The sequence below is a fragment of the Thamnophis elegans genome, chromosome 3, assembly GCF_009769535.1.
Source record: "Thamnophis elegans isolate rThaEle1 chromosome 3, rThaEle1.pri, whole genome shotgun sequence".
NCBI lineage: Eukaryota > Metazoa > Chordata > Lepidosauria > Squamata > Colubridae > Thamnophis > Thamnophis elegans.
Window position 1 is genome coordinate 116,756,703 of NC_045543.1, and position 144,179 is coordinate 116,900,881.

The window sequence follows — 144,179 nt, forward strand, 5'->3', positions numbered from 1 at the left end:
ACATTTCAAAGAATATTCAACTTATTTTGAATATATTGCCCCATTTTAACCTTGATTGTTATAAATATGATTCATCTGTGGGGAGTCTAACTTAAAAGTGAGTCTTTAACCTCCCTTATCAGCTGTATTAGATTAAAATTTCTTAGGTCTCTTTTTTTAAGGCAGTACCAATGGTGGATCCACAAATGAATGCTGTAAATACAGCTTCACATTTTCTCCATATTAAATATGTAGAGTTTTTTCTTCATTATTCTTGATAGTCTGCATGTTCAACCTTGAAATAGCTATACAGGTGTTCTGAGAATAAAACAAAAGATATTGTTGTAGATAAATCAACTTAGTGAAGCATGATTTTGAGTGATCTGATTTCTTGTGAATGAGCTACTTTTTTTCAGATTTGTTCTTTATAGCCAATATTGCTCCAGAGCAAAACTTTAGTGTTGAAGTTCAGAACTTGGAACCCCATAAATTTTAGTCCTGTTTTAGGCATAAAGCCAGCCAGAGGACCTTGGACCAGCCACTTTCTTTTAGCCCTGGGAAGCAGGCAATGGCAAACCATTTCTGAAAAACCTTGCCAAGAAAACTGCAGGGACCAATCCAGGTAATCACCCCGTCTACCTCTTGAAAACTTGATCCTAATGATAACAATAGCCATAGCACTTAGACTTATATACCACTTCACAGTGCTTTTACAGCCCTCTCTAAGCAATTTACAGAGGCAACATATTGTCCCCAATAATCTGGGTCCTCATTTTACTGACGTTGGAAGGGTGGAAGGCTGAATCAACCTTGAAGCTGATGAGGCTTGAACTGCCAAATTGCAGACAGCTTGCAGTCAGCAGAAGTAGCCTGCAGTACTACATTTTAACCACTATGCCACCACAATTTACAACTTCTGTATAGCATAGATGCAAGTAGAGTTAATTAAATGGGAAATATTAGGCATTGATACAGCTGGTGTGATCTAACTTTTTCTCTCAATTCATTGCTGATACACACTTTGGGGGTTTTAGACTAGGACTCTAATCAGTCTTTGGTAACCTAATCCACTCTATGTTTTTAATTACAACTCAGAAGAGTCTTACACTGCACTAGCTACAATTTTTGGGTACTTTCATACCATATACCTGGAAGGCACATAACCTGTAGGAAAGTAATTAATTATTTGCATTATTGCAGGATGGAATTGACATGGGTCAATTCTAACAAAGTTTTCTTTTTCTTTCTTTATTGGCATTTTTTAAAAAACAGTTGCCTTTATGAGGGAATGAAAAAGGAACTAATAATGCTTGGTTAGAAACCTTTATGTGCTGAGACCTGAGTTAAGCAATCTGATTCATTGTTAGGGCAGTGCTAAAAAAAAAATACCATCCTACATCTTTGTGTTATCTTGAATTGGTTTGTTGGCATGGAGAGGCAAGAGATCATATAAAAAGTAAGGAGAATATGATAGACATGAAGTATGTTTTGGGAATCTGTACCATATAGCCCTTCTTATATTCTTTTCCTGAATTGCGGTCCATTCTCTCACTCCACTGAAGTGAACAGGTTTGGATGGAAAGGAAAAAAAGAGCAGATGAGTGTATTATACAGAGTGCAGAGAAGAGCAACAAAGACGATTAGGGGACTTAAGGCTAAAACATATGAAGAACGGTTGCAGTAACTGGGTATGCCTAGTATAATGAAAAGAAGGACTAAGGGAGACATGATAGCAGTGTTCCAATATCTCAGGGGTTGCTACAAAGAAGAGGGAGTCAAACTATTCTCCAAGGCACCTGAGGGTAGAACAAGAAGCAATGGGTGGAAACTAACCAAGGAGAGAAGCAACTTAAAACTAAGGAGAAATTTCCTGACAGTTAAAACAATTAATCAATGGAACAGCTTCTCGGAAGTTTTTAAGAGGATGGTGGATAACCATTTGTCTGAAGTGATGTAGGGTTTCCTGCCTGAGCAGGGGGTTGGACTAGAAGACCTCCAAGGTCCCTTCCAACTCTTCTCTTCTCTTGAAATACATGGATGCTCTCAGGTTTCTCTGTAGGATTTAAAAAAAAGGTCAAGATGGTAGCTGTGACAGAGCGATAGAAGCTTCCTCTGTTTTTATGTGTGATGCATTATCATGGCCACTGTCTTAAATTTTTTAAAATCATACCTTTGGACACTGTAGCTGCTAGCTGTGCATGCATATGATCCTATAGGATGGAAAGGTTAAAATGGGGGGGGGGGTCACAAAAAGAAAGAAAAAAAGAAAGAGGAAAAAGGCTCCTGCTCACATGGATGCTATTCTTGGGTTGCATTTTGCATAATCAAAGGCTATGGCATCTTGTTTATTACATGCATAATGTACCAAAAGATTTTTCTGAGTGCTGTAAGCCATGTTGAGTGCTTAAAAAAATTCATTTTACTGCAATAAAAGCAGCCTCCTTTTGTAATAGAGTCTGATTCAAAAACAAAGGGGATGGGTGGGTGTGGGGAAGAGAGAAGAATAAATGAGCCTTTGGAGCTTATTTAGAAAAGTGTTTTAGCAGGAATGTCGAACAAGGAGAGACTGATTGGAGTCAATGAGATTGTGTTTCTCCTTTTGAACACAATATAATTATTGAATACCCCCTTGGCACACATTGTTATTCCATGGCAGAATTATTCCTCATATATCTTTCATCTCTATAGCAGGCTTTTCTGTCAGACACTAGACAAGAATAAATTCATTTTGTAATGCTTGCTGAAGTCATAGGACCATTTAGGAATGATCAGGCTACATTTGAACAAAGGCACTGTGTTTGTCCCCTTTGAGCAAACAGGATCCAAACATCGAACCTGGGATTAGCAGATACAACACTTGAGCATCTCCAAGAGATCAGGAGAAAGATAGTTACAAGATTGACTGAGCTTTAGTGATAGACCCCCTAGGGGGATTTGCAGTAATTTTGACTCCTGGTTATTTAACTAGAGCAGCAATGGAATTACTTCCATTGTAAATGAAGACAATGATTATGTTTAATGTGGATTTGGAATAAATCAAATTATGTTATTTGGATTACTAAGGTTTCGTTCAATTATGATATTCAGAACCAATTCGAATTTAAAATAGATTATGTAATGCTAAGTGGTTTGAAGTTATTGTGCTGTTTATTACTATATTGTATTATTATGTGAATAATAAGCCAGTGTTTCTTAACAGTAACTTTAAGATCTGTGGGCTTCAGGTCCTAAAATTCCTCAGCCAGCACTTTTCAGAGACCGCCTAACTGAACTGGTTATACAAACCTTTTAATGAAATGAAATATTTTCAGCACTAGACTCTGACTGAGTAAATCTTGAGTTCCAGTAAAAAGCAAAGCTGATTTTGAAACATGCCAATCTATATAATGGAAGAAAGTTGGACCATAAGGAAGACTGAGCACCAAAGAATTGAGGCCTTTGAACTATAGTCCTGGAGAAGACTCCTGTGAGTCCTTTGGACTGCAAGGCAATCAAACTGATCAGTCCTAGAGGAGATCAACCCTGACTGCTCTTTAGAAGGTCAGATCCTGAAGATGAATCTCAAATACTTTGGCCAACTAATGAGAAGTGGGGACTCACTGGAGAAGAATCTAATGCTGGGAAAGATTGAGGACAAAAGAAGAAGGGGATGACAGAGAATGAGGTGGCTGGATGGACTCACCGAAGCAGTAGGCATGAGCTTAAATGGATTCCAGAGGATGATAGAGGACATGAAGTTCTGAAGGAATGTTGTCCGTGGGATCATGATGGGTTGGACATGACTTCGCAACTAACAACAGCAATGTAATTGAAATAACTTACGGTAAGCAACTTTCAAAATGGTATTGTAATAATATTGTTTGAAAGACCATCATTATCCATATATTTACTTAACAAAAATAATAAACAGAATCTAATTTTGGGATGACCTCATAGAGTCAATACCATGGCACTGCCATTTCCTTTTATTTTCAACATGGAAGGGTCTATCCACATTGCAAATTAATTTAGGGATATTTTTTTTAGTCTTGATTTGGTTAAATAACTTATATGCACAGAATCTCTTTATTGTGTATTTTCATTTAGCTATTCCATGAATTTCCCCTTATATGCTAAGAACTGTAACCCATGACTACTTGTCTGGTTTGTTGTTGTTGTTGTCGTGATTGTTGATTTTATTTTCAACTTCATTTCAAAATAAAATTCCACATAAAAAAGAGAGAAAAGTTGAAGAGTTCTCCTTGAATTCAATTGTTACACTTACCCAGGGCATTCTATACAAACCAGCTTATTTTTTTTGAACAAATGTTATATGCTGAGTGCTTATGTCCTCCACATAGCAATAATTCAGGGGAAATAAAGATGCAAATCATGTTTTCTTATATCAGGAGAGGAAACAGAAGGCAAGGAATGGGACCCAGTGGCAAAGTATTGGGTACAGTTTTGTAGAGAAGCCATTCACTGATTTGAAAATGTTAGGAGGAAGCCCAAGAGATACCTGTCAGGCAGAGGTGGGCTTCAAAAATTTCAGCAACGGGTTCTCTTCTCTGTTGCTGGCTGAACATGGCCATGGTGGGTGTGGCCTAGTAGGCCTCCTGCACCATCGGGTGGGGGCTTTTCACCTTCCCCAGGCTCCAGAGGCTTTCCTCGAGCCTCTAGAGGGCAAAAACTGCTTCTCTCACACTCCTGAGGCTCTCTGGAGGCCAGAAATGGGCCCGTTTCTGGCATTCTGGAGCTTCAGGGAGGCCCGTTCTCCCCCCCCCCCCCCGACCCTCTGTGCACTTACCTCGCATCTAAAACAGGCCATTTGGAGACTCCTGGGAGAGGCGGAGTAGGGTGGGCAGGGCCAGCCAGGGGTGGGATTCGAAGGTTCTCTGAACTGGCTATAACATTAGCCAAGTGTTCCCCTGAACCCCAACAACCCGTAGAAACCCACCCCTGCTGTCAAGCCTGGAAGCCATCTTTTCTCTTGGCCTTACGGCCTGCCACATATTCTACTGTGGGAAAATGGGAGGGAGGATTATATGGAGTATGGGAGATACATAGTCTAAATAACTTTCCTTTCTCAGAGAGTCAAGGACATCTTGCCCTCCAGTTGGGACGGTGCCTGATTGGACCATGTGATGGGCATGTGGGTGCTGGGCAGAGACTTGAACTTTCACTTGGGTGGGGAAAACCTGGAAACTTTCAGATTCGGGTTTTCCCAGATGTGCCAATATGACATCTCGAATAAAATGGAACTTTGAGGAAACTCAAGCCTCAGAGCCTTTTTTCGTTGGCTTGTTACTTGGAACCCTGACAATACCTATATCTGTAGAAAGAATATATTCATTTCCTTCCACAAAAGTTGCTGCAGTTTATGTTATCACCCAGAAGTCATTTCACATTGTTTGTTATATAAATAGTGCTTTTTGGTTTCCAAAATGTTACTTCCTGGTTTTAGTTGACCTTCAGCAGCTAAAATTTTCCTCTTCTCTTCCTGTTGTTGTTTCTCACTACAGGTTGTTCCTTGCTTATCACAGCTTTGTTGGTTTCCATGGAAATAGGATCAGAAGAAGCATATGAAAGGTAAGGAATTATCTCATGAAAAGGAAAGTAGATTTCTGAACCATTTTCTTTCATTTACTTTGCAGTCATTGTAATGTAGGGACATCTTAGGTGGGGAAACAAAAATGCCAAGGTAACATAACCAAAATAATTTTTTAAAAAACCAAAGGTTGCCACTTTTTAAATATGTATTGTGTGGGGGGCTTCAATTGTAGGGTTAAGCTTGCCATCTTGAGTATTTTGCTCTGTCCTAGAAGATCCCTTTGGGGATATTTTTGTTTCACTGTTCATAATGAAGCAATGGGGACATGGTGGCTCAGTGGCTAAGATGCTGAGCTTGTGGATCAGAAGGTCGGATGTTCAGCGGTTTCAATGCCTAGTGCCGTGTAACGGAGTGAGATCCCATTATTTGTCCCGGTTTCTGCCAACCTAGCAATTCAAAAGCACATAAAAAATGCAAGTAGAAAAATAGGAACCACCTTTGGTGCTTTCAGCGTTTATTCAGGCCGGCCACATGACCATGGAGATGTCTTCAGACAGCGCTGGCTCTTTGGCTTAGAAATGGAGATTAGCACCGCCCCCTAGAGTCGGGAATGACTAGCACATATGTGCAAGGGGAATCTTTACCTTTTAATGAAGCAATATTTTTAAATTAAATATTACTTCATTATTGTGTTGTGTATTGTCCTCCCATTTTTGAGTTAGTAGAAAAATATTCCACAATTATATTCTCTCTCTTATATTGCCACACTTGGAATACTGAATCTAGTTTTGGTCACTACTATGTAAAAAGATGTAGAGACTCTAGAAAGAGTGCAGAGAAGAGCAACAAAGATGATTAGGGGACTGGAGGCTAAAACATATAAAGAACTTTTGCTGGAACTGGGTATGTCTAGTTTAATGAAAAGAACGACTAGGGGCAGTGGTAGGTTTCAAAATTTTTTGAACCTCTTCTGTACATGTGGGAGTGGCTTGCCAGCCATGTGACTGGGTGGGCATGGCCAACTTGTAAAATGGGGTGAAACTCATTTAATAACACTCTTTAATAACGCTCTTGCTTAGCAACCAAAATGTTGGCTCAGAAACTCTGGCATTTGAAGCACACAAATCTTAAAGTTGTCAAGGTACAAGATTCTTGCACTCCTAACCCTTTAGAAAAAAAACCTAGAGGTGTTCAAACTTGACAGCTTTAAGACTTGTGGACTTCAACTCCCAGAATTCCTCCTCTCGTTCTTCATTTTAATGATGTACGGATGGGTGGGGGGAGGGAGCTGGAACCGGTTCTAAACGGCACTGTAGATGTGTGGAACCTCTTCTATAGAAGAGGTTAGAACTGGCAGGAACCCACCCCTGACTAGGGGAGATATGATAGCAGTGATCCAATATCTCAGGAGTTGTCACAAAGAAGAAGGAGTCAAGCTATTCCCCAAAGCACCTGAGAGTAGGACAAGAAGCAATGGGTGGAAACTAACCAAGGAAAGACGCAACTTAGAACTAAGAAGAAATTTCCTGACAGTTAGAACAATTAATCAGTGGAACAAGTTTCCTCCAGAAGTTGTGAATGCTCCAACACTGGAAGTTTTAAAGAAGAGATTGGATAACCATTTGTCTGAAATGGTTTTCTGTTTTAACAGGGGATTGGACTAGAAGACCTCCAAGGTCCCTTCCAACTCTGTTATTATATTTTCCTTCTTCTCCTCCCCCCTGCAATTGATCCTTATCCTGCTTCTATGTTAACTTATTTCAACATGTAGTAAGTACAACTGGTTCTTTCCTCCAATTTTTCTATTTCTGACTACTGCAAGTCACTAACTGTGATGGAATGTAGTAAAGAGGCGGATTTCCATGGGGGAAGGGAATATATATTCACAGAATATATTGAAGATGCAAATAGTAGCGTACTCAGCCTGGCACGATTTTGTCTGTAGGTGTGAAACAATAAAGAACTCAGCATGAATGGCACACCATGTCTCATTCTTGGTTTGGGTCTGACACCAACTTTTATCATGCTATGAAATGGGATAGATCCAGTGGTGGGATTCAGCCAGTTCACACCACTTCAGGACAATCGGTTGTTAACTTTTGGGGCAGTTTGGTGAACTGGTTGTTGGAAGAAATCATTAGGGCAGAGAACTGGTTGTTAAATTATTTGAATCCCACTACTGGGTTGATCTAGCTACAAATCTTGATCATCCCTAGACTCTTTCTTGTATCCTTCTTTCTACACTTGAGCAGAATAAAATGTTGTGTTTTTTTTTTAAAGAAAACCTGCTGGTGTCATGAAGGGAGTTTAAATCAGAAGCAGCATTTATGGTATGTTGTATCAGGAACTCTTTCTCCATTCAGGTCATTGGTTGCTACCCACAACAGCTATTTTATCCTGAGTTGCTGGGCTGCTGGAAGGTGAAAGGCTTTTTATAAAAGTTCACTGGTAAAATGGAAAAAAGCTGAAGCTTTTTTAAAAAAAGAGAGATGAAACTGATGGTAGTCCTGCCGTTTCCCTTTTAAGCCAGGTGACTGGAATAAGGATTCAACTGTGGGTATTCTTTCTTTTTACTGGTCCAACAATACTGCAGAGATTCCAGAAATGCTTTTTTTTGTTGTAGTTGGACGTATTAACTGAATTGTGAAAACCTGTCCAAAGCCACTCCTGCCCAGGGGTGGGCTGCTGGGATTTCTCAGGTGTTCAGGACAACCTGGAGCTAAGATTCTGTGCAGTTTGGAGAGTTCCCAAATCCCACTCCTGGCTGGCCCCACCCACCCCTCCCCTCCTCTCCCAGGAGTCCCCACGTGTTCCGTTTTGGGTGCAGATAAGTACAGGGCGCGTGGGGACGCTTGGGGAGGACAAAAAATAGGCCTAATGGAAGAGGGCCTCTGGAGCCTGTGGATGCTGTTTTCGCCTTCCCGGAGGCTCAAGGAAAGTCTCTGGAGCCTGGGGAGCCCGGGGAGGGCAAAAATGCCCCCATCATGGTTCAGGAGGCCACCTAGGCCATGCCCACCATGGCCACAGCCCCCCAGCAACTGGACAGAGAACTCTTTGCCAAAAATTTTGAAACACACCTCTGCTTTTGCCCATTTTAGGACAACATAGTCAAGGTAGATCAGTTTTGAATTTCTTTCTCATGATTTCTACTTTTCCAGGACTGAACAACTCTTTTATTTCTCTCACTTCTCAAAACCAAAGTTAAACTCTTCTAAAAGCAAGATCCATCAATAGAACAATGGTCTAGACAGAATACCAGCCTATCTCTGTGGCTGAAGTGAAGGAAAGGATATAGATTAGGAAAGGGATTTCTTAAACTGGCTTCATCTCTACCTGTTTTACACATAAGAGTTAAATGATTTAAGGCTGAATGTGGAAATGTATACAGATTATGTAGACCAGACTCTGGAATAAGGAGGCTGTGCCTGCATCATAAAATGAACAACACACAACATTTCACTGTGTTGTAAGCTGCTTGGAGTCACCATATGTGAGTTTGGCAGTCATATAAATTTGTTAATCAATCAATAAATATTGATCTGACTCTACTTGTCACTTGACTTAATCTGTAATGACAAAGGATTGCAGAATATATTGTACATATCTAATAGGTTCCATTGACTAAAGGGAGAATATCCCATCATATCATCAGAACAACTAAGGTCAATTCAGTTCATGGACTCAAATGAGATATGGGGGACATGACTCCACAAAAGATATTGCATGTCAGAACTCAGCAGGACAATACACATTTTCAGAAGAAGATTGAACAGATACATCTGGGAGCTTAGAAACTGAAGAATCAAGCCACATATTAGCTCTAAAAGTCCTGATACAAATCCCAATCATCCCGACATTGATGAACTTGGGGCTAGAGACAAACCTCTATTTCCTGACAAGGTGGTGGTTGATGAGCTAAAAAGTAGCTAGGCAAAGGAGTGGCCACTGACAAGGAAAGGTTCCTGATGACTCTTGAAGCTTTGAGAAATAAACTTCAGATGTACCTAAAAGGAAGCAAAAAAGATTTTGAAATGCAAGCCTCCCCCCAGAAAACAAATTGCTTTCTAAAATAAAATTGGTGATATAAACCATACTTTGAAGAGCTATATCTGCTTAGATGAATTTCTTAATTTCTGGACCGCACCCAACTATTGCAACTATCTTATTCAATGCTGGAGGTGGATTCTTTGCTGGTACCTTGGTAGTTGATCTGACTCGAATATTGCAATTCTTTGCCTCTTGCAACATGATGAAAAAATTGATAATAGATGGTGATGGTAATTGGGCTTACTTTATGACTATTCTGCCAATTCCCTGCTAGAGCCTTGCTAAATAATCATGGCATGTTATTTATTCAATAGCCTACTGGTGGGTAACTTGTGGCCCTCTATCCCTGTTGATTTCTAATGAGTAGGACTATTCAATTTGGATTGCAGAATCCCAAATGATCACTTCCTGGTTACAGAGAGATTTTAAAAAAATGCTTAGTTCTCATTGGCATTTATTGATTTTTGTATTTTGGGACTGACAACCTTACCCTCAACTTCAAAATGCCCTTTATAAGGGAATGGTTTGGACAATAGTTATAGTACTGGTTCATACAAAGCATAATGGAGTTTCTTTGGTTTTGATTGAGTATAACAAATGACTCATCCAAATATAGTTATGCTGAAGTGAATTTTGTCCTAGAGTGATTAAACTATATTGGCTTGAGGTTATGGAGGGCACCAGGGTGAGGGGAGGCTCACTTAATGTACCCAGCAATAATTTGGATTCAATCACTATTAAAATTCTAGCTTTCTGATTTATATCAAGGTTTATATGAGCAATAATTTTCATCGTGATATATGTAGGAAAAGGTTACCTTATGAAATGAGGGTCTACCATTTGCTCAATATACAGTATATACCTGAATTTACTTTTTCATTAAAAAAAACATCCTACAACATAATATACAAATCCCACACTTCCCCTTTTCTATTCAGGTATCAGCATTTCTTGAGGATGAAGTACGGTATTTTTCAGACTATAAGATGCTCCTGACCATAAGATGCACCTAGAAGAGGAGGAGGAAAACAAGCAAAAATATATTCAGAACCAAATGGTGTAGTAATATATTTAATAAAATATAGCAGAATAATATTTCAACCACGTAAAGTCAACAGCGGTATTAAGAACCATCATCACTGTCATTAACAAATGAGGAGAAACTTTAAGGTTCAAGCACATCATTGCTAGTGTTAGTTAGCTCAGTTGCTCACAATCACTGATATCACTTTCTTCGCTATCTTCATGTATGATACTATCTTCAGTTCCACCTAAGGCATTGCTAATGCCACCGTTTTTGAATGACCATGCAATGATTTCATTCTTCACTGAGTACCATAATGTTTTAACCCATTCACAAATTTGAGTGACAGTAGGGCTCTTCATTCATCCAGTAGGTGTCAGTTCATGATTACCAGCGGTCATCCATTTGTTACACTCTTCTCACATATAGACTTTAAATGGTTTGTTGATGGAAACGTCAAGAGGTTGCAACTGGCTGGTAAGACTCCCAGGAATTACAGCTAGACGAGTCTTCACTTCTTTAAATCTCTTTTTTGTGGTTTCGCTAATATGTGCTCTAAACTGGTTGACCACTAATAAAGCAGTTTTTTTTTCAGAAGCCAGGGCATTTGGACAACACTTGTTCAACCTATACTCTCATTCCATTTTCGTCCATCCATCCTTTCTTATAAACATGCACGATCACTCCTTGTGGAATCACTACTTTTGGAATGGTTTTCCTTTTGAAAATTACCATTGGTGGCAATTTGGTGCCATCCGCACAACAGGACAACACAACCATGTAATGTGTTTTCTCTTGTCCTGAGTTGTTCACAGTTATGCTTTTGGAAACTTTCAGATCACCAGTTTTATTAGATGGCACAGCAAAGGTTAGAGGGAGTTCATCCATATTCCCAATCTGGCCAATTTCAAAATTATTTTTCTCCCTAGCATCTATTACAAATGTATGAGGAGAATCTTAAATTCATATTCTTTTGGTATGTTTTTTTGTGCAATTCTAGTTTTGGTGGGCATAGCAAGGCCCTATCGCCTCATAAATCTGTAGCACCACGAAGGTGATCCAGTATAATCCTGAATGCCTTTCTCTACAGCAATGTGTTTGGCTTCATATATTACCATTTTTGTAGAAACTGCAAAGCCATTAATCCAGTGAGATGTGATCCATTCTTTCATGTCCACCTCTAACTGTGGCCACTTTGCAGCAAGCCCACCAAAATTGTGCTTACTTTTATCTTTTACTTTTTGCAATTGATCCACCTGTTTCCTCCACTCTCTTATCATTTTTTTCAGTTGGAGGTGGCCCAAAATGTTTCTCTGCTGTTCTGTTTCCATGTTCCTCAGCATATTTTACTACTTTCAATTTAAAATAAATTGTATATGCTTGTCTTTTCTGCTTTGACATCCTTGCACTGGTATGTAGTGTGAGGAGGTACCATAGCATTTTTCTGCAAGAAACAACTGTCAGTAATGTGTCCTTTATTGTTATGAGAGCACTGTAGCTGAGAACATCAAGGAATGACACACTATTATAGGGGATCCGCTGCAGACATACTGTTATGGGGGACATATTTAAGATTTTACCTTTATAGGGGACAGTTTATAAAGAAGATACTTTATTAGAGGACACTTTAGACACTATTCATAGGACCGTATTTTGTTTCTGCAGTGCCCCTTTACAGCCCCATGTACTGGTGTGTGTGTGTGTGTGTGTGTGTGTGTGTGTGTGTGTGTGTGTGTGTGTGTAAGTAAAAAACAAAGGAATGGGCTGATTTGAATGGTAGTCAGATTTCAGATTTTAATCATGCCAGGTGAGCAGACAAGACTTTCCCTAATGGATGCTTACTGGACACTTGCTTAAATGGATGCTTCCTCCGACGATCAAGGCAGCTGGAATTTCCTCCCCCCCCTTGTCTCTGTCTTCCATTGCTGCCGGAGGTACTGTGAAAGCATCCAGCAAACCTCCCATAAGCCTCCCATGAGCCAGGCAGCTGGGATCGCCAAATCATCTCCCCGGCCCATGTGTTTTTTACAAGGCTTCCCCATCATGCCCTGCTTTGACTGCTTGCCCTTGGCTAATGGATCTTGGGTGCTGTGTTGCAATGGAGAGGCCATCACAAGGAAAATGCAAGGAGCAGGGAAAGAGGAGAAAGCGGCCTCCTTTCCTCAAAGTGGCTGCTCCATTGCCCATTTTGCCATTGCAGTGCAGCTCTTCTGCCCACAAAAGCTTCATCTTTGATGGGCGACACCAAAGCAGAGAAAGAGCTGCCAGGAAGAAGCCAGTAGCCCCGGAGTTGGGTACCCTTCCTCCCCTGCCCCATCCCACTTGCCACCCCAAAATTGAATTGATAACTTAGTGAGGGGCAGAAAGCCATGCCATGCCCAGTGATGGGGGGGGGGAAGGGATGACAAGGGGAGCCCTGTCTCGCAACATGTGCCCCAATGAAATGCAGTGTCAATTCGTCAACCCGGCCACTTCCCTTGCCCGTCCTCTCTGGTGATGGAAGCCAAGCCATACCTGTTTCCGTGTCTCTGGGCTCACAGTCCACCATGCAGGCTGGGAAGTGAGCACTTGCAGAGGGGTGGCAAGCGGCAGGGTATCCTTAGTGAACTGCTTGATGAACTTGTGCAGGGCAGGCAGACATAGAGTGCTCCCAGCCAGGAGGTGGGATCAGATAGTTCTCCGAACTGCACACAACTTTGAAACCGGTTTGGCCGAACTGAGTGAATCCCACCTCCACATTGCTGCCTCAGCCGGGAAATGATGGAGACTTTGCAGCCAATTGGTGGTTGGATCAGCCTCCTGGAATACTGCCAATCAGCTGTTCCAGTCAGCGGGGATTGCTGCTGCCTGTTGCCACTGCCTCACCAACTCCCTCCCCCTCCCTCAAGTATGGCAAACCGTCAGCTGATGCAATATTCATTGTATAAAATGCACAGGCATTTTCACCCACTTTTTTGTGTGGTGGAAGTATGTCTTATACACCCAAAATTACAGTAAATGATTTATAACTTCAGGTCTATGTAAGAGCATAGCCTAACCTAACCTTTGATAAGAAACTCACTTCCCACTTTTATTGTTGACCCTGGCTGTGATCCAGGAAGACAAACACCAAGATGATGCACGTAGTGGGACTTCTTTAAATTTCCCTGCTACCACATGACTGTATCATTGTGGAGTTGCACATCAGATAAACCAGTTTTGATACATAGCAGAGGTATTTGGAGGGAGAATGATGGTAACCTAAAGAGGATTTGTAATCTGTTGCATGTGTTTGAGTCTATATTAGCAGTCTCTTGCCTTACCCTCATTCTCTTGTCTTACACAAATAAATCATTAGAAATGCAATGTATTGTCAATATAATTACTATTGACAAACAATTACTGGCTAAGGCCTCATTTTCATAGCAGAACTTGGAATATGCTTTTATTCATGATGGCTCATACATAACCAAGCATGAAACCATGTGTTGCAATTTCCTTTAATGCTATGGTGCTATATTCAAGAATGTTACAGCTGAGTAAGAAAATGTTTCAATGCCTCTGATATTTCTTCTTGCAATATGTAAGAGTGGACTAGCAAAGGGACATATTTCCTATAATCATATGCTGTTCATATTGATTAATTTTATATTGGAGTATTTCTCTCTCTGCTTTTCTACTCCCTTTTATAACTCGCTTTCAGAAGTATAGTTTCCAATTGAGAGGAAGTAATAGCCTTCTCTATTTCACAATGGTCAGATCCCACATCTGTTGGAAGTCTAAATCAATGGAACAGAATCTCATGACCTATTGTTCATAAGGCAATAGATTCTAGGCAGAGAATTAATTACTTTGTCTATCAATCTACCCATTCTTTGTTCAAATGTTTGTTATCTGAGGTCACTTTCTTCTGTCCTCCTTCCCAAACACATGGACCCAAAACACCATTGAACCGTCTTCTGGTAGGTTACACCTAACTAGATGCTAGACTTTACTATAATGCATTTTCTATAAATAAATTATATAGTTATAAAACCTGCATCACTAATAATTGTTCAGGTTGGCTTCCTGGTTGCAGGAACATTCACACATAGAATACATTTCACTTCCAACAACTTCAAATATTGGGTCAAATTTTGAGCACCATACTTTAAGCAGATTGTGTCAAACTGTAATAGGCTTACAGCTGTCTTAAAGCACTAAAGCTCATCAAAAAACTTGAAATGGATTGCTTCATACTATACTTTTTCATACTCCAATGTACGCTTTCCTACAATGTAGTTTGAAGCCAATCTCAAACATTTTCACTTTTGACCTTGTAATACTAATCCCGGAATATCATGAATTAGTCAGTGTTCTTATCTATCGGAACAGTAAAAGCTATAATCCAATCCTGCTCCCTGACCTGATGTGGATCTTGGTCATGATCTACCTCAAATGGTCCTGTCCCAATTTAAAAAATACAGAAATACCATAAACAGATAATGTTCATTATTATTACCTACATGCACATTTTCAGCAAGTATATATGCAAGTATTCAGCAAGTTATATGAAGAACTAAATGATTTAAAAAATCATTAATTTCACAACACATGGACAGACTTAGCCATAATTTCAACTCGGATATTGTAAGCATCCTTGACCAAGCTAAATCCGAAAGCAATAGGGAATTCCTGCAAGCTTGATATTCAGACAAAATCAGTCATTAACAGACACACAGTGACAAAACCACGTTTACACTCCATTGAAAAAAGAGAATAAAAAGACTAAAAAAGGGAAACAAAAAAACAAGAAAATGTATTCTCAAGCAACCAACACCCAGATAAGCAGGGATTAACACAAGCAGAAATCAATACCTAATCAAGGAACTGCCAAGGAGAAAAGTACACCCCTACCAACACTGGCAAGACAAACCCTACATTCACTAGTACTGATAAAGTTACCTAGTCAAGTAATTAAATGTCTACAAACCAACTGCCAAATTCAGAGAACACCAAGAATTCCACGGTTCAACCCTGAGGTACACAAACACAAACACAGCTACAAATTTTTATTGGAGACTAATCATGACTCATCAAATTTGCCAGTGCAAGAGAATGAGCGTAGTCATTTAGCAAACTTTCTCTTGGCTCATGACCATATAGTGAGTCTCCAGGATTCCACTATATGGATATATCCAAGTATAGAATTGATCCCCCATTCTTCTAGGATATTACATATCCCTTTATTACTACTGCTTAATAAGTCTGATTCTTTTTAATGCCTATTTTTTTGGTGGGGGGGATGATCAGGATATGATCTTGCTTAGTAAATGCAGCAAGCCATGATCTTATAGCCAAGAGCATTTTTTGAAGATTAAATTGCACAAAGACACAATTTTAAATAGTTCTGTAACAGCAGCACTGTAGAGTTGAGCATTTGCTAGCTTTCCTGTTAATTCTTTACATAGGTTATGAGAAAGAGCACATTTCCTTTTTGGGCTAAGTAAGACGTAGGAAACAAATCCAGCCCAAGGGCTCAAGTAGTTCATTTACCATGAATAGTTTTCAAAAAATACTGTATTAGAAAAGAAGTAGAAGATTAATGGATGCAGAGATTACTTTTAATCCACTTATTGAGCTGGTGACAACTATGTGATCATTTTCATTCTGATGCTTAGCAGGTAACTTTGGAGAAGAATCATAGTCAAAGCTGGGGCCAGGGTCACACTAAAAGTGTGGGATAAAGCAGATGAAGAACAAGACTAATGAGCAATATTCTTTCACAAGACATATTTTAGGAGGCATAAACAGATTTGTTGATACCCCCTATCAGGTCCATAGCAGTGTTTCCATGCCATTACTGTATTTATTATTTTCTAGTTCAGCTGCTAAGGAAGAACAATGAAAGAGAAGGAAACTTTCGTGCTGATAGTTCTGCAGAGGTTGTTGTTTTGTTCCATGGAGAGGGATTCTTGCTTCATGCTGCTTCAGAGATCCTGGATTTTTTCAAGATAAGAATGCTAAGAATTCTAGCCATTACAAAAACAATTCATGATTAAAGATGTAGGCAGAGAACTTGTTGTTGTTGTTGTTGTTGTTGTTGCAAGGTTATATTGTTCCTGGAAGCCTCAGTCTCCAGTTCAATAAACCTGAATGTAGAAATTTGAATGATGTGTTTTGATGGCTTCAAAGCTACCTTTTATAACAACTATTGAAATTGTTTTGCAAATGTTCTGAGGGTGTGAATCCAGTATGCGGAGGCTAGCAATTTTGTTTTTGTGAAGCTGTCCTTGAGGAAGATTTTTGTTGCTCTAGAATGCAGCAGTTCTTTGCTCAAATGGCTGTTTTGTATTGTCCCATTAGTGTTCCATGATGTTTATTCTTTCTAGAATTGTCAGTGAAGGTGACCTTGAAGTTGGTTGCTGGGAAATGGTTTAAAAGGACTAAGAAGTAAAAAAATACTGGGAAGAAGTATCTGTGGCTACATTGATAAATACCTTGGTTTGCTAAGATTCAAGGCAATCAAAGTAAAGTTCTGTTTCAAAGCAGGAGATCATTAAAGGTGATGAAAATGTATATTTTTCTTATACTGTCTTTATCAAGTTTTAAAGTAATAAAACATATACAGATCTTTGCAATAAAAACTGAGAAATTAGCAAAACTATGTTTTGGGCACAAAACATAGGTATAATGGTGAACGGATCATCCCTGAAGGAGCAAGCTTGGCATTGTGGTAGAGATTAGCTGACAGATGGCATATTTTGGCCAATGGAGTCTCTCCTTTGGCAAGACCATAAGATTACCCACCTGCAATCAGACACATATATACAATACAGTACAGTAAAGCACAATATATATACATATACATATAGATACACACACACACACATGTACATACATACATACACACATACTGTATACTCTGTGTGTGTGTGTGTGTGTGTGTGTGCAATATAGACATTTCATGGCATGTACATATATTTTCAAAGATTTGTATTACTAATCTACCAAGTGCTAATCCATGCATTTCTCAATGCTTGGTTCCTTTGCTGTTGATAGTTGATTATCAGTGAAGACCGGTTGATGTATTCATTAGTTTGGTTTTCTTTCCATTTAATAGAAAATGCCATTTTCTTACATTTCTTACATTATGCTGTTTGACTTTCATTATGAGAGGTTCCAGATCATTTGCATTTTTAGCTATCAGAGCAGTATCTTCAGCATAGCACATGTTATTGATGTTTATTCCTCCAATTTTATGCCACACTAATCTTCCAATCCAGCTTCCTTCACTATATTTTCAAACTATATGTTGAATACATTCGGGGATAATATACAGTTTTGTTTCATTCCTATGTCGACATAGAGCCAGGCTTTTTCTCCACATTCTGTCTGGTCTATGACTTCCTGATTATTTTTAAGTTTTTCATCCATACAATGAAATATTCTGGGATCCCATTTTCTTAAGCATATTCTACAGATTGATATGGCCAACACAATCAATGGTCTATCTATAAATAATGAAAGACATATTGACCTTTTCTGGATATTTTTTTAGCTTTCTATATTGACTCTATTGTGCATCACCAATAGTTCCTGTGGTTTCTTAATTTTTTCTGAAGCCCATAGTACACTGGCACCTCCCTTCCCATGAGGAGAGTGTGGAATGATCCAAATCAGTGGTTCACAACCTGTAATCCATGGACTCCTGGGTGGGCCTTCTTTCATGCTTTCATGGACCCCTTGTGGACAAGAGGTCCACAAAGGCATGAAAACATGTTATGATTTAAATCTTGAGTTAAGTTTTGGGGGGTACATGGTTACAAAAGATACTTAAAAGGGAATGCACAGTGAAGAAAACCATTCTTCGAAAGCATTATTTAACTAACTTAGTAACTAAATAATGTTCCAATTTCATCTTATGCAGAGTTTCTTCTAAAGGGGACAATCTTCTAAGATGTTTTAGATATTGGAATCCACACAGTACAGAATTTCAGTATACTTTTTCCATCTTTGCTTGATCTTCTTCGAATCAGTTACCACCTTTCTATTGGGGTCCCTTAGCTTACCAAATCAAGGTTAGAACTTTCTTCTGAGACTTTCCTTGTGTTTCTGTATCAGTTTTCATCTTCGATGATCTTACAGATATCAATGTAATCCTGCTTCTTTATCTTCTCACAGCTATCTGAAATTTTTTCTTATATTCCCTCTTGGGCTCTATCGTTTGTGACTTTAGCTTCTCTTTACTTCTTTCCATGCTTAGTTTTAATATCCAGTTCACTTTCTTCTTTTTCTTGATCTTTGGCCGTTAAAGATTCATCCTTAACAAGTTATTTAATTTCATTCCATAGTTTCTTTGGTTCCCTATCAATAAAATTCAGGACTTCAAAATAAATTTATATTCTATTTCCTTGAAAATAGTGGTTTGATGCTTAAAAACTTATTGTGGAAACTGATTGGCTTTCTTCTTCCATTTAGCTTGTATGTAGCATTTTATGATCCGTTCCATTGTTAAGCCCTGTGACCTATACTAATATCAGTTTGATTTTAATATATTTCATCTGCTTATGTCCATTATATAGAATTATTTTAGCTGTTGGATGACCTTTTCCTCCTTAAATTTTTCCAATTTTCAATGTCCAGACTTCAATCACAAGCAGCATATTTTGTATGATGTATCAAGTTCAGATTTAACTTGACCATTGAACTTGCCAAACTTCCCTTTCTTTGTCATCAACAACTGGAGCATAAACCTGGATAATCATATTAAAGAGTTATTCACAAAGGCTAACTGATATTATCTGGTTATTAGCTACATTTATTAACTTGTTGTAGATGCATGAATTATAATAAATACATTTTTCTTTTTGGAAGCATAATAAATACATTTTCTTTTATTTGAATTGAATTCATTTTTTTTGTAATCTGAGTTCAGTCTGAGCTCGGTGTTTTAGCGAGCCTATGAATTGTTGCTTAAGAATTATAAGACAAGAAATGATGCTCAGTTTGAAAAAAATGCCATTTAATGCCTCCCTGCTTGCTCTTAATTTGTTGCTCTGGTTGTTCTTAAATTGCCCTTGATTTTCCCAGAAAAGAATAATAGCAGATTTGGATGTTTGTCTTTTGGAAAATAATGTTAGGATCAACCTATGCCAGGTTCTTAAATCAACTTATGATTTGTATTCAGAATATAAATGTACCTGTATATCAGTTGGTTATATTTTCTTCCAGTTTCTCATTTCCTATTTGGACTAGGCCTAGCAAAACCAAAGAGAGTATTTATATATCTAAATTGATGTATCTTAAACCAAAAGCAAATAGAAACCAGACAAGGCAAACTTCTGGGATCATGACATGTGTTAATAATGCCATTGTTAATAGTATTTATTTTTATTTTAGGAGCATCTTTCTGTCTTTACAGAGTGCTGTAGAAATTCAAAAGCAATTTTTCCATGTATATTCATGTACCGTATCAGCATTCAGAATACTAGGTTTTGTACATCTATATTATTAATCAAGACCTTAATTTATACTTCACATAAATATATATAGAAAAAATATATATTAAGAACAAAAAATTAGTTTATTCCTGGAAGAGCATCTCTATTATTTTTGCCAACTAAATTTCTTTTTCAGTTATTGAATGCATTATTGTTGAGTGCATTCAAGCATGAGTCAGACTCATTCACAGAAGGGATTCCATGTAGATGACCTGTTCACTATGAGATAACTATGGGAATAGGTTTCATTAAAAATATGGCTTTCCAAGTATGTGTTCATAATTCTTAGAATAGCACTGGGGTGGAGTGAATGACCAAACCAGAGTCATGAATGAGCACATTTAAGAACTGTAGAAATCCCGTGGAAACATTTATCAACGTTTCTCCAGCTTTCCTATTTTGAATTTAGTTTCCTTGTGCTTGAATTTAGATGTTAATCATGAATGCCTCTGGAAATCTTTTTCCAAGCTTTCCTCTCAAATTTCTGTAACTGGTTCCAGTCAGTATTGATGGGGGTGGGAGAAAGAGATAAGCCTGAGGACACTGAAAAATGTGGTGGCGCAGGATCTGATATTCCTGTCTCTCTGTTTAACATCTACATGAAGCCACTAGATGAACTCATCTGTTGGCATCAGGTCAGGTTTCATACTCAACTGTGCATCTCAACTCAGGGCCAAAAAAGAGGTACTGTCAAGGTCTTGTTTCAGTGCCTGAAGGCTACTGGGATCTGATTGAGAATGAACAGACTTACATTCTACCTTGACAAGACCAAATGACTGTGTGCTTCAGATTCTCCTGGTACCAAGGATTTCCATATAACTGTAAATATGGTATTACTTCCCTGGACTGACTGGGGCACAATTTGGGGATCTTCTTGGACTTACTCCAACTCAAAAAAAAAAGTGGCAGCTGTGGTGGTGGGGTTGTTGTCCAAATTCATTAGTGTACTGATTAACACACTTTCCTGGACTAAAAATCTTTTCTATTGGTCACTCATTCCTTAATCACTTTGTACGTGGATTATTGCAATGCAATCTACAAGAACCTACTCTTGAAGACTACTTAGATACTGCAGTTGATCTTGGATTCAGTAGCATGATCAGTTATGGACACAACCTGGTATGCCTATGTAATACCTGTATTGTATGAGCTGCACTGATTACCAGTAAAGTTCTAGATAAAATTCCAGGTACTGGTTGTGAAATTAGGGAGTCATATATGGTGTTTTCCATTCCCTTAATCTTTTATCCTGATCCTAATACACTTTTCCTTGCTAGATTTCCCAGGATTATTGCATCGTATACTTCTACATTATATGCCTGGCTTAAAACTACTAGTATTACTAAGCAGAGGCTAATTCAGGGTCTGATACTAGCTATTTTTCTTGAAGAGCCTTAGTTTCAGTACATGCTGCCCCCCCCCCCCCCCATCCCCAGGCCACTGATGTTGTAATCTCTGTTAGAAGGCTGCAGACTTTTCAGGAAGAACACAATGAAACATTGTTCTTTCCTACATTTCACATTTATTAAAAGATTTCATCTTCTCCTGTATAATGTCTGCATCACAAAACAAATCATCAGCTTGCTTTGACCCTGGCACTATTTTATAAGCTTAATAATAATAAATCTATGTCTTGAAATAGTTTCAGCAGATTATAGCAATCAATCAACATTCAGGGAGCCTCAAACCATTAATGTCATCAGCACTGATCCAGCACCCTGGGAATCTATCAAAATCAGCCATTATTACTAAAAATGCTCCTTAAGATCATAAGATAAAAATAGTTATTGTTATAGTTATTTTTATTTTTAAAAAATCTGAATAAGAGTTTCGTGAAATAATATTTTGCTTGTAATGTAAGTACCATACCTATTAAATATGAAGGGAAATTATAATAAACTACAGCCTCAAATATTTGGGTTAAAATAAGTTCAATATTCAAATGGTGTTATATCTTTCCATTCTTTCAAAAACCATTTTTTAAAATAAAAAAAGACAATTTTATTGTCAATATTGCTGATTTGGTTCCAGGACTGCTGTGCTCCACATTAGTTATCCTGGATTAAACTTTACCCCACAATCAAGACTTCTACCTTGTTAAATTTGGAACTTTGGCTCTCCTGGAGGTGGTGTGGTTTCTGTGACAGTGTACCATGGGCTCAAGTGAAAGCATTTAATACCAGATTGTAGCACACAAAGCCTCTGAAAATGCAAGGAACTCAGGGTCAAAACTGGTCCTCTCGACCAAAGCCATTTCTATGTGGCAGCCTAAGCTCCTGGCCATTCCTTAACCAATTCTAAAATAATGCTAATAGTACTAATAATTTATTAAACACTGCCTGACTCACAGCAACTCTAGGCAGTTTTCAGATTGTTAAAAATTATGTTATGAATTGAAATGGTTTGGCAATGAGATTGGTTGGTGCTCAGTCCAGTTGATGGCCACCAGCCTATTTGCCGGTTCTTCAAACTACTCAAAATTTCCACTACCAGTTCTGCAGAACCTGTCAGAAATGGCTGAATACCACCTCTGTTCTGGTCCCTTTGCCAGTAGTCTCAGCATTTCTGCCTTTTTCTTTTAGGAAATATTTCTGCCTGTCTAGTCACCATCTTTTTCTTCCCAAATTTTTGTTCCCAGGTAGATATCCATATACGCCCTTTTCACATTTTCTCATTTGAGAATAGTGACGTTTTCTCTTTTACTATATTATTGTTGCTCTGATGATACAATGATTAAAGCAAAGGGGGCCTTTAATTTTACATTCTGTTTTAGGTTCTTAGAAACATCGTGGGAAGGATTAACTCTTGTTTCAACTCCACAAAAGTTAACTAGCATTCACTGAAACTTTGCAGTGTCATCCAAATGCTTACATTGCAATTGAAAGGGGCAGGGAATAATAGGAAGGGACATCTTTAGATCAATTGCATGATTTATAAAATGGCAATTGCCAAGCAATGGAGTTGATAGGAAGTCTGGCAGGCCGGGATGAAATGGCTGCACAGCCCTATGACCAGCAACTGGAGGAAGGAGGCAGGCCAAGTGTTTGAAGCCACTTGGAGCTTGGCGGATCATTAGACCGAACTGTTGCAGACCATCCACATGAAAGGGAGAATGGTAGGTTAGTCTGGAAAACAACAGTTTTGAAATGGAGTAAGAAAACAGACAGAGGGAGTATTTGTTGGGAGGGGATGGAGGACACCTCGACCTCTTCCTGGCTTTAAGAAGCAGGGAGTAGTCTTTTTGGTGATAGGGTATAACCATAGAGTATGGAGCTGCCCAAAATGTACTTGTAATAAATATACTTTTCCTTAGTTGAGCCTCCATTGCTTTTTTGTAGGAAGTTTCTTCAATTTCCAAGGCTAGCCTATAGTCCTGGACAGTAGTGGCTTGCCAATTTTTTTTACTACCAGTTCGGGAGCACTCCCAAGCGCACTAGCACAGGCACCTGATACTTCTGTTTGTTCTGCCTCCCACCGCCGCTACTACTGGTTCACCTGAACTAAGAGCAACTCACCCCTGGTGCTGGACCAGAACTGGCAAACACTTGGATTACATCACATAACTCAAGAGGTTACAATGCAAAGGCTCAGGATGTTACAACGCAGCCAACCTCCCAGGATGTTGCAGCACAGGACTCAGGATATCACTACACTAGAGCTCAGGAGGTCATCACACAGCCAATTACCCAGGTCGTTGCAACACAAAAGACTAATGGGCACACAGCTAGTACCTCAGCCAGGATGTTACGAAACAGCCGACTAATCTGCATACATCAACTCCATCAACTAATCAAGATGAACAACACAGCCAACCAACCCGCTTATAGCAACAAAGCCAGCACTCCACACACACACACCAATATTTATAGAAAGACGGTAGCTCTGATCACGTTTTGCTCGCACAAGCACGAAGCCGAAGGCACCAACCTGAAGATGGAGAGTGGGACCTCATCGAAACGTCGCCAAGATGCTCTCAATCTTACATGGGAAAAGATCCAAATATGCAAGACCTGCATATATATATACATACACATATACATACATACATACATACACATACATACACACATATGTATGTATGAATGTATGTATGTACCAGGGGTGGGTTCCTGCCAGCATTACTACCAGTTCGAGGGCCAAAAAAATTTAAGGCGCCCATGTGAGCAAAGTGCATGAAAGGCCGGGTGTATGCACATGCTGCAAACCAGTGGTAATGAAATGTACAACCCACCACTGAAGGTGACCTGTATTGGCTACAATATCTTCAATCTTTCTGCTTGTGCAACCAGTTCCCTTGATTCTTTCCATATAAACTATTTGGTTTGTATCCTTACTTTTCACTTGAACTCTCCTGGATACATCATTTTTGCTTACTTTAATTGATTTTGGATTGCTGATGGTCCAAAGCCTCTGTTTTATTTCGGAGTCGGTGATTGTTTGGATAGAAAAATGTAGAAAGTCCTATCTGTCTGCCAAGTACAGGACCTCCGCTGGGGAAAAGGTCAGAAGGGCTGCCAAGACACTTGCTCTGTATTAATTCCTGAGCTTATAGTTTCCCATAGGTGGGAACTCTTACCTTATCCCGTCTCCAGCTTTTTCCTGCCTCCCTGCAGAAGTAAGCATGCTATTGTGTCTAAGCTTCAGCTGAGCCGAGGGGTGGCTTTTTCTTGCTGTTAAAAATGTAATGAGACAAGGACAAAGGGAAGGTCAATGCACTGGTTGGGTGCCCAATTTTTACTTTCCTGTTGGCCATCTGGAGGGAGTATTGGCTCACTCAGTGATACCTCTGCATGCCAAGGGTAACTCTTCATGGCAACCTGTAGGTTGGTGCAAAAATTGTTCTAAGGATGAAATTGATACGTAAGTAAAAGCCTTCCTTCCTTCCTTCCTTCCTTCCTTCCTTCCTTCCTTCCTTCCTTCCTTCCTTCCTTTGAGAAGTTGAAATCTAACATGAAAACATTAAGTGCCACTACCCCAAAATCAATGTGTGTAAAAATATAAAGTTAAGAAAAAATGGAACCATTTTTTAGTATTCCAAGGCCTATTTCCCTGCCAAAAGATAAACAAGCATGCCAGAAAAAAGAGTCATGGCTTTACATCTTTTGTCGTTGAACAATGGCAACACACTCAGCAGAAAATCACAATTCCAGGAATGGATATTATTTTCCTGCTCCCGTGATTTACATGCTGCCAACATCCTTAGTCTTTTATTTTTAGTAAAAGCAAGGATTTCCCTTTTTAAACAACCATCTATTAAGTTTTGGGGGAACATGTTACAGATATTATAACCTGCGTTCTTATTGAATTAATCAGTTTTCATTCCTTACTAAACACTGAGTTGTTGTAACTCTATAATTAAGTCATGAATGGGTTCAGAAGAGCATTTGGTGATAACATAAGCTGTAAAGGAAGCTTTTATGATGTCTTTTTACTGTTTAAGTTTATAACAAAGAAACAAACAAACAAACAGTTACTGTAACAACTAAAAGCATCTGGGAAAGGTGACTCAGTTATCAATTGTGTTTATTAACTCCCTATTGATTAAAATCATAAGGATGAGCTCATCTAAAGAATTTATTTTAGAAGAAAATGAAGTACAGATTTTGAGCTAGATATGCAGCTCAGCATAACAAAAAGGCAACAAATGTACTGTTTTCAGAAGAGTTTTGTGACATATTCCCAAGCCATGTCCCAGAGTCATAAATTCTTCCTGAGCTAAATATTTATATTAAAGTACCATATTTTTCAGAGTATAAGGTTTCACCCTCTTTTTTCTTTAAAAAAAGAGGGTGAAAATCTGGGTGCATCTTATACACTGAATATAGCATTTTTTATCTCCTGAAACCCCGCCCCTTCACCAAAATGGCCATGCATAGCCTTTAGGAGGTTTCCAGAGTGCTCCTGGGAATTAGGGAGGGCAAAAATGAGTTAAAATGGGACATTTTTGCTTGTTTTTGGCCCCCAGCCCCCAGGAGCACTCTATAAGCCTCCTAAAGGATATGTATGCCCTTTTTTTTGGTGAAAAATGGGCCCGTTTTTTAGAAAGCCGTGTTTTTGGAGGGTACGCAGAGTGCAAAAACTTTTTTTTAATTTGCATCTTCGAAATCTTGGTGCATCTTATACTCCAAAAATACAGTATATAATATGTATTAATAATATATTATCAGGAGCATAAGTCTGTACAATGGAATGAAGTGGCAGTAATATTTACTTTGTGTGAACTAGTGCTTCAAGAAATGACAAAATTTATATTAGAATCAGTAGTTATCTGGTAAATATCCAACATAGTAAATACTATAGACATAATGAAGGAAGATGTTAAAAATTCTCTGGTAAAGTCTAGGAAGTACTAAATAAAATATCAAGAGATGATTTAGTATTGAAGATGATGTATGAGTGATATTTAAAACAAATTAGCAAATTTGTATAATTGCATATCAAATATGTGTTGGAAATATTATCAGTTATCAGTTGCAAGGAAACGTTTATCACCTTTGGTGAACAAGTAAGAAAACACAGAGTTATAGGGTTCAGAATACATTAATTTGGAGAATTCTTAAAATAAGTGTATAACTGAAACCAGATTTTTTTTCTAGATGTGATGGATAAACAGTTGGAGAAAAAAGCCAGAATTTTGTTTCTACATATAACATAATTATACAACATATAAATATGTAATGCTATTGTTAATATGTTATATAAAACACTACTCCAGAATAATTATGAAAGACATTGGGAATTTAAGGAAAGATGGAGATACTTTAATGAAAATACTGAGACATTCTACAACTGAGATAATAGAATACCAAAAACAGTTTTTGGGGAACATATTCAAGAAGTGACTCCACTAAAAATGATGAAAGGGAGCAAAATAGTGCTTAGGTAAGAAAGGCAGATGAAATCCTCATCAAATTGTTTGATACTTTAGGCGAAGAAGTAGTTAAAATGCCAACCATTATTTTAACAAACATGGAACAGAAATTGTGTGAGTAGATTGGAAGAGATTAGTGTATATGCTGAAAAGGAGATATAACATAATATATAATTATGAATTCCATTGATATTAAATGGGGTTTGCTAAAAAGTGGAAATACATCATGTAAAATAGAGAATGGAGGGGAGATAAAGAGAGGGAAAGAGGGAGAAAGGAGACAGGAGAGAGGGAAGAGAAGGAAAGAGCAGGAGAGAGGGAAGGTGTGGAAATAGAGGAGAGGAGAGGGAGAGAGCAAGGGAAAGTAGAGAAGAGAGAGAGGGTAAAGGGAAGAAGAAGGTGGGGAGGAGGAGAGAAGGAGAGAAGGAGAGCTGAAGACGAAATAGACTATAATATGGTGTATGAAAAGCAGAAGAACAAATAAAAATTGAAGAGGCTTAATGGCAAAAAATATTTATATACTATTGAATACTCAAAAAAATGTTTGTTAAGATGTATAGGAATGCTTTGGATTATATTATATGTATGTTAAAAAAAACTTTTCTCAAGAAAAGGAGATATAACAGAATGTGCAAGCTGTTGATTACCTGTGCTAGTACTTAGTACAAGTGAAGTTTTGCTTAAGTTGTCTATTGTTATACATTGAAAGAGAAATGCCAAAAGAAAAGGTAAGTTTGAGAGAAAGCAGAGAGAAGGCTTTCTTGGTGAATGTTGCTTCATTGACTATACCAAGGTTTTTGACTATAGATTATTCCAGGATGCAGAATACAGTATATTAAGGCTAATGGGTACACCAGAATACTTGCTGATTTTAACAGTGGAGAAAGTACTATAACAATTGAAGTTGGAGTAACAGTGATTCAGAATGGGCAGGGAATGAGACAAGGATGCATGTTGCCTCAAATCTACTTTCATTGTACAGATAATAGATCAGAAGAATAGCACAGTTAGGAGAGTTGACAGCTGGAATGAAAACTGAAGGTTGAAACACCAATAATTTGATTTATACAGATAATATCACTTCGGTAACAGAAAATAAAGAAAACTCAGAAGAGTTCACTCTGAAAATTACAGTAAAATGCAAAGTGAAACATCCAGACTAATAATAAATATTAAAAGAGAAAGGAATACAATATTTCCCTGTGTGCTTTGGCTCCAGAATAGATTTATTTAGACAGTGTGTTGAGCAAATGAAGAGGATACTAATCCTAGAGAGGAGGGCAGTGAGAGATTTGGCCGAGATCATGAAGGATGAAGATATTTTAATAACAATAAAGATCAGATTAATTACAGTAATGGCCTTTGCAATGAGGGTGTATGGCTGCAATAACTGGATCCTGAAAAGAATATGAGAACAAAGATAAGATGTTGCTGAATTCAAATTATAGATCTGGAGGCAATTATTAAGAATGCCAGGGGTTCTTAATAATATGTAAAACCAGACTGGTCCCATGAACCAATGATCAAAAAGCAGAAACTCACATACTTTTGAAATGTGATATGAACACATGATGGATTAACAAAAATGATTACATTGGATAAGGTTGAGGAAAGTAGAAGACAAGGAAGCCAATGGATTGATGGAGGTGGAAGGGATTATGAACCTCTTTGAAGGAAGCTTCAAGTTATTAGTAAGATATCAGGATGATGAACATCTGTTGATGGAACTATCAGCAGCTGAACTTTACTCAGCAGCCCTGAACTAATTAGGTATGTATAGAAATTACCATATTTTCTATACACCCCTCCAAAAAAGTGGGTGGAAAAGTCTGTGCGTCTTATACAGGGAATATTGCAATGGGGCAAAGGGGGTTGGTGCAGCGGTGATCAGCTACTCTAGAATGGGCCACAGTGTCAATGGCAAACGGGATGCGGCAAACGGGCAGCAGCAACAGCAAATGGGAGGCAGTGAACAGGTGGAGGCAAACGGGGCATAGTGAAAAGGACGCAGCGAACAGGACACGGTGGTGGCAAATGGGATGCGATAAATGGGCTGTGGCGAACGGGCCAGATGAATAGCGGATGGATGCTGGAAGGCAGTGGCAGATTTATTTTTCTTGTTTTGCTCCCCAAAAGCTAGGTGCGTCTTATACTCCAGAGTGTCTTATAGTCCAAAAAATACGGTAAATTGTAACATGAAGCAGAAGAGCATCAAGATTACATTTTGCATGGATTAGTAGTGTGCATTTTCTTAGGATATGACCCTTGCCAAATGCCTGATTATGGTTAATTTTCTTTCGATAGGTAAGTGGAATTGTAGACTATACCATGGGCCAAGCCTTTATAGCTTACATTACATTAGATTTTTTTTCCCCTTGATCTTTCAGGGTTATTTTTTCTTTTATTAAAATTGAAAACTAAAATGGGTGGATTTTTTTTTTTTTTTTTTTTGCAAAAGCAGGTATATATTTAATCTGGTATTATCCAATAATTTGTACTTCAGTTTCATCAATCACAGAAAAAATAGTCAATAATTGTTTATATAACTTCCAAAACTTGATAGACATCTGGCTGGCTATCCCTGAGATACGGTAATGTCTCATGCCCATAGATTCAAAGATCAATCCATTAATTTTATATTTGTGATATAGAAATGAGATTATTTGATTCCATGGTAGTCCTAAAGAAGTTTTGTATGATAGCTCTGTCACAGCCTTGTGTCACTAAGAGTCTTATCTTATCTGGCTAAGAAGATAAATGCTAATTCATCTTCTGTGCAATTGCTTTATAATCTAAACAGGAAATACTTCTTGGGGGAATAAAATGAGATGAAGCCATCCCAGAATATTCAATTCTGCACTTTGCTCTTGTTTCATGACCTCTTGTTTTTAAGATGCCTTCTATTCTTATCTTGGGTCTTGCAAATTGAGGGGCTTTTCAAAACATCTGTCTTTAACTTCTGACCTTTCTATTAACCTGTGCAAACTCCGGGCCATTCTTCATGCATTGACAGCAGACTCAAAATGCAAATCTATATCAGACTGTTATGAGGAGCAGGTGGTGAATCTGCTTTTAAGAATATCAGGGCTGTATAGTAAAGGGCAGCTTATTCCTTATTCCTTCATCACTTGTGTCTTAGTTTCCTGCACCAATCATCACACAGCAAACCAAGGCTTTATTTCTCACCCAGCTTTTTGATTGTAAAACTAAACCCCAATTAAAAAAAAAACATTTGAGGAAGGACTTATTCATTTATTTGTATAAATGAATAAAGTGATTTAAGTGCCTGGGAATGAATTGCAGATAGCTAAGCCATAAGTAGGGAAAGCGCTCAGCGGCTGTCACCAAGTTTGATGGTTCTAGTATTAGTCATACTTAAAGTAAATCCACTCAAATTAATGAGATTTAAGTTCGACCTGAATAACATAAATCTGCTTTAAGTATGACTAGGACTGGATTCAACCCAATTGTAGAAAGAGGTGGAAATTGCATGATTTACTTTAAGATGAAGGTTTTTCTTTTTAATTGTACATCCTGCCATTTCAGACTGGTAGATTTGCTGTTTGAGTTGTATGGATTAATACTGGATTTTGAGACCTGGACATATGTATTATCGTTATTATTAATTTAAGTTTGTATGTATGTGTGTGTGTTTATGTGTATTTAATAATCTGTGTACTATCCCAAATAACTCATGTAACATAGGCAGCTATATAAATTGGGTCATTCAATCAATAAATTTCAATTACCTGTATTTTTCGGAGTATAAGACGCATATTTTTCCCTCAAAAAAGAGGATGAAAATCTGGATGTGTCTTATATACTGCATACAGCACTTTTGACCTACCGAAATCCTGCTCCCTTTGCAAAAATGATGTGCAGAGGGTTTGGGAAGCTGACAAAGTTCTCCTGAAGGCTGGGGGGGGGGGCAAAAATGAGCAAAACAGTGGGAAGTTTTTGCTCGTTTTTGCCCTCCCCCAGCCCCCAGGAGCACTCTACAAGCCTCCCAAAGCTCTGCATGATCTTTTTTTGTTGCAAAAAATGAGGCGTGCAGAGGTTTTGGGAGGTCTGCAGATTGCAAAAACTTTTTTTTAAAAAAAATTACGTCTACAAAATCATGGTGCATCTTATACTCCGGTGCATCTTATAGTCTGAAAAATACAGTACATGGTATATCTGGAAATTGTTGTCTTTGCTTTCCAGCAGGAACTTCTATTACATTGTGCATTTTTTTAATGACAAAAAACTATTAGTGCAATAATTGTACAAATATCTCTGGACTGATAAGATTAATACTTTCCATCCAGGAGCTCAAATTTGGTCAATTTCTGACCAGAAATAGTCTTCACAAGCAGCAAATCTGAGAAATATATCTGAAAACAGCATTTGGAGAAATCACTTTGTATTATAACACTGCAGACAATGGTATCTGATTCTAGGTCAACAATTGTCTGGAAATTTTGTTCTGAAAAATCCAGTTACAATGGAATTTGCAAATACCAATAAGGAATGATACATTCATTTCACATTTGGAAAGGAGATAAATATTGAAACTACATTCTAAAATGTAGATATATAAATGCCAATTTTGTCACATTTTATAATGATATCCAGGTTAACGGGAATTTGAATAGAACTGTGTATGTATGTCTATATATAAAATATGTCATAGAGTTCAGAATAGGTTGACTTGCCAAATTTATTGCTAAAATTATTCATTTTGTAGTATTCCTAAATATTCCAATCTCACAAAACTCAGAGAACAATAAATATCTTTCTTGAAACAGGTCTTAAGGAGTCACAGTGCTAGTCTTTAGCACTTAGCAATAGCACTTAGACTTATATACCGCTTCACAGTGCTTTACAGCCCTCTCTAAGTGGTTTACAGCGTCAGCATATTGCCCCCAAACAATCTGGGTACTCATTTTACCAACCTCGAAAGGATGGAAGGCTGAGCCAACCTTGAGCCTGGTGAGATTCAAACTGCCAAACTCCTGGCAGCCAGCAGCCAGCAGTCAGCAGAAGTAGCCTGCAGTACTGCATTCTAACTACTGCACCCCCAATGGCTTAAATAGTTTGTCTTCAATTATTTGTAATTTTCTCATGAGCTAATGAGTTTTCACGATATTACATGTAGCTGTCAAAGAAAGCAACAAAAATAACATTTAGTTTTTACACTGCCAAATTCAGAGCAAAGTATAAATCCTTAGCCCGGTGATGGCGAACCTAGGGCATGCAGAGCCATTTGTCAGGGCACACGAGGCTTGCCCTGTCAGCTGGCCAGTGCGCACGCATTGGGTTCAGGGAAGCTCCTGAAGCCTCCGGAGGGCCTCCGGGGGGGGGGGAGTCTGTTTTCGCCCTCCCCAGGCTCCTATAAAGCCTCAGGAACATGGGGAGGGTGAAAAAAGCATGCCAAAAATGGGTGGGAGCACTGGTCATGTGCACATATGTGCTGTGGTCGTGCACATATCATTATGGGTGTGGCAAACCCATGCACAACCCCCCTGCGCTCTCCCTGCGCTCTCCCTGCGCTCTCCCTGCGCTCTCCCTGCTTTTGGCATGCGAGCCAAAAAAGGTTCACCATCACTGCCTTAGCCTGTTTTTATATATATATATATATATATATATATATATATATATATATATATATATATATATATATATATATATATATATATATATATATATATATATAGTATGTTATATTTATGCTGATAAATAAATATTATTTATTTATCAGCATAAATATATGCTTTATTTATTTATCAGCATAAATATAACAAATGTAACAAAAAAGGCAACAGTAAAAAATATTGGGTTTCTGTCTGGATGGTCTCTTGTGACGAGCCTAATGACAGAGAGTGGAAGTGTGACCTTCCTCCCATACTTGGGCATACCAGGGGTTGTGACTTTAAAGTATATATATATATATATATATATATATATATATATATATATATATATATATATATATATATATATATATATATATATATATAATGTGTGTGTGTGTGTGTGTGTATGGTCTCTTGTGACAAGCTGATAGACAAAGCATGGAAGCAGTGAGGTTCCTCCCATATTTGGGCATGCCAGGGGTTGTGGCACTAAATATGTATATGTATGTATGTATGTTTGTATATATACACATGTACATACATAAATACACATACAGACATACAGACACACACATACACACACATACATACACAGACTTGTGTGTATGTGTGTGTGTGTGTGTGTGTAGGTACATACAGACATACATAAAGACAAACATACACACACAAACACACATTTTATACTGGGAAAACCCCTCTATTCCACTACTTGGTGGGGAAGCTTCTCTATTCCCATTTGAATCTTTCTGGCCTTGGACAGAAGATATCACATATCAGGGAAAGGCTTATTTTCCTCTAAGAAGGTCACAAAACCTTAGAAGACCAGCAATTGAAACAGCTACACAAACTATAATTAAGTCTGTGGTTCTATTGTCTGTAAACAGTTTGGCGGGCTGAAAAATTTGCTAAAGTACATTTTGGATAAGATTGTGAGCCCTTATGGTAGGAACCACTATGCAATAACTGCTTGGCTTCAAGGTTCTTAAGTCCCTTGTTTAGCAGGTAGGAGAAGACACAAATAATGGCCAAGCTATAAAAATAACTGTCAGCAGGTAAGGTATGGCATCCTTCTTGTTGACCGTAAAGATTTTAGGGTAATAGCAATAGATTTATATACCGCTTTACAGTGCTTTATAGCCCTCTCTATGCAGTTTTACAGAGTCAGCATATTGCCCCCAACAATCTGGGTCCTCATTTTACCCATCATGGAAGAATGGAAGGCCACCGAAAAGTCAACCTTGAGCCTGGTGGGATTTGAACTGCCAAATTGCAGGCAGCCAGCAGGCAGCAGAAGTAGCCTGCAGTACTGCACTCTAGCCACTGCGCCACCAAGAACATAATAATCAAGACATGGTAATCAAACCATGTCTGCAAGTCTTTGACTGAGTTTAGTTTAGGAATCAAGTTGCGCTCACGTTTAAATTATCCTGTTTGGACATAGTATTATGTGGAAACCCAGCTCTCTAGAGAAAGCTCTAATGCTGGGGGCAGAAAGAAGAAGAACAGGGTGATCAGCAGCTAGCTGGATGGACTCAGTGGCAATGGTGCCCTGTGGAAGACCTGAAAGGTTAGGAACAGATTGTCACAGAGAAACTCTGTCTATTCGGTTGCTAAGAGCTGACACTGACTTGATGGAAGAAAATCAATCAATCAAAACTATAAAATGACAGGGTGTTAGTGATTTACTGTAGAATCCTGGTCAAGGAAGTCTGACAGTTTGATCATGAAGGAGAGCACAGTGGTTCCTGACTTGTAACAACTTTGCTGTCAGCTCAAGTCTTACTCTTTGGTATCGGATCAGGTGACAACCCTGGGAGATCAATAAGCCTAATAAATGAGACAGCTAGTCCAGGAGGTAAAATAGAATAAACCATGAAGAAAGGTTCCCTGTGGGCTTTTGACAGACAGTTGGAAAAACCCACTACTGCTGGGTTTCTCCAACTGCTGCATCCCTCAAATGCAAAAGGCCTACTTGTCTGCCAAACAATCATGATGGAAATTCAAGCAAATTTGCTGTGTTTCTTGCTTGATGCAGACAGTTTCCTTTAAAGCTGATTAACCCCCTATTTACTGAGGCCATCTATTTATAATTAGCCTGGGGGTTGAGGAAGTGCCAACCCCCTTCTGATTCAAAACAGCCCAGACTTGGGCAGCCGTGAAAATATTGTGGCACTCCTTAGAACTAACATTTAGGATTCAGCCAAACAAGTGATTGCCAACTATAAAATGCATGATCTATGGCAGTACCCAGGAATATACTAAATTCAGTCATTAGTTGAAGATATAGGTACTGTAGGTTCAGATAACTAAGGTTTAAACTGGTCAGATCAGAGAGTTTTAGTTGAAACATGGAACGAATACAGTGGTGGGATAACAACCAGTTCACTGAAAACATGGCTTCCCTGCATGCACACACACATGGCTTCTGCACATGTGCGGCTTCCGCCATGCAGTTAGGTTTGACCAAGGAGCCTTTTGGGGCCTGCTCAATCTCTGCTCTCCGCGGCAGTGCCTGCTTCTCTCTGTTGCTGGGAGAGAGAGCATCTCTTTTGCAATTTAGCAGCTGTGAGCCGCCACTTTCCTCTAAGTCCCATCCGGAAAGTGCGCAGCACAGAGAAGAAGCAGCCCTGTTGAATGGCTGGTTCTCTGAACTGCACAAAATCATAACAACCGGTTTGCCCGAATCAGTCTGAACCAGCTGAATCCCATCCCTGGATGAATACATTTATCAAGGCATCCCTGGTACAATGATAGCATTAACTCACATTGGTTTGGCTTATTTACAAAAGATTAAGGATTGCAGATTGCAGCTAGAAAAGGTGGTTGGTTGCAGGGGTGGGTTTCAACTGGTTCGTGGCGGTCCCCGCGAACCGGCTGTCGGCGAACCTGGAAGTAAGTAACTTCCGTGAATGGCGAAGGGCCCGCCCGCCCGCCCACACTCCTTACCCGGTTTTGACGAGTTCTGTGCTTCTATGCATGCGCAGGATGCATACAGCGCCTGCGCGATCCTCCAGGAGCAGCTGGAGCATCGCACAGATGCTAGTACGCATGCGTGTACTGCGCGCGTGCACGAGGACGCCGCCGGCCCCGTTCCAACCGAACCGGTTGGAACGGGGCGAGAAATCCACCCCTGGTTGGTTGGCACGTTTCACTTTCATATTCTTATTCCCCCTTTAGCCACACTTGAAAGAGTTGGTAGGTTGAGCCAATGTAGCTATGAGCAAGCAGAAGTACACCACTGTCTGATGAGATTTTGTGACAACAGACCTTTGTCTAAATTAGTGTTTCCCAACCTTGATAACTTTTTGGAGGTGTGGACTTCAATCCACAGAATTTCCCCAGCTGGCTCTCAGGTCTCAGATCACAGTTTATCAACCCACATTAACCCACATTAGCATAATCCATCCATTTGGCAAACTATTTTGGAGGTTACATTAGTTAATATATTCTGCAAACTAGGCTGCCAAATGTGTGGATTATACTAATATTGTTTTAAAGTGAGAAACAGAGACCTTTTCCTTCCCATTGGTTTTGTGATTGGAGCTCAGGTTCCCATGAAGCACCACTATCCAATTTCAAATGCCCAAAGGAATATATTCCTAAAAACTTATAAAAATGCTTTATTCTGTTCTTTTCCTCTTCTGTGGAACTCCTTAAGCCTCTTCCTGTAATTGGATTTTTGGAACAGTTGCAAAAGGTGTTAAGTCTAACAGTTGGATCTCATGGAACTGACCCTCATAAAAAAGAGGAGCATGGGTGTTTAACTGCCTTTGGGGTTTTTTTTGTGGGAAGTTTGGAAGTCATCCATTAGCTGATGCTCTTGCAAAGAATTATAAATCATAATTACCATGATTTCGAGAGAGATTCTTGATTATTAATATATTCCACACCAGTGAAGTCAAGTCTTCAATATGTCATTACTTCATCTTTATACTAAGATAGCTTGGGCCACCATATTTCCTTGAAATGAAGTAGAACCATCCTGCTCAAGAACACTTTATTCCATCTTGGAGACTCCTCACCTACCTCCCCACTTAGGAACTGACAGTACTTTTGGCGTTTGCCTTTTTGCTACAAATGTGATCCTAATTATACTCTACTGATTACACCATTGGCTTTCTTACTAAAAAGGAGGTTCTGTTTAAGTGAGATACTGATAGTCCAGCAATCTCTTTTTGGCTGAAACATGTATTTACTGTATTTTTCGGAGTATAAGATGCTCTGAAGTATTAGACACACCTAGCTTCTGGGAAGGAAAACAAGGGGAAAAAATCTGCCTCTGCCTCCCAGTAATTTGCCTCCTTGCAACAAACAGCAAACAGTACTGATGATATACACTGTTTGTTGTGTTACATTTCAGACTATACCTATAAATATACTGTTAAAATTGATTTGACTTTCTGGAAGTATAGTTATTCTCTGCTATTTAAAAGAACATACAATAGCACTGAGCCTCTTCAGATCAAGTATTTATTTTAAAAAGTGTCTTCATTTTGTTAAGTTGTCTAGAACAATAATAAAATAGTCTTTAAAAAATAAGTCTAATAATTTGAACATTCTGTAGGCATTTATAGTCATTGACTTACCTCCTTGCAGCAAATAGCCTGATTAGCACAAGAAAAAAAAATCTGCCTCTGCCTCCCAGCAATTTGCCTCGCACATTGTGAGTTTCACTTTCAATTTCAGCATGGGCCTCCTGATCATCAGCTGTTTCAGGCTGATTGCATATTCTTTTCTCATTAAGCCTGACATTCTGTGTTGTTCTTATACTCAACTGCCAATAAAATTAGAAAACTCAGTAGAAAAAAATAACTCAATAAAACTCAATGAAATTCAGTAGAATGGAACCCTAGATTCCGGGGCTGTTGAAAACCCAAGAAAATGACATCAAGCTAATCTTTTGTTTCATCCTGCTTTTTTCCTACTTTCTTTGTATTTTAACATTTTAACAATAAGACATGGATTGTTAAAAGAAAAAGAACTCCAAAAAGCAAACGCAGGGAGGCTGTAGATAAGGGATTTTCTTTCTTCTCCCTTCCACAAAAGCCAGCCAAACGTATGGTAAAGCTTGAAGGAGCTGACCTCAGGTTAGCATTCCTGCTGCTTCCCAATCTAGTGCAGCCTTCCGCCTACAAATTGACAGTGAGTGAAAGCCCTGGCTTCAGATTTTTGAGCAAGGTCGATTCTGTAATTCTTCTCCCCTGTACAGTTAATGGGAGCAATAGCAGCTGGAAGAACATTTGCTGTGGGTTGTGTGTAGGTTGCATTAAGGATCAGCATTTAAGCACACCATTTCAACATTGATGCAGAACCTATTTAGATTTCAGCTGCGAACATGTTCGATCTTGTTCAAAACTGAGCCTCTTAGAATTGCTCTGCAAAGACTGAGAACTGAAAGAAATTTAACTTGCTTAGATGACCTTTGCTGTTAAAGGTTGTTGCTGACATTTTTTCAGAACAATGGCTCTTTGTATATTAGTGATGACAATAGAGTAAGCATAAGCATAGCATTCTGCGTTAATGGAGGTTATGACTCCCCAGAATAGGGACGCTATGGCTCAGTGGCTAAGACACTGAGCTTGTAGATCAGAAAGGTCAGTAGTTTGGCGGTTTGAATCCCTAGTGCCATGTACCGGAGTGAGCTCCAATTACTTGTCCCAGCTTCTGCCAACCCAGCAGTTCGAAAGCACATAAAAATGCAAGTAGAAAAATAGGGATCACCTTTGGTGGGAAGGTAACAGCGTTCCGTGCACCTTCGGGATTTAGTCATGCTGGCCACATGACCATGGAGACCTCTTCAGGCAACGCTGGCTCTTTGGCTTTAAAGCGGACGTGAGAGTCAGGAACAACTAGCACATATGTGCGAGGGGAACCTTTACCTTTACCTATGATTTCTCAGTCCCTAATATTGTGATTATTTAGACCTAAATTTAATCCTTTCTTCACCCCTGGATTTGCAGCAACAGTTATCAGCCAGGAAGAAGCTGACTGGAGCATCAGGAAAAACTTTGGACATGTTGTCCCGTATCGAAATTTTCCTAATCCTGGAAAAAATGGACTTATTTCTTTTGACTTTTTATGTTTTACCTTATCAATGCAAATGTAGCCAATCTGGAAGACTTTTTAACATGGTGAATTACTCTTCAACCTCACTGGATTGTTCTGGCCCTTTGACATCATACCATATGCTACATGCTAAGCCTCTGAGTGCTTTGGATTAGAACAGGGATGTCAAACTCATTGCATCATGGCAGCATCACGTGACGTATCAGGACTTTCCTCCCCTTCGCTAAACCAGGGATGGGTGTGGACAGTGCATGATGCATCCGGCCTGCAGGCCAGGAGTTTGACAGTCCTGGATTAGAAAGTGAACAGGACCTAACCATGTATAGGTACCCATTAGCACCTGTTGACAACTCCTTAAATCAATCTTTTCCTGGGATCACATGCAGTTGTGAAGAGAAGCTGTGTGATCCCATGAAAAGATGCAGCTGCTTTGAGGAATTACCAACAATTCTACAAGAATATCCCCAAGTCTCCTGAAACATCTATTTCCATAGGGTTGTGCAGCACTTCAGATTAAAATACATATATCCTTTAATTCTTGCAGGTAAAGAATAAGGAGTGGGTCTCTCCAGAGAAAACGTTCTTTGATCACAGTATCCCTGAGTTGAAAGAGGCAAGTTGAGCCACTGAAGTTCCTTCAGTACCTTAGCAATATGAACTCGGATTATTCTCTGACCATGTTTCTATCCATGCACATAAAAAGATACAGGCCTCAGTCATCTAGTCTGTCCATTATTTTGACACCATTGATGCATTGCAAACACCTCTGTTTCTATTAATATTACATTTTAAAACTCTTATTTCATACTATCAGAATAATTGAGTTGAAAGGGTCTTCTAGTCCAACCCCCTGTTAAGACAGGAAACCCTATACCATTTCAGACAAATGGTTGTCCAATTTCCTCTTTAAAACCTCCACTGTTTGAACACCCACAACTTCTGAAGGCAAATCATTCCATTGATTAATTGTTCTGTCAGGAAATTTCTCCTTAGTTCAAGGTTGGTTCTCTCCTTAATTAGTTTCCACCCATTGCTTCTTGTCCTACCCTCAGGTGTTTTGGAAAATAGGCTGATCCACTTAGATATTGGAACACTGCTCTCATGTCACCCCTAGTCCTTTTTTAAATTAAACTAGACATACCCAATACTTGCAACCATTCTTCATATACATTAGCCTTCAGCCCCCTAATCATCTTTGTTGCCCTTTTCTGTACTCTTTCTAGAACCTCAACATCTTTTTTATATCTTGGTGACCAAAATTGGATGCAATATTCCAAATGTGGTCTTACCAAGGCATTATACATTGCTAGTAACACTTTACATGAACTTGATTCTATCTCTCTGTTAATGCAGCCTAGGACTGTGTTAGGGTTTTTTTTGGCAGTTGCAGAACACTGCTGGCTCATATTTAAGTGATTGTCCACTAGGACTCAAAGATCCCTTTTGGAGTTCTTTAAGTCTTCCTGCTCCAACATATACGCTCTTGAGCCAGAAGAGGAGTTGAGTAATACTGTGTTTTCTTTGTCACTTGTTAGTTTTTCAGTCGCAAATGAGAATTCCTTCACCAATGTCAACCCGGTCTCAGCTTCACCTTTTCTGATGCTACATCTATACTGTAGATTAGTGATAACTCAACTGTTCTTTCGCTAACTGTCCCATTTTTCATTTCCCATAAGTGCCCTTTCGTGTTCTTAAATTTCACTAAGCATTCTGTTCCATTACATTGGCTTTTTCTTTTGTCCTCTAATTTTTCTTCAATGAAATTATTTGTAACTACCGTATTTTTCGAAGTATAAGACGCACCCTTTTCTCTCAAAAAAGAGGCTGAAAATCTGGGTGCATCTTATACACTGAATACAGCATTTTTTGCCTCCTGAAACCCCACCCCCTTCACCAAAATGGCTGTGCATAGCTTTTTGGAGGCTTTCAGGGAGCTCCTGGGGGCTGGGGTGGGCAGAAATGAGCAATAAATGGGCCTTTTTTTTTGCTCAATTTTGCCCCCTCAGCCCCCAGGAGCACTCTATAAGTCTCCTAAAGGCTATCCATGCCCTTTTTTGGAAAAAAATGGGCTGTTTTTTTGCTCATTTTTGCCCACCCCCCACCCCCAGGAGCACTCTACAAGCCTCCTAAAGGCTATTTATGCCTTTTAGAAAAAATGGGCCTGTTTTCGTGAAAAACGCACTGTTTTGGGGAGGTTTGCAGAGTGCAAAAACTTTTTATTTAATTTGCCTCTTCAAAACCTTGATGCGTCTTATACTCCGAAAAATACGGTAGGTGTTGAGTATTTCCTCTTTTAGAAAACCCCATCCACCTTGAACCCAGTAGTTTTTCTACCCTGCCACGAAAGGATTCTTTGAAAGTCTCAAAGCTGAACTGAATAAACATCATGGAGCAGTAGTATCTGAAATTGCCCCTTGACTCTGTTGAAAGACTGTGTAAATTTAATTATGCTGCATGACGATCAAACATTTCGCCACCAGGACAAGACCAAAGTACAACTTGATCAACGTCAGCACCTTCATTCACCTTACCTTTAGTAAGCTGAGAATAGGTTGTCTTCCTGTACGTAATAACTTACAGTATATTGATCTAGCCTTATGAGAGAAAGGGAAACTTAAGTTCACGGGGATAGGGTGCAAAAGAAGAAAGAGCAGGAGAAGGAAAGAGAGCAAAAAGCCTGTAGAGATTCTCAGTCATCCAGGTCATGGTTGTCCCAAAGGTGCTTTTTCAGGAGGCAACTAGATTTTTTTTGTTTTTTCTTTTGAAGACATTTCACTTCTCATCCAAGAAGCTTCTTCAGCTCTGACAGGATAGTGGGGAATGGAAGGATTTATATTTCTTGTAGACACCTGGTCATTTGCATCCTTCTAGAGGGGGTTTATCTGTTTTCCTCAGAGTCACCTGAGTAGGGCTCCTGGTTTCTGTAGTCTGCATTTTCCCCCTTGTATACAATTTGGGATGAACACCCTTTGAATGGGGTGGGAGTAGGAATGGATTTCCAGAGGGAAAAAATGCAGACTACAGGAACCAAGAGCGTTACTCAGGTGACCCTGAGGAAAACAGATAAACCCCCAAGTGCCTCTAAAAAGACGCAAATGACCAGCTGTTGGCAAGGAATATAAATCCTTCTATTCCCCAATATCCTGTCAGAGGTGAAGAAACATCTTGGATGAGAAGCAAAACATCTTCAAAAGAAAAAAATAACAAGAAAGTCCAGTTGCTTCCTGAAAAAGCACCTTTGGGAAAGAAAGAGCACTGCTTGCATACCAAAAAAGTGTGAGTTTTGTATTTAAAACTTCCCTGACAGTAAGATTAGTAGTAGACCAACAATCAAGAAGCAAACAATACCCCAGTGAGGGAACTACCAGCTCAGACAAATAAATTAACAGTAAGCAACAGCCTGATCAAGGAACCACCAAGGCTACTCCTGCCAAAACTGACAGGGCAAACCACCAGTATATAAAAAGAGCCAACCTCACTCCTTTCTAGCACAGCTGAGTAATGAAACAACTGCAAGAAAACAACCAAGCTCCAAGAACACCAAGGATTTCATAGTTCAATCTTGCATTTTAATTCTCTATAACAATCATTTTACAATAACTTTGGAAATTCCTGGTGTAGAATCTATTCAGTTTTCAAGGATATCTTCCTTAAAATAACATAACTTGTCTTGTTAGGAAGTGATTCCATCCCTGAACATAGCAAGAAGGGATCAAGCTGTTCCTCCTATCCTCAATCACTATTATTTTAAGTGAAATTCTAAAAAGAGTGTTAATCAGGTATTATTATTGGGTAGGTCCAGTGGTGGGATTCAGCCAGTTCACACCACTTTAGGAGAACCAGTTGTAAACTTTCTGAGCAGTTTGGTGAACTGGTTGTTGGAAGAATTCATTAGGGCAGAGAGCCGGTTGTTAAATTATTTGAATCCCACCACTGGGTGGGTCTTATTATTTATTGATCATGCATCCAAAAATATGTAGTTGTAATTCAGTAATATCAGGAAAGCCAATATTTCATCAAAATCTACATAAAACTTGATGAACATCTGAAGACTTGCTGTCAGTAACTCCTGTTATTGAAATTAAGAAAGTTTAGGAAAGACAAAGAGATTGCAGCTGATGATATACTTGAAAGGTAATTGGTGAATTCTTCCTAATTTTGTTCCAAGATTTGTTCTACTGTTTGTACATTGTACCCTGGGTGAGATTCTACCGGTCCGGGCAAACCGGTAGCTCCGAAGATCAGCTGGGAGCGAACCAATTTGCTCCCACTAGCAAGTGGGCCCACCTGCCTGCCCCTGCACTTTACCTACCTTTATCTTCTCAGCTGAGTCACTCAGCAGAGTGGAGTGCCACGCCTCAGCTGTTTTCCTTCCCAAGCAGCAATCCAGAAGGTAAGTATTCTCTAAACTGTGCACACCCGTAGCACACATCCTAGTGAAGTGCTCACTCAGCCAACTGGTTGTTAAACCGGCGGATCCCACCCCTGATTACTTAAAGATGCTCAGCCAGGTGGTCAAAAATGGCTAGGAACTTATTGATTCAAATAATTAATTGTGTGTTAGCATTATTTGTTTTAATATAAATGAGAGAAACTCTCGTATAGTCTGTAACACTTTTCATTCCCCCACCTTGCAACTTCCACAGTATTTTTATCATTATTGCCATGATCATCATGATCAATATCTAGTCTGCATATCAGCAGTCAACTATCAGGGAGGAGGATGCATTTTAATGGGCATTTAGATATGAAATATGCAATGAAATTCCTGCTCCACATAGTGACAACAGGTGAATATGCTTGTTGCCTGCACTCTGGATTTGAAAGTGTATTGTTGTAGGAAACTAAATATCTCCAATGCTCTCTGTGTATAGAGAAACTTAAGGAAAACATCTATAGTGGCTTTTAAAATAAGTTATTGCAATAACAAACAATAATAAACACATTCCCTCCCGCCCTCCCCATTACAGCACTTCTTTAAAGCATCCATTGAATTCATGGTTCTGAAATACACATAGTCCTTTAGGGCTGTTAGGAACCATTTGGATTTTCAACTTCATGGGTTGCCTAGCACATGGCAATGACAAACAATTAACACATTCTGAAGATCTTTCATGGATGTTTCTAGTAATCCTGGGATTCAAATGTTATTAGTCTTCCAAGAGCTTTGGAAAGTTCAAATTTTTCCTGCCTGTGTTATCCTTTCCCAGGGCATCAACAGCTGTTTTCCTTCTAATAGTTCACTTGTCCTAGTTTGTCTCCATAGAGTTTCTAATGGCCTCTGCAGATTCCTCTGTAGTTACAAATTTAACTTTCCCTTATACTGAATATTATGCATAGAAGAAAAATAAGGGCTGATTTAGAGGAATAAATTACAATACAGGGCAAATCTGAAATTGAGATCTGTGTTGTTCTATCAACTTGGACTGAGTGGACTTCAGCAAAATTATTATCTTAGATTCTGGAATAAGGATATGGCAATAAAAATATGTCCAAATGGCATGTTTTATGCCATCTATTTTTGTTTGTCAAACAAGAAGTCTCAGCTTTACAAGTACAACGACCACCTAGTGAGAGTGGGCATCTGATACTTCATTAGAGGAAACCATACTTGTCTTATAACCCCCATAGCTGGGACTAAATCCTTTCTTCTGGCGATGGTCTTCACTAATTACAAGCTTTTCTCTCTCTCATTTCCAAACTTCTTAGATGAATTTCCCCATCCATTCATTAAACGAGAAACCTTGTTAAATTTACCCGCAAAGGACACAAAAAGTTGATAGAGAACAAATCATTCTGTAAGCCTGTCTTGATCATTTTTTCCCTTCTAAAATTGGAACTGGCTCTCTAAGAGGATTTTCCAGGATGAATTTCAGTTAACTGGAGATTGACTTGAGCATTTATGCATAGCAAAGCATACCCTCAGTCTAGCCATTGAGATAACTTAAAAATAGGGCCAGGGACTCAATTGTGCACCAGTTAAACTTACGTTAAATAGCAGTTGTAACCCAACAACAGCTACTAAAAGGATACTATCTGTCATTGAGTTTGGTTACAAAAGTTCTTTTCCAAAGAAATTCATGGTTTTCTAAGCTCAACTTGGAAATCTTTCTGCATCACAGTGAATGTCACTGAGAGCATGCCTCTCCCCCCCCCCCCCCCCCCAGTCAACTTAAATAAAAGCAGGTCCTGGCAAGGACGCTCCCTGGAAACCAGCATAGTCAGACACTTGAGATGATGAAAATTAAGTTCAACAATATCTGAAGGATCACCACTTTCTTTCCATTGTCCTAGCAGAAGAGAGCAATTATACAACCTGAAGACAAGCATCATAAAAATGCTAGAGATTAAATTTCAGCTTTAGAAATTAAAATCTGCAGCTGCATGGCTGTAATTGAAAAACAAGTAAGGTAATGGTGCTAATTGTTCCTGACTCTAGGGGCAGTGCTCATCTCTGTTTCAAAGCCGAAGAGCCAGCGCAGTCCAAAGACGTCTCCGTGGTCATGTGGCTGGCATGACTAAACACCGAAGGCCCATGGAACCCTGTTACCTTCCCACCAAAGATGGTTCCTATTTTTCTATTTGCGTTTTTACATGCGTTTGAACTGCTAGGTTGGCAGAAGCTGGGACAAGTAATGGAAGCTCACTCCATTACGTGGTGCTAGGGATTCAAACCACTGAACTGCTGACCTTTCTGATCGACAAGCTCAGCATCTTAGCCATTGAGCATTGTGTCCCTTATTTGAAAAATACCACTTTTCAATTCTGGGAGAAGACATGGAGAAATCAAAACTGTGTAGGACAAGAAAGTACAATGGTACTCATATAGTTACTACTCCAATTAACATGAGAGCTTCAACTAGTTAAGAGTTGGAAGTAGAGAAAGCAGGCACTTTTCACCAATGATGAGTTGAATAAGATGTCCAATTTGTCTCTAAGCTAGTGCGGCAATTTGGAACAATGCCACATGGTTGGGGACAATACTCCCACAATTGGGCAAGCAAGCATGTCCCAACAAAAACATATTTAGAGTTTGCTACCAAATGTTATCAAAGCCTGATGAAGTTGATTGAAATGAGAAAGCTTCCAGCACCACTGGGTCCAAACATAGAATGAGGTTAGTCATGAAAGCCTCCATTCATTTGTGGAATTCACTGGATTATTCTAAATCCACTTTCTCTTAGCTCCATCTATTTCAAAGGGATGTTATTGTGGGAATAAAATAGCACTTAGCAATAGCACTTAGACTTATATACCGCTTCACAGTGCTTTACAGCCCTCTCTAAGCAGTTTACAGAGTCAGCATGTTGCCCCCAACAATCTGGGTCCTCATTTTACCCACCTCGAAAGTATGGAAGACTGAGCCAACCTTGAGCCTGGTGAGATTGAACTACCAAACTGTAGGCAGCAGAAGTAACCTGCAGTACTGCACTCTAACCACTGCACCACCGAGGGTCTGAAAAATGAGAGGGGAACTCTCTTAAGATCTCAGAGGAAAGGAAGGTTAAAAATCTAATAACAAACAATGATCCTGCTCAAGGTCACAGCAAACATGCTTCCTTATTTGCCTCTCAACAAAAGGAAGGACATTATCTGTTCTCCATCTTGCATCTTATTGCTGGATTTTGGCAAAGCCAGTGTTTTTCAAATTTAGCAATTTTAAGATATCCCAGAGTTCTCCAGCCAACACTGAAGTCCACACATTTTAAAGTTGGCAAGTTTGAAAAACACTGGGTTAACGCTTACCAAGGTAAGAGGAGTCATTGGTGAAATTACTCTTCATAACCACTTCTCTAAGAAATGAAATTCAGTCAGGTCTCAACATGGGCAAACGTGCAATGATAGCAAAAGTGACCCTGAATTCCATATTCAGCTGCTTTTTATCTAATCTAGGATTTTTTCAGACTGTTCCATGGAACCCTGGGGGTTAGATGATAGACTGTGGTAAAAAAAAAAACTCAACAATCCCAAAGCATGCACAAATAAAATATTCACTTGAAGGTAGCTAATTTTCTATCACTGCAGCTTTGCCTTTGGGCTGAGAATTGGATTGGGGATTCTGAGATATTATATTCAAACCAGTGGGATTCACAGCCTGAAAACATTTGAAAATCTCTGGTCATCATTTCTTACATAAATCACAATTGCCTAAGTTTACACAGCGTGCTAAACCATCAAGCAGACTTTAAAAATTACAGTAGATACCTTCTGCCAAGTTTCCTATTCTGTTGAAAAAAAAAAAGGACATTTAACTTTTAAATAAAATTACTACCAAAGTGCCAGCTTCCAGCATTATCTTCTTTTAAAAGAAATTACTCAAATCCTTGAAAGACCTCATAAAGTTTCTTCAAAAATAAAAATGATGAGCAAAGGGCAGTCCAAGCCTTTCTTTGGAATTTGACTACTTGCCAAGAAAAAAAAGTCTATGCACGCTCAAGGGTGAGAACTGGCATTTTAGTAAATTGAGGATTTGTAACTAGTCATGACTACTGTGAAATGGCATGGTGGCTCAACGGTTAAGACACTGAGCTTGGCAACTGGAAAGCCAGCAGCTTAGGTTTGAGACCTGAGTGCCATGTGACAGAGTGAGCTCCCATCCTCGCCCCAGTTCCTGCAAACCTAGCAGTTCGAAAGCATGCAAATGCAAGTAGATAAATAGGTACCACTTCAGTGGAAAAATAACAGCTCTCCATGATGTCATGCTGGCCACATGACTGCGGAAATATCTTCGGACAGCACCGGCTCAATGGCCCCACCCCTTATAGACAGCAATGACTAGCAGAGTAAAATCTGCAAGGGACGACATGTTTACCATGGCAACTATTTTGTGACTAGGCAATCTGTCCCCAGCAGAGTATCCACAACCTCAAAATTCAGATACGTTCACCATTTCAAAGAATTGGTGACTCTTCTCCATCATCATCTTCATCAGCTCTTCTTCTATATACTGTAATAGTTTCAAAGTTCACTGTGATGCTTTATATTGCTGTATCTAGGACGTTTCATGAAATTCCATATGGAAAGAGTCACTTGACTGTGCACTGGATTTTGAGGGGTAAGACCCAATATGTTCAAAATCATTAGTCTATTACAGTTAATAATCCTCAATTTATGATTGGTTGTTTAGTGATGGTTCAAAGTTATAATGGATCTCCCAAGAGATATTTATGCCCCAGTTTCAATGGTCCAGCTGCAGCCTCCAAATGCGTCTTGTGATCAAATTTGGGATTGTTTTCAGCATCCCATGGTCATATGACTGCAACGTTTGCCTTTTTTTTTTTTTTGCCAAAAAATGGCCTTTACTTCTGACCATTGGCAAAAAATGCTCTTTGGGTATAATGGGTTCGTTTTATCTGCTGCAGCATTCAATAACCTCTGTAAAAAAGATCGTAAAATTGGGTGGAGTTCTTCGGTAACCTGTTTATCAACTGCATGACTTACAACTGTAATTCTGGGCACCATTATGGTCATAAGTTAAAGACCAACTGTAAAAGGAAAAGTGCTGGATGGGCAAGGAAACTAAGGAAGCTGGGAAACCCAGGCAGAGAAAAAAGTTTCCTGTGTAAATGCATGGCACTAAATTCATGGCGACAGAAAAAAAGCCAAATAGAAACAAGGATATCCCAGGAGAGGAGTGATAACTACAACATAATCTAAGCATAGAGGTGTGTTCTGGTCAGAGAGAGTTGGCAGATACATGATTTCTGAATCAGATGTCTGATTTTACTGTCTCTCACTTCCACCTTTTCCTGTGCTGTTCTTTGAATCCTTACCTAAACTTTTAAGCTCCAACACCAATAGTACCTTTCTGGTACTTTAACAGGTGAAAGGATCAAGTGAGAAGCTATAGGAATAAAGCATTTTAAGGCTTAATGAAAATGGAGAAGAATAGAGTGTGCACACCATTTCACATCGTGAAGTGCAGGGGTGGGTTCCAGCTGCTGCTACTGCCGTTTTGCTTAGGATGAACTTTGTGCATGCGCTTGATGCATGCTACGTATGCTTGATGCATGCTATGCATGCCTGATCTACGCTAGGCATGCATGCACAGTACTAAAAATGCTTCTGCACATGCGCAGAAGCAAAAAGCAAGATGGCCACGCCTACGGTGCTGCTGAGAGAACCGTTCAGGGGTGTGGCAGGCCGAGTTACTACCTACTCATCTGAACCGGTCTGAACCGGTAGGAACCCACCTCTGGTGAAGTGCAAATGCTCCGGAGAGGCTGTTTCATCAGATATATTAATCTTTTAATTTTATCTGGGATAAATGAGGCAACTAAATAAAATGTAGAATGGTTCTTGTCGTTAGTGTCTGTTCATTTAACCACAACTGTGTTGTTAATTTCAGAAGCAGTGGTGAGATACGACCGGTACGCCCCGGTACGGGTGTACCAGTGTCTGCTGGGAGCACCAGGTACCGTTCCGGTATGGTGTTCTGGAGGGCCCACCCGCCCCCACGCACTCCTTACCTGTATTTGAGCTGTTCAGGGCTTCTGTGCACGGAGCGTACAGCGCCTGTGTGATGTTCTGCTGAGCAGCTGGAGCATAACGGAGTGGGAGGTAAGTACACATGTGCTGCACGCTTTCATGTGGTCAACGCTCAGCCCTGTTGTACTGTACCGGTTGCAATGGGATCCGGAACCCACCACTGGTCAGAGGTCTAGCTCAGTATGTGAAGTGTAGGCTGGATTCTCACATTGTATTATATATGTTGTTAATAGAAATAGCATTTAGACTTATATCCCACTTCACAGTGCATTTACAGCCCTCTCTAAGCGGTTTATAGAGTCAGCATATTGCCCCCAACAATCTGGGTCCTCATTTTACCCACCTCAGAAGGATGGAAGGCTGAGTCAATCTTGAGCTTGGTGAAATTTGAACTGCTGAACTGCAGCTAGCAGTCAGCTGAAGTAGCCTGCAGTACTGCACTCTAACCACTGCGCCACCTTGGCTCTATAATGAGAGTTCATTGAATAAGCTACAATGGCTAGGCTCACACATCATGCTAAGTCATAAACCATGGGTTTCAAATTACAAGTGGGTAATACTTTGAATCCTGTCACATATAGATTCTGATCTTTCAAAAAATAAGAGAAAAAATATGAATAACCCATGATGACCTACTGGTAAAGACTCAAATTGGGAACTCAGTTTTGGTCCCAAACACTAAGTTACCCCACCTCTGCTAGGATAAAGTAGCAATAGCAAAGCACTTATATACCGCTTCACAATGCTTTACAGCCCTAAGTGGTTTAAAGAATCAGCATATCGCTTGCAACCATCTGGGTCCTCAAAGTAGTTCTATAGGCTATCAAAATTATTTTCCGTCAACTCCTTGGATTCTTGTCAGGATTTTTTTTAAAAAAACTTTACATTAAATTTAATATTGATTAGAATTATGAGAGATTACAATTGTTTTATGTTGTAAAGTTAGTCACCTTAAGTGCTAACAATAGGCAGGATAGGAGGTGAATATTAGCAACTATAATAATAAATAGAAGATTCCTGTGACTGAGGCTGATGTTTCTTTTATCAAAAAGATGTTCTTTGACACTGAACTACATTTTATCAGTCCTTGTTATCTCTTTGCATTCTGTTCCCCTCATTCCATAGTAGGAAAAATGGCTATTTGTTCCACATAGAAACCTCAGGAAAACAACCCTGGAGTTATTCTAGAATAAAAACAAAATAATGATATCTAGAAAAGGCTGGCATATAGAAGATATTGATAGACCCAATTGGGGCATCTCTCTGCCCTAAAGCTTACAATGTCTACCCAAAACTTGGGTAGGGTTATTGAAATTGGCAGCCACAATCCAACCATATTATAGCAGAAATGCAGAACTCCTCAGTGCCATCTAGTAGTCATCTGGTTCTTTTTACTCTAATGTGTAATTCCCCGCAACGCCCCCAAGAATCTTCCCCCTCCTCCACTTAAATACTACTCATCATATATACTATTTGTATGGAAGTTTGTCAAATTTCAGAAATTATGTACTGATGGTAAATGATAAAATTATCATATCAAAAACTGTTGGAGAAATATTATCAAAAGAGAGGAAAATGTGATATACCATGTCTCTAGGTTTAACTCATGGTTTTAGAGCAGAAAAGAAAAAAAATTAAAATATGAGTAAGTTCACTTCGTTTCACCTAAAATCTATATTGTGCTATAATATCATGTTATACTTAAAATGAAAAGATTCACATATCATTCTTTGGAGTTCTTCCAAGTGGATGGAATTTTTGGCAGAAGAGCAGTTAAATCTGAAGTCTGTTGTGCTTTCAATAGTAATAGGTGGAAATGAGAGGTGTAACAGGAATGCACCTTTGTTTTTTTTAAGGGACGGTGAATTTTTGTCCCTGTTCCAGGCTGGAGGTAACATTCAAGGGAACTGGAACATTATTGATACGAGAGTGGGATGGGAATGGAGATTTTGCAGTATCCTTCCCCTGCCACGCCCACCAAGCCACACCCACAGAACAGTAAAAAAAATTGAATTCACCACTGGTTGAAATATGCCTGATATGGCGAAGGAATTAGGAACTTTTAGCTCTCCCTGATGAAGTAAGACGATATGGGGAGATCCACATCTTAGTATGGTCTTTAGGGAGATTGGTCTTTAGTCTAGATACATTTGTTGCACCTATGAGTTATTTTTTCTCTCATATTTGGAATTGGGGGAAAATTGAGTTCTCTGCTAGCTTTAGTCTTCTATCTATTCATTAGAAAACAAGGGTGTAAAACACAAATAAATATAAAGCAACCCCCTCCTCATTATTGAGCAGTTAAGACATAAAATGCAGTTTCAAAACAATCTTTATTCATGTTGAAGACCTAGTACAATTTTTAAAGCAACTTAAGAACAGGACACAGCTCCATCAATTTCAGAAAGCCAACAACATTTTTTAAGGAGGCGCATTTGTTAATATTGCCTTTTAAAGACAACGTGCAACATCCATTTAGCCTCTGCCTCCCTAAAAAAAAAATAGAAATGTTTTTAATGTTTTAAAGACATTTAACAAAATAGAGCTTATTTTTTTAAGGGGGAGAAACTAAGAGTAAAAATAGCAGCATTTTGGGCAGCTAATGCAGTCTCATAGGGACAAATGGCACTGTAGCTCTTCCCTAATTTTGTATGTGACCTGTTTTCATCAGTTTTTACTAAAATTGTTTTGTACAAAAACTAAAAATATTATATTTTGAGCCATGTCCCATGGGAGGCATTGTGCTTGGAATTGCCCATTTCAAAAGCAATCCTGAATAAAAGTCACAACTGGAATTGCTTTCTCAAATGAATACCATGCATAGCAAAAGCACTGTGTTAAATCTAACTGATGTTCTCCCCAGTGAAAAACATCACAATGATACTTTCCCCCCAAGCATCATAGCTCATTGTTAACTACAAGACAAAGCAACTTTTTCTACATAACAGCTGACACTGAAACATAAGATTTGGCTTTACACATTAAAACAAATTCTAGAAACATGATCTTTTCCAAGCTCCATATACCTTTCAAATAAGATAAGGTCAAGTCTCCAATGAAACCTTGGTGATTTTCTGGAAACAGCCATATATAACTTTCTTGACAATAATTTGGACATTTATCAGATTAGTTTGCTACTGGGAATTTTTTCTTTTATTACCCAGTCTAGCCTGCATATATCCATACACCATCCATATTTTTTTTATTAGTGAAGCTTTAGTTTGAAGAGATATCAGTTTGCATGTTTCTTTTCAATAAAAGTTAAAATATGTTGACTTTAATACGAGAATTGCATGTACAGCAAACTTTCTCTTTATTCAAGTATCATTTATAAAATTAAATTTTAATTTTCTGAATTGAATTAAAATTTCCAATGATTTTTATTTCATTTAACATGAAAAAGATTACAGAATTCTTAAGAGTAATTGTTAACACGAATAATAATAACTAAGCCTTGAAAGACCCTGTCAACGTTAATTCCTTCCAGGCTATTTAGAGACTTGGGAAATTTGGAGAAAAGTTTCACTACGCCATTTAGATTCACTGAAAAATGCAATCAGAACATGGCCCATTTATACACACTCTCTCTTTCACAAACACATATACAAAAGTACATCAAAACCACAAAACTAAGCCTCAAGTTACAGAATCCATAACTTGTTTTGTCTGAAGCAGCTGTATTCGTGGTATAAACATGGTAGTTCATTTTTCAGAAGCCCTGTAATTTTATTGTTGTAGCTCAGAAGTTTTGGGTTTGTCTCTCTGCATCCTAGAGAGGGACATGCACACACACAATGATTTTGTGTATGCACCAAATGTTGGATTGGTAACCATATATTAACTGTGCACGCAGGTCTCAAGGCTTGATCACTATATTCAACCTAGCTCCTGAGAGGCTGCCTGTATGATTCTCAATAGAAGAACACCAACAATGCACAGCACTAAAATGGTAAATGAAATACTGCTGATCAGCTGGCTTTTGTTTTAATGTGGGAGGACAGAAGCTAGGCCCCATCTATTCCCCATCAAAGGGTCCTAGAGGTAATCGGAACTGATAAAGCCAATTAGATGATGACAAATCAGGTGTAGGACCCCCTGATGCACATCAATCTCTCTGTCTCTCTCACACACAAAGTGCATGTTAGTAAATTACTTGCTATTCAGTGACTGGTCATAATTTGCCCTTCAAGAATAATCAAGAGCAAAATACAGATTTCTTCCTCTTGAAAAATCTAGTGGGAAGAATAAACAAACTGATTAAAATTGGCATACATTTGGCTTAATCTTTGCTCCGTGATAAAAAAAAAAAGCAATTTCCAGTCAACTTCCTTTGGAGTAGATTTTGGGAGTAATTCCATTGATTTTAGTGAGACTAAACACCAGGAGACAACTGCTTTGCAGCCCACAAACAAAACTCTACTGGGCTCTCCAGTGCTTGTAAAACCCCCATTGGCTTTTAATCTCACGTCTGCTTATTTCTCAAGAAAGCAAAGTTATTAAGTTCTAAACAAATGTTTCCAATATAACATATATGGGTGAATAAAAATAAGACTTAAGTTAATTTATTCATAGTGTTACCAAACAATAAAAATGCATCTAGAATAATCTTCAGTGCCTCTTTAGAAGCACAGATTGCCTATGGGGTTGAAATCATAAAGAGATCTTCTATAAAATCTGCTTTCTTTTTGCTTATTCGCTATATAAATGACTTCCAGAGTTCCTTAATATTAATATGTGAAACTATATGATTTTTATTGTTGGTCAAGAAATGTAGAATTTGGTTAAATACTGTGACACTGAGGTTTATATTTTTTTCATTAACTTGATTACATGGTTACCTGATATATTTGTTCTTTAGGGTGACTTTTTAATTTCCTCCCCTACATTTAAAATGTCAACAGAAATTGATTCTGGGAGGTAAGTATCATAAAGCTTCCTAAATTTATTTTGATTCTGTTACTCAGAAAAGTATGAAATATAAAAGCCAAATGTATACCTAATTGTATATTTTTAAACAGTAGCTGAAAAACAATTCTTCCATGGGATGCAAAATGTATCTTGATGCAGTATCTAAACTGGTTGTTCAAAATTACATATGACAAATAACTCTGAAGAATTAAATTTGGTACTTTAGTAGTCAATGTTTTTCACCTGCTTATCTGCAACATTCAAAGTAGAATTTCTTTCCAATAAAACACAATCAAGATAATAATCTAAAAACTAAATAAAATATAGTGGATACCATTATGTGAAGATATTTTAAAACAATATTGTTGGACTCAAGTGATATTTTTGCAATAGTCATTTATTTTTATTGAATAAAGCAGCTTTTAAGCTTATCAGGCACTGCCCAACAAAATATTTAACTGAGAAATTAATCTTGAATTGTAACTTTGAGCTAGCAGCTCAATATGCTACAAAAAAGGGAAAAAACCCTGTTAAAGTTCATAGTTTTAATTCTGAAGCCAACTTTTTCCAATATCCTGTACATTTATTTAGAAAAAGGGGGGAGGGAAAGAGGACAACATGAAAACACACAAAAAAAATATGAGCTATGAAAACATGTTGAGATGACATAAGAAAAAAAATAGAAACAGCTTATTCTTTAGTTACATATGAAACAAATATAGCCTATAGAAAATGAAGTATTGCATAGCAGTGTAAGGATTTGGATTTTGGGGAGGGGGGAATCCAAACAAAAAATGAATGAGTTGGTTCTGATAGTATCCATCTATGATAGTTAGTCATCCCGAACTATGTACATACTATATACTGCTTGTCATAAAAGTCCAGTCCTCTTCAGTCTTAAATATCTTAAAACAAGATTTTAAATGTCTAAACAAAAACACTTCCTGGCACTTCTATTACCACGTTCATTTCTCCAACCAACACCCTGTCAGAGTCTTAAAGTGTCCCTTAAAATTGAAAGTGCCGTTCTGCTACATATCATTCACCAGAAAATCAGCAATCCACAATGCCGGCAACTGCATCCACTGCACACTGAACACCGCATCTTCTACGTCATGACTGAGAAATTTCTGCCGCCATTTTGCGCTGGCCCCCCGCTGCACGTTGGGGTCTTCAAAGTTCCAACTTTAGAGCCCATAAAGCTTCAAAGGGATGGTCAACAAGCACCATGATTAAAGGCCACTATGTCCCTGCAGGGAGACAGGTGTAGCATTTCTCTCTCTTTCGCTGCATTTTTACTTTTGCTTAGTTTTTTTTTAAAGCACTTTAGATTAGAAGTGTGTGTCCATAGCTCTCAACCGTGACCTCTCCCGCTGCAGTTGTGAAGAAAGCTTCAGTTCCATCTGAAGGCCATGACACCTTAGCTCCAACTCAAAAGCCTTCTTTACCCAGAAGCCTCAAGACTGCCGAATTAACTTTTGTGGGTATTTAATAAAAAGAGATAACCCCAAAGGATTAACATCTTCATCGCCTCTGCTGTGCATATACTGGATAGGCTAATGTGACATTGAGAGAGTCATTGTGCTGCACTAATGAAGTATGCTGATAATGTAGCACCAGTTCTTTCAGCGTGTTGTACAAGTTATATGGCTCTGCAAATCCATACCCAGTAGGTGTTTTGTTGATTACGCAATGCTTCACTTCACTGTCCACACTAAAAAGGAGAAAAAAAAGATTTTTTTTAAAAATGTCGCTAAGAGACATTTTCTTATATAACTTGCTCTTGATATAACATTACAGCAACATTCTTTGACCCATTACTGTAACCCTATCATTGTTTTCATTTAATCAGTAGTACTGTATTGCTCTGCCCTTCCATCATAGGTGAGGAAGTTGCTGTCCTCTTTAACTCTTCCAGCATTATTACAAATATTTCTTATAGATATCAGATTCCAGTGCTGTTCAAATTTGCTAGTGCTCTGCAGCAAATTGGTCCCCTTGGCTGACGGAAGATTGTCTTCATCAGTGGTAGGAAGACAAGCAGTTTTGGCAAATAATATTCCTCACCCCACAATCCTGCTCTTGCTTTGAAGAATTCCCCAATTGTCCAAAGAGTTTTGGCAACTGTAAAAGGAGTCTGGGTGGGATGAATGAAACCTCTGAAAACCATTACATTCTGATGGAAGCCTCCACTGAATATGTGTCAGTGGAGGGAACCCAACTGCACACTCATGGCTTATAAAATTGATTGTTATTAAGGAAGCCAAAGCCAAACCATTTTAAACATGAAGAAAGCATATACATTAATATTCTCTAGAAATAAATTTAGCTACAAGGAGTGGAACAGTAGGCAGCGTTTGGTGGGCATTTAGAATTTAAATGCATGGCATCATACAAACAAATGCTTAACAGAAAGAGGAACATTACAAAATAGGGATACAGTTGGATCTCTTCTGTAATATTATAGACAAAGTTAGCTAAAGCAGGTTGGTATATACACTCCTCATTCAATAACTGTTCAAAGTTATGATGATACTGAACAAGAGGGATTTATGAGCAGCCTATGAAGTTGTGGCTGTTTTAACATTCCACAATCATATAATCACAATTTGGGCCATTGGTAACCAGCCTGCAATTATGATGTTTGCGTTAACCCATGGCCATGTGATCACCATTTGCAACCTTCCATGCTGGTTTTTCATAAGCAATGTCACTGGTGAAGCAGGCAGGAGGTTCCAAGTTGTTTCCACTGATTTTTTTGCCTGCCTACCCACATGCCAAACCCACCTTTCCCTGCTCTGTAGCCCCTGCCTGTGGTGCCCACCTGTGGATCCTGCATACCTGGCTGTCTACAGATCCCACCTGTCCAACTGTAGCTCTCACCCACTGGCCTGCTTGCTGGGGATTTTCACCTCCACCCATGTTGCAGTCCTGGCTTAACAACCTGTGGAGTCCTAAGTTATAATGGCAACCAATGGCATTGCCATCACTAAGCAAAGTGATTGTAAAGTTCAATGTCATGAGACTATATTGTTTAGCAGCAGGAATTCCATTCACAATTGCCATTATAATTCAAGAACTAGTTGTAATCTGGTAATTAATACTGTGTTTTCCCCAAAACAAGACAGGGTCTTATTTTCTTTTGATATATGGCCTTGGCCTTATTGGGGGGGGGGGTGTATTGTTTTCTGGAAGGTGGCAGGTGGGGCAGGCGAGAAGTGAGACACACGTCTTATCTTTCCAGCTCCCTCATGTTCCTTACTGTTGTATCCAGAGAAACACATGGTAAAAAACCTTCTTGCAAGTTCAAACGTCTTGAACTTCTGAGAAGGTTTTTTTACAAAGTGTTTTCCTGGACACAACGAGGAGGAATGTGACAAAGCTGGAAAGATAAGACACCCTGGGGCACAATGTGAGGGTTGGCAGGTGGGGCAGGTGATGGGGTGGAGGCTCCTGCAACCCGTCCACTCACGGTCGGAACAGCAAATCTCTGCTATCTGCCAGAGGATGAGGTGGCAGGAACCAACACCTTCCTGCGCCTCAAAAGTGGCTTCGCCTGGGTGCTGGTGTGGGGACTGGTGATGGCCGCCGGCAGCATGAGGGTGTTGGTGATGCCTGACCTGCTGCAGGCCAGGCGGATGGAGGCACTGAGATTGGCTGTGGGTGGCTGCCATCTGCTTCATCATCAGCGCCGCTTTCTTGCGCTGCTGCAGAGCTGCCTGGAGATATGAGCCCAGTGGTGGCGGAAAATGCTCTGGCCCCGGCGGCATGAAGTCCCCCGGCAGCCAGGATAGGGAAGGGCAACAAGTAGCTCTTCAAAGCAGTCACTCCATGCATGCCTGCACCATCGCTGCTCCAAGAATCAAAATGGGGCACTGGCGGGCAGGAATTCTGCTTGGCCAGGAGAGCTGGGGGTGGCAGCTGCCTCGTAAATAGCTGAGGAGGCACCCACTGTGCAGGCAGGAGGCACTGGGTTTGGGCTCAAAGCCACCGCCAAAGTGCGAGACCAGTGTGCGCTCAGGCCAGGTGGCGGGCTGCTGAAGGATCCGTAGATTGTCTGGGCCTGGCCAATTCTGGAGGGCCGCCGCGGTGGGTGTAGAAACTACCATAGCCTTCCCCGGACAAGGTTCATGGCAGGGCTGTTTTAGTCGGGGGTTTTTTTTTGGGGGGGGAGCTTATTTTAGCCCATGTCCTGAAAAGCCTGATTATGCTTAGCATCAGGACATGTTCTATTTTCGGGGAAACATGGTATTGTATGCAAATAATATTTATATTTATGACCTATCATATTCTGAAGTCAGGCAATAAATTTAATGATTATCAGACTCCCATACTTTCACAACAACTTTTTGCTGAAAGGCTGTTGCCAATGTTTTGAAAACTTCATTAACAAATATTTCAAGCCAGAAAACCAGTATTACAATAATCCTTTGAAGGGCAATCCAAGCAGATGCATGGATCCAAGCTTTGGTTAATCATCACAGAGAGGGAATGAGGGAGTTCAATTCATTGCTGAAGAAACAGGATAAATATTTGAATACATACACAACAGAACAGGCATAGCAACCCTGCTTGCTGCTTTCCCTAACGAGGAATGTTCCATCTCGTTTCCCACGTAATAAATTTTCAGCTTGGCTTCTGTTGATATTTCCAACATTCCATGTGCGTTCATCATGATGGGGCAAATCTTCATCATCTTCTACTATAGAGTATTGGCTGTTCAGAAGCAACATGAGACAGTTAAAAAACAGAAATAATAAAAGACCAAGCATAATACAAGAATTTGAAACAAAATCAAACTGTTTGACTCAAGGCAGTTTTGTTGACCATAAGGCCCCATTGTTAGGTTTTCAGAGAAGTAACTATTATATAGCTTGACACTCCTCTTTCTCCATTCATAAATGTTAGATTTATAAAAATAAATCTAACTGAATGTTGCTTTTTATTTTCCTGATATAGCATATATTTTGGAGTATTCACTATAATTCAATCAAAACTTACTAAGTGGTTCTTATTCAGTTTACCCAAATAATTAAGGTTAAAACTCTTAGAAATAATAAATTTAGATTTTGGAAAAGAATAAACCACTTAAAATAAGTAGGGCAGTGCAATACTTTGGGCTTTCAAAAAGATGCCTCAAACCATGTGGAGAACAACCTCTATGCATGTCCTTTGCCTGGAATACATGCAGCTGCAAAGTCAACTGCACAAACCCAGGAAAAGATGCAGCTGCTTTAAAGAGTTATAGACAACTACTACATTCATGTTATTACTGATCTGTACATCATTAAAATGATGAATTCAGCTTTATGTGCAAGGAATTCCTACTGGAAATTATTCTTCACTGAACATAATAGAAGGGCAACATAATTTTCTGTGTAGAAAAGTTATCAGTGGGTAACAGGAATTGTAGTTTGCACCTGGATTTTAAGAACTGGTTGAAAAGAAAATCTGAATCATGATTATTTTAAAATCATGTTTATTTTACCTTTAGAAGGATTCTCCAGTTTTAGAAAGCAATGCCTTGAAAGAATGGGAAGTTTTATTTACTATTTCTGAATCTCTTTGGATCAACAGTAGGTTTCAATTCTTAGGCAAAAAAAGGGGGATTATATAAGCTAAGCTCCTGAATTGAAAAAGTACTACATTATTGACATGGATGTTATAAAATGATTTATATTTATAAATATTTACATTGAATGATTAAAAACACAATAATCAGAATCTGAGGTAACATCCCCCCACAAAAAAATATTTGGATACTCACTCTTCTGAATTTTCATTGCCAAGCCATTCATTCAGTTTCTTTTGCCGAACACCTTTCTGTGTCAGCCACCTAGAAAGCAGTTTTGAAAACAGTGTTAATCTAGAGAACATTCATAGAAACTCAACTGAAAGAAGTGCACTTAAAAGGCTGGAATTCGCAAATACTTACATCAAGTACTGATCTCTAGTTTTTCGGAGCTGTATAAGGTCTGGCTTAATGCTGTTCATGCGTTTGTCTATTTCTCTGTATTCTGCAGCCTGCTTCTTTAGATCTTCTTCAAGTCTATGTCGACTGTCCACAATTTCACTTATTCGAGATTTAAGCTTTTCATAGTTGTGCATGATTCTGGAGAAAATAATTTGGCATGTTTACATCTCATTCTGGTTTCTAGCTTTATCTGGAGACATTTATATATGAGATATATATATATACTTTTGACTCACTGTAACCAACCTTTGTATTTCTTTTTCATTTCCTTCCCGTTTGAACTTTTCAATATATTCCTTGCTGTATCTTTCTTGCGTTTGGCACTGTTCTTCAAATATTTTTATGGTTTCATTAAATGCTTCAATAGCAGTTCTTTTCATTTGAATTTCCTGGATAGAATTAAAAACTGTTTAATAATACTTTAAAAATATCTAATTGAGTAATACTTGAATATTTTTATGATATGATTTTTAAAAAGAAAGTATTACTAAAGGATAGGACTGAAAAAGATGTCTTGTATAGCATTTATTAGTTTACTATTATCTTCTACAAAAAGAGGTAGTTTTCCAAGATTTTAGTCTAGTTTTTTCCAGACCTGATTGGAAATCGTGTAGATTGAGCCCACAAGATTCTGCATGGAAAGGATGTGCTATTCCCACAAAGCATTTTCTACTTTTATAGTTCCTCTTTGTGGTTGATGGATGCCTCATTAACCATCCTACTTTTTAAATCATTGGCATTGAAAACCAATCTCTATATAGAACATGTATACAGAATGTAAGCATTCAAGGAATACCTTAGATAAAATGTTATCAAAATACTTTAAATAATTCTTTAGATCACTGCACTTCTATAATTTAAATACATATTTGTATTTGTACAAAGATAACTTACAATATACTTTTAATATATTGTTATATTGTGAACATACTGTGTGAACACTTCCATCTAAATAATTCTAAGCCATTACATTTTCTGGGGTTATAGTGTACCTGATTTTAAAGAAAACATTTATTACTGATTTACTGCTGAAGTTGCTGTTGCAGAACATAGCAATACATCAGTACTATTTGGATGGTTTAGCACTATTAATCAATCCTAACCTTGCTTCAAACCATGTTGTTTTTAAAACTGAAACTGAAAGGTCAAGATTTAGCCTCAAACTCTATAAAACTGAATTTCACTGGATTAATGGGTCTATTGGATGAACTACTTTATATTTTAAATTGTAATTGACATTCAACACTGCTAACCTGAGATGTTCTTGTATAATCTTCATAGAGTCTGTCATATTCTCTGTTCTTTTCTTGGAACTGAATATTATATTCATGTAATTTCTTTCCAACAGCTTCAATACTATCTTCTTTAACTACTTGATCCTAGGAGGATAAATATATGGAAATACATTCAATGAAAGCAGACCCTTTCTTACAGTAGTAACACTTTTCATAAAGCAGCAATCAATCAAATAATAATTCATAATTTGCAAAAGAATGATCGTGTTAAAGCTTGTAAAATAGTTTCTTCACAGAACATAAGCCATTACTTATAATGCTGCCACCACAAGCAGGGCTCCAGGACTTCTCTTACTATGAGATAAATGTATGAGTTTATTAGACTAATAAGTTATTGCATGTGAACAATTTTGTTCATACAATTTTGTTTATTTACTACTAAAAATTAATAGTGGTCACTGTGGAATTGGGCATCTTATACAAAGGAGCTTATAATTAGCAACATAAAAAGATAATTTCTCATTCAGCATCCTTCACACTATATGTATTCCAGGTGTGAAGCAAATATCAGCTAACAACTAGCAAAAACAAAAGCAACAACAAAAATCTTCCTTGGTTAACCTTAGTAAATATTTCATGAGATTATTCTTCTAGGCAGGAACCCAGAATTCACTTCCAATAAAATGAACATATGAATTTAAAAATAAGAATTGTTTGCAGAATTTCAGTGTAATTTCCACAGTGGGACTATTGTTCACACATTTTTCGGTATAATTTCCACAGCATTAACTTTAAAGATTTTGAGTTGCCACATCCACATAATTTAAGGTTTTATATAAGTCATTATTATTCATGCAGCAAAAAGAAAGGGAGTAAGATGCATATGTTACCTGTTGATATTTGGATACTGGATAAAGTAATTTTACATCCAGTTTTGGATTATATTGAGCTAAAGATTCATTTCGATAGTGGTTTATTAGCTCAACCACAGAATTGAATGTTAATGGATCTGAAAAACCGTATTTCCCATCTCGATGAAAGATTTTTATCAATTTATTATTTCCTCCTTTCCTGTAAAGTTCAGAAAAAAAAAAAAGACTCAGCTACATTCATGATTATTTTTCTTCTGCAGTGTGATGTAAAGGTGATACCGATTCAGCTGTTTTTACCTTAGTGTGAGAGTGTAGTCACCATGCATTTTGGTGGAGGCATCTCGTACCAGAAATGTACCATCAGCAGTGTCACGAAGTTTCTCATTGACTTCTTCCCTATTAGGGACCAAAAGCAACCTCAGATTTAATTTTCTCAAGAAAGAGCACCCTTTTGTATAACTTTCTGCTTGCAAGGTAAACCTTGGAATTTTTGAGTCATTATAATGGAATTATTCTTTTTTTCTCAAAAAATTCTATTATAGAAGAGTTTGATGGTAACTCATATGCACAAAAGAAAAGGGGGAAAAGGATAGATATGTTTTGTATTTCTAGTCTTGTGTATTAACATAGTAAGTTTTAGATGTAAAAATCTAGCTAGATGTATCTACTTTGGACATGCTTGCAAAATAGCATAGAAATGTTTAATGAATCTCTTGTTATTTTTTATTCTTGGCAATGTATGTGTCCAGATATCAGAAGCTGTAGTACAAATGCTTTAAACATATCACAATATAGTGCAGGTTAAACACATGTATGCATAATCAACCAAGATAAAAGATATATTTTTGTCTCACCTTGAAATATCTCCCCAGTACCATTCAGCATCTTGCAAAGACATGTTATTATTCATACCGTTATTTGTTACAGTGTTAGGTTTTGTAGGCTTTGGAGGCAATGCTGCAATGAAATTTAAGAAGAAAATAGCTTAGCTATATAGCCTGCAGGCAATATAATTTTAAATGCTTTAATGAAACTATGCTTAATGTACATCTATTAAATTATTGCAAGTTGAATTTTCATTTTTTTTGTCATCTGCCATAGTTTTCAACTTGTCATTAACCAATCCAAATAGCATGCATGCAAAATTAATTTCTTTAAAAAATAAAAAAAAACCTAATTTATCACAGTTGGAAGTGATTTCTTTTTCCTGGGTATAAGACTGCAGCCTCTGTTGTCTGACCGTCTTATGCTTCCAAGTCAAGAGCCCCTCCCCCCTCCACATACAACAGAACACAATTTAGACTTCCAAATGCATAGACTGAAGTTAGCCTCCTCTTCATGCCACATCCTTTGTTATTAATTTCTTTGTGCATCACTTTATATAATGCAATTATGTTTTAAGCCGTCCTTCCCCAATTTAATTACCCAGGAGGAATTGCTTTGCTATCAACTCCAACCCTGCTGTGGTTTAAGAAGAAATCAGCAAATCATCAGTACTACTACATATTTTAACACACTGCCTGGATCTCTTATGCCTCCTTTCATAATCTGCTGTCCCCCAAACACTTTAAGGAACCAGTCTGTGACAGCTATCCCTTGCCTTAATCTGAGCTGTCTGTAGGATAAAATTCTTTCAAATGGCAAGACTGATTCAAGCCACATACTTCTCTGTTGCTCAATGTCAAGGCTGCATACATACAGTGGGTGGCAAAAAAATACTGCAGCATTCCCTGACTTATCGGCTAAAAGGGATCATGTTTTTTAAAAAATACATAAACATCAAGTTCACTCATTAAAGTTCACTCATGCCTTTGCCCACTAAACACATTTATGAAACGTAATAAATCAAAATGACAATTGCATTTTCAGAGGTTTAAGGAGAGGTAACAATCTGCTCATCCTGTGCTAAATGCTTGTAGATAAAACAGGATCGCATCTAATAAACTCTAACAGTGACTAATAATTTTAAATGCTAGCTTTTTTTTAAAAAAAAAAGCCCCCTGATTGCATTCCGAGTCAATCATGATACAGAAAACAGTACCCCCTTTTCTGTATAACCACAGACCCACAGGTGAAAGAACGAAACTAAAACAGAAACATACAACAATTGCAATTTCATCTAACAAGGAAAAAAGACATTTGCACAAACCCCCTTTTCCTGACTCCTTTTCCTATGCACTAAACACAACTGAGCAATTATCACAAAATCCCCCCTAAACATTTCACCCTGCTCTAATAACAGCAACTGTTAACATTCAGAATATGCTTGCCTTTTCAATCATAATGCTGCAGTACAGTATTACCATTACCTGGTGGATCCATTTCTATGTAAAAAATCAAGTCTGTGCCACAATTTACATCTGTCCTAGGGTACTCTAGGTCCACCTCTTCCATGTTCCAGACTGTGTTGTACATTTGTGTGACTTTCAGCAAGAAAGCTCAGTTAAAACGAAACAGTCAGGATCTTTTTGTAATGGTGTCTTGGAATTCATTTTAAAACCTCCAAGGGGCTGCACTGTAACCTATTACATCATAATCCCCAGCCAATCATGTCAAAAATAATGTCACTGGACCACTCCTATTTCATCATTTTTGTTATTCATTGTTAATCTTATAACAATTGTCATTTCAGAAAATACAGGCACTAATGATCGGCACCTGATCTTATTTATTTAAAAAAGAAAAGAAAAAAGAAGAAGACTGAGCCGGTTTCTCGGTTTACACAGATTTCCCCCCCCCCTCCCCCTTACTCTTTTCTGTCTGGAATTTGGTACATTCCACTCCTGGCAGGTTGACAAAGGGTGATATGCTGCAGCAGGAAGCCTTCTCTTTCACAACTACTGTGGGATTCTTGGTGGATGGAGAGCTACTTCCCTTCTAGACACAGCAATGCAATGTCAGGGCATTGTTTAGCTTTGACGGTGGCGCTTTTAAAGAAAAAGAGAGAAACCAGAAATCTCAAGAGGTATTGCCCAATGCCTATTTTATGGATGTTTGGTTTTGAATAAGCTTTATCCTAATAAAATGTTCTTAAGATGTCATTTGTTTCTAAGCAGGATCAACGTAAGTCATTATTTACAGAATATTTCAATTGCTTTAGGGGTTAATATTCCAAATAGCTTTATTTTTAAAAAGAAGAACAAAAAAAAAAGCCTCAGCTGCAGCAAGAGGGGGAAGGGGAACCCAACCATTCAATGCCTGTTAGCTGACTTTCCAGCCCGTAAATGTTTGGGGAAATGAGGGAATGCTCTTCCAATGTACTTGGTTTGCATGGATTTAGTTGACTTGATTCCATAATTTGCACACTTTTGCCACTCTTAAAACAAAAGCTCCTTGTGATCATCAGTTTATCAGACTTCATGTTTCCTCAAGCCCTGAAAAATCTCTCAAGCAAAGCAAAGTTCTTTAAAAAAAAATGTTCTCTAGCCTTCAGAAAAGTCTCTCATATCATACAACTCGTTGTGAGTTGCATTTTGAATATATAGCACATATGAAGAAGGCCAGACAGGGAGAGTATTGAACACAAGTACTGCCACATAAATGATTGCACTGGTATTGTTAACAGTTCTGTCCTGCCACAGCCATGAATTTTACAATCAAAGCACTGCATATAAGAATCATCCGGTGACCCATTTTTATCTTCTGAAAAAACCAACATTTTGTAACTGCATACTTATAGCACCATATTGACTAATGCACCTCCAAACTCATTACGCTACCACAACCATGCTTAAGCCCATCTTGAAGCTGCTTTCCCAACCTTCCCTGTCCAGTTAGGTGGATGGACACCAGAGATTCCTTCCACTTGTTTCAAGTAACAGGACACTTCAGAGAATCCCAGACACAAGCTCAAACAGTGAAGCTCAGGGTTTAGCCCACCTGCTATCCAAATAGCTCTGCCGCCAAAGCGCATTGCTTACAAAGGTTACATGAGATATAAAGCAACACAATTAACCATTAGTTGGTAATTTCTTTCTCTCTCTCATTGTATTTCCCTTAGGTAGGCTTCAACAAAATGCATTTTACAGGTGAAAGAAGAGAATTTTCTTGCTAAAATTATACTACTGGCTAAATTCTGGACAGTTGCACTTGTATGATCAAGTTACTTCTTAACCCAAACTAGTCTAGCTTGCTATGACATCACGTGGCAAACCAGAAAGAGCAAGATTCTGACAAACCAGTGATTTTCCATAGTTCCAGCATATGCTTTCATTAAGACACATTTTGACTATTAAAACACAACTATTTAGTCTGCTTGGCTGCAGCATATATTATTCTAATTGTGATAGAGATTGAGAAATATCCATGTATATGTAAATCCACACACACACACATATACACTCACCAGAGTTCCTTCCTTTAAAGAATCATATATATATAATTCAAATAAAGTCAAGAATTACTTACTTTGCATACTATGCATGGTGCACATTCACCCTTGTATATCACACAATCTGAAAATTCCAAACTGAATGCAGTTTCAGCTCAGCTTCACAGATTAAAATACAAATTAAATCACGCTTCTCTTGGATTCAAATCTTCTTTGAAACAACTAGGAAGAAGTTATCTCGAAAACTGTAATAAATTCTTCTGCTTGGTAAATCCAGAAGAAAAAGCTGCAGTGAGTAGAATCAGAAAGCTTCACGTCTTTTCCTCTTCGGAAAGAATCAATCTCTGTTCTTGCTGAGACTATCAACCCATTTCTGTTTCATCACTGAATTTAGCTGGCCTTTTTTTTCCCCTTTTTTTTTTTAAAAAAAAAGTCCTCTGTAGCTTGCACGTCTCTCCAAGATAAAGATCTCAGTTTCATGATTAACTTGGGCAGGTTCAAATATTTGCTGAGCAAGGGATTTCAGGTGGGGGAGGGGAGCTGGAGTCAAAGTCAGAGTTGTCACCGGCTAACAAGTGGCCAATGCAAGACTAACCGGTCTCAATTTAGCTAAGCAAATGAGAAGACCATTGTGAGTAGCCTTAAAACAGTTTCTATAACCAGCTGCTCCATGCAGTGTTGAAGGAGACTGTCAAGAAAAGCATTATGAGCAGCCAAATACAGGAAGTGGCTAAGCTAATTCAGGAGGGGGGGGGGGGAGAGATAGAATGAAAGCCCTTCTTGTAAAGTTTTGCGCCTCAAAAAGCCCACAAATTCAGAAGCTGTTTAGCATTCACGACACCACCTTCCAGTGGATCGCAATGACAGGTGCTGCTTGAGGACTCCCCAAACAAAGCCATGTAACTACTGAGTCAATTTAAAATCAACTTGAAGTCTAACTCCCCCCCTCCCACCTCTTGCTAGCTTCAGCCTCCACATTTCTTTCATAACATAAAGAAAAACCTTGTGCATCTTTATTTGCAAATACTTCCCATGGTGCCCAATGGGGCTTGTTTGTTCTCAAGCAGATATGCCATAAATAAGATCCCTGAACAAGGGCATTATTTTGGTTGAGTGATAGCACTGTGCAAGATAAATTTTTTTAAAATGAATGTTATTTGATCAATAACATTCATTATATATGGATAGAAAAGTTGAACAAGAAATTGCTTACCCTCCTACGAACAGTATAAATGGATGTTGAACCCACAAACTTTCATTAAAATAAGAAATTCTCTTACAGCCTGACAACCGAAAGGTAGTAGGGGGAGGGGAGGGCAGAAATATTACAGAAGTGCCTATATCAGCCAGCCAGGCACACCCTAAGTACCTAAGCATCTATAAATCCATTAGTCTTGTGGCACAATTTTATTTTACGACTTAATGAGCGGATTTTATTTGGTTTCTTTTTTCTTCTGTCTCTTTTTTTTCTTGGCAAACAGACAAATATTCTTTGGAAATTAAACATTATTTTCCTTCTTTCTTTACATATTATGCTTTGGGACATTCTGCTCTTAACATCCACTCAAGGCATGGTAGAGAACGAAAACAGTTGTAATGGCTGCTGAAGGAGAACACCCCAGAAAAGTGTTCCCCAGCTGTGCTTTTGCTTTCTAGAAAAACTTTCACCTCTTGCTCCTCTGACTATGCTTTTGGCTTGACATACTGAAGAAGAAATGGAGACAGAGAATAAACACAGTATGTCAGTTCCTGTCCAGAATATTAAAAGGTAGGAGTTATGAAAAGGAAATTTGGGGAATAATTTTTGAAAAACTGTATGAGGAAAGAGAGAAATACACACATACATGCATAAAAGGTAAAGTTTCCCCTCTAGTATGTACTATCTACTAGTCATTCCTGACTTTAGGGGGCGATGCTCCTCTCAAGTTTCAAAGCCAAAGAGCCAGCACTGTCCGAAGACATCTCCCTGGTCATGTGGCTGGAATGACTAAACTCCAAAGGTGCATGGAACGCTATTACCTTCCCACCAAAGGTGGTTTCTATTTTTCTACTTGCATTTTTACATGCTTTCGAAATGCTAGATTGGCAGAAGCTGGGACAAGTAAAGGGAGCTCACTCCGTTATGCGGTGCTAGGGTTTTGAACCACCAAACTGCCGACCTTTCTGATTGACAAGCTCAACGTCTTAGCCACTGAGCCACGCGTCTCTTACATCCACGCATACACCCACTTAATAAATCTTCTTCTTCCAGATGTGGCTTAGAGACCTAACAATGAGGAAGGAAAGAAAAAGTTGGGCTGTGAATGACTGTCACCGCGGGGGGGGGGGGAGGGGAGGAGGGGTTGTATGTTTAAAATGGTATTTGTATCTGTATGTTTTATGCTTAAAAAAAATGTATAACTAATGAATGCCGATACAAAAGGCTGTATATTTACTTTATATTGTTATGTATGATTTGTCTTTCTTATGCTGTTGTATTTTTCTTTCTGTTTTTTAAAGGTAATAATGTTTAATAAAAATTATATTTAAAAAATAAATAAATAAATAAATCTTCTTCTTCCTAACTATTCCCGCGCTATGGCAGGGTCCGCATACACATACTTAATAAATAATTCAGGGAAAAAGATATGCCCTAACTATTCTTGACATTGACAACAGAAGATTTATGTTATATGGTAGTAATTCTCAAGAACAAAGATAAATATACGTATCCCAGGATAATATGGCAGAATCCAATCTGAGTCGGTCAGTGGGACCAAAGATTTATTTTTCCAAGCTTTGGGGCTCATGCTGGAGTCCATCATTGGGGAACTTCTCTCTCTCCAGATATATGGATTGGTCTGGTCTGTGCCTTGTATTTATATGGTTCCTGGTTGTGTATAATTTTTACTTGTTAATTAATTAGTTGTTAATTTTAGTTGCTAATAGCCAGCTACCAAGTCATTGATTTTTGTTTCCTTATACTGCCATACCCTCAATTCCTAGGTACCAGATTGGCTGGTCACAAATCAGCACTCTTATTGATTGACAAGGGACCCATTTACCAAACTTCAGTCATTTCTTTGACTATTTCTCTGGTAGTAATTCTCCTTTGGATTTTCCCCAAAAATAGATTGGTTATTGTAGGTATGGACATTGAGTTCCTGCCCTTCAGCCAAACTGATTTGGATTCTAACATGACTGCTAGCTTATAGACCTAATTATCATTTGGTTTTCTTTTTGCTTCTCGGCTCCCAATGAAGCCCACCAGTAGAAATAGAACAATTTGGACAACCATGTTTATTTCCTACATAAAAAAATTATCAAGCCTTAAGAGTGAGCTTTTTAATGTCATTTGCTTTTTAAACTTCAACTACAATCTATAACTGTATTTAACATCTTTTGTAACACTATGCTATGCAATACTTGGAAGAACCCTGCCCTACATATACCATAGTCTACCATTCTCCAGCAGTAAATGAGTTATACTGGACAGACACAAATTCTCCATAAACATTATTTTTTCACACATTTTGCATTTTTTACTTTTGGTGACAAGAAAAATTGGATAACCGCGGATTGAATAACCTTCTGGCACTTTCCACAAGGCAGCAACAATATAACTAGGGTGCTCATTTTATATTTCCTCTTAACAGCAGAAAAGCACTATTTATTTAGCTCCAATCTTGGCTAAGACTTTAATCAGGAGTGGGAAATCCACAATTACTCCATCTTCATGGTACTTAGCAGCCAACAAACTGATTAGCAACCAACTTTTGCTGGGAGGAAGAAAGAAGTGACTACTTCCAAATCTAAATATTTGTAAATTAATTGCAATAAAAAAACAGTGATTGCAACATCCCAAAGATAAGAAATTGTTCCATGTTATGTTTAATTATTCATGGAAGAGTTTATTGTCCAGTATGCATAGATTTTATCAGGAGTGTTATAATTGGAGGTGGTCTTTAATGTGCCCCCAGTCTAGCCCTTCCATTACTAGAGGCAACCCTTTTATATGGCTCCGCACACATATGAGAGTAAAGTCAGGGCATTGCATGGAGGAACTAGCTTGTGACTTCTGCTTCCTCCCCCTCCCCGTCTTTTATTAAGTGCTGTAAAAGACAGAATTTTGACATTTGATGACTGAATTCTCAAGCAGAAACTGAATGAGTACACAGGGTCTAACATTCAACTATGGCTGCTTCAGTGATTCTATCTACAATTGATATTAAAGAATAACAAGCCTCTAATGCAAAGTGCAGTGCTGAATTTAGTACTGAATTATGTTACAACGGTATGCAACTTGGTTATTATTATTCGCTAAAAAAGAGAGCCCTCTGCTGGACACATATTGTAATACTGATTAGCTTCAAGTTGAATAAAGGGATTGGAATGATGTAATGTCGAATACATTAGCTTCTATGCACAAATGACTTATGATTCATGTTGATACTGATATTTGTCTTTAATATTTCTCTATTATAAAATATGTCATGTCTTCATTTAATTACCATAATATCTTCTCTTCACTCAGTTATTTATTCATTCATTTCCTACCTTTATTATTTTTACAAATAACTCAAGGCAGCAAACATAAACCTTCCTCTTCCTACTTTCCCCACAACAACCAACCTGTGAGGGGAGTTGGGCTGGGAGTGAATGATTAAGTCATTCAGCTGGCTTTCATGGCTAAAGCAAGACTTGAATTCAGAGTTTCCTGCTTTCTTGCCTGGTGCCTAACCACTAATTTGATACAGAACAAGCAACTGTTTTAAAGCATGTAAAAATGTAAGTAAAAAAATAGGGAAGGTAACAGTGTTCTGTGCGCCTTCGGCGTTTAGTCATGCTGGCCCTGTGACCATGGAGATGTCTTTGGACAGGGTTGGCTCTTCGGCTTTGAAACGAAGATGAGCACTGCCCCTAGAGCCGGGAACAACTAGCACATATGTGCAAGGGGAACCTTTACCTTTACTTTTTATAGTTCCTGATAGGGCATTTCAGGTGTACTTACACAAAGCAAATGCTACTGGTTCTAAAGAGCTTATTCTAGGAAGGTCTGCACAACTTAATCTTTGGAGAGAGGGGTTTGGGTTTTTTTTTTTTTTTTGCTCCTTTTGGCGAAAGTTCTCATAAAAATATATTATACATAGTATTTTTTAAAAGACTCATATGTATGTCTTTCTTAATTTACTGTGTACTAACATAGATTTCTCACCTAGGTTTTATGGTCATATTCAGTAGTTAGTTAAAAATCCTGTACTAGTTAAACTGTATTGGATACATTATAGTTTAAGAAAGAAGAATTTGGCGTCCAGAGATTAGAAGCAGGCCAAAAAAGTATTCACTATTTTGATGGAACTCCTTTATTTGTGTTTTCTCATATTCTAACTTTCTAACTTTCCTATGTTGAAGGATACCTAACCAGTCCAGTAGGGTTTAGAAACACTTTTGTCTGAAAACTGAGGCAATTGTAGACTACAACTTAATTATATAAACTAATAATTCGACCTGTTTTTAAATACTTTCCTGTCCACAAAATAAGAACACTTTGCAGAGAAGAAGAAAAGTATAATTTAAAGAATACATCACAAAGCAGAATTTAAGGTCTCACTAAACACAGTCTGATTTGAGAAAAAATATTAGTATTGAGCCATGTTGGCGCAGTGGTTACAATGCAAAACTGCAGGGTATTTCTGCTGTCTGCCAGCTGCCAGCAATTTGGCAGTTCTAGTTTTACAGGCCCAAGATTGACACAGCTTTCCAGCCTTCCAAAGTTGGCCAAATAAGGACCCAGATTGTTGGGGGCAATATGCTGACTCTGTAAACTGCTTGGAGAGGGATGTAAACAGTGGTGGGTTGCAGGTGGCATGTCCCGGTCCGAAGCACCGGTACCATTCTGGTATGGTGCTCCAGAGGGACCATCCACCCGCCTGCGCTCCTTACCTGTCTTTAAAGTCTTTGGTGCTTCCGCACGGCGCATACAGCACCTGCAGAATGCTCCGCTGAGCAGCTGGATAAGACGCATGCGGTGCTACGCATGTGCCCGCGCGCACCGTGTGCATTCATGTGGAGGACACCAGGCCCCATTGCAACTATAGGGGTTGCAACGGGATCCGGAACCCACCACTGGATGTAAAGCACTGTGAAGCTGTATACTATATGTCTAAATTCTATTGCTATTATGGCAGCATATGATATAATCCCTATCAGGACCATATGGGGCATCTTCAATTTTATTACCATCTATACTGTTAGCATTAATAAAAACAAGTTGCCCAATTAATCAAGATTTTTTGTTTAGTTAATTAATGGATTTTATTTACTTCGTATATACAATTAAAATAATCCCTATGATTTCTCTACAAATTTTTGGCCACTATTAAAATCTATATATATACATATACACACACACATATATATATACACATATACATACACACACGCATACACACACACACACACACATATATTATTTACAACTTGTAATTATCAAATTACTACTGGTCCCTAAAATCAATCAAACCTCAGTTCTGCTTTTAAGAAAATCATTCTGCAAACAAGTAAATCAGCTAAAGACACGTTTATGCCGTAAAATGTGGCATCTTTTGCTAAGTTCATTCAGTATGTTTTCTATGCGTTGCATTTGTGGCTATTATATCATATACAAATGTTTCTACTGAAATGGACTAATCGGCAACAAAAATGTAAAACTGATGATATCAATGTCAAAAAACTGCAGTATGCAATCATTTGAAGCACCTCATAATGTATCTGCCCTTCTACACCTCTGGGCATGCACCTCTCCCTGGTTATATAACAGTTTTTCCCCTTAAGGATTGTTGAACTTCTATAAACTGAAGGGTTCACCAAACATGTTGATTTTCCATCTATGTATTTTTGAGTTACATAAGGACTAGTATTCAGACAACTCAGAATATCAGCTGCTAACCCTAATTTAAGCAAGTTCTTTGCCATTGTGCAAGAACAACAGCGATGGCATTGCAAAAACTTTAAAGCTTTTACATGGTTATCTAGGAAGTTGAAGTCAAAGAACTTATTTGAATTCAACTTACATTAGTCCTCTGTGCTACACCAAATATGTAGTCTATTAGCAGTTACTGTTGTGTTCTTAAGTACTGAACAAATATTTATGGCAATTTGTTTAAAGCTACATCCATGAGAAAACACATATTCATTGCAACATTATTGTAAAACAACTAATAAAGACCATGTTGTTGACTTTAAGTTGGGATATATTCACACTTAAATTGTATTTGCGTGATAAATCTAAACCAGACTAGCAGGAAATACACAATCTTCACATACCATGAGAAATGGCTTTACCATTGGACACAGTCCAACATATCCCACAGTTACCTGGTGGGCAGTTTTTATTCTCCACATAGCTTACAGAGGGATTACATGCTACAGCTTTGAACTATCTTGTGCCAAGATGCATTTGCTGCTAGTATTTTGAGAAAAACAACTTTTAGTAGAGTCCTTGCTACTTCCCTTCTCCACACTATTACAAACACCTAACTGTTCAAAGAAGCAAAGAAATCTTTACTATGTACCAAATAAAAAAGTGATAGGCAAAAGAACATCCAATGTTAGCAAAAAAATAATAATCACGCTGCACATAAATATATTATTCTTAAAATGCATCCCATCTGACGTAAACTTCATCAAATGTAGGAGTCATTGGATGCAAAAGAAAACAAAGACGGCAACTTCAAAAAGTTTCCAAAATACATGTTTTCTTACCTGGTGCAGGTTGTCTCTCATGCAATTCACTTGTAATTAACACTTCCAATATTTTTATATGTTGTTCACTGTCCGAGCTGTAAAAAAATAACAAGAAAAATGACTGTGCTATAGTAAAATAAAAAAAATTGGAAGGAAAAAAATGTATGATTGTCATTGAAGAAAAATTTGTAACGATCAGGACTCAGGAACACGTATCTTACCTGGCTATTGGAGATCTGAACAGCAAAAGGCTAAAAATTTCAGCCAGAGATTTTGCATTTAAAGGGTTTTTGGTAGAGATCTGGCAAAGTCTAGCGAGATGTTTAAGGATATACTGGAGTGTGAGCCAATACTGTTGAGGTATGTTAGGAGATCTGATGAGTCTTTTCAATGCTTGAGCATATTCTTCTGAGTTCTGTACTTCTGGGAGGGAAAAAAAATCCTTGTCAACTTGAAATCACCAGCAATTGTTCTAAACAGCCACGGAAAAGCATCAATTTTGCAAGAAGACATCAATCCCTTTAATGTAAACTAAACCACTTTTCCTTACAACAATGAAAAATTAAGCAAGCGTGGATAGGAAAAAAATCAATTATATCAAAGTCAAATTGAAACTGAAATATAATTAGATGAAAACCACTAAACATTCAGTTAATGCCGGCAGAAATCTCCCCTTTGCCTCATGTGACTGGGTAATTTCTGAGATGTAGCTGATAAGACTCAAAAAAGCAATTCTAACTTTGAAAGTTGTATCCTGTCCCCATAACGAGCAACTGAATTTGAAAACTGAAAAGGTGAAATACACAGTCTGAATTCATAATGAAGAGACAAACCTTATCGCTAAGTCTTTATTGCACTGCATCCCAAATTGCAAATGGACTTCAGAATCATGTCTAGCTAATACATTTACCTTGTGCATACAGATAAAAGGTTAACAATTAGCTTTTTCTACATACGAATCCTTGATTGGTTAACCAGTATTTGAACAAATAGTATACTCGCCAAGTTACATGGAGTTCTTAACACCAAGATCTATTTTGTACATTAGGTTTTTAAAATGTACGCAGACACTTTCAATCATGTGTGTCTTACAGGTATGCATGCCAGGGAACAAGATTAACTGCAGATAATCCCAATTTATGTATATCATGTAATGGAAGAAGCTATAATAATGTCCTTTTACATTATTACTTTGGAAAAAGAAACAAAACTCAGCAGCAGCATCCTACAACAGACCAAAATAATAATCACACAATGATGTCGACATGTAGATGCCATGTCTGACACAATGGCATGAACTGTAGCATTGCATCATGAGCATGCCCTGTAAAAATAAGGATTTTCCAACCCCCTACTCTACCAAAATAAACATTTATAAACATACCTTGTGCTACAGAAATCATTTCATTGTAAACAGATGCTGGAATGACAGGATTTGGCAAGTCGAGAAAGTACCTCTTCAATGCATCTGTTAAAATGTGAAGTTCAATTCCCTCAAAATCCACTGAAGAAACCTCTAAAAAACACAGAGACACAAACATGTTATGCACTACATTTTGCCAGGAGCTATACGTCACTCAGCGAAGTATACTGAAACGAATGATGAGACCTGGGCATTTTAGCAGCAGCACTTAGACTTATATACCACTTCACAGTGGTTTAAAGCTCACTCTAAGTGATTTACAGAGTCAGCATATTGTTCCCAACAATTTGGGTCCTCATTTTACTCACCTCTGAAGGATGGAAGGCTCAGTCAACCTTGTGCCTGGTGAGATTTTAACTGCCAAATTGCAGGCAGCCGGCAGTCAGCAGAAGTAGTCTGCAGTACTGCACTCTAACCACTGCGGCTCATTTTATGGCCCATGGGACACATCTATCCCTTCGGCTGTCCCTGTCGGCAGGGTGCAAGGATAGAGATCCTCCATATCAATCACTGTTTCTCATGTGGCCCCTTGGGAAAATTAATTTCCCATTTCTGATCTACAGCAACCTGACATTTTATCCAAAGGTTGGATAAATGTCTCATGACAGAAAAGTACAAAATGGTGTGTTGTGATGCACATTCCTTTGCTCTCCCCACAACAAGCAGTGTGGAATAATATCTGCATTTAACTCTCACGAGAATTCTTTCTAGGAGGGGAATCCTGTGTAAATAACACTTTTTGCAGTATTTTTTTTCCTATCCCCATTCAATAAATTCTGGAAAACGCTGCTACAGGTAGTCCTCAACATATCATTTGCTTAATGATCAATAGAAGTTACAACTGTATCAAAAGGGACCCCCACTTACGACCATCATTCCAAACCATCCCGCAGCCACATGATTGCAATTCAGGTGTTTGATAAGCAACTCACATTTATGATCAGTTGCAATGCCCTGCAGCTATGTGATTGTGTTTTTGCTGATTTTTAGCAAAAAACAGCCATAGCAATAGCAATAGCAGTTAGACTTATATACCGCTTCATAGGGCTTTCAGCCCTCTCTAAGCGGTTTACAGAGTCAGCATATTGTCTCCAACAACAATCCGGGTCTCATTTTACCCACCTCGGAAGGATGGAAGGCTGAGTCAACCCTGAGCCGGTGAGATTTGAACAGCTGAACTGCAGAACTGCAGTCAGCTGAAGTAGCTTGCAGTGCTGCATTTAACCACTACGTCACCACCTAGGATTAGCTGGATTCGCTTAACAGAAATTGTCATATAACAGGGTCCAAATTGAATTACGATTGCAACAGCTTAGGATGGAAATTTTGGTCCCAATTGTAGTTGTTGAGCACTCCCTGTACAGTAGGTGATTGTGGGTACTTTTGGATATGTCGCACTGGTGGATTCCAGATACCGTTGCAACCGTTACGGTTGCAAGGGGACCCGACGTTCAGTACATGAACATGCGCAGAGCACGCACACATGCTCCTTACTTTTTGTGATGCCTCTGCGATGCTACAGCTGCTTGGCAGAGTGTTGCACAGGCACCATGCGCTCTATGCGCCGAAGAGCTCAAATACAGGTAAGGCGCTCGGGCAGGCAGGTGGTCCCTCCAGAGCACCGTACCGGAACGGTACCCGGTGTTCCAGGCAAGGACCAGTACGCCTGTACCGGGGTGTATTGCCTGCAATCCACCAGTGGTATCTCTTGAACCTTGCTTGCAGAGACTTTTGCAATGATAATGTGTTTTTACTGTGACTGAGTTCCTCATATACATATGACAGAGGGAAACTATAACTTATTGCTAAGTTTCAAAGATTCTATGTTTGGGTCTCTTATGATCTACTTTTCAATTTACTGGAATGTCATTAATAACAAGCACCCCTTCCCCCTTCCTTAGCCCATTTATTGAGGTTTCCCTCTACCACTATTCCAAATACGATTTCTGCCACAGTATTTGATATATCTCATATAATGAAATTTAAATGTAATAAATGGCATTGCTGTCTGAAAGGCAAATTACACAGATAGCAAGTATTTCCCAGTTTGATTTTTGAAAATAGCTGTGCTTACCACACTCAATAATCTGTCTTAATTCAACATTGCTGCTTGACCCTTGGGATCTATACAATGACAAACATTCCAGACCTTGAAAAAAGAAAGGAAAAAAATGTATTAAGTTTGTGAAAATTTTCTGTAATGTAACTTTCAGTTGTTTACATTTCCTCCATGTTCTTGTATGAATCTATTTTCTATCACTCCTGTGCGGAAACAGTATTGCAAACTCTTGAATTGTGTAACATTATTAATCTAATTTTATACCCCAAATCCCTAACCTAAGAAAGGCCAAATCAAATATCACAACTAAAAAACAACAACAAACCCGAACCAAACCTTTAAAGTTTATGAGTTCCTAAAAGGAGTGCTGAGGATCTTACTGCAAGTTACAACTTGAAGGTTCTAGCCATTACAATAATACTCTACACTACTTCAGTTAGAAGGGAAAGGTAAGGTATTTTCTATTGCAATAGGTCTTGATTTTATTTAGGGTCTCCTGTAGCTTATTTTAATTTTTAGAGAACTATTTATAGCAACATAATAATGAAAGAGAAGAATCTGATCTCGTATGTCAGGGGTCCCCAGTTCCTGGTCCATGGCCAAGTATCAGTCTGTGGCGGGTGAGCTTCATTTGCATATGTGTAGGTTACATACAGAATTATCCCTTCCCCTCCACCGCTGCTATTGCGGGTCCGTGAACCCAGAAGGGCTGGGAACCTTTAACCTAGGCCAGTGATGGCAAACCTTTTCGGCATGGAGTGCCCAAACCAGATCATTCAGGCATGTGTGTTGGCCAGCGTGTGTATGCCTGTTTTTTGGGCATTTTCAGGCCATTTTTGGGCTGTTTTCCAGCACTCCAGCACCTGTGAACGTCAGCTGTGTGCTGGAAATGAGATGAACAGCTGGCGATGGTGCACGTGCCCACAGAGAGGGCTTTGTGTGCCACTTTTGGCACGTGTGCCATGGGTTCGCCACCATGGACCTAGATAATGTAGGACTCTTTAGTTGCTGTGACATGAATGAAGGCCAATTTTGAGCCAATCACTCCTAGCACCATATACCCTGACTAGTTTCTATGGTCAAAAATGGAAATAGTAAGAATGCTGCCTTGAGCTCCCAAATAATGGATAAGGAATAAATGTAATAGATAAAAGTAGAACTGCAAGTATCCAATGTTGCAAGGCAAAGGGAACTGAGGACTGCATAAAGTATTTTTATAGTAGTTTCTGAGAAGCTCAGATTCAGGAAATCAAATCAAATCAAATTTTGCATTATTTAAAATTATCAACTGTTCTTTCAGTGATATTTTTTCTGCCCCAATTATCCTTCATTCATAATTTTGTAACTACAGCAGTACTTGTAACCCTCTTATCAACAGCTTCATTTTGTGACCACTCAAAGTTATGATGGTATAACCCCCCTCCCATTTACAATGGTCACACCACTCTGGTGTCACATGAGTTCCATTACTGTGCTCTACACAGCTGGAGCCTGATAAGCAGTCTCAATGGAGAATGCAGAAATAGCATTGCTAGTGTCCTGTGATGCCTCACTTAATGACTGCAGCACTTAACAGCCAGAGAACTATCTGCACTAATATTTCAACTGATGCGTAACAGAATGCCTCTGAACATTCATTTGCTTGTTCAGAAAAGCTGCCATCTTTGGTTGAGTATTTGTTTGGAAAACCTGGGAGACCCTGATCTTAGATGCTGGAAAGCCTAATTTTAGTTTATAAGAGTTGTTTTGAATAGAACTAGTGGCAGTTTTTTGTCTTTTGTTTTTCAGAAACCGACTGCAAAATATGTATCTGTACATTTGGAAATGGAGAAAACCTAGGGCAAGTTGGAGTGAATACCTTGTTCAGTGTAAAACAAAGTCAGGCGTGTGTTGTATGTGTTGAAGGTAGCGCAATTGCTATTTTGTTATCAAAGGAAGTATTTGAGGTTGTTTCTATTTAACACTTGGCCCACGCAAGAGAAGTTGTGGGCAGCAAGCACAATACTAAGAAATTTCAGCCAACTCCCTTACGCTCTTTACACTATCACCAATAGTGGAAGTTTTTTTTTTAAACTTCAGTATCAATTGAAAACCTTAGCAAAATAAGTTTTAAATTTAGGTAAGAAGAGATAAAGTGAAACAGTTTGATGGAAAGGAAACAGTCTGGTAGAGTGGTTAAGGCTAGAAACTGAGAGACCATAGTTCTAAAATCCTGCCTTAGGCATGAAGGAGCCAGTTCTTCTCCCTCAGCCCTAGGAAGGAAGCAATGGCAAACCATTTTTGAAAAACCTTGCCAAGAAAATTAGCCCAGATAATCACCAGAAGACAACATTGTCTTGAAGATACAATAGGATTAGGAGGGAGGGAGAGTAAGAATAATTCCTTGGCATAGGAACTACTTCTCTGTTATGCATTTTGCTTGTTTGTGCCATTCTTAAGAAAATCAAAGTATGTGAGGAAACTTAAATTAACTTTATAAAAGAGATTTTTTTGTCAAACCTTAAATACAAAATAATTTGCTTCAATTAAGCAAAGTACATTGTCTTCAATTTTATGTCCGTTTCTTAGCTATTTTAGGTAAACTTTGTTAAATATGTTAATAGACTCACTAGCTGCATTTAATTCCACAGAAATTATAGACTCCAGATTTTGGACACATTCTGCAAGTTAGCACAGTTTAAATACCACAATTCAAAAATTGTTGCCCTAAAATGCACTGTTTCATCCAGTGAAAGAGAAAAATGTGTTTTAGTATAATAATACTAAATAGGTTATTATATCAATTTATTAACATTTATATTCTACCTATTCATACCTTTTCTTTCAATAGCTTCCACTAATTTCACAAGAAGAGGTGGTGCAATTTCTGGAGGTGAAAACTGCTCACAAAGATCCGAAAGTGTAAACACTGTAAAACAAACAAACAAACACATAAAATTCAGCTACGTTTGAAATCTATAAAGAGATTGAGATATAATGCACCTGATTAAATTTAAAATACTGGACAACTTCCCTTTTTCAACTCTCCTTGTGTTTTTTCTTCTGTCCTTCATTTACATGATAATTTTGTTTAATATAAAATTTGATACAACATCAAAGTTCATGTTTAAATCAAATTATAGACAAATCAGTGGTAGCATGAAGTGGGCATTCCCATGTCATAATTTTCCCTCTTAAAAAAAATGGGTTTCCATGAGGTCAGGCTGGCTTGCATTTATGTGGTCGTAATTTTCAGCATTCTTCCTATTATTTCTTGTCCATCTCCCTTGTCATTAGAGTCACAAATTAGCTAGTGATTTCTGTATGAACCATTAATGCAATGAGGTTTTAAAGCAAACATTTTGAAAGAAATACAGGAGATAAATTAATTCTTTCTCCCCCCCCCTTCCTCTCTCTCTCCTTCCCTCCCTCTGTGTGTGTGTGTGTGTGTGTGTGTGAATTCATATATACACATACACACACACACACACACCCCTTCTATATTAAATAGATATACTAAAGATACTCTGTAAGAAACTTTTTTTCATCCTTTTTGCATGCCATTAGCAAAACTAAATGATTTAGACTTAGAAATATTTTTGCAATCAACCTGGATGCTACAATGAACGGAAAACTGAGCTCTGAAATATGTCAAGTGCTATCCAATTTATATTTATTTGAATATAAATCCAATGCTCAGTGGGGCTTATTTCTAAATGTGCACATACTATGATAACCTTAATGTGCTGGACAATTTAATTAAACTCTTTCTAATTTCCTGCAAAGTAATCATTCCAGAAAACAAGATTTTAAAAATAATATTTTAATGAGGGAAGGAAATAGGGCATTTTTTTTTCTTCCAAGAAGACGTTTATAATGTTCCTGGAAATGAATCTATGTTTTAGATGAAATATTATTTAAAATGCAATTTATCTAGGACAATTAGGATTTTCTTTCTTGCATTTGTTTCCACCCCCCCTGCTCTCATCCAGTTCAACATTCCAATACGTTTTATTAAAATTAATTGAAATTGGTTGGAAATGAAAGGTACCAATAAAGAGTATTTGTAGGTCAGGGTCCAAATGAGCAATAATTGGTGAGCTTGGTGGTTTCCTTGCAGTTGTTTCATTACTCAAACTAGGTAAGATCATCAGTACTAGATTGAAATGAAAGGGTTAGACTTCTTTCTTCCTGTGCCCTGCCCTGCATTACATACTCTTCACTTTTCCATTTCAGAGAATTTGAGACCCAAAAGGAACTCATTTCTTTTACAGAATCTGTAGATTCCAATCATAGTAATTAAACAGATAATTAAACCAGGATGAACAAATTATTACCTTACCAAAAAGGGGCATTTTAAGAAACTTTAATTTTTTAAAGGAAGCTCTTCTACTTGCAAAGCTTTTGTATAAACTTCCTATACCATTACAAGTAGACCTCGACTTACATCCATTCATTTAGTGACCATTCAATGGCACTGAAAAAAGTGACTGATGACTGCTTTTCCACATTTATGACAAATGCAGCAGCTTCACAGTCACATGATCAAAATTCAGGCACTTGGCAACTGGCATGTATTTATGACGGTTGCGCTGTCCTGCACAGTCATATGGTTTGTAACCTTCAGCTAGCTTCCAAGAAGCAAAATCAATGACGGAAGCCAGATTTAACGACTGCATGATTCAATTACCAACTGTAGTGATTTGCTTAACAACTGTGGCGAAAAGGTCATAAAATGGGGCAAAACTCACTTAACAACTGTCTTGCTTAGCAACAGAAATGTTGAGTTCAAGGAAGGACTACTTGTACACTACAATTGGGACTTTCAACATCAACTTGCCACCTTTGGTGGTGGTGGTGGGGAAATCAAACCTTTTGTGCTCATTTAGGTTAAGAAAAAAAAAACCAGGAAAGATTTGCGTTCCAAATTAAGCGTCCCATAATATTCTTAGAACAAAATACCATTTTACATGATTTACAAAAAAAGGCCAGATTTAGTTTGGATGCTTTTACTTTTTAAATTGATGCTGCAACCATATGGTAACAGATTGGAATCAAGTTTAATAATCCACCTATCCATGTCAAAACAAGCTTTGAGTATGGATAGAGCAGAAAATTTTACATGTATCAAAATATAATGAGAATTAAGCTAAACCAAGAACTACAGGTAATGACCAAAGTAATGCAACCTCTCCATGGGTACTTAAGACCAGATTCTGAAGTTTCAATGGTCATCTCCAGGGTATGTGACTGCATTTCGGGCGCTCGGCAACTGGCCCACATTTAAGCTGCCTACCATGTGATCATGTTTTATTAAATTTTTGCTGAAAAACAGCATTTATTTCCCCATTTCCAGCAAAATTAGCCCATAGTGAACAATGGATTCCTTAACAATTACTGCAAAAACGGTCAAAAAAATTGATCAATCACAAGGGGGGGGGAATCTATTTTATGCCCATCATGAATTATGACTTTAATGGGTAGGCTCCATTCTGGTCTTTAAATTGTGGAGCTATAAACCAAACTATAAAAAGAAATACGTTAAGAATATAACTAACTAACTAATTAAATTAGCCTACAAGTAAGACTTTATTAGATACTCTATTAATGCCAACATGCAATTTGTAATGATCATGCACAAAATAAAACAAAAACAAAACGTAACAAGTAGTCATCAACCAGTACCTGACTTTAAAACTATCTTCTGTTTTGAAGTGCGTTGTAAAACTGCCCAGCGATTTGGAGACCCAAGTCCACTCTTAAGAATCTGAACAACTTTAGAGATTTCTTTGCTACAATCCAGTATCAATTTTTCACTTAAAGTAATCATCTTAGTTTTCCCACATGAAAAAAATCACACTCTTCTGTTTTATTTTAAGTCATATTGTCTCCAAAATGTACACGCCACTGAAAGTGTCCCACTGAGGCTTCTTCACTGGTCATTAAACATTTACCCCAGGTTTAACGATAAGGCAGAAATGCTAGTTCTATTTTTATCTTGTCTCTGTAATAACCAATCAAATTAAAAAGAGATTGGGATTCCTCCAATCTACAAGCTCTCCCCTTTCACTGATGGAGACAGGCCTGAACAGCATTTAGCAACGACAACGTGTGAGCTGACAACATACCTTGTATTTAAACACTGCCAACATAGTTACAAACTGCAAGATGAAACCAGCACACAGCTGCACATTTTGGAGGAGTTCTCAGTAAAAAGAGATCTTCAGAGTTATTACCTGGCAAAGGTGCATGGAAAATTAAAGCTAGAAAATTGGCTCTGCAAGTTCTCAAACTTTTCATTACTGCTTGAGGAAGCATGAAAGTGGATATAACAAAATTTATATCTGCCTTCTACAATGTAATTGGACAAAGCATGGAAAAAAGAGATTCATTTAGTACAAGATATACAGGAGACAAATATTATGATTTACCTCTAAAGCCGAATTATTCTTTTATGTTTAGAGACTTGTGTTGGAGGAGAACTCTTAGGAAAGGAATTATGATGTATCTACTCAACAGATTGTTGTCATATAGATAAACATGACTCAGACATGTGAATTTTATAGTCAAGGTTCATGCTGTACAAACACAAACCAGACTTCCATACCCAGCCACTTTCAATTAAATCAGTGGTTCTCAACCTGTGGGTCGGGACCCCTTTGGGGGTAGAATGACCCTTTCACAGGGGTCGCCTAAGACCATCGGAAAACACATATTTTCAAAAAAATATGGAAAACATAAAATAATTTTATGGTTGGGGGTCACCACAACATGAGGAACTGTATTAAAGGGTCACAGCATTAGGAAGTTTGAGACCCAGTGAACTAAACAGACAACTGAAAAGATGCGCAGGTTTATCTAATGTGGAAAATGACAATGACCAAGGAGAAAGAGCAGATTGTGTTTCAGAAAGAAATTAAAGCTTCTCAAGAACCTAGATAATGAGATTTGTACTCAATGATTCAACAGGGATTCAGTAATGTAACTTTCTCCATAAATGTAAAGGTTCCCCTTGTACATATGTGCTAGTCATTCCTGACTCTAGGGGGCGGTGCTCATCTCTGTTTCAAAGCCGAAGAGCCAGTGCTGTCTGAAGATGTATCCGTGGTCATGTGGCCAGCATGACTAAACACCAAAGGCGCACAGAACGCTGTTACCTTCCCACCAAAGGTGGTCCCTATTTTTCTACTTGCATTTTTTACTTGCTTTTGAACTGCTAGGTTGGCAGAAGTTGGGACAAGTAACGGGAGTTCATTCCGTTACGCAGTGCTAGGGATTCGAACTGCCGAACTGCTGACCTTTCTGATTGACAAACTCAGCGTCTTGGCCACTGCGTCCCTTAACTTCCTCTATAATTGTACTTAATATGCTCAATTAAGAGGGATGAGAGGATTAATACAAAACATCCTGTTACCAATAAAACCTGAATTCAATCTTGATTTGAGGGATACTTTATTTTTTGGATTGACTCTATTTTATAAAGGATATTCCATTACCTGCAAGTACATGTATTAATATAGCTTTGTTTCAAAATTCCCTCCTTTTTCAGAGCCAATCATCAGACTGTGTGAAGTGGCTGCTTGAGTTAGCAAACATTTTAAATCAGAATCAATATAATATAACGTAAAACAGATTTGGGGGATGAAAGAAAAATTGGCTTCTAACAAAACACAGTGGGGATATGCATCTTCCAATAGCAAGTTCCTGATTTTGAGTCAGCTTTCTGTAATAGTACAGTATTATGGCCCTTTTATTATCTTTTAATTATTATAATGAGTGCTCCAAAGTATGTAGGCTACCAATTTAATATGCAGCACAGTATCTCGTGTTAAAAGGAAGTGATATTGTCTGTATGATAGGGAGGAGTTTTGTACATGATGTACTATCAGATTAGGCTGTGGTAACTTTATGAATTATGAGCTGTCATCCAGTTTTTCATGTGCTAAAGAATTTACTTCTTGGAAATGAGAGCTATAAATAAGGCAACAGATGTTTTTTATTGGCTCCAATTGGAACCTCTCTTTTTTTCCCAATATGACTATGAGTGAAAATATCTGTTATGTGCTGCTACTCTATAAACTGCGGATAAAGTAGCATTTTTATTTGCAAAAGTTATGACAGTTTTTCTACTAGCTTTCTTTTATAAAAATCCCAAAAGAACAATAATAACATGAAGATGTAATATGCATTTTGGAAGAACAAAAGTAATACATAAATATGGTGAGCTTCCTAGGGCAACTGTGTATGTGTGTTTAGGTAACATACCATGAACATAAATGTTGTTGTTAAAAAGCCAGATTGTATGACATCTTCAAACAAGTTTGGACTGTAGTCCCTGGAATCAAGAATGAGCCTTCAATAAATGACACTGCCTTGAATTCCTTTTGATCTGCCAGTCGTTATCTATAATGGAATTGTTGGAAGAAATGTCCACCTTGGTTCAATTTCAAGTGGGGAGAAAGACACTGGAAACATGGTGGCTGATTGCAAAGATGATTTTAATGATGGACAGAATCACATGCCTTGAAGATGTTAGGTGAAGAAAAAAAGGGGGGAAGAGATGCTGAGAGTGCCTGAGTTTTATACTCAGCTCTCTGGGCTTTTGAATTTGAGCTTGTATTCTGATTGGTTGTCAGACTCCCATGGGGCCATGTAGGGACAACTCTGTAGTTCTCCCTGCATGTCCCCAGTCCCAGGGTTGAGCTTGGCTGAGCCTTGCTGGGTGATGTAATCTTCCTAGGTGCCATGTGGTGAAATGGGTAGAGGGCTAATCCTACCTTTGTTGGATCTTGGGTGAGGGCATCTGCCTATGAATAGACTCTTTATCTCTTAAGTGCAGACGTCTGCTGTGGAATATTGAGGATGGTAGGTACTATGAAGAGTGAGTCTGTTTCCTGCCTAAAAACATGTTTCTCTATTTCTCATCCAGGGAAATATAATATTCTGCTTATTTAATATTTCCTAGAATACTTCATTTTTCTAGGAGAGGTGTGGGTGCTAACTTCCTACAGTAAGTGGGAAAGATCCTGGGCAGAGATATTAACAAAATAATGGTCAGAGAAGAGACAATATACCCTGTAACTGGAAAATAAGTGGAAAAGAAACTCAAGAGAAGATCCTTTTTACTTTCTTCTCATCTTGAAATAATGACAAGCACCTCCACTGGAAACCATACTATGTTTATCCAAGATTATCTGACTATGTTTAAAAGAAAAAAAACCCAGACATTTAGAACCATCCAATATTTCTAGAAGTTAGAAATGTAATAAATAAATCAATCAGTATAGATATTCTTAGTGATTCAAAATTTGTAATTTACTTCCACTTCATTTTATCCACTTTTACCCAATAAGATTTAAAAATTTCTAAAAAATGTTCCAGGTTTTCACATTCCCCAGCAAGTTGTAATATTATCAGCAGATAAGCTTCAATATGTCAATCTGCCAACTCAAATAAGACTCTCTTAAGACAATCAAATAATGAAGAGCGCACATTTGTACTTTCCTATCATCTGTCAGAACTTGCTCTGCCAAGCACAAATGGGTTCCTGCAGTAATTGCCTTTATATAAGTCTACATTCACAATTCCTTGACATTCAAAAATTATAGTTATTATTATGTTCCGTCCATCTCTTGTTCACCGCTCCTATTCTCCCTCCCATTTTTTTCTAAATGTCACATTTTAAAAGGCAGAGGGGAAAAAAAAGCAGGGAACTAAAATAGGTATGCAAATGAAAGCATTACATAAAGTCACTGTCCAAAGAAATAAATGGAGATTGTATTTACAAATGAAGTTAATAAAAGTGAATAAAATTCCATTTTGATTATTATATATGCTGTACACAGTTATGAAAAGCAAAGTGTTCTATTTTTTAAAAAGAAAGAAGTAAAGTTAAAGTTTGGCAAAGAAATTGGCAAAAAATTCTGTCTAATTTGAAAAGATACTCTCAGGATATTGAAGAGCTGAAAGACCAAAACAGGCCCTTCACATCTTGTACAAAGCTTCAATGTATGGAGGGGACATTTTGGCTCTTTTTTCTCATAATATAGCAGTGATGTCAAACCTTTTCGGCACAGAGTGCCCAGACCAGAACATGTGTGCATAAGCATGCCCCAGAGCACCAGAAACCCAAAGACCAGCTGGCCAGCAGGCGCATGCTTATTTTTCAGGCTATTTTCAGGCTGGTTTTGGCTTGAAAAATGGCCAAAAAAATGTCCTGAAAAAGGCCCGAAAACGACTTGAAAAGAACCTGAAAAACGAGCTAGTTTTGGGGCCATTTTCAGGCTGTTTTCAGGTCTTTTTTCCAGGTTGTTTTCAGATCGCTTTCTGGTGCTCCAGTGCCCATGAAAACCAGCTGGCTAGTGCACATGTGCGCACCGAAAACCAGAAGAGTAGCTGGCGACGGCATGCGTGCCGATAGAGAGGGCACAAGCAGTTAGACTTATATACCGCTTCATAGGGCTTTCAGCCCTCTGTAAGCGGTTTACAGAGTCAGCATATTGCCCCCAACAACAATCCGGGTCCTCATTTTACCCACCTCAGAAGTATGGAAGGCTGAGTCAACCCTGAGTCGGTGAGATTTGAACAGCCGAACTGTAGAACTACAGTCAGCTGAAGTAGCCTGCAGTGCTGCATTTAACCACTGCGCCACCTCGGCCCCTACACATGGTTATCTGAAGTTGTTCCTGGATGAAGTCAAAAGATTTGTGCATGTACTTGTACGCAGAGGCAGCCAAAAAGCAGATGCCAAAGAGTTGAGAGGAGCCCAGAAAAAAATGTAGCTATGTTCAAGTATATATTGATTGGAAAGAGCTTGTTTGTATACATTCTTGAGTGTTCTGAAGCATCTAAGGAAATGCATATAGATTTCAAAAACAGTATTTAGTCCACCAGCACTAAAAGTATCTGTTTCAATGAGAAGCAAAGACCAGTTTAGGGACAGAATGTCATTAAAAAAAAATCTATCTAGATGGCTGCTAAGAGTTGCCCTCAACTTGATAGCACATAATATATCAATCGTGTGGCTTTTAAGTATGATGCACTTATTTAAGGCTTATAGTATAGTTGCTATGTATTTCCCATCTCAAAACTGTGGGAAACTATTGTCAGTTTTCAACAATCATAGCCAGAAAAAAGGAGAACTTGGAGACTACATGCTGCTCTGTGGCTACAAAATGCCTAGTTTCTCTCTGTATTACAAAACCTACAGCATATAAAAGGAATTGGATTTCTCATGGCTGTACCTAGAAACTCCTTATAAAGGTAGCCCTTAACTTACGTTCATTTAACAACCATTTAAATTTACAAAAGACTTCCTCAAATTGACTTACAACCCATTTAATGACAGCTACACGGTTCCCATGCTCATGGGATCACATTTTGGGCACTTTGCAACCAATTTACCATTATGGCTGTTTACAACATCCCAGAATCATAACACTACAATTTGTGACTTTTGGTGGGAAGTTGGCGGTATTTACTTCCGGTTTTTAGGGAAAAAACACATCCATTGGGAAAATGGATTTGCTTAATGATTTTGCTGATTTCTTTTAATGACCCTCATAAGAAATAGTTGTTAACTTTGAATCTAATTCTCCGACCACAATGACTTACAATCAAAATGATATATGACTCAGTTACAGTCATAAGCTAAGAACTATCTGTACTCTATTCCAGTCAACAGCACTGTAGAAACTCACAAATATCAAGGAGTTTAGTTTCCATTTTCCAAGATCACATAGAATTAAATCTGTAATGAAAGGTTACAATGTCAGAACATTTCCATCAATTCTCTAAGAGCTTTTGTCACTGGATGTTTCAATTTCCAAAGGAAGAAGAAAGGAAGAAGGAAGGAAGGAAAGAAGGTCATGTGGTTGCACAACTGACCCAAGAAAGGATGTTTTAAAGATTATTTTAGAAAAGACAAACAGGGCTGAGGGGAGACATAAGTTCCAAAGGAGATTGCAGAACTAATTTTCTTTAATACTAATACAAGTGTCACTGCAGAAAGATATTCTACAAGAGAGTCAGGAGGTCAAGCCACAAAGCTTTGGAGAACTGCCTACAGCAACACGTAATATGCAATGCACCACTTATATAAGATCTACTTAGAGCATATAGTACATAAAGTGGATACTACAGCACTCATAGTCACTCACTTTGAGGGAACAAAAAAGGTGATCAGTTATCAAAATAGCTCAGAAATGCTTGCTGCACCATCTATCTGATGATGCAATGGGACTTTCCCTTATTTTGTTCTATTTTGTACATAACTTCAAATCTGTTACAGAAGATCCCCAATGAGAGATGCATGAGGGAAAGAGAATTTGAAATGTCATGCTACACGTAATTAGGGTTTTTTACCAATATACTTGAAGAGAGCCACAAAGATGACCTTAGAATAAATATACAGAAATAGTTACAAAAACAAGTGTATGTTAAGCCCAGGAAATGCATGAGAAAGTAGCTAAAACTTCACTCTAAGTCACTGGGGTTTGAGAGAGAGGGAAGCAGACGTTCAAGATTCTGTTATTACAGTCTACGTAGTATTTTTATAGTCAACTTTATGATGTTTCTTTCCTGACCTGGCCTTCAAAAGGCTGATAGTACAATTCTAGCTACCTAGAAAAAAACCTTTGACATCAATTTCCCAGTAGACAAGTATGTATCTGTGTATGCATGTATGTACAGTATGTTTGTGCATTTACTTTTTATTTAAGCACCTATCTATATCACTGTCTTATAAGACTTATTTCAACTATTGCAGACTGCAACTAATTTATGCAGCATACCAACGAAATAACTCTATTTCAATCCATGTGCAAAACATGAGCTAGTTACGCAACTAGCTAATTAAGCAACTACTCTCATAGATGTTTTCCACAGGTTTTTCCATAAATATTAGCTGAACCTAAAAGAGTCAACAATTTAGCTCCTATGGGGTATTTAATAATACTTTCCAAACAATGCAATATAGAACTCAAATGATTATTCATGAGAATAGCAATAATTAATACTGATTTTTTTTAAGATCTAACAACAAGCCAAGACTATTTTTGAAGTCCTATTTTATGCTACTTTCTCAGACAAAATCTGCAAATTTCTATGAAATATATGAGAACAAAAACAAGAATCTTGTGATAATTTTGTTATTAAAATATTTTAGCCAGTGAGATTTAGGAAAGAGAGAATGTCATCCTTGATTTTTTTAAAAAAAAAATAGATTCTTTCAATTAAAATAGTACATGTAAGATTTTTTACATAAGCTAAAAAAGAGACTTTCTCTTCAACAAACTGACTTCACATGTGTATTTTAGAGGAAACATCTGGAGTTTAAAAAACTACACCAACCTATATCAATCTTCCCCTTTTCAATGCAATCGGAATGAATATCTGTTGATAGTGGTTTTTATTTTAATGGTGCTTTCAACAATTACAGTATGTACAGTATGTATTAATCTTAATATACCTCAATTTGAAGTATCATGTTTCAATAAGGCTAGTAAACAGAGATGTATAGTTTCATGGAATCTAAGAATTTTCTGCCCTCAGGCATAGAGTGAAGTTTGATGTGGACTTGGAGCTTTTATGAATTGTTTCTAAAAGAGATTTAATTTGGTCAATCACACAAAAAATATTACTGTCTTGCCTCCAACCACACCTAATTCACCATTATATCATTTCATAAATATTTTACATTGGGGAAAGAAAAGAGAGAACATAAACTCGGCATAACCAATCAATTAATCACACACACACACACACAACCATATTGCAGAACAAGAATTATTGTTTTTCGCAAACAGAGAAATGGCTGCAGGATCCAATCTGGGTCAATCACCGGGACCAGAGGTTTGGTCTTCCAAACTTTCGGACTCATGCTGGAGCCCATCCAAAACCTCTGGTCCCGGTAACCGACCCAGATTAGAACCTGCAACATTATCCTGGGAGGTGTATATTTGCCTTCATTCATGAGAGAAATGACTAGTTAAAACTCAGGAAGATAGTAAAACATGTCTTATTAGAATGCAGTTGGGGAAGGTTTCAAATGACAGACATGTTGATTAAATAGCAGCCAAAACCTCTACGCTATCTAGAATAGTCCAATGAACAGGGCTATTCTAGCCAGTCATGCTTTTAAGGAGCTGAGACACACCTGCAGTTATCAAGAATCTGTTCTGGTCTGCTGCGTCTCACAAGCTTTCCCTTCCTCATTCAAATTGTTCTGCAATATCTCACCACAACACTTACCTTAAAAATTATCAAGTGTTTAACCGATCCATCTTATACTGTGCGTAAGTTAGCAGATCTGTCAATAATGCACTGTAAGTTAGAAGTTCCATCAATAGTGCACTAATTTAAAGATGCATTTTGTGTGAACTCTGAAGAGTGAATCACTAAAGACAGTTGCCAATGTAGTATAAACAGGAAATGTGTTACATGAGATCTCTTTTTCATAGTGTGTAACCAGAACAAGCTAAAGATGCCTAGCAGTTAAAATTATTCAGTTTAAAGAGGGTTATTACTGTCACTATTAAAAAAACTGTAGCAAAAAATAATTTGCAAAAAAACAGAACTAGTACGTTATTTAATTTCTTTTTAACACTTTTTTAAAATAAAAGCAGAATATGCAGCATCACTGCACTTGAGCAGTACCTTTACTTGTATGATTAAATATCTATTGTAAAACAAAACAACTCTTGATATTTACCATTGTGTTAGTGAATATGCATTCGTCGGCACTTTCTCCTACTACCAGGCAAGATTCTGAAGCCCACAAAGAGGTCAAGTCAAAATTAAATGCTGCTGGGGGAAAAATCTCTCAATAATGCTTTTCATGAAATTGCTTATATAGGCCAATTATGTGCTATTTTGAATTTGAAGCATCACATGAATTTACAAGATGTTCAGGTCTTAATACGTTTAAAAGCTTAAGATCAACAACATACTATTTCTTGAGTTTGTCTCAATGGACAATAATAATAAATGTACAGATATAATAGCAAAATTTAACTAGAAACTATATAATTTTGCTGTTTTGTTCCTAAGGTGTTAAGATTTAAAAAATCATACACACTTTTTCTATTTCTTAAAAGGGGAGGGGGAGTGCATTGGTAATGACATTTTTATATGCCAAATACCCATAAAGGAGAAGTATGAATAAACAGTATCTAGATTATATCCCTATATGATTTTGACTTGCATAGGTTGATATTTCAGAGTGAGAAAGAATCAGGGCATCAGAAAGTAAACAGTAGAAAAAAATCCAAATGTTAGCATTATTCAGTATGTAGGGAAATATTTGTAGCATCAACATTCTTACAAAAGCATAGGCTTTCTTTTTTTTCCATGGAATTTTTCCATAAATATTTTAAAGAAAAATTCCATGGCGAAGTTTGCATCTATCCACATTATTGCTAAGAACATAAAGAGAATAATTATTTTATCAGACTTCATTTGTTAAGCAACATTGGAGGAAACCTTAACTAGAGCTGAATATGAATTTTCCAATTTGAAATCAGAACTGAAATCTCTCTTTCACTAAATCCCATAAGCCTATCTTATAATGTAATCCTGTACTTCAAGAATAAATATCTGAGCATCATAGATTTTTTACACAAAAGGACAGAAAGCGGTGTTCATTTCTACATTTTTGCAGCTGGTCAGTATACAGTTGAAGTAGATTGCTAGTTTCCAAGAATTATCAGCTTTCCATTCTCAGAAATAACCTTTGAGAGGGTTACAACAGGATCATGCAGTCAAAGGGGCAAACTTTGACTATTAATAAAATGAAACACAAATGCAAACTTGTTGACTGAATGTGCAAGTCAGTTCAATTATGGCAAAATTGTCACCTAGAACAAAAAGTAGTCAAGATCAGACAAATTGTACTATTTATCTATTTGTCACCTATCAGGAACCTTATATAATATTCAGTTAATGCCAATGATCAGTGAAAGATCTGTGCCAACTACAGTGGCAAAGAATTTTGTATTCAGCAACATATGAACAGTGCTTTGCTTCCCCAATGTCTATTTCATCTGGCCTTGGGAAATTCACAGGCTGAAAATTGTCAACGACACTTCAGTTCTGAATATAGAGGAGTTACTTATACAAGGCTGGTAAATTAAAAGAAATAATCTCCTACTTAATGAAAATAATTTACTAAATGTTCTCTTTTTTTGCCAGACTTTTTCTATCCTGGTGGGATGCAGATCTATTAGGGTTAAAACTTTCAAAATACCAAACTAGCAGGGGGGGAGGGGGGGCAGCAGCCATATTTACCCAAGAAATAAATCTTACTAAAATCACAAAAGGATTTGCTTCTGAGTGGTAATTTAAATGTGTTGGAATCTGGCACTGGATTAGGGAGGGGGAAGAGAAACATCAACCTTGAGTTGTTGCTATGCAGGAAGCAGAATGGAAGGGATCCTCCCTAGTTTCTTCTCAGAATTTATCAGATAGTTATGCAGAATGAGATTTAGTCTGGCAAGATTTTGTCCATAGGTAAAGAGCAATAAAGAAATTGCTTGGAGCATTAAACTGTGTCATTCTTGGATTCCCATGCCTGACCCAAAATGTTTTACTTCTAAAATAAGCAATCAAATTAATACATTGAAATAATTTTAACTATTGGAACATATATTCATGTAGCACATAAAATTACTGTGGTGTCCTTTTTGAAAGTGTTAACTATCACTAAATAAGATAGTTAAATAATAATTAATTAATTTTGTGCCAATTAATCAAGTTAGAGCATCAGAATATTTTCTGGACCTATTTTATTTATAATTTTGGAACAACAGAGAGTTTCAAACATGTTCCAGTAGGGAACATGAAATTGCCATTCTCTTATACTACAAATATTGTCAATTTAAGCACTATAAGACCTTCAGATTTAGTCAACAGAGCTTTTAAGCATTCTTATATGAATTGTGTGTTATATGTATGTTTGTGCAAGGATACAATTAATGCAATAAATTTTGGAGTAGGAATCAGAAATTTTAATAACCAATTACAATATGTAACAGTACAGCCTTTCTTTTGAAATATATTTAAATCGAGTACTGTAGCTATACTAAAAGAAGATACCCTAACTCTCCAAATGACAAAGTATTACAATGTAATAGATTTGAATCTATAAACTGTACTATTAAATATAAAACAAGCACATTTTTCATTCCAAGCTATTAAATTTTTATAATTCCTCAGATTTTAGGCTTCAAACTGATTTCATGGTTATTCAAGTAAACACAAAATGTTAAGCAAGCTGCACATGCAAAGGGCTTATAAGCAGCTGCAATGCAGACATCTGGGTTCTTTCACAAGAGGCAGCATATCTCTAAATAGCATTAAATAAAGATTTAAGAGGACAGAATGGTATAGAATTATCCTTGGCAAGAATTCAGCAGTTGCAAACAACCACGTTACAGAAAAAAGGTGTTCCTTTTAAATCTTTCTAACTGAAACATAAGTGACCTATTCCTGGCTTTTCCTGATAGTAAATATTACCCCAATTAAAAGGTTTCTCATATAATGATTAGGCCTTACACTGGGGGAGGAGGGAGGGAGATGAAATTTTCTTCATTGTATATTCAATGTGACATTAAAAAAATAGACAAGTTGAAAATCGATGCATGTTTTGCTTCAGCAGAAATTACCAAGTTAAACACAATTATTTACAGTGCTTGGTGAAGCATCACTGTATTACAGAAATTACATTTCTTTCAAAACTGGAAAAAAATATGCCTTTGTTTCTTTTTTTCTAATTTAAAATCCAATTTGGCATCAGATGTATTTCCAGTATTAACCAGCAGGTGGAGTCAAAGAACAGTTTAAAGATAGTTACCAATTTTACTACAGATTATGTGCATGGAAAATGAGAAATCAATTTTAGGCCGTAGTCACCTTTACTGAAAAACAAATTTTAATGGAAAATTGTTGTATTAAAAAAAAAACCCGTTGTTAAGAATTAACATTCTTTCTCATTAAATGTAATATTTCTTATCTTATCACACACATCTATCAACCCACCAGTACAAAAGTACATGCCACTCACAAAAAAAGCTTATTGTGAATGGGCATTTCTTATTAGTAACTGACTCAACCACTGACATGCCATATTCTTAATATTTCCCAGCGCCCTTCCCTCATCCAATTTTAGGTATATATCCAATTCCCACCTGACTCTTGATATACAGGGGTTGTGACACTAAATATATACCTTCTTCCCTGGCTTCAGCTAATAAGGAGGACACCTGTGGCTTACTGGCTAAGGCGTTTGCCTAAGATGCAATACAGCACAGGTTCGAATCCCAGTAAGGGTATGGCTAGCTGATGAGAGCTAAATAGCTTGAAATAGATCTATACTAGTCTCCCTTTATTTATTTATCAGCACAAATAACTAACACACACACACACACACACACACATATATAGTGTCACAGGTTCGAATCCCAGTAAGGGTATGGCTAGCTGATGAGAGCTAAATAGCTTGAAATAGATCTATACTAGTCTCCTTTTATTTATTAGCACAAATACATATATATATATGTGTGTGTGTGTGTGTGTGTGTGTGTTTTCTCATACTTGGTTGCTATTCAGAGTGGCAGTTTTGTTGCTTCCTTGTATAGTTAAAGAATACAGATAGTCTTTGATTTACTATCACAATTGGGTGCAGAATTTTGGCTGTAAGGTAGGGCAGTTGTTATGTGGGGCACCATGTGACCTGACTCAATTTTACAATGATTTTTAAGGGAACAATTTGGTTGTTAAATAAATCCAATATACTCCATGGAGGGTTCCCACCCCCAACCCCCGTTTTCTGCTCTGTGGAAATTAACTACCCTTATCATTACTAATAAAGACTAATATAAGTTATAATTGAAGCATAAAGGGAGAATCCACTGCCTTTTCATAACCTCAGTGTGCTCATTTGAACAAACTACCAAGCAAGCCACATCAGTAAACAGTTATACTTGTGATGCAATATTCACACTTGTAAAAAATGGCCTAGGGATTCCTGCATATTCTAGTGCAGTGTTTCTCAACCTTGGCGACTTTAAGTCCTGTAGACTTCAACTCCCAGAATTCCCCAGCCAGCTCGCTGGCTGGGGGATTCTGGGAGTTGAAGTCCACAGGACTTAAAGTCACTAAGGTTGAGAAACACTGTTCTAGTGAGACTACGGACTACAGCTACTACATAAACAATTGTATTATATTTATTGTGCCCAGGGAACAACAGACAAGATGACATTCCTTTATCATGGGCTCTAATGATCTAATTCTTAAAGAAAATACATTTAGAAAACCACATTTCTCAATATTCTCTATTTAAAGAAATGATTTAAAGAAAGGAAGGAAGTGGATGTTTCTATGCATTTTCAACAGTATTATTATACTGTATCTAGATTTTCATAAATAGGCAAAAAATATTTTGGTATTTTCTTCTAATACACAATTTCCAAACTACTTTTGATATTACTTGTGTACATTTGTGGCTTTTTCTGATAATATACATTGGAGATGCTTACTGAGGATTACCCACTCCCTATAATGTTCCTAACTACATTTTTAAAAATAATTCTTTGATCAGAATATTATAAAATATTGTGTTGCCTTGTTTTGTATATTTTATCAATAAAATAAACAAAACTAACAAAATACATTTCCCCTTTTTAAAAACGGTATTTCGAAAAATCTCACTGAATGGGCTAAAAAACCCTGCTTGCCTGGGAAACAGATCCAAAGTGCAATAAAGTCTCATGACTTCTATATAATTATATTTAAGAGGAACTGAAGAGGCTGGCTAAGCATTTGCTTTAGCCAACTTTTGTCATATGGGATCATTCGGCTGAGGGGGAATAAGGAAACACTGATATTGGGTATATGAATACAGAACGAGCAGATTTATATTTTTCTCTCAAGACTGCCGAAATCAGCAAGAGCACATACAAAATCTAAAGGTCTAAAATTTTAATATAAATTATGATGTGCTAGAATTTTATTTAGTGACGTCTAGCAGTGGTGGTTGCCATTTAGTGCTGAGTACTTTCTCATAGTGTCCACGAATAGAGATCATAGGGTCTGAGTAAATAATTTGCATCACTGGAAGAAATGTTCTAATATTTGAAGGCCATATTTGTGCACATTGTTTGATTCTTCTTTCAAAATATGAACAGAACAGAAAGCACTACAATCAAGGGAATTATAAGCTCCCAGACTAGAAGAAAATGAAATGCAAACAGTAGAAACCATAATAATCATGTTACTGGCAATAATAAGTGAATATAATTAGTACTAAGCAATTTGTTAAGATTTTAAAGCTGCCACAACAACAAAAAAATGTTAAAGCGAATCAATAGTTGCTGTATCAATCTTAGTTCTGCATAAAACTTACACCACTACTTGGAATTTCTCTGCTGTAGGAAAAGAGAATAAAGTGTTTTACTCTGTCAACTATATGAATTAAAATTATCTCAACTGTAAATAAAGCTTAAGTGAAACACCAGCCCTCCAAACATGGGATTAGAGTCCCAATCAGATGAAAAGTAGCCTAAGTGCTCCTAAAAACAACAAAACACTTCTGATTAACCAAAACAACTGAACTAAGTGTCAAGCTGTTTAGATTGATTAACATAAGCAAAAACACAAGTAGAACATGTTTATAGAAAACCTTATATGTTTAGGAAAACTTTGTAGAAAATGTATCATAACTAATGTATTGGAGGGAAACCACAACAGAGATGTACTTTGTAAACCACACAAATGGCTTTTTCAATCTAATTCCAAACAGTAAAGTAAGAAAACACTTTTTCAGACTCTTCACCACTTAGTGGCACAAAGGAGTTTGAAACTATGGAGTTTAGAAAAGATAAACCTGACCACGTAAAGTCAAGCATATCTTATAGCACGCTCATTATATTCAAATTGCAAAGCAAGTTTATTATTCTGGTTTGCTGCCCACATCCAATCTGCACTATATAAACCATTAACCGTTTTGTTCTCTGGAAATTTCTATTTTACCATATTTAACAGTTGAAGCTCTAAATCCAATGATTAGGCATTAGTGTTAACATCTCAGATGTTCTTTGTTTTTTTAAAGATATATATATATATATATATATATATATATATATATATATATATATATATATATATATATATATATATTGACATTCTGCAATCATACTGCAGCTAAGCAATAATCATGTTGGAAAAGAGACACAGACTTATTAATCTGTAAAGTTGCAGCAATCGAGAAGTAACTCCTAAATATGCTAACAGAATGCTTAAATGCACCTATACAGTATTTTTTGAGTGGAAAGTCCTAAGAAAAGCTTATATTTATATCAATAATCTGAACAGCTTTCTTCCCACCTCCAGAAAACTGATAAAATTTGTAACTATAAAAAGGACTCTTGATAGAGTTACGAATGAAATGGAGCCTACCAATTACACTCACAACCTGAGGATTTGTAGGAGTAAATTTCATAACTTGAACATGATCACTCCCTGTTTTCACCCACACACTCACTAATTGAACGTGCAGATCATTAAATGCAATGGTATCTAGGGTGGGGAAGGCCCTAGGGGTCCTAGTGCTTCTGACCACCCAAGGCTTCCTCCGACTGCAGAATTCGTCTAGGCTTCTGTTTGCAGACAAAAAATGCATAAAGTACCATGAGATCATATGAGATCAGTAACAGGAGATCTCTTGCTGAGCTTGCATGATCTGGCTATACTTTAGGCCTCCATTCACTGAGAATGCACCAACGGCTTGAGGTATGGAAGCAGGCCAAGAAACCGAAGGCTTGCTAGATCTTCATAAGATGAATATCCACAGGCCCAGCACAGGCGGGAGGTGGGGGGAATAGGCAAGGTGGTTATTCATAAGGGGGAATGACTGTGGTGATGCTGCAACATTCATAACTTTGGGACTGTGTCGTAAGTATTGAAGGGAAGGTTATGTCACAAATTCCATCGCTAAGTGAACTCTTGTAACTCGGGGATTACCTATAAATGCATGCTATATGACTTCTTTTAGTTTGGGAAGAATCTGGCTACCAGTGTAATGCTTCACATGCAATAGACAGACTCAGTGGAGAGTCCATTTCTAGGCATCCTTCTCTCCAAACATTATTGGAAAACTTTCGGGGATAAATCTGGGGACTCATGGTGCTAAGGAGAAGAAAAGGAGGCGAAATTCCATTTTAGAAATCTGTTCATATACTTTGGACAGGGTACTGTTTTATTTTATAGCAGAAGCATAGTGGAAGAGAAACAGAAGAAAGATAATAACCACTTACATAAGTATATTGCCACTGACTTCAAATTGGGCAATGTTGACATATTCCATAATTAGTTAACTCTATTTAAATATTAGGTTTCTTATCTTTTAATTGGTAATACACAAAGCCATCCACATAATTTGATTTCATGTTTTCAATTTTAATTATCCCAGCCTAATTATCAGTCAAGTTATTAAAAAGATTTTGAATAGAAACCAATATGCACATACTGTGACTACAAACAACAAACTTATAGTGAAAAAAACTGTACATGTTTATAGTGCAATAGTTCCATGGTTTTAAATAAATTCAGAAGCAGCAGTTAAATTTGTCACAATTTTCTCCTTTCTACACACTGGAACAACCATTTATGTATCTGTCAGAATGTTTTACAGGACTTGATTTTTCTGAGATGGGCACTCAGGGCCTGGTCAGTTCTGCCATCTTTGCAGATTGATTATGTGCCTTATAATACTGGGCTTCTTTTTCCTCCCATGCTTGTATCAGAAATCCCTCAAGTGTAGAAGAAACATATTTAGAAGAGTGTGGTAAATATTTCCCTACTTTTAATAGATGTTTGCCTACTTAATTACGAAGACAGTGTGAAATAATTTCTAGTCACATTTGTGATCAAATGAACTTGCTTCTGTTACATTTACATTCATTTACATTGTTTAACACCCTACACAATATTTAAACTAATTTCTTCCCACTTGCAGTGTTAATATTCTACAGCATGAAGTGCTAAAGAATTGAAACTACCCTAGGGGAAAGAAGCAAGGTAATTAGTGTCTTGGTATTCAGTTTGTTTGGGCAATTATAACAACAACAAATCACTAACCTGATTGATCACTCTCTGTTCCGACTCTTGCAGGACTTGGTGCCATGGGTAGTGGTCGAACTGGACGGGGCTTTGGAGTAGGGGGAGAAATTTTTTTCCTTCCAATATATTCTACATAAGTTCCTGGAAAGTCTCCCCTTTCCCCAGTCATTTCGTTATAGCCATTCAACCAACCAATTTCCTCAGGTTTTCCTTCTTCTCCATCACTGAATCCAAGAGCAACTAAAGTACCTTTATTCACAGTTAAAATATCTCCCAAATGTAGGTCAATGTCTTCTTCTCGTTCTTTTTTGTAATCATATAAAGCTTTGTACTGGTATCCTTCTGCACTCATTTTGGCAAATTTTTAGCACAGTTATTCTAATGAACAGCAAGCCAGTTCTAACTTTGATTTATTGTATATACAACTAAAGGAGTTTTAAACATGGAGACACATATGAATTATGAGGACTGAAACTCAAATATGAAAAAGGCACCACAACCCGTGGTTGTGCATTGATGTTATTGTTGTTTCTTTATATTTAGATCAGGAGAAATTGTGATTTAGATTCCCAGTTACCGGTAATTCTTTTTTGGATTTGTTTGGCACTTAATGGCAGAATTTTTCAACGTGGGATGAACGTTACTTTTTGCTGAACTTCCTTCTGGTGACTTTGCCATAATGTTCACTTTTCTTAAAACCTTTGTTGTGGAATTCTGCACATACTTTACCTATGAAGAAAAAAAAACGAGACACAAAATTAGTGCAATTGTTCAGGCATCAACGATGGTCATCCAAATGCTCATACAGTACAAATCTCAATATTTCTGATTTATGGATATGCAGGAGAGGACTGATGGGAGTTAAGACTTGGAGGACAACAATATGTGGATGACCACAGTGGCAACTTCTCTTCATGGTAACTTTTTCACAAAGAGAATATTGCCATAGATAAAAACCAAAACAGAAGATAAAAATTCAGATTTTTTTTTAAAAGTTTACATACTTAATTCCAGTCAGGTCCGAAAAAAAATCTTTTGATTGCAAATAGATAGGATAGAAATCCTCTCTGCTACTCTGAACACTAATATGTGTCCGCTAACAATTCCTTGATGTCAAGCTCCTTTATATGTTTTTAATAAATGATACTCTGGTGAACTCTGTACTGTGAAGTTTCCACCAGCTTGCAAGACAAGCTTTGCCAAAAACTGACAGAAAACTATGTGTGATGTCACACCTACGGTTTCTACAATAATGGCCTTCCAATGCCTTCTTTATACTAAACTCTGTGCTTCCAGACTTGGAATTCAGAGCCACCTCTGTATCCAAAGATACCCAACACTATATATTCTTCAAACCCAATGGACTACCATATAGATAATTGAGTAGAAAATATACCCAAAGCAAAAATATTCTGAAGCATAATCTTTTTCAACAATGCATTGGGATACATTCAGATCGTAGAGCAGAGTTCCCCAACCTTTCCAGTTTCTCAGACTGGCCTGGGCGGGGGGGGGGGGGGGATGTAGAGAGGAGATGCTTCTAAGCACAGAAAGTGAGTGATCAGCTCCATTTGCATAATCACCTGTGCTTGCCCGCTGCTTGCTCAAGTGGGGAATGCGTACACATGTGCAATCACTGCCACTTCTGCAGCCTGTTTCTGAAGGGCTCAGGGGCTGGTAGTGGGCCGCAGTCCGGGCATTGGGGATCCGTGCCTTGAGAGATTCTTAGAAACTAAAATGGTGGATAGCTGCAGACCAATACTTGCCACATTTGCCAGAAAAAAGAGCTTAGTTAATAGAGACCAAACATGTAGAAGAGATGAAACAGTGAAGAGCCATTTAAGCTTATATGCCTTCAAATAACTCTGTCTCCTGTAACTAAGTATATAAAGGTATCTTTTTAAAGAATGCCAATGTGCTTTCAAAATTGCATGTGTCCATCAAACCCCCTCCCTCCAAACACACAACCTGCAACAAATTTGGGGAGACTTGTATATTGCAACAAATTTGGGGAGACTTGTATATTGCTTATCAGCACCCTACAGAGACTACTCTCTGATTTAAGACAAGTTATTTCCAAGTTAGCCTAAGAGTAAAATGAACAAAATATAATTGTGAAGCCACATTAATTGGAGCATGGAAGATTGTCTCTTAATGGCCGCCATTATTGTATCTACTTAATGCAATCCTCTTCTCAAACTACAGAACCTCTGGTCTTCCACTTCATGCAATATATAACAGTAGCATAATGCCACGGCAAATCACTGACCACCTGATTTTACACACCGAAGCTAAATTCATTCCTTAAGCTAAAACATAAGTTTTAAGTTTTGACGGAGGGACGACGCGCAGCCAGGTTTCAACAACAACAACACGGTTTATTCTGGTCAACAGCGATTCGAAGAACATAAACTCGCGCCAAGGTATTTATACTAATTTTTAACCAATCACTGGCCGGGGACGAGACAGCAACCGCTGACGTCAGTCCCTCGGCCAATCAACAGTAACGTTCGGCCGGCAACACCCTCTGGGGCTTTCAGCCAATCAGAAAGCCAGAGGGTGTTACTGGCAGCATGAATATTAACCAATATTTAACACCCCTTTCCCCCAGTTCTGCGCTTGCCCGAAACGGAGCATGCGTAGTCCTTAAGGTATGCTGGGCGGCACCGGACCCGCCCAGATCTTCTCATTGCAGGGGAAGTCGTCGGCGGAGGAGGTCCTCCTTGTGGTAGCTCCTCCCCGAAGGGAGTGCAGCTCCGAGGCACGCCATTTCGGAAAGGCCCAGAAGGCGGGCTCAACTGCAAAGGTAGGTTTGGTCGTGGGGGCGCGTCACTGGTCGTAGGAGGGACCCTCTGGGTAGTGCCTTCGGATTGAGCTGTTAGTTCGGCGTCCTGGTAGTTGGCGCTTGGGTAGGCAGGGCCTGGTGTGGCGAAGGCCCTTGTTTGCGGTCTCTCGGCTTGAGAACTTTGTGGTTGGCGCAGGATGAGGCCTGGAGTGGCGAAGGCTTCACATTGCAACCCCGGTATTGCGGTGTTGTCACTCGGGGATTCGCGGCCACCGGCCTGCGACGGGAGACGCCTCCTTAGTTGATCCAGGTGGCGTCTCCATTGTGATCCATCAGCCAATTGGATCCTAAAAGAACATGGGCCGGTCAGGGCAATGATAGAACCTGGCACCCATCTTGGTTCCCCCGCAAAGGACCGGGCCCACACGGAATCCCCTAACTTAAAGGACCGGGGAGGGAGAACCCCCAGATTGCTCGGCTGATCCCCTGAATAGAGCGGGTGAAGCCTATCCAGGGGAGTCCGCAGGCGCCGGCCCATCAAGAGCTCCGCGGGGCTTTTGTTGGTAGTTGGGCAGGGGGTGGAATGTTGGCTTAGCAGGTAAGCCGCCACCCTCGCCTGCCAGTCGCCCCGGTCCATGCGGCTCAGCGCCTCCTTTGCTGAGCGGACCGCCCGTTCTGCCCGGCCATTGCTGGCCGGGTGGTACGGGGCTATGGGCGCATGCCGGATCCCTTGCTCGGCCAAGAACTCCTGGAAAATGGTGGATGTGAACTGGGGCCCATTGTCCGAGACCATCACGTCCGGCAACCCATGGGTTGCGAACAATTTCCGTAAAGCCCTGACCGTACTCTCGGCTGTGGTAGAGCCCATGATGACTAGCTCCACCCACCGGGAGTAGGCATCCACCACAACCAGGAAGTTCTGGCCGTGGAAAGGACCAGCGAAATCGATGTGGAGGCGAGACCATGGGCCTCTCGGAGCCTCCCACTCACGAGCAGGCCCGGCAGGGGGGTTGGGCCTGGATAGTTGACAGGTCGTGCAGCGGCCTACATGGGCCGCTATCTCTGTGTCCAGCAAGGGCCACCAGACATAGCTACGGGCCAATGCCTTCATTCGTGCTATGCCCGGGTGGTCCTTGTGGAGCAGATCCAGAACTAGTGGCCGAAGCGCAGTGGGGATCAGCACCCGATCCCCCCAGATGAGACAACCCCCGTGGAGGGAGATCTCTGCCTGGCGATTTTTAAAGGGCTGGAAGCCCTCTGCCACCTTGTCTGTTGGCCATCCCCTCAAAACCCAGGAAGAGACCTGGGAGAGGATCGGATCGGCCTTCAGACGTCAGCGGTTGCTGTCTCGTCCCCGGCCAGTGATTGGTTAAAAATTAGTATCCCACCTTCGTCGCCAGTTTTAAGTTTTGACGGAGGGACGACGCGCAGCCAGGTTTCAACAACAACAACACGGTTTATTCTGGTCAACAGCGATTCGAAGAACATAAACTCGCGCCAAGGTATTTATACTAATTTTTAACCAATCACTGGCCGGGGACGAGACAGCAACCGCTGACGTCAGTCCCTCGGCCAATCAACAGTAACGTTCGGCCGGCAACACCCTCTGGGGCTTTCAGCCAATCAGAAAGCCAGAGGGTGTTACTGGCAGCATGAATATTAACCAATATTTAACAATAAGCAGAACTCTCACAGATATAGTATGTGGCTAGATAAGACTCTTTACAGCAAACAAGAATGAAGCCAAGCAAACCAGATGATTGGGGATCTAATGGCTTTTATTGTCACAATGGTTCAAACTTGCAGCTTTTTCTTCCTAGTTTTCCCACAAGATAATATGTTCTTTGAGTAGCATAAGAAGATGTTGAGCTGTTGTAATGTATTCCCAAAGATGTCAATGGCGGATCACAGGCTGTCCACTTATTTCCCAACATGAAAACCACATGCTTATATATTCATCTTATCTGCAGCCATGATTTAAATAGTCATGTCTCATCACTTTACATATTGGAAAAAAAAGTACTGTAATTCTCACCCCCAATCCAACATTTTCTCACCAATTTCAAGCTACCTAAAATCTGTAACTTTTTGCTGACTATTAGTAGTAAGGTCATGTGATTTATTGTAGTTATGGCCAGAAATGTATTTTGGAGCTATTTGTGCAGTTTTGTACAGCTAGTTCTCTCCTGAAATGTGTCCTCTCACTTTGGGCTTACTTAGGTTTTCATCTATCATCTACCCCTTAGCCCACCCATTCAATTTTAAAAATCAGCCATACTTTGGGCTTCCAAAGTAATAGAAAAGAGGAGCTCAGACCACACCACCCTTCTATCTGAAGAGAAGAAAGGGCATACCTGTACAATTTTTAAATGTCATACACGAAGAACTTTTATGTGTAGCTGCTGCACATGATTCAATACAATAGCTCAAATAATGGGAAATGTATTGAGTTTTGGAAAATTAGTTGCCACGTTTTTGCACTGCTTGTGTGTGTGTGTGCGCATGCATGCATGCACGCAGCCACCCCTACAAATATAATCCTCACTTAATGTCAGTAAACAATTGTTCAAAGTTATGACAGATCTTCCTAAAACTACTGATGACCCAGTCCCAGAGTTCTGATGGCAAGCACTTCCTGCCCTTTATGGTCATGTGATCATATTTTTCGCACTTGGCAACTGGCTCATTTTTGGTTGTTTGCGGTGTCCATGATCAAGTGACTGTGACTTTTGGCATTTTTTGCCAGTTACCACTTAGTGTTCCTCACAACTTACAATCATGGTTATGGGCTCCATTATGGAATCCAAATTGCACTGGAGATGTGCAGCCCATAAATTTAAATAAATAACTAAATAAAATACTCTCCAGTGACTTAGATGCTCAAATTTAGTGAGGATAATTAGGCCTCTGCCCTTTTCTTATATAACTTGGGGGGTGGGGAGAACGGCTGTACTATGAATTCAAGCTTTCCCCTTCAGCAGGTGGATTGTCTACTTTGGCCTGGCAGCTTGCTGGTTTCCTAGCCATGGGATCTATTGAAATGCAATTAAATAGAACAGGACAAATATTTACTTGAACTGCCTGTAGCCTTGTTCTCTCTCCTCTTTTACCTATGTCTGTATTTACATTTCTGATTTTTTTTTAACCACTTTGAAACCAGCATGGAGCCCTAGAATTCTATCAGTAATTTTTCAGTACTGGAGTTCTGGATATGTTTCTTCTTTTACTCACTTCAACTCCCTTTGGGTAATTCAACTTCCCAGAGCAAATGCAAATTTATTTTATGTGGACTCCTCCTCCTTGCCTAATTTAATTTTGGGTTTTTTGTACCCTGTTGATTAAAAATATGGAATAAAGTGTAAAAAATTGAAATGTTTGGCACTGCTCAGTTAACTTTTAATTTTTATTAAGTACATATTTATCATGGGGTACCTTATTCCCAATTATTTCTTTATTTTATATAACTTTAAATTTATATATAAATTTCAAAATTATAGAACAATGCCAGCTTCACCTCATATATACCGATTGGTAGATATTTTCTACAGGATGATGAGAGGTTGATAAGAAAAATGGCAATGAAATCAGAGGAGGAAACCAATCAACTTGCTTATAATATTAGATACATTTGCAATTTGGACAATGAATGACCACAGGGGAAGGGAAGGACTGACAATTAAGACAACATATTTTATGATGGTGTTATTTTGCACTGACATAAAAGTTGCAGACCACAGTTTATATCAACAGGAACAAAATAGCCCCTACTTCATGTCTTCTTCAAGGAGTCAAGAAAAAACTGTTTTTCTACTAAATCATGAAACTGTCAAGGCCAACAATTCTCTACATGCAGGCAGCCTCTTCCCCACAGAATTGGGTAATGCCAAACAACAAACATAACTATATTAACTTATTCATAATTAATCAATACAATATGATTACAGTAATTCATATCTTCATTGGTCAACTGTGTTTGAACATCAAACTGACAAAGCCAACATTTCTCCTTTTGGCTATACATCCAAGAACAATACACAATGAGATAATCTTTTGCACTGAATCATACTTAATAGCTTTTATATTTTTTGTTACACTATAACAATGAAAATATTAATATATTTTCTTGTCAAACTTACTATTATGGCTAGGACCTTTATCTTAAAGAACTACTATATTGCTATTATTCACTATTCTTTTCTCTGGTAATCTTTTCCCCACAGTTGCACTGAGAAAAACCCACAAAATTATAGTGTCACTTTTTCTTTTCTTTTCTAAATCGGAATAACCTTTTTAACACTTGCCGTCTGTGCAAATATGTCTTGTTGCTCTGAGATGAAACTTTTGAGAAGCATCATGGTTTCCATACAACTGTTTCTTCTTAGATGAAGCCATGTTCCTCCCTATCTTCTTTTTTATATTCATTTGTCATCCATCCATCCATCCATCTAACCACTGAGCCACTCACCCATATGCAGTCATATGCACCCCTATGTATGCTTATTTACACTTACAAAGTAGTAGTATTTGAAGAAATCTGGAACGACTCTTAAAAAAACCACTGATTCGATTATGGAATACTGAAAACAGTTACAGACCAGACCAGGAAAAAATTCAACAGCATATCATAGGCAAAAAAAATTATAAGCAAAACAAAACTATTTTTATAGGAGAAATAAAACCCCTATGACCATTTCATTCATAGTTTTATGCATGGTTTGCAGGTACCTGAATATTGCAAAGTCCAACACTGCTTTTGACACTTTTCATTGAGAAACACAATACTTAATAATTACTTGCTTATCACTGATTCATAAGCAATAGCAATGCTAAAGACAGAACAGTGACACCAGAGAACTCCTTATGTACATTGAGAGCATATACACCAAAGACAAATTCCTTGTGTGTCCAATCACACTTGGCCAATGAAGAATTCTATTCTATTCTATTCAAACTCTGGAGATACCATTCTGTAAGGCAGCATTATTCATATTCAGTAGAAATGTCTCTATAGTTTCAAGTACATGTTTTGTGTCCCAGCAAGTGGCAGCACCTGGCTGATGTTACCTGGCTTAAAAGCTAAGCAGGGTCAGTCCTAGGATGGGGGACCTCCAGGGAATGCTACATTAGACTAGTAGGTAAAACATACACATACACACACACACACACACACACACACAAACACACAGATTCTAAAAGGCTAGAACCTCAAAGCTCTGTCTTATTATCAAGATACCTAACTGGTTGCATCCATCAAGTTCAACTGAAGGTAGATGTTATTTTTATGAATCTGGATTGATCACTCATGCTAAAATGGAAAATTAAGTTTAAATTATAATCCATAGGTCAATCATAATAGCTTTTAATTTTCATTATCGTCACCTGCAACTCCAGGGAAATGCAGATTTAAGCAATAATTATTAGCTAACTTTCCCATATTGCTATTCCCATTTATTATCAATATTTTTGTATTGAATTTGAATTGAATTGAATTTATTGCACTTATATGCCGCCCTTCCCCCCCCCCCCCCCCAAGGGGACTCAGGGCGGCTCACAATCCAAGTCAGGGAAGGGGATACAAATAAGGGATAAAAAAGACAACAAAACAATACACAATTTAAAAGCACACAACAACCATACCATTCAAGGAGGGGGGCAAAAGCTCTTTAGCCCCAGGCCTGTTGGGTTGTAAAACCCAAAACAATTGCATTCACCATTCCGATACAGCAGTTGTATGCCATTCATTTAATAGTTCAAGGCAGCACACAGGTAGTCCTTACTCCACAAGGTTGCTTAGCAACCATTCAAAATTATGACAAATTCTCTAAAAGGTACTTACAACCTGATTTCGAAGTTCCAATAGCTGTCACCTCTCACCCCACAATCATGCGATTGCATCTGGGGCACTAGGCCACTGCTCTCATTTACGTGCTTTGCAATATCCCAGTGTCACATTTCCAGTTATTTTTGCCAGTTTCCAGCATTTATTTCCCATTTCTGGCAAAAAAAATATTTCTCATTTGGGATAATAGATTCATGAAACTATTGTGGTGTTTGCTTAACCACTGCTGCAAAATTGGTCACAAAATTAGGAGTGATCATGTTAACTGCCACAACTTAGAATCATAATTCTGGGTTCAATTATGATTGAAAAATAAGGACTACCTATACTCAGCATTTTCTCCTTTAATGTCCCTTAAAACAGTTCTCTAAAGCAATTTGGGCTGGGAGAAATTTATTGCCCCAAAGCTCCCTCACCTGAAATTAATTAGAAACTAGCTCTAATTCAGTACTTTAAGCACTATACCACTACCAACCTCTCCAAGCTGTTTGTTACATCTAGAAAAAAGTCCATGAATATAAAATATCAGAAAGTATTTCTGCACCAACCAACATCTATCTAACACAACTGAAAAGTTTGTTGCAGAAAACCAAGACAAACAGGGCCTGCCCAAACAAGGGTTACATGAATAGCAAATTGACTTCTTAAATGTGCCTATTGTCCTTCTCTGCTTATTGCAAGGTTTACCTTCTTAATCTAAAGAAGTCATCGGTAATTATTCATATGCATTGCAGAGTTTCTCTTCAATAGTTCTTTTCCACTGTTTTCTATGCTTTCCAAATGAAAGAATTAACATGCATTATTAAGATAAGTTACTTCTGCCCATTTCCAGACACTGCCTAAGAGTATTTTGTTTAGAGATTTATGCATAATGACAAACTATGTATCAAAAGAATCCAGAGGCAGTAACATACAGAGAAGCATTGAGACCAAAGCACCACTGAAAGATTTTTTTTTAATTTTACACACTTGTGCATGCAGGCACACAAAAATATATTACATCCTTATCCTATAATAATTATTTTATATTAAACACAGATTCTTGGAGAATATTTCAGTGATTGGGGAATTCATGTTTAAATCTGTAGCTTAATTTAAAGCACACCACCAAAGCATTTCACGTTAATTTGAAAGTTTATCAATCTACTGCTTATTTTAGAACTTTCACACTACGCACAATTAAAATTGCACACAAGGGATGAGCATGTTTAAGTATGAATTAAATTGTTCTGCAGTCGTTTTAACTGCATTGTTTTCCTTCCTAACTTCTGCAGGAAACAAGAAAGTATACTTTTAAATACACCTTGCCTTGAGATGTTGGAACACTGCCAATGTACAATTTAATATGCGTACACTATGTACCAGAAAATTAACACTTGCCCAAATATTCTAAATGCTTTGAAATGTTTATTATCTTCTTGGGAAATAGTTTTGAGTTCAATAGGGGTGTCAGGAAGTATTCTGAGTTTATTTTTGTTGACATATGTATTCTGATAGGCAAATAGCTTCTCTAAACGCTACAAAAACTGATTACTCAGGTTTTGTCTCCTAATGTGCAACAGTAGGATACAATTCAGTCCCCCACATGTTAAAACATAAAATGATTATTATAATATAAACAAAGTTTATCAGGAACTCTAACCCATTGGGATTAATGATACATAATACGGAAAAAGAATATGTTTTATTTTCTTAGGTACAAGTACTTTCTTACACCCAATCGTCCATGGTAAATTTTAGTATATTGCCTACTACGAAAATACCGATAAAGGAGAATGTCTGTAGCTCAGGGTGAGCTATTATGAAAGATTTCCCTTTCTCCTATTTGCCTATAGAAGTTACCATCATTCTCTTGTCCAACTGCTTTTTGGTTCTTCAGCTTTATTTCTATATACTGATATTTAGCACAGCTGGCAATACTGGCCATGTTATCAGCTTTACAGCACTCTTGTCTGCAGCCCATCAGAGGAAAGTGACTTTCGCGTGACAAGCCCAGTTATATTCTTGGGCAATAGCCTTAGTATCAATGTTCTGCTTCTGGAGATATGCTGATGTACTCTGCCTAAGTATATTTGCATGACCTAATATTTAGAAAACAAAATCAGACGTTTTTGAAGGAAGTCACACAGACCTGTCCTATTTAATCCAAACCTAAGCCATTGCCTATAGCTATGATTACATAAACTGTCTAGAACTGATTAATTATAGAAGTCTTTACACAGCTTATTCATATACATGAATGCCAGATAATACATGTAGGATTATGGATTTAGAATAGTCAAAGAGAAACATAGAGCCTCCATTAAATAAATATGGCTCACATTTTATCTATCTGCAGTTAACATGATCCTACGTAATGAAGATCAACCAGTTGCATCTCTGCAAAGATCTGCTTTATTATAAATTATTTAAAAACAAACAAACCCAGAATGTAACTGAAATTAATAGAATGCCACCAGATGAAGGCTGCAATCTTAAGTATATTTTCCTGATTATAAATCCCACTGAACTCAGTAAAACCTATTTCCGAGAAGACAAAATTATGTTATAAGAATCATTGTTCACACTAGGGAGCTATTAACTTATTTTCCATATACACATTCAAACTATTTTATATTGTTTTAAATATTATACATATCCCAAGCAGTTACTTCCATATCAGGGCTCCTAACATTATGATAGAACAGAACAAAATAACAGAGTTGGAAGGGACCTTGGCTTCTAATCCAACCCCCTGCTCAAGCAAAAGACCCTATACCATTCCAGATAAATAGTTGTCCAATCTCTGATTTCCTAAGCAATTTAGTAAATGACAGTTCACACAAACTATATTAAAGTACTTGACTTCACTTAACTTTTTTTTTCAATTCACTACACAGCGTTTTGCATTTGCCATCCTGAAAGCAAAAAGTTGCGTTTACATTTTCAGTTGGTGCACTCATCCTAAAACTTTTTCCTAGGACTGTATTCATAATTTAATCTAACATAGTTCTCAAAGTTTTCCGGAGCCGGCAAAGTTATAATAAAAAATCATCAACCAAAAGAAAAAGATGTCTCAAAACAATGAATGCATATGTATGAAAGTGATTAATAGAAATTTAAAATCGTCCCAATTCTGAAAAGTTATTTTGAACATAACTCCTACTCAAGTTAATCTACTTTCATTTACATCAATATGTTTTGGAGATTTAATTACTTCTACAATAAAATAGAATACAATAATTAGGAATCATTTATTACCTAAATTTCATTCCAGTGATTTTTTTTTAAGTGTCACAAGACAATTTATTTCCTGGTATTGATGTGGGATTTCTCAGGAGTAAACATAACCAGGAATCCCAGCAATTTGGTTTATCATACAATTAATTCCTATCTACAGTTTAAATCATCCTTCCAATTTTTGGTTTTTGCCAACTTAGTTAGCTTATACATACTTTATTCCACAAGCAGTTCTCACAAGATGTGCCACAGATGTAGAATCACAGGGTCTCCTAACAGCCAAAAGAGTGAGAGAGAGGCCACTTGCTTTCCAAAGATTTTTGGCCAGAATTGGTATCACAACTCCTTGCCTCACAAAGTTGTCAGATACAATTTGCACATGCAGCTATTCCAGTGGCTGGGAAGAAGAATTTGGCATTAAAAACCCACCAGATTTTTGTCCCTCCCATGCACTCAAAACCTTCAACCACTCATTTGTTCTTTTCAGAACCAGACACCGATTTCCAAGAAAGTCACAATACTCCTTAATAAGAGCTATTCTTCCCAAATGCCACTAATAAAGAAGCAAAAGACAAAAGCAGTGTTCTCAGCAGCACAAGAAGTTCTCTCAACAGCTCACTATGCTTTTTCACTGAAATTTACACAGGCCTCCTAAAATATCACTGCTATTGATTCAACCCATGGCACCTCCACTGTACACAGCAGCAATCAAAACCTTCCCACCCACCCAAATTGTGATGGTTATAAGTTGTGTGCAATTTTAGTACCAAGCTTTATTTAGCATTTACTAGTCTTAAAGCACCTCGGTTTACAGCCCCTGCAGACTGTTTCTAGGCAAGATAGAAGGGTCACTCACTTCTCGATAATAATAATAATATAATAATAATATAGCAATCTGTTTCCTCGCCACTGATGCCCAGACGAGATGCGTTGGATAAAAAGAAACGGGGAAATGGTAGAGAATATTAGAAGGGCAATTAATGTCTATCTTCAACTACAGAGCCAAAAACCCCCGAGAGACTCAGGCATTTATCGGATTCAACAGCCTTTTCAACAGTTCGTCTACTCGTGTTGCAATTCAGGGCAAATTTACAGTGACTGCGGCCAGGACTTATTATCTTCGGTGGACAGGAAAAAACGTGTTGAATGTGGGCATTCCTGCAATGTCTTCCCCTGGGCTGCCAGCGCCGTCTGCCCGCAGTCTCCGGCAGTCCCGCGTGCCTGGGGTTAGTTAGGAGCTGCCCTGTAACGCAACCATTATGACGGCGGCTAAACGCTTAAGCGCATTTTCTTCCCGAAGCCGCCTCCGCTTCCAAGCCGCAGGGCACGGGGGCTTCCACGGGGGCTTCCACGGAACCCCATGCAGCGCTTTGCAGCGGCTCCTGGAACTTCCTCTGTTCGGCAAAAAGCTCAACCAAGCGCGGGCGGGGAGGAGAGGAGAGGCAGGCAGGCAGGAATAGGAAGCGGCTTTCCACGCGCCGCGCTTGCAGCCCCGAGCCCGTCGCGGCGGGGGAGGGGGGGTGGCAGAAGCAGCAGTAGCCCAGCCAGCAGCGAAGCCCGCGGCCTCGCGCGCCCCTTCTAGCCCCGGGCTTGCAAGAGGCCTCGCTGAGCCCGCACAGGATATCGCCCAGCCGCGCAGCGTCCCGGTCCCCTTGGCGTCGCCCTCGCTAGGCCGCCCAAATCCCCGCGGCAAACCCGCTCCTCACCTTCCGCGGCCGGAGCCTGTGTCCGCGCGTCTCCCGCACCGAGCCAGGGGAAAGGAGGCGATTCTGCAGAAGCCGCCCGCTTCCCTCGCTTTCCACCGCAGCCGCGCCGCTCCCTCCCGCAGACGCCGCCTCCGTCCCAACCAAGGCAGCCCTAGCCGCGCAAAGGCTGGCCGCCCTTCTCAGCTCGCCATTCGCTCCTCCTCCGCTCCGTCGCCCCTGCCAACCCGCCCCGCGCCTTGGGGACCCAAGCACCGCCTCCCCTGGCTGGGCTGTCACGCTGCTAGCTGGCAGGCGGAGGAGCCGACGGGCTGGTTGCTGGTGGCGGCCCCCCTCGCTTTGCCACCCCGTCCTCTTTGCAGTGGGGGGGGGGAGCAGGGAAAATGGTGGCCCCGGAGAGGGGCGCAGTAGAAGGGGAAAGCGTAGGACCTGGATGTCTCCCTCCCCCACCGCTTGGCCCTTTCTCACTCGCTATTGAGGCTCGGAAGGGAACTGGCCAAGGCGACGCCAGAGCCTCGGTTGCTTCATGCGGGATTGCGCTGCAGCCCCGTCCGCAGAGCGTGTTTTGTGTGTGCGCGCGCGTGTGTGTGTGTGTCTGTGTAACTCCAGCACTGAAATTCCAACGCAGGCAGACACGTGCGCGCGCCCCCGCGCAGCCCGCTGCCTTAATCACATTAATTTAGTAGTCGGGCTCGTGTGTTGCGCGACGTTGATGTCTGAGGCGGGTCTGTCTTCGCATGAAAAGTTTGATGACAGAAAGAGTAGGCAAGGCGAGGGATTAAAAAGAAACAAGCTGAACTTTCTCCTATAGTGGAATTCCATAGGTAATCAAAACAGCCTTCCCTGATCTGCTTTTGGGACCTGCTGGAAGGTACAGGTAGCCTTCGACTTACAATAGTTTATTTATTTATTTATTTATTTGATTTGTCAAACGTTTATAATAGATATAAGAATAAACATGAGTATGAATGAAATGGGTACCAACAAATGGGGACAGTAGGCACAATGGTGCACTTATGCGCACCCTTACAGACCTCTTAGTGACCATTCAAACTTACAACATCACTGGAAAAAAATGACTTCTGACCATTTTTTCCATTGTTACAATGTTTGTAGCATTCCCTCATGGTCAGGTGATCAAAATTCAGATGCTTGATAACTGGTTCAAACTTATGATGGTTGCTGTGTACCAAGGTCATATGATCAATGTTTGCAATCTTTTGACAAGCAAAATCTATGGGGAAGCCACATTGACTTAACCATCTTATTAACTTATCAACTGCAGTGATTTACTTAACTGTGGCAAGAAAGATAGTAAAACGGGGCAAAATTCACTTAACAAATGTCTCACTTAACAACAAAAATGTTGGTCTCAATTCTGGCTGTAAGTCCTGTACTCTGCAAATATGGCCCCAAAACACAAATTTTAAAGAGCTTGGTTTTAATATGGCCTGTAGCTTTATAAATAATCTAAGAAAATGAAAGACCATCTCATAGAGTATTAAAGTGCAGATTCAACGTGAGAAAAAATCTTTAAATAAGATACATATACAGATGAGTTGATTGTAAATTTTAAATTGCAACAGCTCATTATGATTGTGAATATACTCATATTACACAAACCACTAGGGTGTGCCATCCTGTGCATTTATCAGAGAGTATCAAAAACATTGGATTGAAATGCATTTTTAATGAGAAATGTGAACAATTTGGTGAAGGGATCTTGCCATTTAAACATCTGTAGGATTGTATCCAGTAAAAAAAACAAAAACAATCAGGCTTTCATTGCATTCCTAATTCTCTTACTTTCCTCATACTAATTTATCACAACCAGAAGCTCCATTAACTTTCTCATTTACAATATCCAAAAAAGGTTTGCTTTTTTCTGGCATTCTGTCATGTGATGTCAGAACTTGTACTTTGGGAAAACAACAAAAAAGTTTCTGAAGCTGTACCTGTTTGGGTTCATTCCACTAAATTATTGTGTAGCTGGGAGGAAACCCTTTCAATAATTTGCTGGAGGATGAAGAGAAGTTATATTCCACCATTTAGGATGGGGAAGCAGCTGAAGGCAAGGGCAGTGGCTGACAGGTAACTATTGAAAGATGCTGGTTGCACATTCAATAGGGAGGGAAAACTTACTTATTCCAGATTATTCTCTTGTAGAAGAATCTCAGTACACCTTTCCACTTGCTTGTGTCAGGTGCAGGAAATTGGGAGCCAAGATAGAATTCAAAAGCATTACGAGTTTATTCCATGCACAAGAATCTGATCTACTAATAGCCAAGGCAAATTGGCACTACAAGAATGGACTTCAAGTTGGGCTGGATTTAAGTCTCTCTGGGGATGGCATATGACTTCAAACTGAGGGTGCATTTGACCCTTCCCTTGGAGGTTAGCTGGCTCATCTCCTGCATCATGTTTGTTGATCCAAACAGAGGCAACACTCCCTCGATTACATTAAAACAATACATTCATGCTAACCATCATGCTATTCTCTTTTGTGATAAGCAACATCATGCAAAGTGCATAAAAGGAAGAGGAGGTAATAAGGAAAAGAAATTAAAAACAGGTGCTGGGAATAAAATAAAGAAAATCTTTACCAGTCTAATTTATACCAACAGTCACTATACAGTACAGCACTTCACCATAGTCTCTGTCCTTGAAGTCCACTATTGTTTCCATTGTATCTGAACATCTTTTAATCTTTAGACTTCTCACCTCTTTTTGAAGACCTCATCCATTCCACCCAGCTATAACTTTCAGAATTTTTCTCAGTCTTTTCCTATCTTTGTTCTGCAATTAAGATAAGATAAGATACTTTATTTGTATGCCGCCCTTTTCCCTGGGGGGACTCAGGGCGGCTCACAGTTCAGGGGGAGGGGAGGACAAACCAAGTTACATATAAGACAATACATCGTTAAAAGCACAACATTCATACTATTCGGGGAGGGTTAGGGTCTTTAGCCCCAGGCCTGTTGGGACAGCCAGGTTTTAAGGGCTATGCGGAAGGTCTGGAGGGTGGTGAGGGTACGAATCTCCACGGGGAGTTTGTTCCATAGGGTCGGAGCTGCCACAGAGAGGGCTCTTCTCCGCGTGGTTGCCAGTCGACATTGACTGGTTGATGGAACTCGGAGGAGGCCTAATCTGTGGGATCTAATTGGTCAAGTGGAGGTAATTGGCAGTAGGCGATCTCTCAAGTACCCAGATCCAATACCATGAAGGGCTTTGTAGGTGACAACTAGCACCTTGAAGCGTACCCGGAGATCAACAGGTAGCCAGTGCAGCTCGCGGAGGATAGGTGTTATGTGGGTGAAACGAGGTGCACCCACGATCGCTCGCGCGGCCGCATTCTGGACTAGCTGCAGTCGCCGAATACTCTTCAAGGGCAGCCACATGTAGAGCACATTGCAGTACTCCAGCCTAGAGGTCACAAGGGCACGAGTTCCACTCTTATACCTTCTTTTTCTTTCACCAAACCACCTCAATATATTTCTTTTATATTTGTTTCTCAGTTTTCTATTCTGTCCATATTTATTCACCTCCATTTATTCTTGGTCTATTTCTGTTCTACCATTTGCACTCTTAAATAATTCACTACCTTGCATTCAGCTTACTTTGGTGTCTCTCTGATAGTCCACTTCTCATCATCCTATAACAAAGTGGGCAGAGGTGTGCTTTTATGAAGGAGCATTTCGCTTAGTTTGACAGTTATCCCTCACAACAAACTACGTGCTACCCATTACCAGTCTGCCCACTGTTACGAGTGAATATCTTAAGTATTTGTGTGTATGTGCTTCCTCGTAGGTGGGATATGAGGTCAAGTTTGTTTGCTTCCAAGGAAATATCCAGATAAGAGATCTTAAGTTTGTACAGAATAGGATGAACTTGCTTGGTTTAAAATGGATTTGACTATATTTGCAATCTACTGGCCCATACTGACTACATTTGTGTCTTATTAGCCTGGAAGGCTGCATATGGCATAATGAAGATGAAGACTGGTAAATTTATCATACTAAAAATTACATTATCATCCTAAAAACACAAAGCACAACCATATTATATGGAAACTTACCTGAAACCCTAGATAACCACCTGACAAAAAAGCTCATGACATACAGAAAAACTGGGGGGAAATCACAATACACAAATAGATATGTCCTCTTTTCAAAGACATTTAATGTGTTGGATATCCTAAAGATATCAGAAATGTAACTGTTTTGATGTTTTGGTTTCAAGGTTAATATAAAGTTTAAACAGAACCACTGTAAAATTAAATGAATACTTGTACAGTATGTAGTTTCATTTGTTCTGGACTGTACACTTAAAAATGAATATTGCTTCTTATACAGGCAGTCTTCAATTTACAATTGTAATGGAGCCCAGTGTTTCCATTCTATGTTATGATGGTCATAAATCAAGCACCTACATGACTAACTGATTTTACATTTTTTTGCGGTGGTCGTTAGGCGAGCAAGCTGGTTGTAAAACAAGCACTGGTTGTTAAGTGAATCATTAAGGAAACCTATTGTTGGCAAAATTTACAATAGACACTTTTTTATCAGAAATTGGAGGTAAACCCTGGTTTTCAGCAAAAAAAAAAAAGTCATAAATCACAGTCATGTGACAGTGGAATACGGCAAATGGCTGCTAAGCACCCAAAATGCAATCACATGACTTCCAGGGCCATGCTGCTAGAATAATGAATCTGGGTTGTAAGTATCTTTTGGAATGGCTAAGTGACTGGTAATTTTTAAGCTGATAGTTGGTTCGTTTGGTTTTTTTTTTTATATGAGTGTATAATTGAAGACATAACATATGAGTGGACAGCTTATAATAATTCAGAAACAAATACAGGTAAAACAGTTAGATACTGTATCTGCTGAATAAAATAGTTTTTTTTTTAATTGCAACATGTCATGTCTGATACATTACCAGACACAATTAGGTTTCCCTAACAGCATGATGCAACAGACCAATTGTTTCCTAAAAACTGTCAGCTCTTTTTAAAAAGGTCTGTGCTACAAAATCTAAAACACTAGAGTTTTCTTTCTTTCTTTCTTTTTTTGGCAAGTTTAGAATGAGTGATAGATGCTCAAACTTGCAGGAACATTTAATTACAGACTAGTCTTGACAAAACACTAGAAGAAGCAGGTTTTTTTTTTAATGAGCTATAACTCTTCCAGCAATAATCTAGATGACCATTAGAGGACAATAAAGAAATGCACAAAACGCAGGTTCTCTGCTACCCTCTACTGGTTGCTTTGGTTTTTGTAGCCTACATAGAGTCATATTTTCAAAGGTGTTGTTTTTTTTAAAAAAATATAGCAAGGTGATACTCTATAATTAAGTTATAGCATGGTTCTCAAAGTTTGAATTACCATATATAAAGGAAAAAAGCATTGACTTCCATTTCTTCTTGGCACAGTATAATAGGATAATAGCATACAACCTATGGTATCTAATAAGCAAAACCCAAAATCAAAGTTTCATTTTTTTCCCACCTCAAACACAAAATCCAGAAGCGGTTTCCAAGTAGAATCAAAATTTATTGTATTCTTTTTCTTTAATCAAAGCAGTCAATCTAGCCATCTCTGTTAATTTCATCAACTTTTGCAGCCGTTTGTCCTGTGTGAGAAACAAAGTATCCTTCTATTTTTGTGCATAGACTATTATTGCTGCTGTCAACAGCTCCTTCAACTCCTAAAAAAAATTGTGTGATCTGCAGCACAAACATTATGACTTCATCGATGTTAGAGCTGGGCAACAGATAAATATGCCTTTTGATCATTATATTTTAATCTATAAAACACAAGAATTCTCAAGGCCCTGTAGTATAACAACGGTACACCATGGATTTGCACAGTCAAAAATAAAAGCGAAGTTTGAAAGTGGATGAGCATAGAATATCTTCATGTTTCATTTAACAAAACTTACCCTGTGCTACTGTACCTGTATCTTTTCACAATAAAGATTCACTTATTTTTTTAAATCAGGATAGAAATTTGAGAAATTTTCAGAGGTTACTGCTTCTGAACATTTTACACACTGATAACCGAATACAGTATCTGAACCTTTATTAGATGAATCAGTGCAAGTATGAAATGCAGTGACTACAAACTTTATCTGGAAGTGTGACATCTGTGTCTATTTTGCAGCCTTGTAAAATGGTGATAAGCGATCTGACTTATGTGACTAAAGGCTTTTTCTGACGACAGAATCACAATAAAACAAGAATGACATTATCGGAGAGTTAATTAAGGCCTGTATATATTTGACAATCACAGAGACAAAAGTCTACATTTTAGAGTTATCTGTGACAGAAGAAGCACTTTTTAAAAAGTTATATATTATCTGGTAAAGTAAGCATAAAGTATGACCTGCCAGAATCTCCTCTAGAAATTGCAATGTATTTTTTGTCATTCTCCTGTCTTCTGTTATGCTTACATTAAAATCTTAAAGCTGGGCATACAATGAAAGGAAGCTTCTCCACCCCACTCCCCAAGAATCATGTGGCAGATGGAAGGAAGATTTGGAAATCCCCCAAAATGGGACCTACCCTGAAAGTAAGTCCTAGCTTGATTTTTACAAGTGTGCCCAATATAAACCCTATTGCCCACAAATAAACCCCAATTAAGACCCCGCCCACTCCAGGGTGCATGGATAAAAATTAAGCTGCAGTGGGTGGAGCTGCCCTACTACTTATCTTTGGACAGTTGCAGCTAGGCCTGGCACATTCCGACAACTTCCTTTCTGGCCCATTTCTTTTGCAGCTGGTAAGGCCTGCAAAGCCTCTGCAGCCAATAACAGAGCTCCAGATCCACCCGGAGCTTTGTTATTGGCTACGGAGGCCTTCAGGAAAGTCTTGCCGGTCACAGAAGAAGCTCCTGAAGGCCTCTGACAGCAAAAAGAGGAATTTAATTTTATTGTGTGTATGATGATTTGTAGCAATCTGTCTACAAATCGGGAGACTGGGAGTCCTACTTTCACTTTAAGCATGAACCTTACAAGGTGACCTTGGGCCAGTCACTCTCTCTAAGAGACAATGGCAAACTACTTCTGAAAATGTTGTCAAGAATACAGCAGGGACTTATCCAGGCTGTTCTTAAGAGTCAAAAATGACTTAAAGGCATGAAAAGGAAAGGAAAGGAAAGGAAAAGAAAAAAAGAAAAACTATGGACACATAATATGCATTCCTAAGGATGCAGATTAATGAAGTAATGTATTGTAGTTTTGTATTGTTGGTTACTAGAATCTTAAGGTGTTTACAATAATAGAAGAGAATAGAATTCTTTATTGGCGTGATTGGACACACAAGGAATTTGTCTTCGGTGCATAAGCTCTCAGTGTCATGAAACAGTATTGTCTAAGAAAGAGAACAAAGCCACCATTGATATTTCATACCATGCACAAAAGGGGCCGGTAAATTAATATGATTTCAGCTTTGTAATGATGCGGAGTATTCTGCACATATGAAAACTCAGTTTTCCTTTAGAGGTACAGAGTAAGCCTAGGGCACAGATAGAGTGTATGGGTGAGTTTCTCTACAACATCTGAGACTGGAAATTGTTTCCTTTCTCCATTTAATGATTAGAGCCAGCCTATTGTATGACATAGAATGGAGCCGAGGTGGTGCAGTGGTTAGGGTGCAGTACTGCAGGCCACTTCAGCTGACTGTTATCTGCAGTTCAGCGGTTCTAATCTCACCGGCTCAAGGTTGACTCAGCCTTCCATCCTTCCGAGGTGGGTGAAATGAGGACCCAGACTATGGGGGTGATATGCTGACTCTGTAAACCGCTTAAAGAGGGCTGAAAGCCCTATGAAGTGGTATATAAATCTAACTGCTATTGCTATTGCTATTTTGTAAGCTTCATGTCTCCTCTACTTTATGTCTCCTCTATTTCTTCTCCACTCATAGTCCTAACAACTGAGGTTTGATGAAGGTTTTTGCAATCTCACTGAGAATCAAGTCAGTTAATAAAAGGGGAATACAAAATGTAGCTTTCCTCAAAACTGGACATTTTACAGATTGTGGGGTCGGATTTCCAGAATTCTCAGCATTCGCCATCCTGATTGAGAAATTCTGGGACTTGGTCCAAATATCTGAAAAATGCCCAAATTTACAATGACTGATGCAGAAAAAGAGGCAAAGAAGAAAAGCAGGTTGCGATAATGTTCGTGTTTAGTTGCACCAGAGGTCACTCATAGATACCATAGTAACATCTTCATTTAAAAGAGCTCAGTTTAACGGATTTCACATTTAATGGATAATATTTTAGACTTTGCTAAATCCAAATTAAGTCCCTGAAAACTGTTCAAATTTACATAATTATGAAATATACATTATAAATGTATAGGAATGACATAAATTTGAATGTAAAGGGCATTCATACTTAATGAGCACCCCTTCCTGAAAATGATTCATTAAACTGTGGTTTTTCCTGTGCACCGCTTCGAGAGTCCAAGCGACAGGTTACATCAGTTTGGTTGCCTGGGGACTGAGGAATCTTTTTCCTTGGCCATGCCTCCTTGTGATACTTGGTACCAGAATTTTTCCTCAGTCTGCCTGTTCAGGACTTATATTTGTGAGCTCCAGCGTATTTTATCTAGGCTTGGACTCTCCTTCTACTATTTCCCTTTCTTTTTCCTTTATTTGTTTTGTCTATAATTAACAGTTCATTTGTCTCCCCTTCTTTGTTTCATGTCGTTTGAATTCTCCTAGAGACTTGGAGGTAGGTATGGTGGTGGAGGGTGCTCCGTTTGCCGCGCAACCTTTTGAATGGCAGCGGAGAGTTGCCGCTTTTGCTTTAAAGTGTGACAGGAGCGGTGAGGCTTCTGGCGGCTGGCGGCGTTTCCCTTTTTGGTTGGAATTATTGGGTTTTTTTGCGATTTTCTCACCCTTCGGAGGGTGTAGCCTGCCGCGGAGGGATGCGTGGCCGCTTTAATTCACATGGTCGCCATCTTTACCTCCCTCTTCTCCCTCGCACTGGAACAGCGGCCAATTGGGAGGGCCTAAATTCATCCCTTTTCTCTCATTGGCGTTCCCTCTCAGTCACATTTCTGCAGATACCTGCAACTGGCCTTGATCAGGTCTCCGGCTGGGTCACTTCCACCCACAGCGTTTCCCCAAGTGACGCTGGCGTCATGGCCACCTGGTAGTCATACATCGGCACAGGGAGGATTTTTATGTAAATTTTTTGACTTTTATCCACTGATCCTCCCTCTGCCTGGTCTTGCAGCCTTGGCTGCTTTTCCACCTTCTCGCCTCCCGTCGAGTGGCTGGATTCATTGGACTCATTGCAGAGCCACAGTTTTACTCCTCTGGATTTTTTCCCCCCACTAACTGTTCCTGCTTCCATAATATCTGTGTGTCTTCTGATCCAGCACCAGCCACCAGAGCTCCTTCATCTCCTGACCTCCACCTCTATTGGCCTATTGTCTGAAGTCTGTGCCATCAGGCCATGGAGCATCCTGGTCCATCTGACTCCCCTGACGGTAGACTAGGTTCCTCTCAAGCCCCTAGCAAGGGGACTTCTGCAGCTAGGGGCAAGGGAGTAAGGAAGGGCAGGGTGGCAGTCAGGATAGCCATCCCAATAAGGCACCGTACATGGCAGCGACTAGGGATGCAGAGAGGCAGCAGTGGACCCTCGACAAACAATTTGAGAAGGCCCAACGCCAGGCTGTGAGGGAGTGCCCTCAGCCTACACCTCCTGTTTGGACAGTCATTCCACCACTCCCAAGGGGGGATCGCCTGTCCATAATTGATGAGGAGGTGGACTTCCAGGACCTCTCCCCAGATAGTTCTCTAAGGGCTCTTCTGCTTTTTTGCGTGTCTTTGAGTCAGGGCCCACCCAAGAGGACCCTAACCCCGGGGGGCTCGATGATCCCATCTTTGCCTGACATATTCCTCCTCCCAGGGACACTGTTAGTTCAGACTCTGCCATAGTTCAGGAACCTGAGTTATCAACCCACATGCAGGCGGTGGTCGCCTGTGCCACCTCCCAGGGCATTGCCCAGGAGATGCAGAGGCGTGACCAAACACCTGTCACTCCCAGCTCCTCTCAGCCCAGGCAGGAGGCTCCCTTCACCACCAGGCAAGTCTGTCACCCATCTCTGGAGTCCTCGGCACTAAGCGAGACTTCGGTTTTGGAGGACCCGGATCAAGAGGAGTAGGAACTCTCAGAGGATGAGGACCTTCCTCTGGATGCCCCTGCCTTCTCAGACCTCTTTAAACCTAGCCTATTTAAGTCCATCTTGCACAAGGCTAAGAACACCACGCAAGTGGGTACCAAACCTAAGACTGCGCAGGGATCCTTGGATTCCGCTCCGGTTAACCCCAACGCTAACATGTTTAACCTTCAGGCACCTCAGCAAGAGCTGGTGCCAGTCCCAGATCTCTTTATGGATGTCATTCAATGGCAGTAGGCCAGCCTGGCTCCCTGGCTACCCCCAATGGTGGGGACAAGAAGCTGTACTCAGTTGACCCTGCGCTGGAAGACATTCTGGTACTGCCATCTGTAGACCCTACTATAGCGGCTCTCACTTCTAATTCAGTCCTTCTGGCTGACTTGTTGGAAGGCCTCAAGGCAGAGGACAAAAAAGCGGACAAGACTCATCAGGCGGCGGCCTGGCCTATTAAGGCTTCTTCCTCCACATCCTTCTTTAACAGAGCCTCTATCATTTGGCTCCGTGAACTTCAGGCTAAACTACCAGCAGGAGACACTCGTCTTCACCAGGATATATCAAAAATTGTTTCGGTGTCCCAGTATTTGGCTGATGCCTCCCTTAACGCGGCCAAATTCGCCTGTAGGGCATTAGCGTCCAAAGTGACCTCCCGCTGCCTCGTCTGTCTCCACTGGCAGGCGGACCAGAAGAACAGCATCTGCCCCGTTTAAGGGGTCCAAATTATTTGGGGAGGTCTTAGACCCCTTCTTGATTGAATCCAAAGATAAATGGAAAGTTCTGCCCACACTGAACAAAAAACAGGATCGTAAATCCTCTCCATATTTCAAGAGCCAGTTCTTTTGTTCCAGTGAGTCCATAGGACCCTCTTCCACTCCCTCAAACAGACCAGCTGGTCAGTCGGGGGGTAGGTCCCAGGACAGGCAGTCCTTTTGGGACAGGGGTAGGCAGCAGTTCAACTACTGCAGGTCCAACCCTGGTGGGGCCTCCAACAGGCCCTTCCGTAAGTCCAAGTGACCATCAATGCTCCCCTCCCATTGAGGGCCGACTCCAGCTGTTCGCTTCCCAATGGGCACTGACCACGGAGGATGCCTGGGTCCTCCAGACTGTCAGGGAGGGGCTTTCCTTGGAGTTTCTCTCCCAACCTCCTCGGAACTTCATTGGCTGTCCGACCCTTTCTTGCCCTCTCAAGAGGGAACTCATGACCCAGGAAATTCACCATGTCCTGGAGATCAATGCTGTAGAAAACGTTCCACCCAATCAGGAAGGGAGGGGCTTTTATTCCATTCTCTTCCTGGTGCCCAAGAACTCAGGGGGGTGGAGAGCCATCTTGGACCTCAAGAACCTCAACCGTCACAACACATACAGGTGGTTCAAGATGCAATCCCTGCAGACTATCCTAGTGGGGATTCACCAGGGAGACCTCCTCATGTCCATCGACTTGAAGGAGGCTTATCTACACATTCCCATTCGGCCACAACACCGAAGGATCCTGCGGTTTTTCTATGCCGGCCGACACTACCAGAACAGGGCCCTCCCATTTGGCCTGTTATCGGCACCCAGGACCTTCACAAAAGTTCTGTCAGTGGTTGCAGTGAAACTCAGACGCAGGCCCATAAGGCTTCAAAGTTACCTGGGCGACATTCTCATCCAATCATCGTCCAGGAAACAGGGCTTATGGGACCTCCACATTACATTGAGGTCCCTCAGGAATCACGGGTTCTCCCTGAACCTGGAAAAGAGTCATTCATCCCAACTACCAAACTCATCCATCTGGGTGCGGTGATAGACACCTCAGCTTGCAGGATATTCCTTTCCCAGGACAGGATAGACAGTTTAGTTTCCCTGACCTGCAAAGTTCTGGGCTTGAGGCAGGTCTCTGTACAACTCCTATCACAACTGTTGGGGAAGATGATATCCTGCATCTCGGTCGTTCTCTGGGCACGACTTCACTCCAGAGAGTTGCAGTGGCTTCTCCTGCCCCATTAAAGAGCCAACAGGAGCAACTCATCCATGAGGGTGTGGATTCCCCCGACCATGAAGAGGTCTCTCAAGTGGTGGCAATTGGCGGCTCTACTGAAGGGACCCCTGTTCAAGGAGCCCACAAGAGTAGTCATCACAACAGATGCCAGCCTTGCTGGTTGCGGGGCGCACATGGGACATCGCATAACTAAAGGCAAGTGGTCTCCAGCCGAAGCAGCCTACAACATCAACTTCTTAGAGCTGCGAGTGGCCAAACTAGCCCTGTGACATTTTCACTGGGACATTCTTCATCAACACATCCTCCTGATGATGGACAATGTGGCCACCAAGGCCCATATAAATTGCCAGGGCAGCACCAGGTCCAGGAAGCTCATGGTGGAGGTGGAGGCCCTGGGCAGGTGGGCAGAGGGTCAGGTGGCATCCATTCGTTCTGACCACATCTCGGGAGTGGACAACACGCAGGCGGACTGGTTGAGCAGGACTACAATAGACAGTGCAGAGTGGCATCTGGATCCAACCCTGTTCAACCAGTTGTCTCACAGATTCGGCACCCCAGTGATTGACCTGTGGCTTACCTGAAGGGTCATTTTCTGTGCACCGGGGGAGAGTCCAACCCACCCTGGTTCTCTCAGTCCAGGAATTTGTGACCATCATATAAAATTGGACTTTATTTACCTGATTCATTACACTTCCAGCCTTCACGGTTCCAGACCATCTCAAAATTCTGGTGCCAAGTAACACAAGGAGGCGTGGCCAAGGAAAAATATTTCTCAGTCCCAGGGCAACCAGACTGATTTAACCCGACGCTTGGACTCTCCCACGGTGCAGAGAAAAGAACCCTTCAGGTAAGCCAATGGTCAGTCTCTACATTAGTGATATCTATTATATGTGACTGAGGGTACCACATCATCTCACAAATTAGAATAGAATAGAATAACAAAGTTGGAAGAGACCTTGGAGGTCTTCTAGTCCAACCCACTGCTTAGGCAGGAAAACCTATACCACTTGAGACAAATGGTTATCCAACATCTTCTTAAAAACTTCTAGTGTTGGAGACAACTTCTGGAGGCAAGTTGTTACATTGATTAATTGTTTTAACTGTCAGGAAATTTCTCCTTAGTTCTAAGTTGCTTCTCTCCTTGATTAGTTTCTATCCATTGCTTCTTGTCTGCCCTCAGGTGCTTTGGAGAGTAGTTTGACTCCCCTCTTCTTTGTGGCAGAAATTATAAAATAATGTACTATCTAGCTTCAAAAATATGTGTTTCTGTGGATGTACATAAAACATGCAAATTGCTAGATGGTGCATTTAGCAGTTACAGTTGTAAACAGGAAGCACATGTACATGTGAAACAAATATTTAAAGAAAAATATATTGCTATGAAACATTGCAAAGTGTTGATAAAACTATTTAATTATTCATCATAAGTGTCAAAATGGGAAGAGAACATAAATAGATAGGATGAATAATTAATTAGTGCCAGTTTTATAAGACTGCTGTAAGGTATACTTCTAAAGCCATCGTTTTCAAGATAACTGAATTTAGGATTCTGCTATGATGGTTTATTTCATTCTTTGCTTGTCTTATTTTGAAAGTTTATGGTGAGTAATACCATCTTTTTTTACAGTAATATTAAGGATAAACTCACAAGTCACTTTCACCAAAACTTGATAGTCTGAGCAACTTGACCAGAATAGGAAAATAATCCAAGAACATTAAAATGTGTTAACCCATAAAATATTGTCCTACTGTTTCCTTAGTAATGTATTTGTAAGGAAACCAAATATTGGAAAATGAATTTTGATTCCATTATTCCCTTTCTCCAAAGAGAGCCATCTAAGGCAGAAAAGCATAGCCCCAATATGTATTGAAGTGGGGAACATATAATTTAAGTTTGCAAACTAAAAAGAAAAGTGAAAACACTTTTTTAAAAATGCAAATGTTGCCTTGCTTAAGAGTGTTATTGTTTTTTAATTGATATTAGCTGAACCAATAGACAGGAGAGGAAGGTCAAAAGCACCTTTTATCCAAACTGCTGGTCATTTAAATAGAAAATTGTCATGTAGTAAAGATAAGTTGTTAGAATGCATGTGAAAAGAGAGAAGGAAGAAAACTTTATATCAGAACAAATAGTGGAAATTGCCAAGAAAAAGGAGTAGCCAAAGATAGGAAAGACAAGACCTTAGGAAAAGACCTAACAAAGAATTTCAAAGACTCCTGGGGAGTCTTCAAATAATATTACAGTAATAGCTGTAAGGTTATTGAGAATGGAAACAGACATGGAAAACAAGTAAAGTCTTCCAAAAGAGCTCCACACTCAGAAGATGGTTCCACCTTCAAATAGACATGCTAAAAGATGCCAAAGGAGAGGTAGTAATTTGAATCAACCTATACTAATTAGATCAAACAAAGCTGGAAGAAGTATACTGAAACTTTGTACATTTGGGTTGTCAACAACCAGAATAATTTACAAGATAGGTCTTATTTGGAAGAATCTATAGTATTAGAAATTATATTATATTAGCACTCTGTTGATTGCCAAGTCAGACAGCTACAAAAATTGATGGACTGACTGTAGTAATATGACTCATGATGGGAGAAGGATTAATAAAGGTTTTAACCAAACAATGTCAGAAAATCTGGAGAATAACACAGTGGTCACAGTTTGGAAGACCTCAGTCTACATATCAATACCAAAGAAAAAAGATTTAGTGTGTGTAAACTATTGTACAATATACTTATTTTCACTACTAGAGATATGTTTAGGATGATCCAATTTGGATTAGAGCCTACATGGAAAGGGAGATGCCACATTATTCAAACTCTAACTCTACCTAATCCTAACCCAGAGAATAGGAGACATTGTTGATGTATGTGGGACAATTGAGAAAGCCAAAGAATATAAAAAAGAAGTCAATATCACTATGTGCTTCATTATTATAGTAAGGCATTTGATTGTGTTGACAAGTTGTGGTGGAATGTCCTTAGAAAAAATGGAAATCCTCCAAAACTCAATGTCTTCCATGAGAAATAAACTGATTGATTATATGCAATCAAGTTATTTTTGACTTCTAGCAATAGATGGATCTTCCCCATGATGATCTATCCCTAACATGTTCCTTCAAGTCTCCCAACAGTACATTCACCACAACTGTTACTGAGTTCAGCTACCTTGCTGCTGATCATCCTCATCTCCACTTTTCTTCTATTTTCCCAACATATCATTAGCATCAAGTCTATACCGACTTGATGCTATGTAATCACAGGCTACTTGATGTGTGGACCTCATGTTCTGACTCTTTCAATAAGTTCCAAGTCCTATAGGTCATTAAAGAAAGGGAATTCCTATCTTCATTACCCTAGTTATTCCCTCTAAGTCCTAATACATCATCATTGGATCATTGAAAGCAAGCAAAATTATAGAGCTAACGTTATAGTTTGAAGTAAGCTTGCATAGGTTTGCTGTTCCAATTACCCTGAACATGTATCATTCTTCTAAAAATTCTATACAAGCATGTAGTAAAAAGTGTGAACATGCTAAGTATTATTATAGTAGTAGTTCATTCAATGTTACATAATGTGATGGAACATGGTAGAGAAGTTTTTGCTGAGATCAACAGACCACAAATATTTTGTTTTCTTTTTAATGATAATCTTGGAGTAAAATTATCCCCATAGTTCAGCTGGTATTTCACAATATCAGAAATGCACAGCATAACCAACTGATTTAATGCTTTTTACACATACAAAGTAGTTCAAGTTCTACCAGCTGTTTTTTATCAGTCAAACCACAAAAACCGTAATAAAACAATAAAGAAAACATGGAAATTGAAAGATAAGACTGAAACTCTGCCCCTTACTTTTGATAATGTTCCTAACTACTGTTAAATTGTTCAGAGCTCCATATACTGTATGTGTAAGTAAATGATGTATGGATAAAGTCATATCTTTGTTTTTCTTTTTATGTAGAAAATGCAACCTAGGGAGTATTAAAGGTGAACAGAATAAGAGAAAAGTGGGGGAAAGGATTAGGTACTGTCTTTGTGTTACTAATAGTCGAATTTAACCCTCATGCCTGTATTTTGTGTACCTCAGCAAATTATTTGTAAAATTTCACCACTTTTATGTTAGTTATATTCAATCTCATCTGTTTTGCAATGTCCATGTTTTTCTGTACAGTTGCCCTAAAATGTATATTTTATATACATCATTCCCTAATAATAAACTTTTTATAGACGGCAGCATAATTTGAAATAATTTGCCCATATTTTCTCCATGCAACCTTAATGTATAAATTTTGTAAACACTTCATCTATGTACTTAAGCATGAATTCTTAAAGTTCTGAGCTGATTCACTAAAGTTGCCATTCTGGTTTTCAAATCAGTTCATAAAATGTAAATTGGAGAAGTTTGTATTCTAATCAGAATAAGTGTTTTCCTTACCCTACTGTTGGGCAACATTCATTTGTGAAATTAATTTAAGATTTAGCTCTACCTTTTTTAGAAATTACTAGATTATACTATATAGAATTCTAAAGTGATATGGTTATTATTAAAACAACGTCAATGTCTCATTATTTTAAAGATTATTGTATTTGTTCTCAAGCTCTGAATACTGGCGATTGTTCTATTTTCCTCTTTTTTTTCCTCCCTTTCGGTCAATAGACATGGACTCATGTGAAAATGAACGTCTGGCCTTAATCTTATGTGAAAATTCCCACCAAATTTCTTCCCAGAGAAGCCTTCAACACCAACAAAAAATCTTTGTGATATGATTTGTGCCAAGAAAGAAGCTGAAAATGGCTGTTTTGGCAAAGAATATCAAATTTTACTTGAGACTAGTTATATTCCACTAGGCGTGCATCTAATGCATTTTCAAATAAAGTTGACTATTCATTGCGCCATCCCTTCCCAATTACAGAGGCTGAGAATACTGTAATCTCAGCACATCTCAAAGTTGCCAGTTTAGGGAAAGTTGCTTTATTCTAAATAAATCAGGGATCAGGAGCACTGCAAGATTTGAGTGATCTTCAACTTTTGGGCTCTGTTCCCTACCTAGGTTCCAAGTGCTACCCGCTTCCTTGTCTCGCTTGCGGAAACGATGATGGCAAAAACAATGGAAACAACACTCCTCCATTCCTTATAGGAGCGGATTACTGCCAAACAGTGGAAAGGTTACTATATGGGCAGAGGTTGCAGCTACCTACCATTGAAGATAAGGCCAATTTTTCAGTACAAGATCTGACCTGAAATGATCAAACGTTTTGGGGTGTCTAACTAACGAGGATAGAAAATATGAGAGTGATGGCTTCATTTGACACCAGTCCAAAGGTAGCATCTGATTCCTGCTGCTACTCGTGGACAACATGTGTGAATACTGAGCTATGGTGGCACAGTGGTTAGAGTGCAGTACTGCAGGATATTTCTGCTGCCTGACGGTTGCCTGCAATTTGGCAGTTTGAATCTCACCAGGCTCAAGGTTGACTCAGCCTTTCATCCTTCTGAGGTGGGTAAAATGAGGATCCAGATTGTTGTGGGCAATATGCTGACTCTGTAAACCGCTTAGAGAGGGCTGTAAAGCACTGTGAAGTGGTACATAAGTCTTAAGTGCTATTGCAGGCCATGGAGAAAAACTGGGATAGCTTTGTGATGAATCTGAAGTTCAAAAAAATAATTTGGTTACAATGCAGTATGTACGTTAATGTATATAAACGTGTGATAGAATAAATAATTCCTCTTTCGTTCTTTGTTCTTAATATTCTCTTAGAGCAAGAAAATGTGTGTGTGCATTGTTTCCTGGTTGGATGGGAACTCTAATATCAAGAGGATTGTCAGGGTTATTTGTCAGAGGATGGAAATACTTGACTACAGATTTATTAGAATTCATCTTTCATAAAATATTTGTTTCAACAAGGACTTAATAGCTGGTATGCCTCCTTCTCTCATATATAAAAAGACACATTCGTTTTGGTAGCCATTCTTTTTGTTTTTCTTTTTGTTCAGTAAGGTGACCTTAAGACAAGTGTGGAACGTGAGACTTGTGCACTTATCTGTATTTAATTACAGTTTTTTTAAAAAAGCCTTAGAGTGAAAATAAACAACTGAAACTGCACATATTTTTTAATGATAAGCAAGCAACCGTCCAACTGTTCTGAAAAATGAAATGCCCTAACTTTTCATGAGAAACCAGAAACATTTTCGTTTTTGATAATAAATGTATAGTTCTGATACAGTGGTATTTTCCTTGCTGTTGAAATTTTCTTTCTGTCATTTTAGCAATTTCCTCTTTAAAAAGCTCTGTTGCTTTTGTATATTAGAGTGAGAACAATTAATTCTGTTGCTCTGATACCAAAGTACAACAGTATGAAAAAGAAAGATGAATTTTGTTATTGACAAAGAACAGAATATTAATTTATCATAAGAACATCTAGGCTAAATTTACAAGTACATTTTATCTCTGCAAATTAGTATTCTGTAAGGACTATTTTGACAAAAAATACCAAAACAGAGAACTAGTTACCACTTCAGATGTGAGTCATCTTCTATAGCAAAGAGAGGCAGTTTTGGGAAAGCAGGCTGTTTTAACATTATATATTTCGCTGATAATAGTGCCATAGCTAGCCTAATTTATTTCCCACATCTCATTGGCCGGTATGCAGAAAAATACCAATAAAAAATGCCAAAATATTTCATCTTGTGCTTCCTTCTGTAAAATGCAAGTGGGAGTTGGAAGCAACTTTAAATTGGCAGAGTAACCCAGATAAGATTTATTAAGCCTAGCAGATTACTAATGAGTTGTTTTAAAAATAACCAACACACTTGGAAGAGAGATCCATTGTGCAGCAATGGAAGAGAGATCTGTTGTTTACACTTCTCTATAACATTTTTTTTTACTCTTATAGGCCTGCAAATTGTCTCTCATTATTGTTGGAAACTATAATTATCAGAAAGCATGAACATGACCCTTCTTAGCTGAATTTAAGTTTTTATTTTAGTGTATTGTTGTATAAAAACATATTGATCTACTAAGTAAGCTTTCAGTTGAAAGCTTTGGGTTTTTCTAAAGAAAATGTCATAAAGGAATGAAAACTGCAACGAAAACAACATGGATTTATTAAACTTCTATTTCATATCAGGTTTTTTTTGGCAAATGTGATTATAGATGGCATTATTAATTCATCTATTTTATTTACATAATAGCTTGGATTGAATGAGTAATTATTTTTCTGATTAGATGTTAAAGTTGTATATGTCCACATCCAATTTTTACCTACAGTGGAAGGAAGATTTGATGAGAAAACTAGTACTTGCCTCAACAAACATGATTATACATTGATGTGCAAATTGAAACAAGAATCTTGATCTTTCATATGTTTTTCTCAATCTGGAAGGAAAATGGGACAAAAATAAGACAGAGGTTTCTACATATATGAGAATTGACCTAGCTTCACAGAAAATATGGAGTTATACTGTTCCATGGCAATGAAAGGATTTTGAACAAAAGATCCGTAAGGAAGTCATGAAATATAGTTTAATTTTCAACCAAAGGTGTCCAGCGCATATTATGTCAGGGAAATTATGCATAGTTTAATTGAGTATGGGAAGGACCTCGTGGTACAGATGTTGAGAGTTGGGAACCAGCATTGGCAGCTATTTTGGGGGGGGGGGGGCGACACCTTTGTCATTCTCCCTGGGAGGAAAAGAGGTAGCTGCCTTGCAACCCTTAAACTTCTTCAATGCCTTTGCAAGACTCACAAGTTGACCTGCAATCTAGTGTAAGAAGAAAGCATCATCATTTATCCTTTGCTTCAAGCAGCAAAGCATCCTGGAAAAGAACATATCTTTAAACTAAGAATTGTTTTAGTGAAGATGACCCATTCCCTGTCAAGCTAATGAGAGAGAAAAGATATCTCAGTTGAAGAATGAAAGAAGCAGAAGTTTTGAAAATGAGAGAATGAGGAAATAAATTAAGCAGCATGCTGTAATCTGAATGCATCTGGAAGTGTTATGCAGTCTGCTTCCACCCATGCTCAACAGTTTATCTGTAAAGAAACTCAACATTGCAAAATACAGAGTGCCTCCAGTGCTTTCTCTTTCAAGGAGAACTATTAAAAGATATCTCAGCACTAATCAAGATTGGGAACATGTTTAAGCGCATAGACAAAAAGAAAAAAAAAGGTCCTTGAAAAAACGTTTCACACAATGCCAGTGGTGGGTTCCGGATCCCGGTGCAACTTGTATGGTGCAACAGGGCCGGGCGTCCATCATATGAATGTGAGCAGTGCGTGCATGCGTACTTACTGCACGTGACACTCCACGATGCCTCCGCGATGCTCCAGCTGCTCGGTGGAGCATCGCGCAGGCACCATATGCTCCGTGCACATGCATGGAAGCCCCCAAAACTTCAAATACCGGTAAGGAATGCGGACGGGTGGGCCCTTCGGAGCACTGTACTGGAACGGTACCTGATGCTCCCGGCAGGCACCGGTATGCCCATACCGGGATGTACCAATCGTAACTTACCACTGCACAATGCCTGACCAAAACTTATTTGTTGCCTGTTTTTCTAGCCATAATATTTGAACCAACTGAGAGGAGAATGGATCTGAAGCCCTTTCTCTCAATCTGATGTTATGTGGGACTTTAACTTCCATAATGATAGACTTACATTATCAACTATGGTCCTTTGGAAGAGGCTAATGCAGTAGATAACACCCCACCTTGTGTGCACTTTGCTCCCTCACTCTCCATTCAGGTTAGTGTTGTTTTAATTGAATTTTCAATGTATGAGCCTTATTTATTGTTTTGATGTTTTACAGTGCATTTTAATTACATATCTGTATGCCACTTAGAGTCTCCTCCTGTGAGATAGGCAGCATACAATTTAGATAGATAGATAGATAGATAGATAGATAGATAGATAGATAGATAGATAGAGAGAGAGAGAGAGAGAGAGAGAGAGAGAGAGAGAGAGATGAAATTGAAATAGTTTCAAGTAGTCATCTGCATGGAATATAAGATTGAATTAAAGGGAGGTGTACTGTGATCTTACTCCTCAGAGTAAGACTGAGATATTTTTATCTCTCAGTATAATAACATTAGATATTTTAGAAAGACGGTTAGAATTTGAAATGAATGTAGTTGAGGCTATGAGATTGAATGATTAAAAAGACCCCCATGGGACCATTTTCAGCATTATGACACACTTCTGCTGCTTCATTGCTACACCTTTAGAGTCTTGAGAAGTCACACATCTGAAGTACAGAATCCTTGTCATGTATAGAAATGTTCAATATATAACATTAAGAGCCACAGTGGCACAGTGGTTAGAGTACAATACTGCAGGCTACTTCTTCTACCTGCCGGCTGCCTGCAATTTGGCAGTTCAAATCTCACCAGGCTCAAAGTTGGTAAATGAGGACCCAGATTGTTGGGGGCAATATGCTGAGTCTGTACACTGCTTAGAGAGAGCAGTAAAGCACTGTGAAGCAGTGTACACGTCTAAGTGCTATTGCTATTGCTTTTAAAACATTTTAGGCTGAAGGGTGTAGAAAAATTGAATGAGTTTTCCTGAAACATTCCTCTATGAGGCTGGAGCATATGACCATTCTTTTCTAGTTTGGCTAACTATCTTATTTTAGTGGTATGGTTTTTGTTTGACACTGTCCTCTATCCAAAAATAAGATCCCAAACTAGCTTAGGATGTGCACATCTCACTAAGCTATGAGGTTTTTTAACTGCTGTGTACTGAATAAGAAACAATTGACTAAATTTATGCAGCCAATGTTCATTTCACATCCAAATTGATTGTTTAATTAAGTCTTCTCCAATTCAGAAAAACTGGTTCTACAGACGCATCCAGCATTGTTAGGGAACTAGAAACAGAATAATTAAACATTCTAAAGTCCTTTCAAGGGCATATTTCTTAGTGTGAGATCAGTAATATTGCTCATCTCTCTCTGTTTCTAAGCTAGAAATCCTCAAAGGAACATGTGGTTTAATGTCTATCACCAATGGACAAATATAAAAGGCACTAATGAGGACAGCGTGTGATATGAAAAAAAATGTGGGAGCTGTTTTGCTGCTTAGACTGAAGTTTAAAGGAAGTGGTCTCATACTGGTTTAGACCAGGGGCTCCTAAACATTTTGCCATCACACTTCCTTTCAGTCAGTGTAATCTCAATGCACACACCTCCCCTAAAATTCCAAGCATCAAAATAAACACAAATGAACAATAAAATAATATAATGAAACTTGGGAAAAGCAGATTTATGTAGCAATGTAACTACAGGTCGTCCTCCGTTAACCACTGCAATTGGCACCAGAATTTCTTTAGCTAAACAGCAGTCATAAAGAGTGACATCACATGATTGCACTGCTTAGGAATGACGGTTCTGGCAGTTCCGGTTGTTAGTTTAGTATTAAATAAATTCCACATTCTTGTTGAACTTGACATCACTGGTCACTACTTGCATCCTGCTTTTGCGTTGACCATGCTTGTCAGAAACTGGCAGAAACAGTTGCAAAAGGGAATCATGTGACTGTGGGATGCTGCAAGATTATAATTGCTTGTCAGTTGCCAAGCAATTGTAGTCCTACAATTATGGAGATGCTGTGATGGCTGCAACTATGAGGAACAGTAAGAAATCCCCCTTGTTTAGCATCATCAAAGTGTGAACAGTCATTGAGCAAGTGGTTGTTAAGGGAAGGCCACCTATTAAAGGTTCTTCACACCTTCCTTGGATTCTGTCTACACTACCCAAGGGAGGTACACCTCACAGTTCTGGAAATCCTGGTTTAGGCCAATGCACTATTGACACTATCAAAAATTCTTCAACATTTCAATAGTATTTGGTCCAATTCTATAGCGAAAGTTTGGAGACTCTACATCAAAAGCATCAGCTTTTTTACTAAGACATTCAGTGGTATACATTACTGTATTTGAGTGATGGCTTAAATTATTCCTGTTCCGCTTTCTCTCTTGATCTGATCCATTCATATACTCCTATAGTTGGCCACGTTTTTTTGACTCAGTAATTCATTCCCTTTCCTAGTATGGGGAATACAGAGTTAAACTTGCAAACCAATTAATTAATTAACTAACTAATTAATTAATTAAGAACAGTGGTCCAACATCTGCTTGGAGTCTGCTCTCACATTACAGGAAATGATACAATTAAGACGCTTCTCATGTTCAATTGAAATCTAACCTGCCATTAAATCATGGCAGGGAAGTGGTGATGCTATATATACTTTCAAAACTATGATCTTAGATATATTCAAGATGTTGTAACATACCTTTCCCAACTTGGTGTTTGTCAGACTGAATAGAAATTCTGGGAGCTGAAATGCAGCATATCTGTCAATGTTCAGTCAAGGGAATCTGCACTACAGCATTCAAACTGTGTCATATGCCAAGTGTTTGATTTGAGTCATGATGTAGAAAGAACATGTTCAATCTTTCGTTGCTTCTCAGGGCATTTCTTAATCTTTGCCAGCTAATAGAGAATGCTGGATAAATCTCTGGGGTTGGACAGTATTACAATCCTAAAGAAGCTGGCAGTGCCAGTGCCAGTGCTGACACTGACCTTCTTATAGGTCAGACCCTCTTGACTCTGTTGACTCCTCTCTCCTTTAGCTGATGTCCTCATCTATTTCTTTCTTGACTTCTATAACACTTTTCTTCATTCGCTGCTGAAATGAGGGTAAATGTTCCTGACAAATACTAATTTCACTCTGCAAAGTAACAGCAGATGAATTGAGCTGGCTATCTACTCTGGTCCTATAAGCAAATGGATTACTGATTTCGAAATGCTCTTAATAATACATCTATCTCGTGATGCCTTGGACAAGGGCAAGAGGATGATGTCCTCCCGTATCAGAAAATTATTTCTATGGAATTTTTGCAAAAGTTCAATTGTTTTCTGAATTTTTCCAACACTCTGAGCTGAACTTGCAGGAAGTTGAATACAAAGGTTGACTCAGGTAGCAGTTGTGAGGGGTGCGGGGAAAAGGAGAGAACTTAGCAACAGTGTAGGGTGGGAGCAAGAGCTTTAGTGTTTCATCATTAGCCCTGCACTCCCTGAACTATCACTAGCTTGACATTTCAGCCTATAATGGAAGATGTATCTTTTCTTGGTCAATTGTTGTATGTATGTATGCATTTCCCTGTGCCATGTTTTAATTTGGCTTGGACAACAAATCACCCCGAGTCATTTCTGCAAGCATCAGGTGTCTTTATAATTATGAATGCTCTTCTACATTACCAGATGAATTATTTATCTTTTTTTTAGTAAGAGGTAATGGCCAGATGTTTGTTTTGCTTTTTCAGGCACCAGGTAACTGCAAAAACAAGTCATGATTATAAAGATGTATTCTAATTTTACAATAGGGATGCGGTGGCTCGGTGGCTAAGACACCGAGCTTGTCAATCAAAAAGGTCGGCAGTTCGGTGGTTAGAATCCCTAGCACTGCGTAATGGAATGACTCCCGTTACTTGTCCCAGCTTCTGCCAACTTAGCAGTTCAAAAGCATGTAAAAAATGCAAGTAGAAAAATAGGAACCACCTTTGGTGGGAAGGTAACAGCACTCCATGTGCCTTTGGCGTTTAGTCCTGCTAGCCACATGACCAAGGAGACATCTTCAGACACTGCTGGCTCTTCGGCTTTGAAACGGAGATGAGCATCAACCCCCTAGAGTTGGGAATGACTAGCACATATGTGTGAGGGAAACCTTTACCTTTAATTTTATGATTAGATGGATCCACTATTGATATCCTGCATAATAGAGACATTTTAAACCTAACCCAGATATAAACAATGTAAACTAATAAGGATGAGCCAAACCATTTCTAATGCTATCTGACAAGCTTATGCAATAAACTTATCCTACATCCTCCTGAGGAGCATTCAGAAGTTCAACTTGTACAAAATACAAGGGGTCAAGCAGTTATGTGTGCCCCTAGCATGGCACATGTTACACCTCCGCTCTATGAACAGCATTGGTTTCCAGTTTGCTATTGGGTTCAATGCAAAGTACTGGTCTTGATTTTCAAAGCCTTATCTGGCATGGGAACAGGTTATTGAAGGTACTGATTCTTTCCTATTACATCTACCCATCCCATCAGATCTGGCAAGAGGTATGGGCCATATCTGCTAAATAATTCCATCTGATAGAATCCAGAAGATGAGTCTTTTCTGCTATGGCTTCCACCTTCTGGAAAAGCATCCCACCTGACATCTCTACCAGTCTTTTGGAAACCCTTTTCCACCTAGCAACTTTATGTATGGGAACATGGAACTCATGAAATGGTTGTGTGTGTTTGTTTGTTTGTTTGTCTGTTTGTGTGTGTGTGTGTGTGTGTATGTGTGTGTGTGTGTGAGAGAGAGAGGGGGGGGGGGAGAGAGAGAGAGAGCGTTTAGGATGTAGTCCATTGTCCTTCAGCCTTTATTTTTAGATTTAATTGCTTTTAATAGCCATTATTTATTTTTGCATGTCCATGCTGTTCAAAGTTACCTTTATTTATATCCCGCCTTTGTTATTTTTACAAATAACTCAAGGTGGCAAAACATCCCACACACCTTCCTCCTCCTATTTTCTCCTATTGTTTTTGGGATGAGTTGGGCTGAAAGAGTGTGTCTGGCCGAAGGTCACGCAGCCAGTTCTCATGGCTAAGGCGGGACTTGAACTCACACACTCCTGCTTTCTAGGCTGGTGCCTTAACCATTAGATTCATGGACTTCAACTCCCAGAAGTCCATGCATTTAAAGTTTGTTAAGATTGAGAAACACTTATCTACATTATTATTATTATACAATTCTATCACAGCGGCCAGTTGTTTCGCCGGATTTGGCATTGGTTACTAGTCAGGCCCCACCCAGGGGCCTAGGACGTCGTAACGTATTTTTGTAATATGCGTGCAGATCCAAGCAGTGCGGCTTTTTGCATTTGACTGATGGTGATTTTGTCAATTTTTAACTGTTTTAAATGTAATTCCAGTGCTTTTGGAATAGCACCCAGTGTGCCAATTACCACTGGAATTACCACTGCTGGTTTGTGCCATTATTATTATTATTATTATTATTATTATTATTATTATTATTATTATTATTATCATCATCATCATCATCATCTTCTTCTTCTTCTTCTTCTTCTTTTTCATCATCATCATGTGCAACTGTGGTATGAAAACAGCTGTTGGCCACTCAGGTTAGTCAAAATTGGGCTGCAGCTAACTTAGCTTTACTAATAAAGCAGAATTGCCTTTTATCTCTCTCTTAATAAATTGACTATATCTTTTTAAGCCCATTGGATCTAAATGATTCTATTTTTCCAGGCTCATGTTGCCAGAGAAAAAGCCCACATACAATAGGTCCAATCATCTGAGGAACTGTCTTGATAGTGTTTTTCACCCAAGTTGCTTACAGAGCTGGGAAAGTAATCTAAAATTTAATTTGTCAGTGGGAATCAGATCTGACTCTTCAGCAAAATGAACTCAAAGAATCTTCCAGCATTTCAGCTTATTTGTAAAGACAGCTTTGAAAATGAATCCTCTCCGAATGCGGGCCAGTTGGTCAGCTGCAAACTTGGCACAGCCCTGAAGTATGTTTGCTGGGCTGTTTTCAGGAACACAATGTTCTTTTTCGCATCTAAGCACTGAGGAGAATGAAATCATGGCTCAGCCCAAGACATAGTTGGATCAACACAGAAAGATACAAAGTGCAAAATGAAGGGAGGAAGGAATTATCCCAAAGGCTTGCCTTAAATAGCAGTAGTTTGGGATGGGGGAGAGAGAAATCTCATTTAAAAACCCACATGGGGAGTGAAGAATAAATACAAACTTTGTTTCAGTTTAGAATTCAATTGTTTGGGTTATTGTCTGAATTGGATCACACAAGGAGAATTCACTGGCAAAGCATATGGAATCTGATCTTTTACTCCTTCCAGGAGGGATATCATGTATAATTTCTGGAGGAGGGAGGAAAATAAACAATAAACACCCACTTAACTTTGGAATCCTAATTATAAAATCAATTTTAAAAGGTGGAAAAAGCCCATGAAACCAAAAAATACCTCTAAATAAAATTGAATATGAATATTATAAAGAAACAAGCTTCATCCTCATCCAAGATGTTCTGTTTACCCTGATTCTTTCCTTATACCACCAGGCTCAAAATTTTAGGCTTAGACAACCTGGAACTATGCTGCCTACAATCTGGACCTACGCACAGTACACAAAATTATCTGCTACAATGTCCTACCTGTCAACGACTACTTCAGCTTCAGCCGCAATAATATACGGGCAAACAATAGATTCAAACTTAAGGTAAACTGATCCAAACTTGATTGCAAAAAATACAACTTCAGCAACAGAGTGGTCAACACCTGGAATGCTCTACCTGACTCCATTGTTACATCCTTAAACCTTAAAGCTTCAACCTTAAACTGTCTACCGTGGACCTCACTCTATTCCTAAGAGGTTGTAAAGGGGGCGTGCATAAGCGCACCAGCGTGCCTACCATCTCTACTGTCCCCATTTATTTGTAATCATTTCCTTGTTTATGTCCATGTTTATACTTATACCTGTTATCTTGTACATGTTCGACAAACTAAATAAATACAAATAAATACTTGCATTAATGGCACCTTCCTGAAAACCATTTAATTCTTACTTTTTTTTATCTTGCCCAGTTTTATGGGTTTTGACAACTGAAGACCAAAAGATCTAGCTTGCCTTGTGTGACCACAGAAGCAGAGAGAAAATGGTTCTTTGATACAAGTACTCACCTTACTTCCTGGTAGTAAAATTGCCAACTGAATATTATACAACTTAATCCACAAATGAGAGTATTATTTGATGTGTGTTCAGTGGACCCACCACTCACCAATCAGGCACTTGTGTGCTTTCTCCAGCAGAGCTGGGTGAGCAGTTTTAACATGGAGGAAGCAACGAAGGACTCTTTGGATTTGGAGACCTATAGATCTGAATAAATAAATGAAGAGTTGCTTCTCCACACTTCTCCCAACAATTCTCTAAACCCATGGGAAAGCTCTGTGGAATAGAACTGGTGGCTAAAGACCCCCCCCCCCCCCCCGGTCATGCAATTCCCTTGGGGATGCTTCCAGATGTGCTTCCAGATGTGGAGGGCTAGCATGAGATGTGGACTATACAGTACAATTTGAAACATATTACTCTCTGCTCTGCTAATAGCCAAATAGCCCTGAAAAAAATAGTCAGTGAGTCTGCACATCTACAGCAGCCTCAAGTGGTCAGTAGGAGCAAGACTCCATCCTGCCTCAATCTTAGTTTAGTGTTATGTGTCACCAGATCCCGATGGCTTGCCTGTGCTTCTAAGAATCCTGGTTTTATATTATCCAGGTGAAGTGCCCCATCATAACCATCACTGAAAACTGAACAAGAAAATTTTATATTTGCATGGGATCTGGTGAACTTTCCAATCTTTTATCAAGGGCTTCCTTATATCATTTTAAAACTCTCCCTCATCTATAATTGGACCAGACATGACATTTTAAATATCCTTGACAAGAAACAAAATAACTAAAAAAACTTTACTCCTGCTTGTTAAGGGAAACAAGCAACAACCCACCTACCCCCTGTAAATTCAAATTCAGTTCCAGGAGTTTTCTATGTGGAACCATTCTTTCCCCTTAGTTTTTAAAAACTAAGTATGACACATAATGCCGCAATGCCACCTGTAGCTATGAAATCTAGATTAAAAATGCCGCAGTTGCCAAATGATACCAATGTAGAATGCCAACATAATTATTCATAAATTCAAGAAATGTATACATGAAGTCACTGCCTAAGATCCATGCTTCTGAAAAATCATTATTTTGGCCTTCAGACGTTTTTGGCCTGTCAAGATGAATGTTTTATATTCAAGATTACAATACTGTTTTACAGTGATGATACAACTGTATCCATATAGGGGTGTTAGTCTACATTCCTTCAGAACTGCATCTAGCTGGACCTATGAGCAATCTGCATTCCAATTGTTTGGAGTAGGTAATTTTTAAAGAGAAACTCACATAGCATACAACCTGATCCTTCAGATGTGTAGGTATGTCCATCTCAACAGAACCAGCCGTGCTAGCTCCAACTATTTTGATGCACAAAAATAATCCTATGGTTGGTCAGTGGTCTTCTATGGCTGACATTTTCCAGAAAAACAAAATTGGAAACACCAAGTGCAGATTAACAGAGTTGGAAGTGACCTTGTAGGTCATCTAGTCCACCCCCCCTATACAATTTCTGACAGGAATGACTTGAAAGCTTCCAGTGATGAAGCTCCCACAACTTCTGAAGGCAAGCTGGTTCCTTTGGTTAACTGCTCCCATTGTCAGTTTTCTTCATCTCTCTTTATCTAACAGGAAGTGCCTTTGAAAAATAGAAGGAATACATTTATTAGCCAGCAGCCTCTTAGACTTTTTAAAAATCTGCATGAAAAGGTGTTCAGTTCCATAAAGACCTATGTAAGGGTAGCGAGTGGAGTAGAGTGAGGCCCAATGGTTCCTTTTACAAAATGTTTGTTTTAAAAAGCTAGTTTGTGACCTGAAGTAAATACTGTAGAATTATAGCACAAAGCTGAAGTTTAAATGCAGGAGTTACATCTATAGAACATAATAGCTAGTCTGCAGCAAATAAATAATGCATTTCAAAACGTATAGTTGTTAACCATGCCTATCCGTGTCTCCTGCCACCCACGAAGAACAAACCACAACATCAATCCACTTTCGTAAGCAGAGTGCTAT

At 38.7% G+C, this 144,179-nt stretch overlaps 1 protein-coding gene across 5 annotated transcripts; it reads right to left on the reverse strand.

Annotated features, from left to right (window-relative positions):
- Window positions 1–51,395: 51,395 nt before the first annotated feature.
- On the reverse strand, window positions 51,396–114,455 carry PIK3R1 (phosphoinositide-3-kinase regulatory subunit 1). Of its 5 annotated transcripts, none has more exons than XM_032214784.1 (16): window positions 114,248–114,455; window positions 100,717–101,427; window positions 80,423–80,515; window positions 77,623–77,697; window positions 75,510–75,641; window positions 74,347–74,545; window positions 74,144–74,220; window positions 62,925–63,027; window positions 62,368–62,466; window positions 62,089–62,269; window positions 61,217–61,342; window positions 60,210–60,352; window positions 59,925–60,101; window positions 59,757–59,825; window positions 58,535–58,705; window positions 51,396–55,703 (listed from the first exon to the last, which is right to left on the reverse strand). In XM_032214784.1, the coding sequence occupies exons 2-16, from the start codon at window positions 101,048–101,050 to the stop codon at window positions 55,514–55,516; spliced, it is 2,169 nt and encodes a 722-aa protein (XP_032070675.1). In that variant the 5' UTR covers window positions 101,051–101,427; window positions 114,248–114,455; the 3' UTR covers window positions 51,396–55,513. The 5 variants fall into 5 exon arrangements, with proteins under 5 accessions (XP_032070675.1, XP_032070674.1, XP_032070676.1 ...); XM_032214783.1 differs by having other exon boundaries at window positions 74,347–74,548; window positions 114,248–114,454; XM_032214785.1 differs by lacking the exons at window positions 75,510–75,641; window positions 77,623–77,697; window positions 80,423–80,515; window positions 100,717–101,427; window positions 114,248–114,455 and adding an exon at window positions 74,865–74,885 and having other exon boundaries at window positions 74,347–74,548.
- Between the last annotated feature and the right edge of the window lie 29,724 nt (window positions 114,456–144,179).

Excerpts from the sequence above, each read along its gene's own strand:
- PIK3R1 (XM_032214783.1), bottom strand. The coding sequence starts at position 101,050 with ATGAGTGCAGAAGGATACCAGTACAAAGCTTTATATGATTACAAAAAA. Across the intron at positions 61,343-62,088 it reads CAGTATCCAAATATCAACAG|GATCAAGTAGTTAAAGAAGA; the intron begins GTAACATATGCA and ends TTATCCTCCTAG. Across the intron at positions 58,706-59,756 it reads GGCAATGAAAATTCAGAAGA|CCAATACTCTATAGTAGAAG; the intron begins GTGAGTATCCAA and ends GCTTCTGAACAG.